General features: G+C 27.7%; 5 protein-coding genes across 6 annotated transcripts in view; 1 reads left to right on the top strand and 4 right to left on the bottom strand.

Annotated features, from left to right (window-relative positions):
* LOC127286102 (uncharacterized) overlaps window positions 1-3,345 on the top strand; it is a 4,121-nt gene extending 776 nt beyond the window's left edge. Inside the window, exons 3-4 of the mRNA XM_051312405.1 lie at window positions 869-1,072; window positions 2,896-3,345. Of these exons, the coding sequence (XP_051168362.1) occupies window positions 869-1,072; window positions 2,896-3,228 (537 nt within the window). The 3' untranslated portion in view covers window positions 3,229-3,345. The remainder of the gene's footprint in view (window positions 1-868; window positions 1,073-2,895) is intronic.
* Window positions 3,346-35,076: 31,731 nt separating this feature from the next.
* Window positions 35,077-47,352, bottom strand: LOC127286093 (uncharacterized). Its single transcript, XM_051312388.1, has 9 exons — window positions 47,185-47,352; window positions 47,039-47,086; window positions 46,782-46,841; window positions 46,248-46,319; window positions 46,032-46,094; window positions 45,715-45,849; window positions 45,448-45,543; window positions 45,105-45,266; window positions 35,077-35,141 (listed from the first exon to the last, which is right to left on the bottom strand). Exons 1-9 carry the CDS (start codon window positions 47,246-47,248, stop codon window positions 35,077-35,079), a joined length of 765 nt encoding a protein of 254 aa, XP_051168345.1. The 5' UTR covers window positions 47,249-47,352.
* A 26,678-nt stretch (window positions 47,353-74,030) lies between these two features.
* On the bottom strand, window positions 74,031-83,375 carry LOC127286092 (uncharacterized). Its single transcript, XM_051312387.1, has 6 exons — window positions 83,232-83,375; window positions 82,648-82,852; window positions 82,237-82,428; window positions 77,083-77,450; window positions 74,422-74,724; window positions 74,031-74,363 (listed from the first exon to the last, which is right to left on the bottom strand). The coding sequence occupies exons 1-6, from the start codon at window positions 83,373-83,375 to the stop codon at window positions 74,031-74,033; spliced, it is 1,545 nt and encodes a 514-aa protein (XP_051168344.1).
* A 1,951-nt stretch (window positions 83,376-85,326) lies between these two features.
* On the bottom strand, window positions 85,327-136,434 carry LOC127286100 (uncharacterized). Of its 2 annotated transcripts, none has more exons than XM_051312401.1 (7): window positions 136,308-136,434; window positions 88,074-88,180; window positions 87,756-87,935; window positions 87,120-87,309; window positions 86,776-86,974; window positions 86,493-86,693; window positions 85,327-85,556 (listed from the first exon to the last, which is right to left on the bottom strand). In XM_051312401.1, the coding sequence occupies exons 2-7, from the start codon at window positions 88,145-88,147 to the stop codon at window positions 85,435-85,437; spliced, it is 966 nt and encodes a 321-aa protein (XP_051168358.1). In that variant the 5' UTR covers window positions 88,148-88,180; window positions 136,308-136,434; the 3' UTR covers window positions 85,327-85,434. The 2 variants fall into 2 exon arrangements, with proteins under 2 accessions (XP_051168358.1, XP_051168360.1); XM_051312403.1 differs by lacking the exon at window positions 136,308-136,434 and adding an exon at window positions 125,409-125,513.
* Window positions 122,252-136,383, bottom strand: LOC127286091 (UPF0746 protein DDB_G0281095-like). Its single transcript, XM_051312385.1, has 3 exons — window positions 136,308-136,383; window positions 128,762-129,439; window positions 122,252-122,289 (listed from the first exon to the last, which is right to left on the bottom strand). Exons 1-3 carry the CDS (start codon window positions 136,381-136,383, stop codon window positions 122,252-122,254), a joined length of 792 nt encoding a protein of 263 aa, XP_051168342.1.
* Window positions 136,435-144,179: the final 7,745 nt, after the last annotated feature.

Genomic DNA, 144,179 nt, shown 5'->3' with positions numbered 1-144,179 from the left:
TGAGTTAATGTTAGGCAAATTTCTGGAATTTAAAACTATTATTAATATTTTATTACTTATTTTTTTAAATGTTATTCATGATCTTTATTAATATTAGTTTTTATTATTTTCAATTTTTAAAACAAAATTTATCTATTTTTTTAAATTTTCCTGCTAAAATTTGACATACATTTGAGGTTATTTTCGTTTTTTGGTCATTTTCCTTCAAAGTTTGACCTAAATTTTGAGGTTATGTTTGTTTCTTGGTCTTTTTGCGCCAAATTTTGGCCTAAATTTTGAGGTTATGTTTGTTTCTTGGTCGTTTCCCGCCAAAACAACTTAACTTTAAAATTTAGTTTAATTTCGACGAAAAATCAACCTCCCCTTAAACGTAAGGAAGGGGGGGGGGCTTTCGACTATTTTCACAGTCTTGAAACGAACATAACCTCAAAATTTACGTCATTTTCGGCGTTTTCGGCGGAAACTTCTGGGAGAGAGAGGAGGGGAGAGGGAAGGACTTACGGCTCTATTCAGAGTCTTGAAACAAACATAATCTCAATATGTAGGTCATTTTTGTCTGGGGAGGGGGGAGGAGTTTCGGCCCTATTCAGTTTTGACACTAACATAACCTTAAAATTAAGGTCACTTTTGGCGGGAAATACGAAGAGAGGGGAGGGGGAGGATTTGCGGCTAAATTCAGAGTCTTGAAACGAACATAACCTCAAAATTTTGGTCTTTTTTGGCGGGAAGAGGGGGGGACTTCGAGATATGAATTTTTCAAAATTTCAGAATTATAATGACTATATAAAATTTTGACAACTTATAACCAACCTACAACTCTCTTAACATCAGTTACTTTTTTCAAAAAAAGTATGTCATATCTTCACAGAGTGTTGGAGCTGTATTCATTTTGATGACTAGGCGAACAAAATTGTTATATAAAGCAGTTTTAATTAAAATTCAAGAACTTTGTCCAAATTTGAAAAATAACCTAGAACACAGCATGCTTGATTTTGAATCCGCTGTCCAAACAGCAATAAAAGAATTATTTCCAAATTGTCAAATTCACGGTTGTTGGTTTCATTCAAAAAAGGTAAAATTTACAATAAAAATAAATGTTAGATTGAGACAATAAGCAGGTCCAAAGTCCATTAATTTTATCCCTGTAAAAAAATACTGATGAATTTAAAAGAAATAAAATGACTGAAATTCGAATTAGTGACCCCACAAAAGATACACAGGGAAACAAGTCATGTTCCACTTTTTAATACTTTGCAGTTTTGTAACTTATAATCTCCTGAACAAAAAATTTTAATGGCGAAACCCCCGAAAATCAATAATTTTTCAGCCATTGAGCCTAAAAAAATAATCTCAAGGCTTGACTGTGACTTGAAGCTTAGATGTGGTTGATTAGGGATCAAGGCTTGTGCAAGGCTGAAGGCTTGATCCAGACTATGAATTAGGGCTCAATGCTTGATCAAGACTGTGAATCATGGCTCGAATTGATCAAGGCTCAAGATTTAATTGAGACTTTTTATCATGTCTCAAGGCTTAATTCAGTCTTTTTATAATGGCTCACGGCTCAATTCAGACTCTGAATAATAGCTCTAGACTTGATAATGGCTCAAGACTTAATTCAGACTATTTATCATGGCTCAACGCTTAATTCAAACTCTGAATTATGGCTCAAACATTGATCATGGCTCAATGTTTGATCAAGACTCAAACCATGAACAAGTCTTGAGACATAATCAAGTCTCTTAATCACCCCTGTGCCATGATCATTTCTTGAGCCATCATAAAAAGACATACTATTTAAAAAAATTTAAGTCTGTAGCCCTTTTGGTTTCTAAATATTTAGGATATATTAACATTATTACAGAAACAAGTATTTTTAACAGATTATTTTTAGATTCTTGGTATCAAATAATATTAAAATGCGTAAAAAATTCACAATAGAAAAATTTGACCAACACAATATTTTTTTTCTGTAAAGCAATAAAAGATAATTTTTTTATTTAACATTTATGGGACTGACAAGGTACCCGGGTACCTTTTGCATTTTCAAATTGATTTTTTTCATAATTTTTAAAATCGTATCGACCTAAGGTTTTTTGACATCTCAAATTTATCCAAAGTGTTTTAATATTATTTATAATGTACCTTTTTTATTTATTTATTCAGAAATATTAAATAAAGTTTCTTCACCCGCATAATTTTTTTTATAAAATATGTAATTTAGTTACTATAGTTAAATAATAATATTCATAAGAAATCGTCAGTTTTTAACTTAAAAATTACTATAAAAATGAAGTTTGAATAGAATTAATTTGTATTAAAAATGTATTTTAAATAATAAAAAATAAATTTTTTACATTTTTATATTTGATTTCATAAATAATCTGCCTAAATATGTACCTGTTTTGCAATCTAGAAAATAGTATATACACGGATACTATTGAATGAAAGATCAATGAAATTGTGAATATATACAAAATATATTTATAATAAAACGTAATGGACAGTTTTTTAATAATCAACTAATAATGATAATGTTTTATTAGCAAAAAAAATCTTATTTTAAGATGAGTCTTAAAATGATCGCTAGTAGTTTTAATGGAAATTGCATTGCGTAAATTCAGCAAAGCTGCCTTAAAAATGTTGCCTCTTAAAATAAGACCTGTTTTCGGTCTTAAAATAAGACTTCTTTTTGCAGTGTATTCATATTATGTGATTACTACTTTCATTGAAACGTTCACTACACTTAAAGTTAATGGAACTGCTCATTTTGATATAAAATCTTCAATAAATTAAACGTAGGTACCCAGGTACCTCGTCCGCCCATAGAAGGTGTTTTTTTTCTCAGTCCCATAAAGGTTAAAAATTATAATATTCTCATTATATTTTAATTTAAAGGCTATGAAAAAACGTTGGAAAACTTTAAAATTAAAAGAAGCAGATAATATAATTTTAAATTACGCATGCTGTCTGGCATTAGCGCCGGCTGAACGTTATTATGATGGTTTAGAAATAATCAAGAACAAAATTTATGAATATAATCGTGTTTATCACCCGAAACTAAAAAAATTCATTAAATATTTGAAACAATACTGGGGAAGAAGGAAAGCAATTTTGTGCGTTGGGCATTTACCTCATCGAACCAACAATCTCTGCGAGTCACAAAATAGCAGACTGCAAAGTAAATTAGGAGGAAGTCATCCACAAATATGGAACTTTACAGGTGTTTAAATTTCACAAATAGTTTTAGTAAATTACTTAAGTTAGTTAATTAGGCAGATGAATTAATAGATTTTTTGCTTACTGATCAGGGTGGCCATTACAATTTGCGAACAAAATTCAAGGCTTTTTTTCGGTTTTAAACAAAGAGTTCTAGGATTTTGAAATTGAGATTTATATATCATATAATTTTAAATAGTTATAATATTAAAACAAGGCTTATTTTAAGTGCTAGTCAGAAATGTAGCACTAAGGAAAATATACATTCTTTAATTCTGGCATTAAAACGATAATCAATTTGTTTAATATCGTTTGAAAGTTACAAAAAAAATTTTTAATTTAAATTTGGACAAAATTTTTAACAGAAATACTCTTGTTTCTGTAAACAAAATTAACACTTGTACTGCATTGTTACTTGTAATCTATTGTGAAATATGTAATATATTTTGAAAAAGTCAAAATTTTACCAAAAATTTCGAAAGCAAATATTGGAAAAAATTTTAAAAATTACAAATTATAAAAAAAATGTTTTAATAAATTTATGGGAAAATGTTACTCATTAAAGTCGTGTAGTACAATTTTTACATTATCAACATTTTAATTTAATAATTTTCATGGTTAAAAATTGGTCTTATCTGCTTTCAGATCAAAACTTATTAATTATTTTGGAAAATTCCTAGTACTGTTTAGCACAATTTTTAATTTTTACAATTTGTGTTTTTTAATCAATCAGTTATAAAATATGTTTTCACAAATTCTTAGTCAAATTTTCATTTTTCCAAAAAACGATTTACTTCAAGGTATACGAAAAATTTGGGAAAATTAAAAAACAAGTTTCAATTGAAACAAATCAAAATGAGAATTTTAAAAAAAATTGCAAGGTTGAATAAAAAATTCAGGGCGAATTCACGATTTTTTTGATGTGTAATTAAATTAACAACGTTTTTCTTGTTTTCAAGGTTTCAAAGTTTGTTGGCCACCCTACTGATGATTATATTTTTAAAGTCTTATTGTAATAATAAACAATATAAACATATTCTTCTCTATTTTTCTATGAAAATTTATCCTTATTGCCTATTAACATGCTTATTAAAAATTAAGCTTAATTAAATAATTAAACAAAATTATGAATAATTTTTATATTTCCTAATAATTAATATAATTAATTTATGTTATTTTTTAAAAGTATTAACATAGTTTTCTTTTAATATTGTAGTTCAGTTGAAAAAAACATTAGCTATAGAGGAAAGAAGGTTAGTTGCTTTGCATGCAAGACAGTTTATTGGTACAGTCATGACCGAAAATGATAAGAGGAGAGACAGAATAATATTTAGGGCTCAATTAAATTTATTAAATACAGGGTTTGAATAATATTATTTATAAAAGTTTATAATAATAGATATAGATTCTTTATAAGGAAATATGGTATCTTTGCGTGATCGATAATCGATGCGCATATTTTCTTATATAATTCAGTCTATTTAATGTATTGTATAATTCTATTTTAAAAATTAAAACTTTTTGTAGTGATCTGGAGGAGTTTTTCAAAACTTGCGTAGACGCATAAAATAAATATTTTCTTTCAACAATTTCTTTACATCAGTGGTTTCTACAACCCTTAAATTTTTTTAAAGAGAAAATCAATGGAAAAAAGTAAATAAGCAACATAAATTTTTATATCATAGTTGCTCAACTTTAGAACTTTTAAAAAATCGAACATTTTTTTCCTTAAAAAGATATCATAGAGTCTCAAGAAAAAATCAACAATAAACATTACAAAGGTAAAACATTTTTTTAAAAACTTAAATTTTAATTCTGTACACAAAATATGCAAACAAGGCTTTAAACGACTTTTACTAAAATATGTACTTTGAACATCAGTTGATACAGAACAATTTTTATTTGTTTTTCCTCATTCTTTTTTAAGGGGACTTTCTGGTTTAGAATTTCAAAAAAATCGATTTTTTTTTTGCTTAAAAATGTTCCATAGTATTGTAGAATTACTGTCCCAAAACGTTTTTTAAAAAATATGTACAAAAACAAAAGTTATAACAATATTTATGACGGTATGTATTTCAACAACAATCTACAGTTATCTTATTTACATATTTGGTGTTCCTCTTTTATTGATATTAGCTTGAAACATGTTACTCGAGGGTTTTTGGGGTCGCTGATTACGAATTTGATGTCAGTTTTTGAAAATACAAAATGGCGGATCCAATATGGCGGACGAAAAAATAAAAATTCAACCGGATTTGCTTAAAACTTGTTACTCGGGGGTTTTTGGGGTCGCTGATTACGAATTTGATGTCAGTTTTTGAAAATACAAAATGGCGGATCTAATATGGCGGACAAAGATTAAGAAATTAATTAAATTTAGTTGAAAATGGTTACTTGTGGCCTTTTGAGATTGCTAGTTATGAATATAGGCACAAAACATTAACGTTCTAGGAACGTTTTAATTAATTAAAAAAGTTAATTTTTTATTTTGTAGTCCGCCATATTGGATCCGCCATTTTGAATTTTCAAAAACTGACATCAAATTCATAATCAGCGACCCCAAAAACCCCCGAGTAACAAGTTTTAAGCAAATTCGGTTCAATTTTTATTTTTTTGTTCGCCATATTAGATCCGCCATTTTGTATTTTCAAAAACTGACATCAAATTCGTAATCAACGACCCCAAAAACCCCCGAGTAACAAGTTTTAAGCAAATTCGGTTGATTTTTTATTTTTTCTTCCGCCATATTGGATCCGCCATTTTGAATTTTCAAAAACGGACATTAAATTCGTAATCAGCGACCCTAAAAACAGCGGGATACGAAGTTCTGTTGTAATAAAAAGTTGTTTGATATTCATGACTCAATGAACTATGTTATGAAAACTTTGAACGCGTTTTTCTCGAAAACTCATTTTTCAAACTGGTACAGAGCTTTTCTCGAAATCTACCGAACCGATTTGGAAATCCCAAAAATTTTTCGATTCTTTATTTAAAAAACTGGGGCCTAAACCTCTAAAAACTCATATTTCTACCCCCTGTGTTTTTATATGGAGGTAAATTGACCCAAAAACACGGCGTTTTTGCGAGTTTTTGAGAAAAATGTACATAAAAAATAAAAAAACCTTTAAAAAAAATCGTTTTTGAGGTCTAGGCCCCAGAATAAATCCTTATGAAGAGATTCGCGTTTGGAACTTGAATTTATGTATTACAGGTTGCCCGGAAACTAACGTACCAAAAAAAAGGTATCTTTTGGGAGACGCCACCTACAGCTATGAAATTGAACTAAATACACTCAAACATATTTTTTAAATTTTCTCTACGCAATGTACTACAATGTCCAAAAATAGTTTTTACAATTTCTTTAATACTGTTCTTACAATAAAAGTTTTAAAACCTTCCTTTTTTGTCAATTCTAAACCAGAAAGTCCCCTTAAGAAAATCTATCATTTGTAAACTGATTATAATATAACGGAATTAAAAGGCAATATATATAAAGAAGAAATAGGAAAAGTGTATGTATATTCAGAGGAATGGAAATTGATGATTATGATAAACATTACAAGAACCGAAGATAGAATAGTTGTTATTCAAAAAGTGTTAACGCAGGTTAGTCATCTTTGCATGACTAAATGTCAAGAAAATTACGAAATTAAAACTATCTCTTCTAGATTTAGTCGTTTAAGAAAAAAGGAATCACTATTATATAACATAATGGGTAAACAAAGAGTTAAAAGAGGACTTTTAAATGTAATAGGAGACGCATCAAAAATATTATTTGGCACATTAAGCGATTCAGATTTAAATATAATTAATAAAGAATTCGATCAATTATATAATGATAAGAAGGTCTTAAATGAAGCAATTAAAAACAATACTAAAGTAATAAAAATGATCTTAGATTCATCATCTCAAGATTATAAGTTCTTAGAAAATAAACTTGTAGCAGACTATGATATACTAAACCAAATGAAAGCAGAAATAAATAATAACAAAAAGAGTTTGTTTATTGAACAAAAATTATTAATAGCTGAAACGTTAATAGAAGAAATGATTGACGACATAGATTTAGCAATAAGTTCAATTAATTTAGGGAAGCATGGAATTATAAACCCCCAAATTTTAACGCCTAGAATGTTGCATGAAACAATTGATGGATTTGAAAAGGAATTTAGGACTAAATATCACATCGAAAGCGATGAAAGAAACTATTAACATCAACTATCAATTACTACAATTATAAAAAATCATCACTTAGTATACATGATTAAAATTCCGATTTTAGATGAAAAATAAATGACAATAGTAAGAAGTTTACCAATTCCAGAACGAATAATTAATGGTCAAGCTATGGTGTTTTTACCAAACCACGAATATATTTTGCAAACGAAAACTGAATACGTACCGATTGACAAGACAGATTTAGAAAAATGTAGTAATATAGAAGACTATAAAATTTGTAAGAGAAATCAACCGAATTATTTAATATATCAAACAGAAAATTGTGACGCGGATTTAATAAAAATGTCTAACAGAAATTGTCTAAAAACTCCATTACTACTCAGCGATGAAACATTTATGAAAACAGAAACAGGTTATATATGTATATTTGTAAAAGAAACAGTTATAGATATAGTATGCGAAAATAATAATTATAATGGTAAAAAATTGGGTACTTATCTAATAACAGGGAATAGATGTAAGCTATATACGAATGAAATAAAGCTAGATCTTAATAAACCGATGAAAAATATAAGTAGATACTTTGAGGATAAAATCACAATAGAATTAGATTTTGAGAAAGACGATTTAAAATTAATTAATGATAAATTACCAAAATTACCAAGATTTCTTAATTTAGATAGAATAAAAGAAGCGAAAATTAGTATGGAAGATATCGAAACGATGCTAGATAAATTAAAGACACATGAAAGATTTAAGAGTTGGACAGAAAAGTCTTTGACGTATTTAGAGTACATAGGATATGCAAGTATTGTAATTATAATCTTCTATATAATTTATTTGAAGTTAGTAACCGTTAAGTATATTTTTGGTGATTTAAAAGGCTTTTCGGTCATGTTAAGTATTAAATTTTTATTATTTTCAAAAATATAAAAATTATAAAAATGTCGACGTTTCGGGTCGGCACCGACCCATTTTCAAGACTAAAACAAAGGAAAAAAAAACAATTTTAATTTTAAAAAATTTTTTTAGAAAAAGAAAAAGAAAGGGTATTTATAGATATAAAATAGAATTGTAACATACCACTATAAATATAAAACCATTATTACGATTTCCTCAAAAAAGAGGCGTATCAGAAATAATGTTACAGTTTTTGATTATAAATTCTCCAACGACATAAGTGACATAAGGTGTCATATATATATAAAGGCTAAAGACAGTTTACAATTATGATCAAGGCGCAGGATCGTGGCGCGAAATTATCTTTAAATTCAAATCTTATTAAAATTTTTTTTTTTTTTTTTTTATATTTTTTTATTTTTTTATTTTTATTTTTTATTTTTATTGTGTACCAGGATAAATCTTATTTGAAATAATTAAATTATGATACAATGAGCTGAGATTTTGTACATCTGTTTTTAAATTAATGCTTTTTGGATTACTGGAAATATGTAACATTTCCAAAATCCTACGTTTTGATGTAATTTGAGTGTAATCTAAAATTTTTGAGTTATCAAAGTCAAAGTTATGAAAGTTAGAAACTGAATGTTTACTGAGAGCTGTATTGGTTTTAAATTGTGAAACGTCTCTTTTGTGTTCCTTTATCCTGGTATCCAATGTTCTACTCGATTCTCCAATGTACACACCCGTGCAGTCTTTGCAATCTATCTTATAGACGATGCCCGACCTCTCACCAATGGGGACCGGATCCTTTTGAGATTTATAGAAATAATGACCTAATTTATTTTTATTTGTGTAAATTAATTCTAAGTTTTTTGAACTTGCAATTTGTTTAAATTGATTTTGTAAAGATTCTACGTAAGGTAAGACTAGCATATTATTATTGTCAAATTTGTTTCTATCATTAAGATTATTATTTGTATTTTGATTAAGATAGTTTATTCTTTTCTTTATAAATTTATTTAAAAAATTTTGAGGATACCCATTTTTTGAGAGTGTGTTTTTTATTAAAAATAGATTTTCTTGGTGATATTGTTTTTCAGAGAGCTTAATAACTCTATCCACCAAGCTATAAACCACTGCAATCTTTTAAGAGATATGATGATGAGAGAAAAAATGTAAATAACGACCCGACCAAGTGGGTTTTCTATACCAATTAGTGAGAAGTCGGCCATCAACCACCTTCATAGAGACATCTAAGAAATTTATACAATTATTAATCGATTTTTCAAGAGTAAACTTTAAATTATCGTCTGCGTTGTTAAATCTAAATAAAAAATCATCAACCTTATCAATAGGAACACAAGTCAGAATATCATCAACGTATCTGAAAAAGAATGTCACTTCATAGGGAATATTGGGCAAAACATCCCGTTCGATGTCTTCCAAGACCAAATCTGCAACAGAGGGTGAAATAGAAGAACCCATGGGTACACCTGAAGTTTGTTTATAAAAAGAGTTTTTATGTTGAACATATGAATTGTTTAAGACAAGTTTAAAGGCTTCAAGATATGATTGTTTGTCCAATTTTGTATTATTTTTAATTTCATCCCAATTTTTTTCCACACAATTTATGGCTCTATGTTTTGAAATATTAGTGAACATGGAAACTGCATCAAGAGAAATAATAATGAAATTTTCAGGAACCGTTATATTTTTAATATTATTTTTAAATTCCCAACTGTTTTTGACATAACTGGATGTTTTACCCAAGATAGGATGAATAGCTTTCCTCAAAAAGGATGAGAGATTATACAAAGGTGAACCAATATCAGAAGTTATAGGTCTACATGGAATGTTCGGTTTGTGAACTTTTGGAAGGCCATAAAACCTCGCAATTCTATTAGTAGAAGGTCTCAAATGTAATGAAATTTGTTTTGAAATCCAATTATTTTTTTCCCATTTTTTTATCATATCATCTCTTATTGTTATTATTTTGTTAAGAGGATTTTTATTAATTTTTTCATAAACGTTAGTATCAGAAAGTAATAAAGAAACTTTATTGTTATAATCATCCTTTTTGAGAATTACCGTCATGTTACCTTTATCTGCATTTGTCACAACTAAGTCCTTATTTTGAGATATAAATTGTTTTGTTTTTATAATTTTATTTTTTATATTAAATGGATCATTTTTACTGGACGTAAAGTCTTTATAAAAACAATTTTGAGTGTGAAAAGCTACCTTTGATCTGATATCATCTCGAATTTCCCAATTACATTTAGAAATACTATTTTCTGTACTAGAAATAATGTCAAAAGTCGGAAAATTTTGTTCAGTATAAGGAATAGAGAAATTTTTTCCCAATGAAAGAATCTCTGACACATCGTCAGGTAATGGTGTAGATGTTAGGTTAATCAACCATCTAGATTTATCACATGGGATTTTATGTTTTTGTTGTAATCTAAGAGTTATTATTTTCTTTATTAAGTTTTTGTTTAAAATAAATTTGAATTTTTTTAAAGATTCGAGATGATTTGATTTTATGATGTTAAAACAAGGATATAAAATTTTACCACTGATTAGCTTTTCCAACTCAGCTATACGATAAGTAAATTTTCTAATTTCATAATATTTATCAGAAATAGTTAAATTTAGGACTTTAAACCTAAAGTTAAATAAAAGATTTTCAAATTTATTACCTGATTTAAAAGACTTAAAAGACATTCCGACCTGCGTTCCACAAGATAGAAATTTAGGTATAAGACCATTGTTTTTTGCAGAATGTAAAAATTTTTGTTGACATTTTAATAACACTAGTTTTTTTGTGTATTTTATCCATTCCTTGATGACTTGAGTAATTGTAACACCGAACTCTCTTCTCAGGTCCGAGTAAAACATGATTCAGCAAATTCAGCAATTCCAATTTTTAGGTTTAGATGATTTTCAGGTTATGTAATTTTGTTGTGAAAATTCAAAATGTTGCAAAACACAAGTGTTTGTTTTGTAAGAGATGACGGAAGTTTAAGACCAAATTTTATAATTCATTGAGTAGTAAGCCATGATTTTGCAAATTCAGCAAGTCCAATTTTTAGGTTATGATAATATTCAGGTTATGTAATCTTGTTTGTAAGCCAAATTGGTGCAAAACCAGGATAAAAAAACAAAGATAATAATTGAGTAGCTGCCTGCAATAACTCGCCGAGCGCTTGGCCGATCGCTCTAACGCCAGTCAAACGTTCAAAAACGTGAAAAAATGAAAAATTAAAATTTTGATTTTTGAAAAGTGCAATCTTGTAGGACATAAGATGGCGCATCTTTTTTTCCTTTGAGTTTTTTTTGTAGATCAAAAAATAGAGTTAATATATGCAAAACACTTAAAAATTTTATTTCACAAATTTCATTCAATTTTTGAACATAAATCATAGTATCTTTGACAAATTTCAATGAATCTTATTGAAAATTAATATACATACGTATTTAGGTCCATAGAAGACGACAACATAATCAAAAATATTAAAATCATCAATTGTTTATTTATAATTAATTGTAAATGAAGACTTGTCAATAATAATGTTTACTTACCTTTGTCGACATAAAGTGTGTGGGGAACTTCAGAGTTGAAGAAACTTCCAGTGAGACATTTGTTTATCATAATGTAAGGAAGTTTTTTGTAAAATATAAAAACAATTTATCAACAACTTTAGAAAATATAGAACATTTAAGGAAACATGCGCGACGCGCTAGCGAGTCTCCGCGCGGAGAATTGCACACAAGAGTTGTAGAGGACCGAAAATACAGAAACAAATATTGTCACTACATTCTTAGAAATGTTTTTCAAATAAAATATGTGTTAATTTTATGAAAATGCAAATTAAATTTGAACAACTGTTTTTTTAATATTTACTAAATAATCAATAGTTTTAAAATATTTTGGTGCTTGTATGTACTGTTTGTGCAGTTTGCAAATAAGTTTTTTAATAATTAATATAAAGGTATATCTTTATTTTCTGTTTCTTCATTTTTTTAAGAAATTAGTGTATTGTTACATATCAACAGTGATAGTATGGTGGCTCCATTTTCAAAACATAATATATCACAACATAACATAACGTCCTTCTTAACTCTTGTGTGCAATTCTCCGCGCGGAGACTCGCTAGCGCGTCGCGCATGTTTCCTTAAGGCCAGGTCCAAGTCGTGTCAGCTGTTCCATTGAAACTTCAAAGGAACAGCTGACTCGACTTGGACCTGGCCTTAAATGTTCTATATTTTCTAAAGTTGTTGATAAATTGTTTTTATATTTTACAAAAAACTTCCTTACATTATGATAAACAAATGTCTCACTGGAAGTTTCTTCAACTCTGAAGTTCCCCACACACTTTATGTTGACAAAGGTAAGTAAACATTATTATTGACAAGTCTTCGTTTACAATTAATTATAAATAAACAATTGATGATTTTAATATTTTTGATTATGTTGTCGTCTTCTATGGACCTAAATACGTATGTATATTAATTTTCAATAAGATTCATTGAAATTTGTCAAAGATACTATGATTTATGTTTAAAAATTGAATGAAATTTGTGAAATAAAATTTTTAAGTGTTTTGCATATATTAACTCTATTTTTTGATCTACAAAAAAAACTCAAAGGAAAAAAAGATGCGCCATCTTATGTCCTACAAGATTGCACTTTTCAAAAATCAAAATTTTGATTTTTCATTTTTTCACGTTTTTGAACGTTTGACTGGCGTTAGAGCGATCGGCCAAGCGCTCGGCGAGTTATTGCAGGCATCTACTCAATTATTGTCTTTCGCCTTTCTCGAAAAAGAATCCAATTACGTAGTTAATTTTAAAATGGATGTTCACAATCCATATAAGTAAGCAATCCAAAATTTTGTTTCGAAACACACGTGTTTGCTTTGTGTGAGATGATAGAAGTTTAAAGCCAAATTATATAATTTATTTGAAGTTAGTGACCGTTAAGTATATTTTTGATGATTTAAAAGGCTTTTCGGTCATGTTAAGTATTAAATTTTTATTATTTTCAAAAATATAAAAATTATAAAAATGTCGACGTTTCGGGTCGGCACCGACCCATTTTCAAGACTAAAACAAAGGAAAAAAAACAATTTTAATTTTAAAAAATTTTTAGAAAAAGAAAAAGAAAGGGTATTTATAGATATAAAATAGAATTGTAACATACCACTATAAATATAAAACCATTATTACGATTTCCTCAAAAAAGAGGCGTATCAGAAATAATGTTACAGTTTTTGATTATAAATTCTCCAACGACATAAGTGACATAAGGTGTCATATATATATAAAGGCTAAAGACAGTTTACAATTATGATCAAGGCGCAGGATCGTGGCGCGAAATTATCTTTAAATTAAAATCTTATTAAAATTTTTTTTTTTTTTTTTTTATATTTTTATATTTTTTTATTTTTAGGTTTCCTTACTCGGTTCGGAACCCTATTAATATCGGTTTTTTTGAAATCGTGTACCCCCCCCCCCCTAGCGGCCACACAAATTTATCTGGAGGGCTGACAATTAGTACACATATGTATTTTCGCGTGTAGATTACAGGAAAATTATAGCGAACTTGATTGGAATTGATTAACATAGCGTTGTCAAGGAAAAACCATGAATTTTTACGAAAAATGCCTAAAAATGACTATGTACCCCCCCTAGCTGCCACATCTTTTGACATAAAGAGCTCAAATTTGACACACTTACGTATTTTTACGTGAAAATTACAGGAAAATTATAGGGAACTTGATTCGGATCAATTTACATAGCGTTGTCAAGGAAAAATCAAATATTTCGAAAAAAATGATTTATTCTCCCTAGCGCACACAATATTCAACCCAGACAGTTCATATTTAGTATACAAATGTATTTTTACGGGAAAAATACAGGGAAAAAAAAGCGGTCACGATTAGAGTTGATGATTAACTTTTTATCAAGTTTTTCAAGAAAAAATGACAATTTTAGGAAAAAAATGTATTTTTCCACCAAAAACGAACAAAATTTTATTTAAAGGAAATTAAATTTATATATTTTAACGTATTTTTTTGTGTAGATTACAAAAAAAATATAGCGAGCATGATTGGAGTTGATTATCATAGCGTTGTCAAGGAAAAACCATGAATTTTTACGAAAAATACCTAAAAATGACTATGTACACCCCCCCTAGCGGCCACATCTTTTGACATAAAGAGCTCAAATTTGACACACTTACGTATTTTTACGTGAAAATTACAGGAAAATTATAACGAACTTGATTCGGATTAATTTACATAGCGTTGTCAAGGAAAAATCAAAAATTTCGAAAAAAATGATTTATTCTCCCTAGCGCACACAATATTCAATCCAGACTGTTCATACTTGCTGTAAAACACAATTTTTGCGTGAAAAATACAGGGAAAAAATGTAAGCGCGATTGGAGTTGATGATCAATTTTTATCAAATTTTTGAAGAAAAATGATAAATTTAATAAAAAAATGTATTTTTCCGCAAAAAACGAAAAAAATCGGACAAGTGCGAGTTACACTCGCACTGAAATCGAGGGTTCCGTACTCGAAGCGAACTTATTTGGTATAAAAACAAATGTTTAAAAAATATGTGTTGTGTATTAAATAATATATGTGATACAAAAATGAAAAATTTTTAAAAAAAAATTTAAGAAAATTGTTCCTTCTTTGGTATAAAAACAAAAAAAAACTTTTAAATTTGTTTTGTATTTCAAATAATATAAGTGATACGAAGAGTAACAATTTTCTTAAATTTTACAAAATTGTTCCTTTTTGTATCACTTATATTATTTGAAATACAAAACAAATTAAAAATTTTTTTTTGTTTTTATACCAAAGGAGAAACAATTTTCTTAAATTTTTTTTTAAAAATTTTTCATTTTTGTATCACATATATTATTTAATACACAACACATATTTTTTAAACATTTGTTTTTATACCAAATAAGTTCGCTTCGAGTACGGAACCCTCGATTTCAGTGCGAGTGTAACTCGCACTTGTCCGATTTTTTATTTTTATTTTTTATTTTTATTGTGTACCAGGATAAATCTTATTTGAAATAATTAAATTATGATACAATGAGCTGAGATTTTGTACATCTGTTTTTAAATTAATGCTTTTTGGATTACTGGAAATATGTAACATTTCCAAAATCCTACGTTTTGATGTAATTTGAGTGTAATCTAAAATTTTTGAGTTATCAAAGTCAAAGTTATGAAAGTTAGAAACTGAATGTTTACTGAGAGCTGTATTGGTTTTAAATTGTGAAACGTCTCTTTTGTGTTCCTTTATCCTGGTATCCAATGTTCTACTCGATTCTCCAATGTACACACCCGTGCAGTCTTTGCAATCTATCTTATAGACGATGCCCGACCTCTCACCAATGGGGACCGGATCCTTTTGAGATTTATAGAAATAATGACCTAATTTATTTTTATTTGTGTAAATTAATTCTAAGTTTTTTGAACTTGCAATTTGTTTAAATTGATTTTGTAAAGATTCTACGTAAGGTAAGACTAGCATATTATTATTGTCAAATTAATCAAATATTGTCATCCTTTTTGAGGAAAGCTATTCATCCTATCTTGGGTAAAACATCCAGTTATGTCAAAAACAGTTGGGAATTTAAAAATAATATTAAAAATATAACGGTTCCTGAAAATTTCATTATTATTTCTCTTGATGCAGTTTCCATGTTCACTAATATTTCAAAACATAGAGCCATAAATTGTGTGGAAAAAAATTGGGATGAAATTAAAAATAATACAAAATTGGACAAACAATCATATCTTGAAGCCTTTAAACTTGTCTTAAACAATTCATATGTTCAACATAAAAACTCTTTTTATAAACAAACTTCAGGTGTACCCATGGGTTCTTCTATTTCACCCTCTGTTGCAGATTTGGTCTTGGAAGACATCGAACGGGATGTTTTGCCCAATATTCCCTATGAAGTGACATTCTTTTTCAGATACGTTGATGATATTCTGACTTGTGTTCCTATTGATAAGTTTGATGATTTTTTATTTAGATTTAACAACGCAGACGATAATTTAAAGTTTACTCTTGAAAAATCGATTAATAATTGTATAAATTTCTTAGATGTCTCTATTAAGGTGGTTGATGGCCGACTTCTCACTAATTGGTATAGAAAACCCACTTGGTCGGGTCGTTATTTACATTTTTTCTCTCATCATCATATCTCTCAAAAGATTGCAGTGGTTTATAGCTTGGTGGATAGAGTTATTAAGCTCTCTGAAAAACAATATCACCAAGAAAATCTATTTTTAATAAAAAACACACTCTCAAAAAATGGGTATCCTCAAAATTTTTTAAATAAATTTATAAAGAAAAGAATAAACTATCTTAATCAAAATACAAATAATAATCTTAATGATAGAAACAAATTTGACAATAATAATATGCTAGTCTTACCTTACGTAGAATCTTTACAAAATCAATTTAAACAAATTGCAAGTTCAAAAAACTTAGAATTAATTTACACAAATAAAAATAAATTAGGTCATTATTTCTATAAATCTCAAAAGGATCCGGTCCCCATTGGTGAGAGGTCGGGCATCGTCTATAAGATAGATTGCAAAGACTGCACGGGTGTGTACATTGGAGAATCGAGTAGAACATTGGATACCAGGATAAAGGAACACAAAAGAGACGTTTCACAATTTAAAACCAATACAGCTCTCAGTAAACATTCAGTTTCTAACTTTCATAACTTTGACTTTGATAACTCAAAAATTTTAGATTACACTCAAATTACATCAAAACGTAGGATTTTGGAAATGTTACATATTTCCAGTAATCCAAAAAGCATTAATTTAAAAACAGATGTACAAAATCTCAGCTCATTGTATCATAATTTAATTATTTCAAATAAGATTTATCCTGGTACACAATAAAAATAAAAAATAAAAAATAAAAAAATAAAAAAATATAAAAAAAAAAAAAAAAAAAAATTTTAATAAGATTTGAATTTAAAGATAATTTCGCGCAACGATCCTGCGCCTAGATCATAATTGTAAACTGTCTTTAGCCTTTATATATATATGACACCTTATGTCACTTATGTCGTTGGAGAATTTATAATCAAAAACTGTAACATTATTTCTGATACGCCTCTTTTTTGAGGAAATCGTAATAATGGTTTTATATTTATAGTGGTATGTTACAATTCTATTTTATATCTATAAATACCCTTTCTTTTTCTTTTTCTAAAAATTTTTTAAAATTAAAATTGTTTTTTTTCCTTTGTTTTAGTCTTGAAAATGGGTCGGTGCCGACCCGAAACGTCGACATTTTTATAATTTTTATATTTTTGAAAATAATAAAAATTTAATACTTAACATGACCGAAAAGCCTTTTAAATCACCAAAAATCTTCTATATAATGTTTAAAACGGGAATTATACAGTGTATTTTAAATTTAATAAGATATTGTATTGGGAACTGTTATACAAGTCGTAGTTTTAACAACACAGGTCCAACGCAGTTTGTAGCTACTGAGAAAAATCTACCAGGATTAAATTTTGAATTACATTCGAAACCTCCTAGAAGGAAACCTGCATCGAATTTTTAAATAAATGTTAATTTGAAAATCATCGATAGTTTAAAGGGGGGAGGTGTCGACAGTATGAAGTATGAGTGTGTATTGTAAAGAGTGGGGACTATTGCACAGTCCTATAAAACTAATGCATAAGCAGGTGTGGTCAGATTAATTAGTCGCTACTCAAACTGATAGCACGGTTAGTAAATTGTCTTCCAAAAAGACTCAGTGAAGCTTTGGAAGGATTGATTATCTCCAAGTTTTTGTACTTTGCTTGTTTAATAAATAAAGTAGAGTTTGTTCTCAGTTGAGTAACCAACTCACAAAAATAATATTATTAGTTGTTTCTTACGGCGACAACATAATTGGTGGCAGCGGTGAAATATTTAAAATTATTTGGAAGTTCATCCAAGTTTTATATATCCAGAACCAAGAACTAGTTCCAGATAAACAAAGTGATAATTCAAAGTGAACGAGAGAATCAACAAAAGAGATATCCAGAGAGTTATCCAGATCTACAAAGACGTATCCAGAGAGTTATCCAGTTCTACGAAGTGTTATCCAGAGTGTTAACCAAGCAGCGATCCAGATATCCATATCTACGAAGTGTTATCCAGAGTGTTAGCCAAGCAGCGATACAGATATCCAGGTCTACAGAGAGGTATCCAGAGAGTTATCCAAGTATACGAAACAGAATTCGAGATTTTCCAGTACTACGATCCAGACCAACATTCAAAAGCAACATTGAAGTAAGTTTCAGGGACAATTCAGCCGTACAGAAATACCGAACATAATGGAAATGAGCAGGAGAGAAATGCTGATCGAGAAAGGAGAAATAGAGAAATCGAGGAGCAAAGAACATACAGAGAGAAAAAGGAGAAAATGGAAAAAGAATATGAAGAGAGAAGAAGAGAGGCTCTGAAAGAGGACTTGCTACGCGAAGAAAGGTACAGAAAGGAAAGGGAGGAAGTAAAGAAGAATTATGAAGACTCAAAAAAGCGCGAGGAGGAGAGGCGGCGCGATGAGGTGCATCGCCGCGAAGAGGAGTTGCGGCGCGAGGAGAGGAGGCGACGCGAACAGGAGAGGCGCGAAGAACTAAGCAGACGAGAGGCCGCACAGAAAAATAAAGGTAATGATTGGTTAAAAAAATCTTTTTAAAACTAAACGAAGAAGAATAAACAAAAGAAGATTTGTCGGCACTATGCTGGTCTTGAAGTCTAAAACATCGTTTCATCATCGCTTCGCCCATTGAACATATTAAAAAAATACTAAAAACTTTTAATTAACTCTTTTAAGAAAATCTATCATTTGTAAACTGATTATAATATAACGGAATTAAAAGGCAATATACATAAAGAAGAAAATGAAAAGTGTATTTATATTCAGAGGAATGGAAATTGATGATTATGATAAACATTACCAGAACCGAAGATAGAATAGTTGTTATTCAAAAAGTGTTAACGCAGGTTAGTCATCATTGCATGACTAAATGTCAAGAAACGTACGAAATTAAAACTATCTCTTCTAGATTTAGTCGTTTAAGAAAAAAGGAATCACTATTATATAACATAATGGGTAAACAAAGAGTTATAAGAGGACTTTCAAATGTAATAGGAGACGCATCAAAAATATTATTTGGCACATTAAGCGATTCAGATTTAAATATAATTAATAAAGAATTTGATCAATTATATAATGATAAGAAGGTCTTAAATGAAGCAATTAAAAACAATACTAAAGTAATAAAAATGATCTTAGATTCATCATCTCAAGATTATAAGTTCTTAGAAAATAAACTTGTAGCAGACTATGATATACTAAACCAAATGAAAGCAGAAATAAATAATAACAAAAAGAATTTGTTTATTCAACAAAAATTATTAATAGCTGAAACGTTAATAGAAGAAATGAACGACGACATAGATTTAGCAATAAGTTCAATTAATTTAGGGAAGCATGGAATTATATACCCCCAAATTTTAACGCCTAGAATGTTGCATGAAACAATTGATGGATTTGAAAAGGAATTTAGGACTAAATATCACATCGAAAGCGATGAAAGAAACTATTAACATCAACTATCAATTACTACAATTATAAAAAAACATCACTTAGTATACATAATTAAAATTCCGATTTTAGATGAAAAAGAAATGACAATAGTAAGAAGTTTACCAATTCCAGAACGAATAATTAATGGTCAAGCTATGGTGTTTTTACCAAACCACGAATATATTTTGCAAACGAAAACTGAATACGTACCGATTGACAAGACAGATTTAGAAAAATGTAGTAATATAGAAGACTATAAAATTTGTAAGAGAAATCAACCGAATTATTTAATATATCAAACAGAAAATTGTGACGCGGATTTAATAAAAATGTCTAACAGAATTTGTCTAAAATCTCCATTACTACTCAGCGATGAAACATTTATGAAAACAGAAACAGGTTATATATATGTATATTTGTAAAAGAAACAGTTATAGATATAGTATGCGAAAATAATAATTATAATGGTAAAAAATTGGGTACTTATCTAATAACAGGGAATAGATGTAATCTATATACGAATGAAATAAAGCTAGATCTTAATAAACCGATGACAAATATAAGTAGATACTTTGAGGATAAAATCACAATAGAATTAGATTTTGAGAAAGACGATTTAAAATTAATTAATGATAAATTACCAAAATTACCAAGATTTCTTAATTTAGATAGAATAAAAGAAGCGAAAATTAGTATGGAAGATATCGAAGCGATGCTAGATAAATTAAAGACACATGAAAGATTTAAGAGTTGGACAGAAAAGTCTTTGACGTATTTAGAGTACATAGGATATGCAAGTATTGTAATTATAATCTTCTATATAATGTTTAAAACGGGAATTATACAGTGTATTTTAAATTTAATAAGATATTGTATTGGGAACTGTTATACAAATCGTAGTTTTAACAACACAGGTCCAACGCAGTTTGTAGCTACTGAGAAAAATCTACCAGGATTAAATTTTGAATTACATTCGAAACCTCCTAGAAGGAAACCTGCATCGAATTTTTAAATAAATGTTAATTTGAAAATCATCGATAGTTTAAAGGGGGGAGGTGTCGAGAGTATGAAGTATGAGTGTGTATTGTAAAGAGTGGGGACTATTGCACAGTCCTTTAAAACTAATGCATAAGCAGGTGTGGTCAGATTAATTAGTCGCTACTCAAACTGATAGCACGGTTAGTAAATTGTCTTCCAAAAAGACTCAGTGAAGCTTTGGAAGGATTGATTATCTCCAAGTTTTTGTACTTTGCTTGTTAAATAAATAAAGTAGAGTTTGTTCTCAGTTGAGTAACCAACTCACAAAAATAATATTATTAGTTGTTTCTTACGGCGAAAACATAATTGGTGGCAGCGGTGAAATATTTAAAATTATTTGGAAGTTCATCCAAGTTTTAAATATCCAGAACCAAGAACTAGTTCCAGATAAACAAAGTGATAATTCAAAGTGAACGAGAGAATCAACAAAGGAGATATCCAGAGAGTTATCTAGATCTACAAAGACGTATCCAGAGAGTTATCCTGTTCTACGAAGTGTTATCCAGTTCTACGAAGTGTTATCCAGAGTGTTAACCAAGCAGCGATTCAGATATCCATATCTACGAAGTGTTATCCAGAGTGTTAGCCAAGCAGCGATACAGATATCCAGGTCTACAGAGAGGTATCCAGAGAGTTATCCAAGTATACGAAACAGAATTCGAGTTTTTCCAGTACTACGATCCAGACCAACATTCAAAAGCAACATTGAAGTAAGTTTCAGGGACAATTCAGCCGTACAGAAATACCGAACATAATGGAAATGAGCAGGAGAGAAATGCTGATCGAGAAAGGAGAAATAGAGAAATCGAGGAGCAAAGAACATACAGAGAGAAAATGGAAAAAGAATATGAAGAGAGAAGAAGAGAGGCTCTAAAAGAGGACTTGCTACGCGAAGAAAGGTACAGAAAGGAAAGGGAGGAAGTAAAGAAGAATTATGAAGACTCAAAAAAGCGCGAGGAGAACAGGCGGCGCGATGAGGTGCATCGCCGCGAGGAGGAGTTGCGGCGCGAGGAGAGGAGGCGACGCGAACAGGAGAGGCGCGAAGAACTAAGCAGACGAGAGGCCGCACAGAAAAATAAAGTTAATGATTGGTTAAAAAAATCTTTTTAAAACTAAACGAAGAAGAATAAACAAAAGAAGATTTGTCGGCACTATGCTGGTCTTGAAGTCTAAAACATCGTTTCATCATCGCTTCGCCCATTGAACATATTAAAAAAAAACTAAAAAAAACTTTTAATTAACTCTTTTAAGAAAATCTATCATTTGTAAACTGATTATAATATAACGGAATTAAAAGGCAATATTTATAAAGAAGAAATAGGAAAAGTGTATTTACATTCAGAGGAATAAAAATTGATGATTATGATAAACATTACAAGAACCGAAGATAGAATAGTTGTTATTCAAAAAGTGTTAACGCAGGTTAGTCATCTTTACATGACTAAATGTCAAGAAAATTACGAAATTAAAACTATCTCTTCTAGATTTAGTCGTTTAAGAAAAAAGGAATCACTATTATATAACATAATGGGTAAACAAAGAGTTAAAAGAGGACTTTTAAATGTAATAGGAGACGCATCAAAAATATTATTTGGCACATTAAGCGATTCAGATTTAAATATAATTAATAAAGAATTCGATCAATTATATAATGATAAGAAGGTCTTAAATGAAGCAATTACAAACAATACTAAAGTAATAAAAATGATCTTAGATTCATCATCTCAAGATTATAAGTTCTTAGAAAATAAACTTGTAGCAGACTATGATATACTAAACCAAATGAAAGCAGAAATAAATAATAACAAAAAGAGTTTGTTTATTCAACAAAAATTATTAATAGCTGAAACGTTAATAGAAGAAATGAACGACGACATAGATTTAGCAATAAGTTCAATTAATTTAGGGAAGCATGGAATTATAAACACCCAAAATTAACGCCTAGAATGTTGCATGAAACAATTGATGGATTTGAAAAGGAATTTAGGACTAAATATCACATCGAAAGCGATGAAAGAAACTATTAACATCAACTATCAATTACTACAATTATAAAAAATCATCACTTAGTATACATGATTAAAATTCCGATTTTAGATGAAAAATAAATGACAATAGTAAGAAGTTTACCAATTCCAGAACGAATAATTAATGGTCAAGCTATGGTGTTTTTACCAAACCACGAATATATTTTGCAAACGAAAACTGAATACGTACCGATTGACAAGACAGATTTAGAAAAATGTAGTAATATAGAAGACTATAAAATTTGTAAGAGAAATCAACCGAATTATTTAATATATCAAACAGAAAATTGTGACGCGGATTTAATAAAAATGTCTAACAGAAATTGTCTAAAAACTCCATTACTACTCAGCGATGAAACATTTATGAAAACAGAAACAGGTTATATATGTATATTTGTAAAAGAAACAGTTATAGATATAGTATGCGAAAATAATAATTATAATGGTAAAAAATTGGGTACTTATCTAATAACAGGGAATAGATGTAAGCTATATACGAATGAAATAAAGCTAGATCTTAATAAACCGATGAAAAATATAAGTAGATACTTTGAGGATAAAATCACAATAGAATTAGATTTTGAGAAAGACGATTTAAAATTAATTAATGATAAATTACCAAAATTACCAAGATTTCTTAATTTAGATAGAATAAAAGAAGCGAAAATTAGTATGGAAGATATCGAAGCGATGCTAGATAAATTAAAGACACATGAAAGATTTAAGAGTTGGACAGAAAAGTCTTTGACGTATTTAGAGTACATAGGATATGCAAGTATTGTAATTATAATCTTCTATATAATGTTTAAAACGGGAATTATACAGTGTATTTTAAATTTAATAAGATATTGTATTGGGAACTGTTATACAAAACGTAGTTTTAACAACACATTGTTTCAGGGACAATTCAGCCGTACAGAAATACCGAACATAATGGAAATGAGCAGGAGAGAAATGCTGATCGAGAAAGGAGAAATAGAGAAATCGAGGAGCAAAGAACATACAGAGAGAAAAAGGAGAAAATGGAAAAAGAATATGAAGAGAGAAGAAGAAAGGCTCTGAAAGAGGACTTGCTACGCGAAAAAGGTACAGAAAGGAAAGGGAGGAAGTAAAGAAGAATCGAAATTGTTAATTAATTAAAAATGAAAAAAAAATATTTTCTTGGAGTGCTGCAAAATAAATTATCGTTTTTCAAAATTTCTTTTTTTCCTACAATTTCTGACTGACACAGACGTTTGGTATTGCATTTTTAACGTTTGGTATTGAAAATCGTAATTTTTAATTAATTAAAAATGAAAAAATAATATTTTCTTTGAGTGCTGCAAAATAAATTATCGTTTTTCAAAATTTCTTTTTTTCCTACAATTTCTGACTAACACAGACGTTTGGTATTGTATTTTTATCGTTTAGTATTAAAAATCGAAATTGTTAATTAATTAAAAATGGAAGAAAAAGTATTTTCTTTTAGTGCTGCAAAATAAATTATCGTTTTTCAAAATTTCTTTTTTCCCTCCAATCCCTGACTGACACAGACGTTTGGTATTGCATTTTTAACGTTTGGTATTGAAAATCGTAGTTGTTAATTAATTAAAAATGAAAAAAAAATATTTTCTTTGAGTGCTGCAAAATAAATTATCGTTTTTCAAAAATTCTCTTTTTCCTACAATCCCTGACTGACACAGACGTTTGGTATTGTATTTTTATCGTTTAGTATTAAAAATCAAAATTGTTAATTAATTAAAAATGGAAGAAAAAGTATTTTCTTTTACTGCTGCAAAATAAATTATCGTTTTTCAATATTTCTTTTTTCCCTCCAATCCCTGACTGACACAGACGTTTGGTATTGCAGTTTTATCGTTTGGTATTAAAAATCGAAATTGTTAATTAATTAAAAATTAAAAAAAAAAAATTTTCTTTGAGTGCTGCAAAATAAATTATCGTTTTTCAAAAATTCTCTTTTTCCTACAATCCCTGACTGACGCAGACGTTTGGTATTGCATGTTTATCGTTTGTTATTAAAAATCGAATTTGTTAATTAATTAAAAATTGAAAAAAAAAATTTTTTTGAGTGCTGCAAAATAAATTATCGTTTTTCAAAATTTCTTTTTTTCCTACAATTTCTGACTAACACAGACGTTTGGTATTGTATTTTTATCGTTTAGTATTAAAAATCGAAATTGTTAATTAATTAAAAATGGAAGAAAAAGTATTTTCTTTTAGTGCTGCAAAATAAATTATCGTTTTTCAAAATTTCTTTTTTTCCTCCAATCCCTGACTGACACAGACGTTTGGTATTGCATTTTTAACGTTTGGTATTGAAAATCGTAGTTGTTAATTAATTAAAAATGAAAAAAAATATTTTCTTTGAGTGCTGCAAAATAAATTATCGTTTTTCAAAAATTCTCTTTTTCCTACAATCCCTGACTGACACAGACGTTTGGTATTGCATGTTTATCTTTTGTTATTAAAAATCGAAATTGTTAATTAATTAAAAATTGAAAAAAAAAATTTTTTTTGTGTGCTGCAAAATAAATTATCGTTTTTCAAAATTTCTTTTGTTCCTACAATTTCTGACTGACACAGACGTTTGGTATTGTATTTTTATCGTTTAGTATTAAAAATCGAAATTGTTAATTAATTAAAAATGGAAGAAAAAGTATTTTCTTTTAGTGCTGCAAAATAAATTATCGTTTTTCAATATTTCTTTTTTCCCTCCAATCCCTGACTGACACAGACGTTTGGTATTGCATTTTTATCGTTTGGTATTAAAAATCGAAATTGTTAATTAATTAAAAATTAAAAAAAAAAAATTTTCTTTGAGTGCTGCAAAATAAATTATCGTTTTTCAAAAATTCTCTTTTTCCTACAATCCCTGACTGACGCAGACGTTTGGTATTGCATGTTTATCGTTTGTTATTAAAAATCGAATTTGTTAATTAATTAAAAATTGAAAAAAAAAAATTTTTTTTTGAGTGCTGCAAAATAAATTATCGTTTTTCAAAATTTCTTTTTTTCCTACAATTTCTGACTGACACAGACGTTTGGTATTGTATTTTTATCGTTTAGTATTAAAAATCGAAATTGTTAATTAATTAAAAATTGAAGAAAAAGTATTTTCTTTTAGTGCTGCAAAATAAATTATCGTTTTTCAAAATTTCTTTTTTCCCTTTAATCCCTGACTGACACAGACGTTTGGTATTGCATTTGCATCGTTTGGTATTAAAAATCATAATTGTTAGTTAATTAAAAATGAAAAAAAAAATATTTTCTTTGAGTGCTGCAAAATAAATTATAGTTTTTCAAAATTTCTTTTTTCCCTACAATCGTTGACTGACACAGACGTTTGGTATTGCATTTTGTGACGAAGGATTCGTCAATTAGTATAAGAAATGTCAAGTCATATCCCCTTTTTCCCCCGTTCCTAGTTAGGCAAGGCTTTTAGGTCAGTGTGTGTCGTCTGGACACTGACCCATTTTTGGTTATCCGCACACCTGAGTGCATAATTTCACGAAATTACCCGAGGGAGCACAACGAAGGACAAGGTCTGCCTAATAGTTGAGGAAGACATTGAGAGGAAGGAACCACATGAGTAGCGTTGCAGCCTTCCTAAAATCAAGTCCCCGAAAACAGTCGAGTCGAGCAGTCCACAATTTATTAGTATTTATATGTGAAAACTTATATAGTGTATAGCGAGGGTTTATAATTCATGTTATCGGCATTGCCGAATAGAGTTAATTTGTCAAGTTTAATAAATTACTTACATCAGTGAAAGTGTGGCGTTAATTTAATTAATTAGTACCGGCGTGCTCGTGGTCTGGCGTTTGAGTCTGTGGCTTTTTCCACTGTTGAACTGGTGAGTATTTATTACATTGCCTTGGGTCCAGCCTGGCACATAGGCTTCACGTGCTGACCAACAATAATCGCCCCCGGAAATTTGGTAAAGTTTAAAGTTTAAGTAACTAGTGTTCACTATCGTGTAGAAGCCGATTAATTCCGGTCGAATTAATAATTCATTGTTATAATTGGCATCCCTTGTGGGGAACTTTTATTGTTAGTCGAACGAGGCTGGATTTTTCCTGATAAATTGTGCATTTGTCTAGAGGAAGAGAATTCTTCCTAAAGTCCAACCCTATACGAGGGGGTTATGTTATCGTTTTTGTGACCGGTTATGAGCCCTGAGATTTTTATATGTCGAGAATTAGTGTTGTGAGTTGATTTTACCCGAAATTTCGAATTTTAATAGTGCGATTTTAATATTTCGGAACATGTGCGCGGAAGTGACGTCATGGGACCTTGCATTCGGCGCGCGGGCGTAAGGAACGACGTGGTCGTACAAGTCCAGGAATTTTCCTCGCGTTGAGGGAAAATTCAAGTTACATTCGAGCGTGAACATGTATTTTCGCGTGAATTTTAAAGTGTGATTTCTATTATATGGACGAAATTTCTGATAAGTCCTGTAATTGAAAAATTATTTATGTGAGGTTATTCGTGCATTCTAATCCGTGTGGAAATTTAATCAGAGTATATTTCGTGAGAGAATGAAATTGTCGAGATCGTGCAAGTGTTTGCTCGATTTTTCTTTGGATGTCCAATGTTTCGTGAAATAGCGAGATTTTTCAGCGTGATAGTTGACATCGAGATTGAGTTGACATGCCGGAAGAAGTTTTCCCGCGTGACGTTATATTTGCTCGGCAATTGCTGATTACTCCCCGCCCCAATAGAAAATGTTGGAGTGTAGCGTCACGAAATAATCGTTATTGAAATTTTATTTTTCTTGACGTTAATATTTTTTTTTCTTTTTTTGTGATGACGTTGATTTTGTGATTCGTGTGTTTATGAAACTGAGGCCGGATTAAAATTTTAAATTGTGTTTGTAGTAGGGGAATTGGAACTAAATAGCTGCAGTACAAGAGGAAGTGCGCGAACGTTACGGGAACGATTATTAAGACTGCGTATAAGGATATTAATGGGCGAAGTTGTCGAGGTTCCTTGGTCCGATGCTATAGATGGGGCCGGAGCAATGTCGTTACAAGCCTTGGAGGACGCATATAACCAGCGTTTGCAAATGGGTGAGAGATGGATTGTCTCTAGTGATAGCGATAGAATGGCAGACAATACGGTGTTGGAAGGCAAGAACCAGTAGTCCCAATTACAGAGGGCCAAACGAATGCGGCTCAACCAGTTACCACTGCTGTGATGTTGCCTACAGAGTCGAATCAAATTGGAGGCATTCCTACTACGACATCGGTATATTCTACGATTGAGGGGACCTCAAGTGCAGCGACTCGTGTGTCTTGGTCGTTGCCAGCGGGGAGTATAGCTGCTCCAACAGTCGTGGTCAGTACATCCAATCCAAGTCAAGCCGGAGCATGCCCACCGGTCAGTTCTCGGACAGGAACCAATATCCGCGTAAGTCGAGACAATCAGGCATTCGTTAATAGGAGTGACCTATTGTATTTTGAGTCGATCCCAAGGACAAATGTTGAGAACTCTTCGGAGAGAATACCGAGGAGTGAACCGAGTCGGATGTTTGCGTCGGATAGAGCTAGAAGTCATTGTCCGAATAGTTGGTGTACGGGTTCGTCGTGTAATGATTGTGTCCAAACAAATATGAGAAGTCGCGATCGGTCGACTATGGGGGTTCAGCGACCAGAGATTTCTCGTCCTGAATACCATTGTCCAGAGACGCAACGTTCATTTTCACAGCAGAATGAGACACAACATCCTAATCTTCGACGTCCTGAGGCAGAGCAAGCGCATGTTGTTCCAGAAACGAGATACTCAGATCGTGTACTGGATGACTGTGTTTTTGGCCCTGGAGAGCAACCGAGAACTGCCCAGCGTCATGAAAGTGTTCAGTCACGAACAAGTCGAGGTAGGTCAGCTCTGAGATTTTCATCGAGTGAGTCAGACTCAGAGGATGACCTGGGTGCACTGAGGACGCCAAATAGGCGAGGTTGAGGCTCGTCCGAGTACGTGACGTCTGGCGTGGCTAAAGTCCTGAAGGAATGGGATATAAGATTTCACGCGACCGAGAAGGAAGACCCGGAAGAATTTATTGAGCTTTTAGAAGACTGTAAAAATTCAAACCGGATAAGTGATCGCGAATTATTTGGGGCCTTGCCTTGTGTTTTGCGTCAGGTCGCCGGACGTTGGTTCAGAACCCGGCGAGAGGAAATACAGTCCTGGAAAACTTTCAAGAAATTATTTCTCCGAGAATTTCTGGTGCCTTTGGATGTCGAGGATATTTGGGACGAGCTTAAGGTTCGTACCCAGGCAAAAGGGGAGAGGATCTCTGCTTACTTGACCAGTCTGAAAATGATCACGGATCATTTCAAGCATCCGATTTCACCGGAAAGAATGCTCAGAGTCGCGTATCGTGGTTTGATCCCAGAGTATCGTCGCTATGTGTCAGCGTACGACATCAGTACTCTCCATGAATTAGAGAGTACTCTGACGAAATACGAGAGAATCCGCGACTTGGATCGACGCTATGTCCCTCCCCCAACTAAGGAGAAAATGCGAGTCCCGCTTGCGGCGCCGAAGACCGCGCAACGTGGAGCCAAGGTTGATGCCTTGTTGGAAGAATCAGCGTAAGAGTCCTCAGAGGAGACAAGGGTGAATAAGTCCAAAATGAAGTCGCCGAAGAAGAGAAAGTCCAAGCTCAAGATTGATCCCAAAAGGGAGCCATCGGTTGATGCGTTTAAGCCTGTGGGATCCAAATTTGGAAATTCTCAGAGGGGACCACCTGTCCTGGCATCGAAGAGACTTGCGTGGGACCAACAAGCACAGCCTAGCACGTCCTGGAAAAGGCCAGCGGTACCGTCCATGCTTGAGCAGCGTCCTTTTCTTGGGGTCTGCAACGCGTGTCAAGCGGTGGGACACCGATCAAATCTGTGTCCACAGCGAGTGTGTTTCCCGTGTCAGGGTCAAGGACATTTTTCGGCACAATGTCCTGAGAGACAGGCTAAAGAGCCGAATAGTTATTGTCAAGTCTGCGGGAAACGGGGAACGGTTTTCGCACAGTGCCCTGACTGCGTAAAATTTCGAGAGTTTCTGGGGAACTTCCAAGGGGGGGGATCGACCGACAATCCTCCCCAATCAAAATAGCCGGGTCATTGACCAATGTCCCTGAAGAGTCAGAAGAAATTTTTCTTCGAGTTCAGCCCAAGGAGTACACGTTTGAGAGGGATGAGGATCCAATCAACGAGGAGCGTCCTGGGGTGAAAAGTGGGGTCAAAGAGAGTGTACAGAGGGTGGAGAAGCCGAATCAAATAAAAGAGGTCTCTTGTAAAGTGACAATAGCGACCAGTGAACCTTCCTCACAATTGCGAGAAAGTGAGTTGAGCGAAAATGAGTTGCATGCCGAAATTGTGAATGCGTCCAGCCCACCCCAGTCTGAGAGTTCAGATCAGGGTGAGCAAAAGTCGATCGTGGTGTCAGAGCCACCTCAACCTGAGAGTGCGGGAAGAGGTGAGGCAGAGTCGATCACGGTGTCTCGTCCGTCGCATTCTGAGAGTCAGGCAGGGGGTCCGTTGGGGTGCGTCCCGGTGTCCCTCTCGGTGTCAGAGTTTCCAGCCGGTAGTGTTCCGATCGGTGCGAATTGTGAATTCGCAGGAATGGAACAGGGAGGGGGGAAACTGCAACCGGTGCAGTTCAGAGTCAGAGTCCTGAAGAAGCAGTCGACGGTAGTGTGTCTGACAATGAGAACCGTTTCTTCATTAAAGTCTTTGTTGGAGATTGTCCGTACTTAGCATTGTTTGACCCAGGTGCCATGGTGTCAGTGGTGGGTCCGAAATTGGCCGAGAAATATAAGGAGCGACTTATGGCAGCGGACTCGGCCATACAAAGTGCGATTGGGGGATCTAAAAAAACATTGGGAAACTAAGAATTTGGGTGACGGTGGATGGACAGTCACAATCTTTTGAGTTGAGAGCAGTGGATTCCCTGATGCACGATTTGATACTTGGTGTCGATTTTTGTCGTGAAATGGACCTGGAGGTCCAACTAGGAAAAGGACTGTGGAGAATCAGTGGACAGGAGTGGCATGAATTCGCGTCCAGACTGGATCAGTGTCGTGAAGGCAGCATAACAGCCGAGTGTGCGGGGTTATGCGAGTTGTCAAAGAGTCAGCGTCAGACCATCCAAGATATTGTGGATGAATTGGTTTTGCCACAGGGCCAGGAGCACGGCATGACGACGTGCACAGAGCATCATATTCGCTTGACCGATGAGACCCCGATTCGACATCGACCTCGTAGAATGTCGCCGATGATGTTGGAGTGGCTGATTCAGCAAATCAAGAAGTTACTTGATGGGGGGATCATCGAAAGAGCGAGGAGTGAATGGAGCACGGCGCCCGTCATAGTTAAAAAGTCCGATGGATCGTTACGTCTATGTTTTGACTTTCGAGATTTGAATAAAGTGTCAATCAAGGACACTTACATAATTCCTAGTGTAGATTCAATCCTCGATAAGTTAAGAAAAGCCCGGTTTATTTCGAAGATAGACCTTAAGTTAGCATACCATCAAGTGCCCATGGCTCAGTCCAGTAAGAAATATACCGCGTTTTCTGTCCCGGCTCTTGGAACTTTCCAGTTCAAGAGGATGCCATTCGGTCTCACGAATGCACCGATAACATTCCAGCACCTGATTGATTCTTTGTTTGGTCCTGAGTTCGAGCCTGTCGTGTTCGGATATTTGGATGACATAATAATAGTCACGAATACGTTCGAGGAACATAAAGGGTGGTTAAAGAGAGTCTTGGCATTCCTGGCGAAAGCGGGACTGGTGGTGAATCCAGAAAAGTGTGAGTTCGGATGTTCTAGGGTGACCTACCTGGGTTATCTCCTCGACAGTGAGGGTTTGCGTCCAGACCCGGAGCGTTTCGCCCCGGTGTTGAACTATCCTGCGCCCGTGATGTCAAACAGTTGAGAAGATTCCTGGGAATGATGGGATGGTACTCGAGATTCATTGAAAATGACAGCTTTGAGATTCGTCACCGAAAAGGAATTCACCACGACGTACCCGATGCCCTGTCCAGGATGTTTGAGGACATCGAGATATCTGCATTCAAAAATGTCGAAGACCTTTGGTACCTCAAGCGGAAAGAAGCAGTCGAGAACCACCCAGAACGTTTTCCGGGATGGTTAGTCGAAGAAGGTAAACTGTACAGGTACCGTGATTGTCCACTTGTGTCCGCATTTTCAGGCCCGAATCGAGGGTGGAAGTTGGTTGTGCCCGAAGAGTATCGGGAAAGAGTTTTTAAGGAGGTTCATGACGGCCCGACGGCCGGTCATTTGGGGGTGGAGAAGACCTACGGTCGTGTTGCTGCGGAGTATTACTGGCAAGGTATGTGGTACGATGTCCACAAGTACGTCCAGTCTTGTGACAAGTGACAGGGACATAAAGTGTCACAGCAGGGTCCTCGGGGTCTTATGGGCCATCGCATTGTCGAGCAGCCTTGGGTTGTCGTGGCCCCCGATTGCATGGAGTTTCCGCCTAGCAAAAATCAGAACAAGTATCTTGTGGTGTTCCAGGATTTGTTCTCGCGGTGGATCGAGGTGAAACCGCTCAGAAATGCTGACGGAGAAGCAATCGCGCGTGCATTGGGGGAATTAGTCTTGTTCAGGTGGCAAACTCCTAAATTCCTGTTGACCGATAACGGGAAGGAATTTGACAATAATATCCTCAAAAAGACCCTCGAAGACTATAGGGTCCGTCACTTGACCACTCCGCCTTACCACCCTCAAGCTAACCCGGTCGAGAGAACAAATCGTGTTTTGAAAACGATGATCTCGACCTTTGTAGGAGCTGATCACAGAGATTGGGACAAGCACGTTCACGAGTTTCGTCACGCGGTCAATACCGCAGTCAGGTCGTCGACAAAAGTGTCTGCTGCCTACTTAAATTTTGGTTGGGAGCCTATTTCGGTAAAGAGTTTGAGTGGTGAGGTCGAGGCCATGACTTCGGTCCAGCGGTTGGATCCGGAGTTGTGGATTGACAGAATGAAGCGTTTGGATGCCCTGCGTGATTTGGTCGCGCGATTCATAGACTTGTCTCGTGAAAAGCAAGCGGGTTATTATAACCGTAATCGGAGACAAGTGTCGTTTAACATCGGTGATAAGGTGTGGCGGCTTACACACAAGTTGTCCAACGTGGCACAAAAATTTTCGGGAAAACTTGCGCCGAAATACGAGGGTCCCTATGAGATTAGCGAAAAGTTGTCTGAGAACACTTATAATCTAAGGGCGGAGGGAAATCGATGGGTTCCGAAGGTGCACATTACGCACCTAAAGCGCTACATTTCCCCTCGTGGTAAATAGATATATGTGCCGTATTTTGATTAATTGTTTGTTTTAGGTTTGCCGATGCCGCATCACCCGTCAACATCTGGGGAACAGCGAGTGAAGTCCGCAATCCATCGAGTCAGGCCAGCGACCGCGGAGTCACGAGAGCGATCCGCAAAAATGCGAAAGGGAAGCATAACACGTCAGAGGGGAGCCTTTGGTCGTTCTCCGCCAGAGCGCCAAGCAGCGGCCGGAATCTCACGTCCGGGAATTATCGGAGAACTCGAGGAATTTTTGCCCGGGGAGTTGACGCCAATGCAGCGCGAGGAGGCTGCGCTTCTTGGTCGTCTGAGGCGTGTACAGGAGTGGATCGCCGCAGGTCCGGAGCTTGACGAGGAAACTATAGCCTCAGATGAAGCCATTGATCCGGTCGAGCAGATTGTTGTCGAGTCGCCCGATCCTGTCATGTTGCCAGTGGCTGAGAATCTGGCCGTGCTGCCAAGTCCGGAAATCGCAGCAATCGAGGAGTCCCCGAGGGTGTTGCCGGGTTGTGAGATGGAGGTTGTGAATTCCACTCCCACCGTCAGTACTGGAGCCATCCCCAAAAAGCGCCAATTATCCAAAAACGAATCGGTCTCTCCGGAGACAGATAGATTCGAACACTAGCGCGGCAAACCGGAACGAGAGCAAAGGAGGGTCGAGAGACGAAACAACGAGAGTGAGGAAGAGTGGCAGAGTCGTTGCGCGGTCGTCGAGCTGGAGGAGACGGTTGGCGAAGGAGTAAATCCTGCGGAGGCAACCTTGAAGGATTTGCGGGAAAAACTGAGAAGGGCCAGAGAACGCCGGGACAAGAACCCCCTTCAGTCGTGGGATTACGTGGTACCAGGAGTGCCATCTCCACCACCAACACTGCCACGACAGCCTGAGACGTCCAAGGACCTGCCAGATGTCTGCCCTCCACCTACACCCTTGAAACAGCCGAGCCAGCAAGTACAGATCGTGAGACCTCCAACGCTTACAGTGGAGGGAGTCAACGTGGTCTATGAGGCCCCTAAATCACGACGTCAGAGGAGAGTCTTGAAAGTCAAGGAGGGAGGACGCATGTTTGGTGGTGTCGACCCTATCCCTACTGACCGAAAAATGGACCTTCCCCCTGGATGTTGCCACAATTGTTGAGGGCAAGGACATGGTACCCGAGATTGCGATATCGCATGCGGCAAATTCTGTAACAACTGTGGACGAAGGGAAGTTGCTGTGCAGGATTGCCCGCGATGTGGACGCGTCTACCGAGAGCGGATGCGACGTGGAGCGACAAGTTAGCGCCGAGGCCGTGCCGGCACTCCCCCAACCCTTTGGACAAGCGGCGGAGACGGAGCAACGTCGTGACTCGCCCATGTTGCAGCGAGCGGTATTCCGGCCAACCCCACTCCAGGATCAACTGACCCGGGAAGAAGTATCACGAGCCACATCCCCGGCTATCGCCCCCTGGCTTCTACGTCCAGCCTCGTATGTTTCACATCCGAGTGACAACGAGCCCGAGGAGATGACTCCTGCAAGGGTCGAGCGAAAAGCTCCGATTGGCGGAAGCTTTGCGAGCCCGTCAGCCGGCAACATCTTGGACGAGCTGTGCCAGCTGCATCGGTTGCTACTAAGTTTGTCACCCGATATGGTCCAGGACGCGACAATGCAATTTATGCAGTCGCGTCGTTCCCGTCAAGAGTAGACGAACAGTTTGGCATGTCAAGGGTCTGCTGTGCAACGCGGGACTGTTTATTTTATTTTGGCACAGCAGGCCAATACTGAGCCAGTTTTTCCGTTGTTGAAAGTTTCCAACGTATTACTGAGAGCCAAGTATTATATTCATTTATTGTTTTCTTTATTATTTCCTTTTCGTTTGAATCGGATTTTTACTTTTTTTTGAATTTAATTTAAATCGGCAATATTATCAAAGAATATTGGCCTTGCGAGGGGGATTGTGATGAAGGATTCGTCAAATAATATAAGAAATGTCAAGTCATATTCCCTTCTCCCCCCGTTCCTAGTTAGTCACGGCATGAGCCTTTTAGGTCAGTGTGTGTCGCCTTGACACTGACCCATTTTTGGTTATTCGCGCACCTGAGTGCGTAATTTCACGCAATTACCCGAGGGAGCACAACGAAGGACAAGGACTGCCTAATAGTTGACGAAGACAATGAGAGGAAGGCACCATAAGAGTAGCGTTGCAGCCTTCCTAAAATCAAGTCCCCGAAAACAGTCGAGACGAGCAGTCCACAATTTATTAGTATTTATATGTGAAAACTTATATAGTGTATAGCGAGGGTTTACAATTCATGTTATCGGCATTGCCGAATAGAGTTAATTTGTCAAGTTTAAGAAATTACTTACGTCAGTGAAAGTGTGGCGTGAATTTAATTAATTAGTACCGGCGTGCTCCTGGTCTGGCGTTTGAGTCTGTGGCTTTATTGTTAAACTGGTAAGTATTTATTACATTGTCTTGGTATTGCATTTTTATCGTTTGGCCTTAAAAATTAAAATTGTTAATTAATTAAAAATTTAAAAAAAATATTTTCTTTTAGTGCTGCAAAATAAATTATCGTTTTTCAAAATTTCCTTTTTTCCTACAATCCCTGACTGACACAGAAGTTTAGTATTCCATTTTCATCGTTTGGTATTAAATATCAAAATTGTTAATTAAAAATGACAAAAAAATTTTTTTTTTGAGTGCTGCAAAATAAATTATCGTTTTTCAGAATTTCTTTTTTTCCTACAATCCCTGACTGACACAGACGTTTGGTATTGCATTTTCATCGTTTGGTATTAAAAATTGAACTTGTTAATGGAAAATTAAAAAAAAATTATTTTCTTTGAGTGCTGCAAAATAAATTATCATTTTTTAAAATTTCTTTTTTCCATACAATGCCTGACTAACACAGACGTTTGGTATTGCATTTGCATCGTTTGGTATCCAAAAATGAAATTGTTAATTATTTAAAAATTAAAAAAAATATATTTTCTTTGAGTACTGCAAAAGAAATTATCGTTTTTCAAATTTTCTTTTTTCCCTACAATCCCTGACGGACACAGACGTTTGGTATTGCATTTTCATCGTTTGGTATTTAAAAATGAAATTGTTAATTAATTAAAAATAAAAAAAAAAAATTTTTTTGCGTGCTGCAAAATAAATTTTCGTTTTTCAAATTTTCTTTTTTCCCTACAATCCCCGACTGAAACAAACATTTGGTTTTGCATTTTTATAGTTTGGTCTTCAAAATCGAAATTGTTAATTAATTAAAAATGAAAAAAGAAAATTTTCTTTGAGTGCTGCAAAATAAATTATCGTTTTTCAAATTTTCTTTTTTTCCTACAATCCCTGACTGATACAGACGTTTGGTACTGCATTTTTATCGTTTGGTATTCAAAAATGAAATTGTTATTCATTTAAAAATAAAAAAAAATATTTTCTTTGAGTACAGCAAAAGAAATTATCGTTTTTCAAATTTTCTTTTTGCCCTCCAATCCCTGACGGACACAGACGTTTGGTATTGCATTTTCATCGTTTGGTATTAAAAATTGAACTTGTTAATTAAAATTTAAAAAAAAAATATTTTCTTTGAGTGCTGCAAAATAAATTATCATTTTTTAAAATTTCTTTTTTCCATACAATGCCTGACTAACACAGACGTTTGGTATTGCATTTGCATCGTTTGGTATCCAAAAATGAAATTGTTAATTATTTAAAAATTAAAAAAAATATATTTTCTTTGAGTACTGCAAAAGAAATTATCGTTTTTCAAATTTTCTTTTTTCCCTACAATCCCTGACGGACACAGACGTTTGGTATTGCATTTTCATCGTTTGGTATTTAAAAATGAAATTGTTAATTAATTAAAAATAAAAAAAAAAAATTTTTTTGCGTGCTGCAAAATAAATTTTCGTTTTTCAAATTTTCTTTTTTCCCTACAATCCCCGACTGAAACAAACATTTGGTTTTGCATTTTTATAGTTTGGTCTTCAAAATCGAAATTGTTAATTAATTAAAAATGAAAAAAGAAAATTTTCTTTGAGTGCTGCAAAATAAATTATCGTTTTTCAAATTTTCTTTTTTTCCTACAATCCCTGACTGATACAGACGTTTGGTACTGCATTTTTATCGTTTGGTATTCAAAAATGAAATTGTTATTCATTTAAAAATAAAAAAAAATATTTTCTTTGAGTACAGCAAAAGAAATTATCGTTTTTCAAATTTTCTTTTTGCCCTCCAATCCCTGACGGACACAGACGTTTGGTATTGCATTTTCATCGTTTGGTATTAAAAATTGAACTTGTTAATTAAAATTTAAAAAAAAAATATTTTCTTTGAGTGCTGCAAAATAAATTATCGTTTTTGAAAATTCCTTTTTGCCCTCCAATCCCTGACGGACACAGACGTTTGGTATTGCATTTTCATCGTTTGGTATTAAAAATTGAACTTGTTAATTAAAAATTAAAAAAAAAAATATTTTCTTTGAGTGCTGCAAAATAAATTATCGTTTTTCAAATTTTCATTTTTCCCTACAATGCCTGACTGACACAGACGTTTAGTATTGCATTTGCATCGTTTGGTATTAAAAATCGAAATTGTTAATTAATTAAAAATGAAAAAAAAAATTTTCATTGAGTGCTGCTAAATAAATTAACGTTTTTCAAATTTTCTTTTTTCCCTACAATCCCTGACTGACACAGACGTTTATTATTGTATTTTCATCGTTTGGTATTCAAAAATGAAATTGTTAATTAATTAAAAACAAAAAAAAATATTTTTTTTGTGTGCTGCTAAATAATTTTTCTTTTTTCAAATTTTCTTTTTTCCCTACAATCCCTGACTGACACAAACGTTTGGTTTTGCATTTTTATAGTTTGGTCTTCAAAATCGAAATTGTTAAATAATTAAAAATGAAAAAAGAAAATTTTCTTTGGGTGCTGCAAAATAAATTATCGTTTTTCAAATATTCTTTTTTCTCTACAATCCCTGACTGACACAGACGTTTGGTATTGCATTTTCATCGTTTGGTATTAAATATAAAAAATTCTTAATTAAAAATAAAAAAAAAATATTTTCTTTGAGTACAGCAAAAGAAATTATCGTTTTTCAAATTTTCTTTTTTCCCTAAAATCCCTGACTGACACAGATGTTTGGTCTTAAAAATCGAAATTGTTAATTAATTAAAAATGAAAAAAAAATATTTTCTTTCAGTGCTGCTGACACAGACGTTTGGTATTGCATTTTCATCGTTTGGTATTAAAAATTGAGATTGTTAGTTAATTAAAAATGGAAAATAAAAAATTTTATTTGTGTGCTGCAAAATAAATTATCGTTTCTTAAAATTTCTTTTTGCCCTTTAATCCCTGACAGACACAGACGTTTGGTATTGCATTTGCATCGTTTGGTATTCAAAAATAAAATCGTTAATTAATTAAAAATGAAAAAAAATATGTTTTTTGAGTGCTGCAAAATAAATTATCGTTTTTCAGAATTTCTTTTTTTCCTACAATCCCTGACTGACACAGACGTTTGGTATTGCATTTTCATCGTTTGGTATTAAAAATTGAACTTGTTAATGGAAAATTAAAAAAAAATTATTTTCTTTGAGTGCTGCAAAATAAATTATCATTTTTTAAAATTTCTTTTTTCCATACAATGCCTGACTAACACAGACGTTTAGTATTGCATTTGCATCGTTTGGTATTAAAAATCGAAATTGTTAATTAATTAAAAATGAAAAAAAAAATTTTCATTGAGTGCTGCTAAATAAAATATCGTTTTTCAAATTTTCTTTTTTCCCTACAATCCCTGACTGACACAGACGTTTGGTATTGCATTTTCATCGTTTGGTATTAAAAATTGAACTTGTTAATTAAAAATGGAAAATAAAAAATTTTCTTTGAGTGCTGCAAAATAAAATATCGTTAGACAGAAGTGCGTTTAAATAAATAAAGTCTGATTATTGTATTCAGAAATTCTGTAGACTGTTTTACTTAAAAAATAATTAAGTTTATACGAGGGGAAATTCGGATACACTTTAGCTTCTCCTAGAACATAATTAAGCCCTCTTTTCCCCCACTTATTTATATATACACTGAGAGACCTTTTGGACTGCAGCGGAACAAGGTAAGTGACAACAGCGCCACAATGGTTTTGGTGTGCGGCGGTACAATTTTGGGATCGTGACTGTCCAAAATGTTGGTGAGTAGCTCACCGAAGTTGTAAGGACGCCACCTTTGGTTTGTAGCTGTACAACTTTTTGGCAGACACGCCCCCAAAAATGTAACGCAGCAGCCGAAACGTATAGTCTCGTAGCATACCAACAGAATGCTCCGCAGCCGCTTGTCAAAAGTCGGCTACGGTGCAAAAGGTCTCTCAGTATATATATATATATATATATATATATATATATATATATACATGTATATAAGAAGCCCTACTTTACTACTCAAAAAGTAGGCCTTAAATTTCGATTCACATATTCAATATTTTAATAAAAACTGTGCTATTTTAGAGAATTCACATCAAATTTTAAACTTCTCCATCAATGAGGAGGAATTTTTAAATTTTATTATGACTGAAACCCTTTTCTGACCCAACTTGGGTTGCTTTAAACTATTAAGCTTCTCCATTTCCGAGGAGGAATTATTAAAGTTAATTATGACGAAAACTCTTTTTTAAACGAACTTAGATTGCTTTAATTTTTGAAACAAATTATAACTCTCTCCTTATTGAGGAGGGATTGCTAAATTTTCTCAATGAGGCTTACCTTGATTTAAATAAAAACTGTGCTATTTTAGAGAATTGACATCAAATTTTAAACTTCTCCATGAACGAGGAGGAATTTTTAAACTTTATTATGACTGAATCTCTTTTCTGACCCAACTTTGGTTACTTTAAACTTTTGAACTTCTCCATTTCCGAGGAGGAATTATTAAAGTTAATTATGACGAAAACTCTTTTTTAAACGAACTTGGATTGCTTTAAAGTTTTAAACAAATTATATCACTCTCCTTTTTTAGGAGGGATTATTAAAATTTCATAATGAGGCTAACATAAATTCAAATGAAACTACGCTATTTTATAGTAAAGACTTTGATTTTTGAACTTCTCCATTTCCGAGGAGGAATTATTAAAGTTAATTATAACTAAACTCTTTTTTGACCGAACTTGGATTGCTTTAATCTTTGAAACGAATTATAACACTCTCCTTATAAAGGAGAGATTGCTAAATTTTCTCAATGAGGCTTACCTTAAATTAAATAAAAACTGTGCTATTTTAGAGAATTGACATCAAATTTTAAACTTCTCCAGCAACGAGGAGGAACTTTTAAATTTTATTATGACTGAATGCCTTTTCTGACCCAACTTTGGTTACTTTAAACTTTTGAACTTCTCCATTTCCAAGGAGAAATTATTAAAGTTAATTATAACTAAATTTTTTTTTGACCGAACTTGGATTGCTTTAATCTTTGAAACAAGTTATAACTCTCTCCTTTTTGAGGAGGGATTGCTAAATTTTCTCAATGAGGCTTACCTTGATTTAAATAAAAACTGTTCTATTTTAGAGAATTGACATCAAATTCTAAATTTCTCCATCAACGAGGAGGGATTTTTAAATTTTATTATTACTGAATCCCTTTTCTGACTATTACTTGAATTTTGAAGGAGATAATTAAACTTCTCCTATATTTAGGAAGGAATGCTAAAATTTCATAATGAGGCTAAAAATAATTCAAATAAAACTATGCTATTTTATAGAATTGACTTTGGTTTTTAAACTTCTCCATTTCCGAGGAGGAATTAATCACTTCAATTACGACTAAAACCCTTTTTCACCGTACTTGAATTGCTTTAAACTTTATAACGAATTATAACACTCTCCTTACTAAGGAGAGATTGCTAAATTTTCTCAATGAGGCTTACCTTAATTTAAATAATAACTGTGCTATTTTAGAGAATTGACATCAAATTTTAAACTTCTCCAGCAACGAGGAGGGATTTTTAAATTTTATTATGACTGAATCTCTTTTCTGACCCAAATTTGGTTAATTTAAATTTTTGAACTTCTCCATTTCCGAGGAGGAATTAATCACTTCAATTACGACTAAAACCCTTTTTCACCGTACTTGAATTGCTTTAAACTTTATAACGAATTATAACACTCTCCTTACTAAGGAGGGATTGTTAAAATTTCATAATGAGGCTTACCTTAAATTAAATAAAAACTGTGCTATTTTAGAGAATTGACATCAAATTGTAAACTTCTCCAGCAACGAGGAGGGATTTTTAAATTTTATTATGACTGAATCTCTTTTCTGACCCAACTTTGGTTACTTTAAACTTTTGAACTTCTCCATTTCCGAGAAGAATTATTAAAGTTAATTATAAATAAAAACTTTTTGACCGAACTTAAATTGCTTTAATCTTTGAAACGAATTATAACACTCGCCTTAGTAAGGAGAGATTGCTAAATTTTCTCAATGAGGCTTACCTTAATTTAAATAAAAACTGTGCTATTTTTGAGAATTAATATCAAATTTTAAACTTCTCCGTCAACGAGGAGGAACTTTTAAATTTTATTATGACTGAATCCCTTTTCTGACCCAACTTTGGTTACTTTAAACTTTTCAACTTCTCCATTTCCAAGGAGGAATTATTAAAGTTAATTATAAATAAACACTTTTTTGACCGAACTTGGATTGCTTTAATCTTTGAAACGAATTATATCACTCTCCTTTTTTAGGAGGGATTGTTAAAATTTCATAATGAGGCTTACCTTAAATTAAATAAAAACTGTGCTATTTTAGAGAATTGACATCAAATTTTAAACTTCTCCAGCAACGAGGAGGGATTTTTAAATTTTATTATGACTGAATCCCTTTTCTGACCCAACTTTGGTTACTTTAAACTTTTGAACTTCTCCATTTCCGAGGAGGAATTATTAAAGTTAATTATAACGAAACACTTTTTTGACCGAACTTGGATTGCTTTAATCTTTGAAACGAATTATATCACTCTCCTTTTATAGGAGGGATTGTTAAAATTTCATAATGAGGCTAACATAAATTCAAATGAAACTACGCTATTTTATAGTAAAGACTTTGATTTTTGAACTTCTCTATTTCCGAGGAGGAATTATTAAAGTTAATTATGACGAAAACTCTTTTTTAAACGAACTTGGATTGCTTTAAAGTTTGAAACAATTTATATCACTCTCCTTTTTTAGGAGGGATTGTTAAAATTTCATAATGAGGCTAACATAAATTCAAATGAAACTACGCTATTTTATAGTAAAGACTTTGATTTTTGAACTTCTCCATTTCCGAGGAGGAATTATTAAAGTTAATTATAACTAAACTCTTTTTTGACCGAACTTGGATTGCTTTAATCTTTGAAACGAATTATAACACTCTCCTTAGTAAGGAGAGATTGCTAAATTTTCTCAATGAGGCTTACCTTAATTTAAATAAAAACTGTGCTATTTTAGAGAATTGACATTAAATTTTAAACTTCTCCATCAACGAGGAGGAATTTATAAATTTTATTATGACTGAACCCCTTTTCTGACCCAACTTGGGTTACTTTAAACTTTTGAACTTCTCCATTTCCGAGGAGGAATTATTAAAGTTAAATATGACTTCAACTCTTTTTTGCCCGAACTTGGATTGCTTTAAACTTTGAAACAAATTATATCACTCTCCTTTTTGAGGACTGTGCTATTTTAGAGAATTGACTTCAAATTTTAAACTTCTCCATCAACGAGGAGGGATTTTTAAATTTTATTATGACTGAATCCCTTTTCTGACCCAACTTGGAAAAAAAAAATTTTTAAACTTCTCCATTTCCGAGGAGGAATTAATCACTTTAATTACGACTAAAACCCTTTTTTACCGAACTTGAATTGCTTTGAACTTTGAAAATTTTTTTTAAAATCTCCTTATTAAGGAGGGATTGATAAATTTTATCAATGATGCTATCCTTGATTTAAACAAAACCTGTGCTCTTATAGAAAATTGACTTTAAATTTTAAATGTCTCCATCACCGAGGAGGAATTTATAATGTTAATTATGACTGAAACCCTTTTTTGACAGAACATAGATTACTTCAAACTTTGATGGAGATAATTAAACATCTCCTTTAAATAGGATGTATTGCTGAAATTTCTCAATGAGACTAACATTAATTCAATTAAAACTATGCAATTTTATAGAATTTACTTTGATTTTTAATCTTCTTTATAAATGAAGAGGGATTACTAAAGTTTATTATGACTGAAACACTTTCGCTGACCGAAATCAGATTGTTTTAAACTTTGAACCTGATTATAAAACTCTCCTTTATTGAGGAGGGATTGCTATAATTTCTGAATAAAGCACAATTTGATATTATTATTTAAATTATTTAAATTAAGGATGACTGAATCCATTTTTTGGACCGAATTTATGTTTTAAAACCTTATTGCGATTTTTAATGTCTTCTTTTTTAGGAGCGAGTTTTAAATATTAATTGTATTGCTAACCTGTATTTGAAGGAACTATGACCATTAGTTGCAAATTTAAAAAAAGTTTTCCTTTTTCTAGAAGAGATTACTGTATCTTATAATTGTCGAATTCATTCTTTTGACCCAAATATTCTTTTTTAATCTTCTAATAAAATTTTTTATACTTTTCTGTTTTAGGAGTGGTTGCAAAATTATGTTCATAAACACTGGAAAAAGTAATATTGTATTAGGAAATTTTCTGCAGTTTACTTTTTTAATTCAATATTTTCTAGATTCAAGAAATTTTTTGACTTTGAAATAAATTTTATTGAGTTGTGGAAATTATTGCATCAAATACTAAAAAATACATAATTTTGTTTAAACAATGCTACTTATTTTTAGTGTAGTTAATCTGCTTAAGATAAACTAACTGCGCCATTTTTTAGATTTCCGTAGTTATTCATGAACTCCTCTATCTTGTGGGACGAACTATTTAGTACAGTATCTTTCCACCAAAAAGCGTTAATGCGATACAATTTAGTACCGATGTTACTCTAAATATTCGGTGCCTCATCTTAACATGTGTGTTAACTTTTCTCAACATATTTTAATTTTCTTCGTTTCCAAGGAGGCATCATAAAGCCCTTTTGCTGACCGACTTTTGATTTCTTTATACTTTGAATGGGATTTTTAAACTCTCCTTAAATTTTGAGGGATTACAAAATTTTCGTAAAATAGTTAACCTATATTTAAAAAAAAGTTAGCATTATTGATAGGTCGCGACTGCGATTTTTAATCGTCTCCATATTACCATGAAGGGATTATTAAATTTTGTGATAAGTGATATCGAATTCTGACCGAACTGCAATGTCATTATATATTGAAAAGAATTTTCAAACATATTGTTTGATATTATATGTTGCAATGAAAATGTGAGGTTAGGGGACAAATTGTTTAAATATTTCATTTGCAATAATTGAATTATAAACGTTTATTTTATGTGCCATCTCTTATTAAGTTTATAACACAGGCACACAAAAAAAAAAAAAAGTCAGGTCCCAAAAAGCACAACCCCATATTCCTATGTTTTTGGGGTCGCTGAAACCGAATATGACCATGAAAAATTTTTTTGCCGACCCATTTTCCCGCAACCACCCCCTTGCACCTACTCACGGGGGTTGGAGTTTCAAATTAAAAAAAAAGTCAAGTTCGGTGTCTAATCCTACGTTTTTTGGGGCGCTGAAACCTGTCTCCTTGATTTTATATTTAATTCATTATTTTATATTGTTTAAATTACTATTTATTCTTGTTGAATGTCCTTGATACGGTTGATTTAGAAAAAAATATTGAGCATATTCCTGTGGATTTGGTCTCTGCGATTGTTCCTGGAATTGTTGATTCGTATAAAAAGGTTGAGAATAGTGCTGTTGATATGCCATGTACGGATGAGTTAGTCGATCTAACAGTTTTTTTTGGAAGAAAGTACTTATGAACATTGATATCGTAATAGACTTTCAGAGTAAAACAATAAGAGTCATTATCGCTTGAATAATACCAAGCGATATTCCTTAAATACTCTAACAGTATCTAATTCAACAGTTACTTAGTATGAATAAAGAATTAAAAAATGTTTAAATTACCATTTTGTCTTCTTGGTTGCTCCTGGAACGGTCGATTTAGATGAAAAGGATGAGCATAGTTCTGTGAATATGACATATACGTATGTCCTAGTCGATCTAACAATTTTATAAAAAAACATTTATTAATACTAATTTCATAAGAGACTTTCTAGGCAAATCAATAAGCTATAAGATGTGTCAATACTATGAAGCAATATTTTTAAAACATTATGAAAGTATCTAAAGGAACCTAATGAAAGTAATGTATTATAAAAATATTAAATTTACTATTTCGCCTGTCCCATTGTACATTGCGTGGTGAAGTTAGAATGTGTGAATCAGCTGGTCCATCTAAAATATTTGAATTACATGTCGATTGTCCATGGAGCGGTAGGTTCGGAATCGGTGGTATAGCTAGAAGATCTAACAGATTTGCAAGAATAATACAATTCAGTAACACTGATATCGTTAGATAATTTCTGATGTTAATGTAACAATTGCTTAAATGTTTGAATAATACCAATGAATATTTCTCAAACTTTCTGATAGTATCTAAGTCAGTAGGTATTAAAAACAAATAATATCTTAAACAATATTTATATTACCATTTAATTCTTTCGATTGGTCCTTGAAAGGTGGACACTGAATTGGTGAATCAGCTGTAGGATCTAACAGTTTTGCAAGAATTAATATAATTTATTAACACTGATATCGTAAGAGAATTCCTGGGAAAACTAACAGATATTCCTTAATCTGTCTGTTACTATAAAAGTAAGGAGATATCAATATATAAATAATGTTTTAAACAATATTAAAATTACCATGCAATTTTTCAGATTGTTCCTGAAGCGGTGGTTTAGAAATCAATGGTTCAGATGTTTCTTCTAACTTTTCTGCAATAAATTATAGAATATACCATAAATTTTTTTTTTATTTAAAGGTAGAGTAGAAGTTAATTAATATTAATTTATGTAATAAATTTATTATACAAAATTTTCTAAATAATTTATATTGAATTAAAATTAACATTATTTAGATAAATCGTAAAGTTAAAAGAAATTGTAGCAAAGTAATAGTTCAAACAATACTCTAACATAATCCGGATTTTAAGAATATTGTAAAATTAAAATATCCTTAGATTGTTCCAGAGATATTTGTAGATATCCTGAGAACATCCTGGAGATATCTTAATTTTCGAATACGGCTAGGACGCTTATTGGATATCCTGTAGTATCCGTTGCTGTTAGGGTACCTACTAATTAATTTTTAATATTTTTTAAACAAAATTTAAAGACTCAAAATCCTAACGCAATTTATATTGTCTTTCCCTACCCTATAATTATTTGTTATCTTACTGTTTTTAAAAGTTTGTTCCACGTCTTCAGATTTTTCTCCCAGTATTTCATCTAATAGTTCTATAAATTATTGTTATTAACATAAAATAAACAATTAAATTTTATGGCATTTGAAATAACCTATGTGGAAGGATTTCCGGAAATTTTCGGGAAATCCTTCCACATGGGATTGTTGTTTAAAATCACAAAGAGTTTGCATAAAATTTAAATAATTTTTGAACAGTTTACGTTAAAAATTATGTATATTTTTAGTATACCTCTGTCTTCATTAATTGCTTTTTCAAATTTGTCAATGTCGAAAAATTCTACATTTAGGGAAAGAAAAAAGTGTGTATGTGTATTACATTATTTTAATAATTATAAACTTATTAAAAACGTAAAATAATGATTTTTAATTTCTTACTCTCTATGCTGTTACCGAAAGGCAGTTGGTATATCTCTGTATCGTTTTCTATTACAACCTGCATATCATTTTCTTCGTTTGATAAAACGATAATTTCTAATATTTTAAAAAATAATATGTTTTTAATTAATCTTAATGTTTATTCATATTTATAATTTTTATATTTTACCAGGCTGTTGTGTAATTTCCTCTATAGTGACATCTGAAATAATAATATAAACCTGATTAAGACATATAGGTGCAATTATTGTTATGTATAAATCTATACGTAAAAGTAGTCAATCCGTTTAATGTTATTGACTCGAAAGAAAAAGATTAAAAAAACTCTAATTATGAGGATAGAAAGAGATGTAATTTTTTCCATCTCTTTTAAATAGTTAATAATTGCATATCAAAAAGTTATCTCTTTCTATAAACTAACATCGCATAAGAACTATGTATCTTTATTACACTTTATACCCCTATATTTTATATAGGGGTATAAATTAGATATTATTATAATTATTACATTTTTTTTATTTCCCATTTTCTACCCCATTGCCGTATACGGAAATTAGGATATCTATATATATATATCCTTAGAACATTCTTATTTCTGGTTATCCTTAGGACAACTGTAGGATATATGTTCAAGAAGATGTAAAAAGATAAGTGTAGATTTAATGTAAAATAAAAATAGACATTGGAAATAAGATATAATGTTGGGAAAAGGGATAAGATAAGATACTTCATAATAGATAGACAGAAATAAATGTATATTTAGACGAAAATGGAAATAGAAACAGATTGAAGCGAATGGAAAAAAGATAGAGATAAATCATCATTGTTTACTTAGATTGAAATAGAAAAAGACTGAGATTAAAATATATGTAAAGTGGGTAGATAGAGAATAATTAAAGAAGATGTAGAAAGAAAAGTGTACACTTAGATAAAAATAAAGAAGAAAGAGATTACAGAGCAGAAAATTGGGGTATGTAGAAAGAAATCAGAGGAGAAAGAGAGATAAGCGTGTACTTAGATTCAAATGGAAATGGAAACAGATTAAAGATATTGAGAAGATATTAAAGTGTTCAAATTAAAAAACTTTGATTAAGTGAAGATGAGCATCATTTTAAGTGTGCACCGGTTAATCTGTATGGGGATTAATGAATAGAGACAATAAACCTTTATCCATTTCTATTTGAGCTTTTCTAGCATCTGCTGCTTTAACAAGTGGCTCTTCAAACTCTTTAGTCTTTTCAACTAAAAGGTTGTGGTCCTCCAAAAATGTAGGACTAAACATCACTTTTCTAAATTCAGGTGAAACTAAAAAAAAATTTAATTATGTGATATTCAAATATTCGATATTCAATATTTCTAAGAAAGTACAGCACACACACCTTCATCCAAATCTGAATCCATTGTTTCAGCATCGGATTCTTCAGCGCTTGATTTTTCACTTGTATTATTTTCATCGTCATCATTCTCTAAAGATGTTACGTTAAAGTTTGTTTTACGAAACTTTATTGTAGTTGGAACTAAAAATCAAAACGGTAATAATTATTTGAAATATAAAAAATTAAGCTTTAGTTTAAATATATATCAATATTCTAGTAGTTACTTAAACAAACAGTTATTCATTTAATTTATAATTTAACAAAATTTTACTAACGTTTCTTGGGCTTGTAACGTTTTTTGAGGAGCTCATGCATAATTTTAAATGCTTCTTTGGCGGTCAATCTGCATTATTAATTATATTATTTTATAATTCGTTTAAAACTTTATTATTATAATGTATTTACTTTTTATATTTTTTTCGTAAACTAAGAAATTTAGCTAAATTATTAAGTGAAACGAGAATGAAGTATTAGGAAAATTTCTATATACATATATTCAAATAGTTGTACAATTAAACTTATTTTAGTTCAATTCTAACATATTTTTTACCCAAATTAAAATATTTATTTTAAAGATTTAAACGTATAGGTATTTAGATTAGTTAAAGCTTTATTTTTTAAATTTTAATATCGAATTTTATAAAATAGATAGATATATTTTTTCGTGATGATAAAATAAATGTTTTAAATATAGAGGAGAGTGGGGCAAAACCAGTTATACGGGTCAAACCGGGTACCCCTAGATTTCCATGATAGGTATTTCCATTTGTGTCACCCATTACATATGTAATGGGTTACAATTACATATTACAACCAATATAATTTTAATTACATAACCACTATATAAAAATTTATTTATTATATTTTATGCGGCTTTTAAATTTTAGGTAAAAAAATCTATTTTTTATCAAAAGTAAATCACTTATAAAACTTTTTGTATTGATATATTCGTTTCGGCAAGTATAGCAGCTTTTTTAGCATTTATTTACGAGTAATTTTCCTTAAAAGTAATTGTTAAATTATTAACAATAAGCTGAAAATTTTACATTTTGTTAAAAAATTCATTGTGAGGCAAAACCGGTTACCAAACGGTGGGGCGAAATCGGGTATATTCAAATACATTACAATATGCATATTTAAATTTTATTAAGAATCGACGTATATTTTGAGATCGATGTTTAACTTTCGATATATCAATTTTTTACCATATCGATGAATAAACGATGAAACATTAATAAAAATATTAAAAATTTCATTTTAAAACATTTAACTGCTGTTATTCGTTATTAAAATAATATATTTTGATTAAATTTATTGAATATTAATTATTTTCTATAATGTAAGTTATATATAAGAATAATTGAATAAAAAGTTAAAGAATATTCCTTGATTTAAATATTTTCTTTCTTGATGGTACTGCATTTTTTTGAAAAATCTGATTTAAATTGATCAAAAAATTCTTTTTAATGCCATCAGCCTTATTTTTTCATTCTCTAATGTTCAATGAAGAATTTTCAACAAGACTTAAACTAATTTGTTTGATAGATTTTTTGTAAACCGATAATTACAAAAAGGTACCCGGTTTTCTCCCACTCTCCCCTAAACTTGTTATTTAAGTAAATATTTTTAATATATTAAATGAAATTTAAATTTAAATTAAAAATACATAACTTACTTTATTTCACCAAACTTATTTTTATACTTTCATTTAGAATATCAATACCAATTACTAATTTAGAATATCATACTATACCAATAAAACAAATAGATATTCTTTGTATATCTCATGAAATATCTCTAGAACATCCTAAAATATTTTTAAGAGATAGAAATATCCCTTCAATGTAATATCACATGAAGTATTCTAACCTGGGGACATTCTGCAATTTATGGATAGTATCCTTTAAGATTGCGCAAAGCTCAGATTTAATTTTCGTTTTTTGTTGTTCAGTTAACAAATTTTCTAGATTTTCTGTAAATATTGTAGTTAAAAAATAGACAATAGAAATGAAATTTATTTTTTTTTAAATAAATAAAATAGCAAAGGTTTTTAAAAAGATAAATAATAAAAATTTTGTTGTTTTACTTTTAGTAATTAAAAATTGTATAATTTATTTGTATTTCAGTTTAATGTTTTTATTATAAAGTAACCAAAAATTAGGTAAATTAAAATTTATATATTTCATTTAAACAAAATTTTTTTCTCTTATAAGTGAAAAGCATATAATTTTTTAAACACATTATATTAAGAAAAATTATAAGTTAATTATGTATTAAATTAAAATAAAACAAATTATCAGTAAATAACTACCGAATAAGTTTCCTAGTGACTTGCTTCTTTTAACTACATCAAACTGCTTTTCGCAGATTTCAAAAACATTGAGATATTTCTTTTGATCTTCAATATCAATGCTAATTTCAGAAGCTAATTTGTAATAACTACTAGTACTTCATTTAAAAATCCTTTGAGCTCTTCTGATTTTTCCGCTAGGTTTGTAAACTCTCGATAAGCATCTAACAAAAAATTCGCAGGAAATAAAGGAATAACAAATGCTGCACTAAAGATTCCATTCAAATCATTTGTTAAAAAATTTCTCGCCCATATTTCCTTTATGATCTGTCAAAATATGTTTTTTTAAGGTGTTTAAGAATAAAGAACCTCAAAGTTCGAGATTAGATGTCTAAAATATAAGATTAAAAAAAGGTAACTTTAAAAAAATTAGTTTATCAAAAAATATGAAGGGTGAAATTTTCTTAGAAGTTATTGCTAGAAGTTTTTTAGAGTTTATGAATATGATTAAAAAAATTAATTTTTGAAAAATTGGTTCTGTTATATTGAATTTTGAATCTCTGACTTCAAATTCGTAATAATGTATTACATACTTGTCGAAAGTGATACCAACTGCTCACATATTTTATGGTAGGCAAAATGTGTTTATAAATCCTTTTAATATCGGCATCGTAAGGTCCCACAATTGTTTCGACGTTTTTCAAGCATTCTACTGCCATCACTTCCTTTATTATTTGATGTGTTACATTCGTATTTAAAGAGACCGTTACAGCACAAAATAAAATAAAAGCCTTTAAATTGAAAATAGATATTTTATGAATATTTAGAAAGGATTAAACCTTTACTTTCAGTTAAAAAAATAGATATTTTATGAATATTTAGAAAGGATTAAACCTTTACTTTCAGTTAAAAAATGTAACATAAATTTTCTTTTAAATTGAACTAAATTTCTTTATAAATAATTTTTCTATTAATTTTATGGAACTTACTTTTCCTCTATTTTCTGCAATAAAATTGATAAAATATAATTTCATCTTTTCAAAAACCAACTGCAAAAAATACAATAAATAGTTTAAAAACTATTATGAATAATAGATATTAACCTTTGCCGGACAGGAGATTTTTATATACGCGGTTGACAATCCACCCAGGGTGGGTCAAATATTTTCTTCTTTGTATATTGCAATAAAAATTTGGAATCATCCAGTTTGATTCCGAAATTGTTATATGTTACCAAATAATATATTTTATTAATATTTTGTCCATTTTTTATTTGTTTAAACTTTAAACAATTTATTATTAATAATTCTTACCGCTTTCAAATATACATAGACAGTAGCAGAATTTTAAAACTTTGTTACCTTTTCTTCGAAGTTATTAATTTAAAGGTTATAAATAAAGTAAAATATATTATTAAATTTGCAACAACTATTATTATAAATTGTTTAAACAAATAATTGTTGCTATTTATTAACATTTTTCATAATATTCATAGAAAGTTGCAATTATATTATATTTAGCTTATTCACCGAAAAAAAATCCTCTTGTTTCAAGAGGATTCCTCTTATTTCAATGCATATTTTTCTCTAGTATATGCTGCAAAAGGATGTCCTCTAGGTTTAAGAGGATTGTCCTCTATGTAAAATTATGCCTCTTAATTTAAGAGGATACTCTTATTTTAAAAGGAAAATATCATCTTAAAAAGAACTCTGAAATAATAAAAATGCAATCATCTAATTTTTATGTCATAGATATAATCTATAAAATTAAAAGGAATAAAATTTGTTATTCCATGATTTACAACTATTTGAGTATAAATAAATTGAAATTGATTTTAATTTTTTTGAATAAATCAACTAAATCTATTTTTAATAATATTTTTATGCGCAAAACATATAATTCATTAAATTTGAAAACTTATTTTAAATAAATTTTAAATAAAATTAAAATAAATAAAAATCGTAATAAAATAAAATTTTAAATAGCATAATCTCAAAATTATTTAAATTTTTTTAAAAATTACTTTTAAAAATTCCTTTTACCTTCAAAAATAGGCATGTATTGGGTATGTTGCAACTCTATCAAGATATTTAAAAGATTATTATTATCCATTTTGTTTAATTCCCCTTTTTTTACACAGAAACTAAAACTTTTTTACGCATGATATGCGATTTATGACGCAATCATCTTTGCGCATGAGCGACTTTCTATGGGAAATCCTCTAACAATTTAGAGGAATATTCTTAAACATAGAAGATTATTCTAAATTCTAAAAGTATTATCTTTATTCTAAAAAGATTATTCTGAATATAAGAGGAATGCCCTAGAATAGTCCTTTTGTTTCGATCCTCTTGAAATTAGAGGAAAATATTCTTATTTAAAGAGTGATACTCTTGTTTTAAGAATAAAATTCAAGAGAATTCTGTAAGAGGAATTTTCCTCTGAATACAAGAATATTTTTTTTTCGGTGTTGAATTGCAAAATTTAAAAAAATTGCATTTTTCTGGGTACGATGAAAAAAAGGAAGTAAATAGCAATATTTATTTGTTTAAAACAATTAATAAAACAGTAGTTTCAGAAGAAATCTATATCTTTTATTATAATCGGCTTGATAAATTGCAAAATTAGAAAACAACTGCATCTTTCTAGATGCAGAACAAAAAAGTTGATAAATAACCACAATAAATTGATTAAACAAATAAAAAATGCAATATAATATTTTTATATTCATTATTTGACAACATAAGACACTTACAATGAAAAGTATGCATAATTTCAAGTTTTTTTGTAAACTAGAATTAAAAAAATATTTGAATCATACCGTTTATCTCCGTACATACATTAATAAAAGTTATAAATAATCAAGAAGAAATTAAAAAAAAATTTGTTTTTCCATTTTTTTAAAATTATTAAGACTTTGTTCAGTAAATTAAAATCGCGATTCAATTTAGGCAAAACTTTAGAAGATATGACATTGTCCATTAATTTGGTCTGACCCACCCTGGGTGGGTATCCTGTCAGGGAAGGTTAAGTGCTTTATTGAAAATTAAATATATAGGAAATTATTAAGTCCATTTAATAATGACAAAATAAGTATTATATATACTAAATAAAATCATTTTAAAAATAACCTGAAAGGAATAATCAATGAATAGCGTTTTGAATGTCGCTTTTAATTGTAGTTAACTTCAAAATTTCAGCACCAGGTGCTACTGACTTGAAATGAAGTTGCATCACTTTAATCATTTTGAAAAATTGAGTACTTGTTTTTATTTCCAGCGATTTGTCATTTCTTGCTTTGGTCATACGAGGCCGTAAGCCATTGTAGGATAAAGTTACTTTTTCTCTAAATACATTAATTAAACATTTATATTTTGTAAATAAATAATTATTTAAGGAAGTTTATCCACGGAAATGCAGACCTTCAGAAAAAAATAATTAATTAATATTTAAATAATTAAAATAATATTATTAATTGTAGTTTCTGAAAGAAGAAATATCAATTTTCAAGAAAAAAATTTAAAACTTAAAAGAGTTAATTAAAAGTTTTTAGTATTTTTTTAATATGTTCAATGGGCGAAGCGATGATGAAACGATGTTTTAGACTTCAAGACCAGCATAGTGCCGACAAATCTTCTTTTGTTTATTCTTCTTCGTTTAGTTTTAAAAAGATTTTTTTAACCAATCATTAACTTTATTTTTCTGTGCGGCCTCTCGTCTGCTTAGTTCTTCGCGCCTCTCCTGTTCGCGTCGCCTCCTCTCCTCGCGCCGCAACTCCTCCTCGCGGCGATGCACCTCATCGCGCCGCCTCTCCTCCTCGCGCTTTTTTGAGTCTTCATAATTCTTCTTTACTTCCTCCCTTTCCTTTCTTTACCTTTCTTCGCGTAGCAAGTCCTCTTTCAGAGCCTCTCTTCTTCTCTCTTCATATTCTTTTTCCATTTTCTCCTTTTTCTCTCTGTATGTTCTTTGCTCCTCGATTTCTCTATTTCTCCTTTCTCGATCAGCATTTCTCTCCTGCTCATTTCCATTATGTTCGGTATTTCTGTACGGCTGAATTGTCCCTGAAACTTACTTCAATGTTGCTTTTGAATGTTGGTCTGGATCGTAGTACTGGAAAATCTCGAATTCTGTTTCGTATACTTGGATAACTCTCTGGATACCTCTCTGTAGACCTGGATATCTGTATCGCTGCTTGTCTAACACTCTGGATAACACTTCGTAGATATGGATATCTGGATCGCTGCTTGGTTAACACTCTGGATAACACTTCGTAGAACTGGATAACTCTCTGGATACGTCTTTGCAGATCTGGATAACTCTCTGGATATCTCTTTTGTTGATTCTCTCGTTCACTTTGAATTATCACTTTGTTTATCTGGAACTAGTTCTTGGTTCTGGATATTTAAAACTTGGATGAACTTCCAAATAATTTTAAATATTTCACCGCTGCCACCAATTATGTTTTCGCCGTAAGAAACAACTAATAATATTATTTTTGTGAGTTGGTTACTCAACTGAGAACAAACTCTACTTTATTTATTAAACAAGCAAAGTACAAAAACTTGGAGATAATCAATCCTTCCAAAGCTTCACTGAGTCTTTTTGGAAGACAATTTACTAACCGTGCTATCAGTTTGAGTAGCGACTAATTAATCTGACCACACCTGCTTATGCATTAGTTTTAAAGGACTGTGCAATAGTCCCCACTCTTTACAATACACACTCATACTTCATACTGTCGACACCTCCCCCCTTTAAACTATCGATGATTTTCAAATTAACATTTATTTAAAAATTCGATGCAGGTTTCCTTCTAGGAGGTTTCGAATGTAATTCAAAATTTAATCCTGGTAGATTTTTCTCAGTAGCTACAAACTGCGTTGGACATGTGTTGTTAAAACTACGATTTGTATAACAGTTCCCAATACAATATCTTATTAAATTTAAAATACACTGTATAATTCCCGTTTTAAACATTATATAGAAGATTATAATTACAATACTTGCATATCCTATGTACTCTAAATACGTCAAAGACTTTTCTGTCCAACTCTTAAATCTTTCATGTGTCTTTAATTTATCTAGCATCGCTTCGATATCTTCCATACCAATTTTCGCTTCTTTTATTCTATCTAAATTAAGAAATCTTGGTAATTTTGGTAATTTATCATTAATTAATTTTAAATCGTCTTTCTCAAAATCTAATTCTATTGTGATTTTATCCTCAAAGTATCTACTTATATTTTTCATCGGTTTATTAAGATCTAGCTTTATTTCATTCGTATATAGCTTACATCTATTCCCTGTTATTAGATAAGTACCCAATTTTTTACCATTATAATTATTATTTTCGCATACTATATCTATAACTGTTTCTTTTACAAATATACATATATAACCTGTTTCTGTTTTCATAAATGTTTCATCGCTGAGTAGTAATGGAGATTTTAGACAATTTCTGTTAGCCATTTTTATTAAATCCGCGTCACAATTTTCTGTTTGATATATTAAATAATTCGGTTGATTTCTCTTACAAATTTTATAGTCTTCTATATTACTACATTTTTCTAAATCTGTCTTGTCAATCGGTACGTATTCAGTTTTCGTTTGCAAAATATATTCGTGGTTTGGTAAAAACACCATAGCTTGACCATTAATTATTCGTTCTGGAATTGGTAAACTTCTTACTATTGTCATTTCTTTTTCATCTAAAATCGGAATTTTAATCATGTATACTAAGTGATGATTTTTTTTAATTGTAGTAATTGATAGTTGATGTTAATAGTTTCTTTCATCGCTTTCGATGTGATGTTTAGTCCTAAATTCCTTTTCAAATCCATCAATTGTTTCATGCAACATTCTAGGCGTTAAAATTTGGGGGTTTATAATTCCATGCTTCCCTAAATTAATTGAACTTATTGCTAAATCTATGTCGTCAATCATTTCTTCTATTAACGTTTCAGCTATTAATAATTTTTGTTCAATAAACAAACTCTTTTTGTTATCATTTATTTCTGCTTTCATTTGGTTTAGTATATCATAGTCTGCTACAAGTTTATTTTCTAAGAACTTATAATCTTGAGATGATGAATCTAAGATCATTTTTATTACATTAGTATTGTTTTTAATTGCTTCATTTAAGACCTTCTTATCATTATATAATTGATCGAATTCTTTATTAATTATATTTAAATCTGAATCGCTTAATGTGCCAAATAATATTTTTGATGCGTCTCCTATTACATTTAAAAGTCCTCTTTTAACTCTTTGTTTGCCCATTATGTTATATAATAGTGATTCCTTTTTTCTTAAACGACTAAATCTAGAAGAGATAGTTTTAATTTCGTAATTTTCTTGACATTTAGTCATGCAAAGATGACTAACCTGCGTTAACACTTTTTGAATAACAACTATTCTATCTTCGGTTCTTGTAATGTTTATCATAATCATCAATTTCCATTCCTCTGAATATACATACACTTTTCCTATTTCTTCTTTATATATATTGCCTTTTAATTCCGTTATATTATAATCAGTTTACAAATGATAGATTTTCTTAAAAGAGTTAATTAAAAGTTTTTTTAGTTTTTTTTTAATATGTTCAATGGGCGAAGCGATGATGAAACGATGTTTTAGACTTCAAGACCAGCATAGTGCCGACAAATCTTCTTTTGTTTATTCTTCTTCGTTTAGTTTTAAAAAGATTTTTTTAACCAATCATTAACTTTATTTTTCTGTGCGGCCTCTCGTCTGCTTAGTTCTTCGCGCCTCTCCTGTTCGCGTCGCCTCCTCTCCTCGCGCCGCAACTCCTCCTCGCTGCGATGCACCTCCTCGCGCCGCCTCTCCTCCTCGCGCTTTTTTGAGTCTTCATAATTCTACTTTACTTCCTCCCTTTCCTTTGTGTAACTTTCTTCGCGTAGCAAGTCCTCTTTCAGAGCCTCTCTTCTTCTCTCTTCATATTCTTTTTCCATTTTCTCCTTTTTCTCTCTGTATGTTCTTTGCTCCTCGATTTCTCTATTTCTTCTTTCTCGATCAGCATTTCTCTCCTACTCATTTCCATTATGTTCGGTATTTCTGTACGGCTGAATTGTCCCTGAAACTTACTTCAATGTTGCTTTTGAATGTTGGTCTGGATCGTAGTACTGGAAAATCTCGAATTCTGTTTCGTATACTTGGATAACTCTCTGGATACCTCTCTGTAGACCTGGATATCTGTATCGCTGCTTGGTTAACACTCTGTATAACACTTCGTAGAACTGGATAACTCTCTGGATACGTCTTTGTAGATCTGGATAACTCTCTGGATATCTCTTTTGTTGATTCTCTCGTTCACTTTGAATTATCACTTTGTTTATCTGGAACTAGTTCTTGGTTCTGGATATTTAAAACTTGGATGAACTTCCAAATAATTTTAAATATTTCACCGCTGCCACCAATTATGTTTTCGCCGTAAGAAACAACTAATAATATTATTTTTGTAAGTTGGTTACTCAACTGAGAACAAACTCTACTTTATTTATTTAACAAGCAAAGTACAAAAACTTGGAGATAATCAATCCTTCCAAAGCTTCACTTAGTCTTTTTGGAAGACAATTTACTAACCGTGCTATCAGTTTGAGTAGCGACTAATTAATCTGACCACACCTGCTTATGCATTAGTTTTAAAGGACTGTGCAATAGTCCCCACTCTTTACAATACACACTCATACTTCATACTGTCGACACCTCCCCCCTTTAAACTATCGATGATTTTCAAATTAACATTTATTTAAAAATTCGATGCAGGTTTCCTTCTAGGAGGTTTCGAATGTAATTCAAAATTTAATCCTGGTAGATTTTTCTCAGTAGCTACAAACTGCGTTGGACCTGTGTTGTTAAAACTACGTTTTGTATAACAGTTCCGAATACAATATCTTATTAAATTTAAAATACACTGTATAATTCCCGTTTTAAACATTATATAGAAGATTATAATTACAATACTTGCATATCCTATGTACTCTAAATACGTCAAAGACTTTTCTGTCCAACTCTTAAATCTTTCATGTGTCTTTAATTTATCTAGCATCGCTTCGATATCTTCCATACTAATTTTCGCTTCTTTTATTCTATCTAAATTAAGAAATCTTGGTAATTTTGGTAATTTATCATTAATTTATTTTAAATCGTCTTTCTCAAAATCTAATTCTATTGTGATTTTATCCTCAAAGTATCTACTTATATTTTTCATCGGTTTATTAAGATCTAGCTTTATTTCATTCGTATATAGCTTACATCTATTCCCTGTTATTAGATAAGTACCCAATTTTTTACCATTATTATTATTATTTTCGCATACTATATCTATAACTGTTTCTTTTACAAATATACATATATAACCTGTTTCTGTTTTCATAAATGTTTCATCGCTGAGTAGTAATGGAGATTTTAGACAATTTCTGTTAGACATTTTTATTAAATCCGCGTCACAATTTTCTGTTTGATATATTAAATAATTCGGTTGATTTCTCTTACAAATTTTATAGTCTTCTACACTGAGAGAAGTTTAACGCAACATCTGCATTTTTTGAGGGACAGATATTGTACCACAATTATGTGCAGACGCAGTACTAAAATCGAACAGCAGCAGCGCCAATTGAGTACTGATTCTGACCTAACTTGTGGGACAAACGATTTAGTACAGTATCTGTCCACCGAAAAGCGCAGCTGCGATACAATTTAGAACCGATGTTGCTCGAAAGGTTAGGTACACTATCTGAACGTGTGTTTAGTACGAAATCTGTGTTTAACTTCTCTCAGTGTATATTACTACATTTTTCTAAATCTGTCTTGTCAATCGGTACGTATTCAGTTTTCGTTTGCAAAATATATTCGTGGTTTGCTAAAAACACCATAGCTTGACCATTAATTATTCGTTCTCGAATTGGTAAACTTCTTACTATTGTCATTTCTTTTTCATCTAAAATCGGAATTTTAATTATGTATACTAAGTGTTGATTTTTTATAATTGTAGTAATTTCACTAATGTCTATAATATGTTGATAGTTTCTTTCATCGCTTTCGATGTGATATTTAGTCCTAAATTCCTTTTCAAATCCATCAATTGTTTCATGCAACATTCTAGGCGTTAAAATTTTGGGGGTTTATAATTCTATGCTTCCCTAAATTAATTGAACTTATTGCTAAATCTATGTCGTCGTTCATTTCTTCTATTAACGTTTCAGCTATTAATAATTTTTGTTGAATAAACAAACTCTTTTTGTTATTATTTATTTCTGCTTTCATTTGGTTTAGTATATCATAGTCTGCTACAAGTTTATTTTCTAAGAACTTATAATCTTGAGATGATGAATCTAAGATCATTTTTATTACTTTAGTATTGTTTTTAATTGCTTCATTTAAGACCTTCTTATCATTATATAATTGATCGAATTCTTTATTAATTATATTTAAATCTGAATCGCTTAATGTGCCAAATAATATTTTTGATGCGTCTCCTATTACATTTGAAAGTCCTCTTTTAACTCTTTTTTTACCCATTATGTTATATAATAGTGATTCTTTTTTTCTTAAACGACTAAATCTAGAAGAGATAGTTTTAATTTCGTAATTTTCTTGACATTTAGTCATGCAAAGATGACTAACCTGCGTTAACACTTTTTGAATAACAACTATTCTATCTTCGGTTCTTGTAATGTTTATCATAATCATCAATTTCCATTCCTCTGAATATAAATACACTTTTCCTATTTCTTCTTTATATATATTGCCTTTTAATTCCGTTATATTATAATCAGTTTACAAATGATAGATTTTCTTAAAAGAGTTAATTAAAAGTTTTTAGTATTTTTTTAATATGTTCAATGGGCGAAGCGATGATGAAACGATGTTTTAGACTTCAAGACCAGCATAGTGCCGACAAATCTTCTTTTGTTTATTCTTCTTCGTTTAGTTTTAAAAAGATTTTTTTAACCAATCATTAACTTTATTTTTCTGTGCGGCCTCTCGTCTGCTTAGTTCTTCGCGCCTCTCCTGTTCGCGTCGCCTCCTCTCCTCGCGCCGCAACTCCTCCTCGCGGCGATGCACCTCATCGCGCTTTTTTGAGTCTTCATAATTCTTCTTTACTTCCTCCCTTTCCTTTCTGTACCTTTCTTTGCGTAGCAAGTCCTCTTTCAGAGCCTCTCTTCTTCTCTCTTCATATTCTTTTTCCATTTTCTCCTTTTTCTCTCTGTATGTTCTTTGCTCCTCGATTTCTCTATTTCTCCTTTCTCGATCAGCATTTCTCTCCTGCTCATTTCCATTATGTTCGGTATTTCTGTACGGCTGAATTGTCCCTGAAACTTACTTCAATGTTGCTTTTGAATGTTGGTCTGGATCGTAGTACTGGAAAATCTCGAATTCTGTTTCGTATACTTGGATAACTCTCTGGATACCTCTCTGTAGACCTGGATATCTGTATCGCTGCTTGGCTAACACTCTGGATAACACTTCGTAGATATGGATATCTGGATCGCTGCTTGGTTAACACTCTGGATAACACTTCGTAGAACTGGATAACTCTCTGGATACGTCTTTGTAGATCTGGATAACTCTCTGGATATCTCTTTTGTTGATTCTCTCGTTCACTTTGAATTATCACTTTGTTTATCTGGAACTAGTTCTTGGTTCTGGATATTTAAAACTTGGATGAACTTCCAAATAATTTTAAATATTTCACCGCTGCCACCAATTATGTTTTCGCCGTAAGAAACAACTAATAATATTATTTTTGTGAGTTGGTTACTCAACTGAGAACAAACTCTACTTTATTTATTTAACAAGCAAAGTACAAAAACTTGGAGATAATCAATCCTTCCAAAGCTTCACTGAGTCTTTTTGGAAGACAATTTACTAACCGTGCTATCAGTTTGAGTAGCGACTAATTAATCTGACCACACCTGCTTATGCATTAGTTTTATAGGACTGTGCAATAGTCCCCACTCTTTACAATACACACTCATACTTCATACTGTCGACACCTCCCCCCTTTAAACTATCGATGATTTTCAAATTAACATTTATTTAAAAATTCGATGCAGGTTTCCTTCTAGGAGGTTTCGAATGTAATTCAAAATTTAATCCTGGTAGATTTTTCTCAGTAGCTACAAACTGCGTTGGACATGTGTTGTTAAAACTACGATTTGTATAACAGTTCCCAATACAATATCTTATTAAATTTAAAATACACTGTATAATTCCCGTTTTAAACATTATATAGAAGATTATAATTACAATACTTGCATATCCTATGTACTCTAAATACGTCAAAGACTTTTCTGTCCAACTCTTAAATCTTTCATGTGTCTTTAATTTATCTAGCATCGCTTCGATATCTTCCATACTAATTTTCGCTTCTTTTATTCTATCTAAATTAAGAAATCTTGGTAATTTTGGTAATTTATCATTAATTAATTTTAAGTCGTCTTTCTCAAAATCTAATTCTATTGTGATTTTATCCTCAAAGTATCTACTTATATTTTTCATCGGTTTATTAAGATCTAGCTTTATTTCATTCGTATATAGCTTACATCTATTCCCTGTTATTAGATAAGTACCCAATTTTTTACCATTATTATTATTATTTTTGCATACTATATCTATAACTGTTTCTTTTACAAATATACATATATAACCTGTTTCTGTTTTCATAAATGTTTCATCGCTGAGTAGTAATGGAGATTTTAGACAATTTCTGTTAGACATTTTTATTAAATCCGCGTCACAATTTTCTGTTTGATATATTAAATAATTCGGTTGATTTCTCTTACAAATTTTATAGTCTTCTACACTGAGAGAAGTTTAACGCAACATCTGCATTTTTTGAGGGACAGATATTGTACCACAATTATGTGCAGACGCAGTACTAAAATCGAACAGCAGCAGCGCCAATTGAGTACTGATTCTGACCTAACTTGTGGGACAAACGATTTAGTACAGTATCTGTCCACCGAAAAGCGCAGCTGCGATACTATTTAGAACCGATGTTGCTCGAAAGGTTAGGTACACTATCTGAACGTGTGTTTAGTACGAAATCTGTGTTTAACTTCTCTCAGTGTATATTACTACATTTTTCTAAATCTGTCTTGTCAATCGGTACGTATTCAGTTTTCGTTTGCAAAATATATTCGTGGTTTGCTAAAAACACCATAGCTTGACCATTAATTATTCGTTCTCGAATTGGTAAACTTCTTACTATTGTCATTTCTTTTTCATCTAAAATCGGAATTTTAATTATGTATACTAAGTGTTGATTTTTTATAATTGTAGTAATTTCACTAATGTCTATAATATGTTGATAGTTTCTTTCATCGCTTTCGATGTGATATTTAGTCCTAAATTCCTTTTCAAATCCATCAATTGTTTCATGCAACATTCTAGGCGTTAAAATTTTGGGGGTTTATAATTCTATGGTTCCCTAAATTAATTGAACTTATTGCTAAATCTATGTCGTCGTTTATTTCTTCTATTAACGTTTCAGCTATTAATAATTTTTGTTGAATAAACAAACTCTTTTTGTTATTATTTATTTCTGCTTTCATTTGGTTTAGTATATCATAGTCTGCTACAAGTTTATTTTCTAAGAACTTATAATCTTGAGATGATGAATCTAAGATCATTTTTATTACTTTAGTATTGTTTTTAATTGCTTCATTTAAGACCTTCTTATCATTATATAATTGATCGAATTCTTTATTAATTATATTTAAATCTGAATCGCTTAATGTGCCAAATAATATTTTTGATGCGTCTCCTATTACATTTGAAAGTCCTCTTTTAACTCTTTGTTTACCCATTATGTTATATAATAGTGATTCCTTTTTTCTTAAACGACTAAATCTAGAAGAGATAGTTTTAATTTCGTAATTTTCTTGACATTTAGTCATGCAAAGATGACTAACCTGCGTTAACACTTTTTGAATAACAACTATTCTATCTTCGGTTCTTGTAATGTTTATCATAATCATCAATTTCCATTCCTCTGAATATAAATACACTTTTCCTATTTCTTCTTTATATATATTGCCTTTTAATTCCGTTATATTATAATCAGTTTACAAATGATAGATTTTCTTAAAAGAGTTAATTAAAAGTTTTTAGTATTTTTTTAATATGTTCAATGGACGAAGCGATGATGAAACGATGTTTTAGACTTCAAGACCAGCATAGTGCCGACAAATCTTCTTTTGTTTATTCTTCTTCGTTTAGTTTTAAAAAGATTTTTTTAACCAATCATTAACTTTATTTTTCTGTGCGGCCTCTCGTCTGCTTAGTTCTTCGCGCCTCTCCTGTTCGCGTCGCCTCCTCTCCTCGCGCCGCAACTCCTCCTCGCGGCGATGCACCTCATCGCGCCGCCTCTCCTCCTCGCGCTTTTTTGAGTCTTCATAATTCTTCTTTACTTCCTCCCTTTCCTTTCTGTACCTTTCTTTGCGTAGCAAGTCCTCTTTCAGAGCCTCTCTTCTTCTCTCTTCATATTCTTTTTCCATTTTCTCCTTTTTCTCTCTGTATGTTCTTTGCTCCTCGATTTCTCTATTTCTCCATTCTCGATCAGCATTTCTCTCCTGCTCATTTCCATTATGTTCGGTATTTCTGTACGGCTGAATTGTCCCTGAAACTTACTTCAATGTTGCTTTTGAATGTTGGTCTGGATCGTAGTACTGGAAAATCTCGAATTCTGTTTCGTATACTTGGATAACTCTCTGGATACCTCTCTGTAGACCTGGATATCTGTATCGCTGCTTGGCTAACACTCTGGATAACACTTCGTAGATATGGATATCTGGATCGCTGCTTGGTTAACACTCTGGATAACACTTCGTAGAACTGGATAACTCTCTGGATACGTCTTTGTAGATCTGGATAACTCTCTGGATATCTCTTTTGTTGATTCTCTCGTTCACTTTGAATTATCACTTTGTTTATCTGGAACTAGTTCTTGGTTCTGGATATTTAAAACTTGGATGAACTTCCAAATAATTTTAAATATTTCACCGCTGCCACCAATTATGTTTTCGCCGTAAGAAACAACTAATAATATTATTTTTGTGAGTTGGTTACTCAACTGAGAACAAACTCTACTTTATTTATTTAACAAGCAAAGTACAAAAACTTGGAGATAATCAATCCTTCCAAAGCTTCACTGAGTCTTTTTGGAAGACAATTTACTAACCGTGCTATCAGTTTGAGTAGCGACTAATTAATCTGACCACACCTGCTTATGCATTAGTTTTATAGGACTGTGCAATAGTCCCCACTCTTTACAATACACACTCATACTTCATACTGTCGACACCTCCCCCCTTTAAACTATCGATGATTTTCAAATTAACATTTATTTAAAAATTCGATGCAGGTTTCCTTCTAGGAGGTTTCGAATGTAATTCAAAATTTAATCCTGGTAGATTTTTCTCAGTAGCTACAAACTGCGTTGGACATGTGTTGTTAAAACTACGATTTGTATAACAGTTCCCAATACAATATCTTATTAAATTTAAAATACACTGTATAATTCCCGTTTTAAACATTATATAGAAGATTATAATTACAATACTTGCATATCCTATGTACTCTAAATACGTCAAAGACTTTTCTGTCCAACTCTTAAATCTTTCATGTGTCTTTAATTTATCTAGCATCGCTTCGATATCTTCCATACTAATTTTCGCTTCTTTTATTCTATCTAAATTAAGAAATCTTGGTAATTTTGGTAATTTATCATTAATTAATTTTAAGTCGTCTTTCTCAAAATCTAATTCTATTGTGATTTTATCCTCAAAGTATCTACTTATATTTTTCATCGGTTTATTAAGATCTAGCTTTATTTCATTCGTATATAGCTTACATCTATTCCCTGTTATTAGATAAGTACCCAATTTTTTACCATTATTATTATTATTTTTGCATACTATATCTATAACTGTTTCTTTTACAAATATACATATATAACCTGTTTCTGTTTTCATAAATGTTTCATCGCTGAGTAGTAATGGAGATTTTAGACAATTTCTGTTAGACATTTTTATTAAATCCGCGTCACAATTTTCTGTTTGATATATTAAATAATTCGGTTGATTTCTCTTACAAATTTTATAGTCTTCTACACTGAGAGAAGTTTAACGCAACATCTGCATTTTTTGAGGGACAGATATTGTACCACAATTATGTGCAGACGCAGTACTAAAATCGAACAGCAGCAGCGCCAATTGAGTACTGATTCTGACCTAACTTGTGGGACAAACGATTTAGTACAGTATCTGTCCACCGAAAAGCGCAGCTGCGATACTATTTAGAACCGATGTTGCTCGAAAGGTTAGGTACACTATCTGAACGTGTGTTTAGTACGAAATCTGTGTTTAACTTCTCTCAGTGTATATTACTACATTTTTCTAAATCTGTCTTGTCAATCGGTACGTATTCAGTTTTCGTTTGCAAAATATATTCGTGGTTTGCTAAAAACACCATAGCTTGACCATTAATTATTCGTTCTCGAATTGGTAAACTTCTTACTATTGTCATTTCTTTTTCATCTAAAATCGGAATTTTAATTATGTATACTAAGTGTTGATTTTTTATAATTGTAGTAATTTCACTAATGTCTATAATATGTTGATAGTTTCTTTCATCGCTTTCGATGTGATATTTAGTCCTAAATTCCTTTTCAAATCCATCAATTGTTTCATGCAACATTCTAGGCGTTAAAATTTTGGGGGTTTATAATTCTATGCTTCCCTAAATTAATTGAACTTATTGCTAAATCTATGTCGTCGTTTATTTCTTCTATTAACGTTTCAGCTATTAATAATTTTTGTTGAATAAACAAACTCTTTTTGTTATTATTTATTTCTGCTTTCATTTGGTTTAGTATATCATAGTCTGCTACAAGTTTATTTTCTAAGAACTTATAATCTTGAGATGATGAATCTAAGATCATTTTTATTACTTTAGTATTGTTTTTAATTGCTTCATTTAAGACCTTCTTATCATTATATAATTGATCGAATTCTTTATTAATTATATTTAAATCTGAATCGCTTAATGTGCCAAATAATATTTTTGATGCGTCTCCTATTACATTTGAAAGTCCTCTTTTAACTCTTTGTTTACCCATTATGTTATATAATAGTGATTCCTTTTTTCTTAAACGACTAAATCTAGAAGAGATAGTTTTAATTTCGTAATTTTCTTGACATTTAGTCATGCAAAGATGACTAACCTGCGTTAACACTTTTTGAATAACAACTATTCTATCTTCGGTTCTTGTAATGTTTATCATAATCATCAATTTCCATTCCTCTGAATATAAATACACTTTTCCTATTTCTTCTTTATATATATTGCCTTTTAATTCCGTTATATTATAATCAGTTTACAAATGATAGATTTTCTTAAAAGAGTTAATTAAAAGTTTTTAGTATTTTTTTAATATGTTCAATGGACGAAGCGATGATGAAACGATGTTTTAGACTTCAAGACCAGCATAGTGCCGACAAATCTTCTTTTGTTTATTCTTCTTCGTTTAGTTTTAAAAAGATTTTTTTAACCAATCATTAACTTTATTTTTCTGTGCGGCCTCTCGTCTGCTTAGTTCTTCGCGCCTCTCCTGTTCGCGTCGCCTCCTCTCCTCGCGCCGCAACTCCTCCTCGCGGCGATGCACCTCATCGCGCCGCCTCTCCTCCTCGCGCTTTTTTGAGTCTTCATAATTCTTCTTTACTTCCTCCCTTTCCTTTCTGTACCTTTCTTTGCGTAGCAAGTCCTCTTTCAGAGCCTCTCTTCTTCTCTCTTCATATTCTTTTTCCATTTTCTCCTTTTTCTCTCTGTATGTTCTTTGCTCCTCGATTTCTCTATTTCTCCTTTCTCGATCAGCATTTCTCTCCTGCTCATTTCCATTATGTTCGGTATTTCTGTACGGCTGAATTGTCCCTGAAACTTACTTCAATGTTGCTTTTGAATGTTGGTCTGGATCGTAGTACTGGAAAATCTCGAATTCTGTTTCGTATACTTGGATAACTCTCTGGATACCTCTCTGTAGACCTGGATATCTGTATCGCTGCTTGGCTAACACTCTGGATAACACTTCGTAGATATGGATATCTGGATCGCTGCTTGGTTAACACTCTGGATAACACTTCGTAGAACTGGATAACTCTCTGGATACGTCTTTGTAGATCTGGATAACTCTCTGGATATCTCTTTTGTTGATTCTCTCGTTCACTTTGAATTATCACTTTGTTTATCTGGAACTAGTTCTTGGTTCTGGATATTTAAAACTTGGATGAACTTCCAAATAATTTTAAATATTTCACCGCTGCCACCAATTATGTTTTCGCCGTAAGAAACAACTAATAATATTATTTTTGTGAGTTGGTTACTCAACTGAGAACAAACTCTACTTTATTTATTTAACAAGCAAAGTACAAAAACTTGGAGATAATCAATCCTTCCAAAGCTTCACTGAGTCTTTTTGGAAGACAATTTACTAACCGTGCTATCAGTTTGAGTAGCGACTAATTAATCTGACCACACCTGCTTATGCATTAGTTTTATAGGACTGTGCAATAGTCCCCACTCTTTACAATACACACTCATACTTCATACTGTCGACACCTCCCCCCTTTAAACTATCGATGATTTTCAAATTAACATTTATTTAAAAATTCGATGCAGGTTTCCTTCTAGGAGGTTTCGAATGTAATTCAAAATTTAATCCTGGTAGATTTTTCTCAGTAGCTACAAACTGCGTTGGACATGTGTTGTTAAAACTACGATTTGTATAACAGTTCCCAATACAATATCTTATTAAATTTAAAATACACTGTATAATTCCCGTTTTAAACATTATATAGAAGATTATAATTACAATACTTGCATATCCTATGTACTCTAAATACGTCAAAGACTTTTCTGTCCAACTCTTAAATCTTTCATGTGTCTTTAATTTATCTAGCATCGCTTCGATATCTTCCATACTAATTTTCGCTTCTTTTATTCTATCTAAATTAAGAAATCTTGGTAATTTTGGTAATTTATCATTAATTAATTTTAAGTCGTCTTTCTCAAAATCTAATTCTATTGTGATTTTATCCTCAAAGTATCTACTTATATTTTTCATCGGTTTATTAAGATCTAGCTTTATTTCATTCGTATATAGCTTACATCTATTCCCTGTTATTAGATAAGTACCCAATTTTTTACCATTATTATTATTATTTTTGCATACTATATCTATAACTGTTTCTTTTACAAATATACATATATAACCTGTTTCTGTTTTCATAAATGTTTCATCGCTGAGTAGTAATGGAGATTTTAGACAATTTCTGTTAGACATTTTTATTAAATCCGCGTCACAATTTTCTGTTTGATATATTAAATAATTCAGTTGATTTCTCTTACAAATTTTATAGTCTTCTACACTGAGAGAAGTTTAACGCAACATCTGCATTTTTTGAGGGACAGATATTGTACCACAATTATGTGCAGACGCAGTACTAAAATCGAACAGCAGCAGCGCCAATTGAGTACTGATTCTGACCTAACTTGTGGGACAAACGATTTAGTACAGTATCTGTCCACCGAAAAGCGCAGCTGCGATACAATTTAGAACCGATGTTGCTCGAAAGGTTAGGTACACTATCTGAACGTGTGTTTAGTACGAAATCTGTGTTTAACTTCTCTCAGTGTATATTACTACATTTTTCTAAATCTGTCTTGTCAATCGGTACGTATTCAGTTTTCGTTTGCAAAATATATTCGTGGTTTGCTAAAAACACCATAGCTTGACCATTAATTATTCGTTCTCGAATTGGTAAACTTCTTACTATTGTCATTTCTTTTTCATCTAAAATCGGAATTTTAATTATGTATACTAAGTGTTGATTTTTTATAATTGTAGTAATTTCACTAATGTCTATAATATGTTGATAGTTTCTTTCATCGCTTTCGATGTGATATTTAGTCCTAAATTCCTTTTCAAATCCATCAATTGTTTCATGCAACATTCTAGGCGTTAAAATTTTGGGGGTTTATAATTCTATGCTTCCCTAAATTAATTGAACTTATTGCTAAATCTATGTCGTCGTTTATTTCTTCTATTAACGTTTCAGCTATTAATAATTTTTGTTGAATAAACAAACTCTTTTTGTTATTATTTATTTCTGCTTTCATTTGGTTTAGTATATCATAGTCTGCTACAAGTTTATTTTCTAAGAACTTATAATCTTGAGATGATGAATCTAAGATCATTTTTATTACTTTAGTATTGTTTTTAATTGCTTCATTTAAGACCTTCTTATCATTATATAATTGATCGAATTCTTTATTAATTATATTTAAATCTGAATCGCTTAATGTGCCAAATAATATTTTTGATGCGTCTCCTATTACATTTGAAAGTCCTCTTTTAACTCTTTGTTTACCCATTATGTTATATAATAGTGATTCCTTTTTTCTTAAACGACTAAATCTAGAAGAGATAGTTTTAATTTCGTAATTTTCTTGACATTTAGTCATGCAAAGATGACTAACCTGCGTTAACACTTTTTGAATAACAACTATTCTATCTTCGGTTCTTGTAATGTTTATCATAATCATCAATTTCCATTCCTCTGAATATAAATACACTTTTCCTATTTCTTCTTTATATATATTGCCTTTTAATTCCGTTATATTATAATCAGTTTACAAATGATAGATTTTCTTAAAAGAGTTAATTAAAAGTTTTTAGTATTTTTTTAATATGTTCAATGGACGAAGCGATGATGAAACGATGTTTTAGACTTCAAGACCAGCATAGTGCCGACAAATCTTCTTTTGTTTATTCTTCTTCGTTTAGTTTTAAAAAGATTTTTTTAACCAATCATTAACTTTATTTTTCTGTGCGGCCTCTCGTCTGCTTAGTTCTTCGCGCCTCTCCTGTTCGCGTCGCCTCCTCTCCTCGCGCCGCAACTCCTCCTCGCGGCGATGCACCTCATCGCGCCGCCTCTCCTCCTCGCGCTTTTTTGAGTCTTCATAATTCTTCTTTACTTCCTCCCTTTCCTTTCTGTACCTTTCTTTGCGTAGCAAGTCCTCTTTCAGAGCCTCTCTTCTTCTCTCTTCATATTCTTTTTCCATTTTCTCCTTTTTCTCTCTGTATGTTCTTTGCTCCTCGATTTCTCTATTTCTCCTTTCTCGATCAGCATTTCTCTCCTGCTCATTTCCATTATGTTCGGTATTTCTGTACGGCTGAATTGTCCCTGAAACTTACTTCAATGTTGCTTTTGAATGTTGGTCTGGATCGTAGTACTGGAAAATCTCGAATTCTGTTTCGTATACTTGGATAACTCTCTAGATACCTCTCTGTAGACCTGGATATCTGTATCGCTGCTTGGCTAACACTCTGGATAACACTTCGTAGATATGGATATCTGGATCGCTGCTTGGTTAACACTCTGGATAACACTTCGTAGAACTGGATAACTCTCTGGATACGTCTTTGTAGATCTGGATAACTCTCTGGATATCTCTTTTGTTGATTCTCTCGTTCACTTTGAATTATCACTTTGTTTATCTGGAACTAGTTCTTGGTTCTGGATATTTAAAACTTGGATGAACTTCCAAATAATTTTAAATATTTCACCGCTGCCACCAATTATGTTTTCGCCGTAAGAAACAACTAATAATATTATTTTTGTGAGTTGGTTACTCAACTGAGAACAAACTCTACTTTATTTATTTAACAAGCAAAGTACAAAAACTTGGAGATAATCAATCCTTCCAAAGCTTCACTGAGTCTTTTTGGAAGACAATTTACTAACCGTGCTATCAGTTTGAGTAGCGACTAATTAATCTGACCACACCTGCTTATGCATTAGTTTTATAGGACTGTGCAATAGTCCCCACTCTTTACAATACACACTCATACTTCATACTGTCGACACCTCCCCCCTTTAAACTATCGATGATTTTCAAATTAACATTTATTTAAAAATTCGATGCAGGTTTCCTTCTAGGAGGTTTCGAATGTAATTCAAAATTTAATCCTGGTAGATTTTTCTCAGTAGCTACAAACTGCGTTGGACATGTGTTGTTAAAACTACGATTTGTATAACAGTTCCCAATACAATATCTTATTAAATTTAAAATACACTGTATAATTCCCGTTTTAAACATTATATAGAAGATTATAATTACAATACTTGCATATCCTATGTACTCTAAATACGTCAAAGACTTTTCTGTCCAACTCTTAAATCTTTCATGTGTCTTTAATTTATCTAGCATCGCTTCGATATCTTCCATACTAATTTTCGCTTCTTTTATTCTATCTAAATTAAGAAATCTTGGTAATTTTGGTAATTTATCATTAATTAATTTTAAGTCGTCTTTCTCAAAATCTAATTCTATTGTGATTTTATCCTCAAAGTATCTACTTATATTTTTCATCGGTTTATTAAGATCTAGCTTTATTTCATTCGTATATAGCTTACATCTATTCCCTGTTATTAGATAAGTACCCAATTTTTTACCATTATTATTATTATTTTTGCATACTATATCTATAACTGTTTCTTTTACAAATATACATATATAACCTGTTTCTGTTTTCATAAATGTTTCATCGCTGAGTAGTAATGGAGATTTTAGACAATTTCTGTTAGACATTTTTATTAAATCCGCGTCACAATTTTCTGTTTGATATATTAAATAATTCGGTTGATTTCTCTTACAAATTTTATAGTCTTCTACACTGAGAGAAGTTTAACGCAACATCTGCATTTTTTGAGGGACAGATATTGTACCACAATTATGTGCAGACGCAGTACTAAAATCGAACAGCAGCAGCGCCAATTGAGTACTGATTCTGACCTAACTTGTGGGACAAACGATTTAGTACAGTATCTGTCCACCGAAAAGCGCAGCTGCGATACTATTTAGAACCGATGTTGCTCGAAAGGTTAGGTACACTATCTGAACGTGTGTTTAGTACGAAATCTGTGTTTAACTTCTCTCAGTGTATATTACTACATTTTTCTAAATCTGTCTTGTCAATCGGTACGTATTCAGTTTTCGTTTGCAAAATATATTCGTGGTTTGCTAAAAACACCATAGCTTGACCATTAATTATTCGTTCTCGAATTGGTAAACTTCTTACTATTGTCATTTCTTTTTCATCTAAAATCGGAATTTTAATTATGTATACTAAGTGTTGATTTTTTATAATTGTAGTAATTTCACTAATGTCTATAATATGTTGATAGTTTCTTTCATCGCTTTCGATGTGATATTTAGTCCTAAATTCCTTTTCAAATCCATCAATTGTTTCATGCAACATTCTAGGCGTTAAAATTTTGGGGGTTTATAATTCTATGCTTCCCAAAATTAATTGAACTTATTGCTAAACCTATGTCGTCGTTCATTTCTTCTATTAACGTTTCAGCTATTAATAATTTTTGTTGAATAAACAAACTCTTTTTGTTATTATTTATTTCTGCTTTCATTTGGTTTAGTATATCATAGTCTGCTACAAGTTTATTTTCTAAGAACTTATAATCTTGAGATGATGAATCTAAGATCATTTTTATTACTTTAGTATTGTTTTTAATTGCTTCATTTAAGACCTTCTTATCATTATATAATTGATCGAATTCTTTATTAATTATATTTAAATCTGAATCGCTTAATGTGCCAAATAATATTTTTGATGCGTCTCCTATTACATTTGAAAGTCCTCTTTTAACTCTTTTTTTACCCATTATGTTATATAATAGTGATTCTTTTTTTCTTAAACGACTAAATCTAGAAGAGATAGTTTTAATTTCGTAATTTTCTTGACATTTAGTCATGCAAAGATGACTAACCTGCGTTAACACTTTTTGAATAACAACTATTCTATCTTCGGTTCTTGTAATGTTTATCATAATCATCAATTTCCATTCCTCTGAATATAAATACACTTTTCCTATTTCTTCTTTATATATATTGCCTTTTAATTCCGTTATATTATAATCAGTTTACAAATGATAGATTTTCTTAAAAGAGTTAATTAAAAGTTTTTAGTATTTTTTTAATATGTTCAATGGGCGAAGCGATGATGAAACGATGTTTTAGACTTCAAGACCAGCATAGTGCCGACAAATCTTCTTTTGTTTATTCTTCTTCGTTTAGTTTTAAAAAGATTTTTTTAACCAATCATTAACTTTATTTTTCTGTGCGGCCTCTCGTCTGCTTAGTTCTTCGCGCCTCTCCTGTTCGCGTCGCCTCCTCTCCTCGCGCCGCAACTCCTCCTCGCGGCGATGCACCTCATCGCGCTTTTTTGAGTCTTCATAATTCTTCTTTACTTCCTCCCTTTCCTTTCTGTACCTTTCTTTGCGTAGCAAGTCCTCTTTCAGAGCCTCTCTTCTTCTCTCTTCATATTCTTTTTCCATTTTCTCCTTTTTCTCTCTGTATGTTCTTTGCTCCTCGATTTCTCTATTTCTCCTTTCTCGATCAGCATTTCTCTCCTGCTCATTTCCATTATGTTCGGTATTTCTGTACGGCTGAATTGTCCCTGAAACTTACTTCAATGTTGCTTTTGAATGTTGGTCTGGATCGTAGTACTGGAAAATCTCGAATTCTGTTTCGTATACTTGGATAACTCTCTAGATACCTCTCTGTAGACCTGGATATCTGTATCGGTGCTTGGCTAACACTCTCGATAACACTTCGTAGATATGGATATCTGGATCGCTGCTTGGTTAACACTCTGGATAACACTTCGTAGAACTGGATAACTCTCTGGATACGTCTTTGTAGATCTGGATAACTCTCTGGATATCTCTTTTGTTGATTCTCTCGTTCACTTTGAATTATCACTTTGTTTATCTGGAACTAGTTCTTGGTTCTGGATATATAAAACTTGGATGAACTTCAAAATAATTTTAAATATTTCACCGCTGCCACCAATTATGTTGTCGCCGTAAGAAACAACTAATAATATTATTTTTGTGAGTTGGTTACTCAACTGAGAACAAACTCTACTTTATTTATTTAACAAGCAAAGTACAAAAACTTGGAAATAATCAATCCTTCCAAAGCTTCACTGAGTCTTTTTGGAAGACAATATACTAACCGTGCTATCAGTTTGAGTAGCGACTAATTAATCTGACCACACCTGCTTATGCATTAGTTTTAAAGGACTGTGCAATAGTCCCCACTCTTTACAATACACACTCATACTTCATACTGTCGACACCTCCTCCCTTTAAACTATCGATGATTTTCAAATTAACATTTATTTAAAAATTCGATGCAGGTTTCCTTCTAGGAGGTTTCGAATGTAATTCAAAATTTAATCCTGGTAGATTTTTCTCAGTAGCTACAAACTGCGTTGGACCTGTGTTGTTAAAACTACGATTTGTATAACAGTTCCCAATACAATATCTAATTAAATTTAAAATACACTGTATAATTCCCGTTTTGAACATTATATAGAAGATTATAATTACAATACTTGCATATCCTATGTACTCTAAATACGTCAAAGACTTTTCTGTCCAACTCTTAAATCTTTCATGTGTCTTTAATTTATCTAGCATCGCTTCGATATCTTCCATACTAATTTTCGCTTCTTTTATTCTATCTAAATTAAGAAATCTTGGTAATTTTGGTAATTTATCATTAATTAATTTTAAATCGTCTTTCTCAAAATCTAATTCTATTGTGATTTTATCCTCAAAGTATCTACTTATATTTTTCATCGGTTTATTAAGATCTAGCTTTATTTCATTCGTATATAGCTTACATCTATTCCCTGTTATTAGATAAGTACCCAATTTTTTACCATTATTATTATTATTTTCGCATACTATATCTATAACTGTTTCTTTTACAAATATACATATATAACCTGTTTCTGTTTTCATAAATGTTTCATCGCTGAGTAGTAATGGAGATTTTAGACAATTTCTGTTAGACATTTTTATTAAATCCGCGTCACAATTTTCTGTTTGATATATTAAATAATTCGGTTGATTTCTCTTACAAATTTTATAGTCTTCTATATTACTACATTTTTCTAAATCTGTCTTGTCAATCGGTACGTATTCAGTTTTCGTTTGCAAAATATATTCGTGGTTTGCTAAAAACACCATAGCTTGACCATTAATTATTCGTTCTCGAATTGGTAAACTTCTTACTATTGTCATTTCTTTTTCATCTAAAATCGGAATTTTAATTATGTATACTAAGTGATGATTTTTTATAATTGTAGTAATTTCACTAATGTCTATAATATGTTGATAGTTTCTTTCATCGCTTTCGATGTGATATTTAGTCCTAAATTCCTTTTCAAATCCATCAATTGTTTCATGCAACATTCTAGGCGTTAAAATTTTGGGGGTTTATAATTCTATGCTTCCCTAAATTAATTGAACTTATTGCTAAATCTATGTCGTCGTTCATTTCTTCTATTAACGTTTCAGCTATTAATAATTTTTGTTGAATAAACAAACTCTTTTTGTTATTATTTATTTCTGCTTTCATTTGGTTTAGTATATCATAGTCTGCTACAAGTTTATTTTCTAAGAACTTATAATCTTGAGATGATGAATCTAAGATCATTTTTATTACTTTAGTATTGTTTTTAATTGCTTCATTTAAGACCTTCTTATCATTATATAATTGATCGAATTCTTTATTAATTATATTTAAATCTGAATCGCTTAATGTGCCAAATAATATTTTTGATGCGTCTCCTATTACATTTGAAAGTCCTCTTTTAACTCTTTGTTTACCCATTATGTTATATAATAGTGATTCCTTTTTTCTTAAACGACTAAATCTAGAAGAGATAGTTTTAATTTCGTAATTTTCTTGACATTTAGTCATGCAAAGATGACTAACCTGCGTTAACACTTTTTGAATAACAACTATTCTATCTTCGGTTCTTGTAATGTTTATCATAATCATCAATTTCCATTCCTCTGAATATAAATACACTTTTCCTATTTCTTCTTTATATATATTGCCTTTTAATTCCGTTATATTATAATCAGTTTACAAATGATAGATTTTCTTAAAAGAGTTAATTAAAAGTTTTTAGTATTTTTTTAATATGTTCAATGGGCGAAGCGATGATGAAACGATGTTTTAGACTTCAAGACCAGCATAGTGCCGACAAATCTTCTTTTGTTTATTCTTCTTCGTTTAGTTTTAAAAAGATTTTTTTAACCAATCATTAACTTTATTTTTCTGTGCGGCCTCTCGTCTGCTTAGTTCTTCGCGCCTCTCCTGATCGCGTCGCCTCCTCTCCTCGCGACGCAACTCCTCCTCGCGGCGATGCACCTCATCGCGCCGCCTCTCCTCCTCGCGCTTTTTTGAGTCTTCATAATTCTTCTTTACTTCCTCCCTTTCCTTTCTGTACCTTTCATCGCGTAGCAAGTCCTCTTTCAGAGCCTCTCTTCTTCTCTCTTCATATTCTTTTTCCATTTTCTCCTTTTTCTCTCTGTATGTTCTTTGCTCCTCTATTTCTCTATTTCTCCTTTCTCGATCAGCATTTCTCTCCTGCTCATTTCCATTATGTTCGGTATTTCTGTACGGCTGAATTGTCCCTGAAACTTACTTCAATGTTGCTTTTGAATGTTGGTCTGGATCGTAGTACTGGAAAATCTCGAATTCTGTTTCGTATACTTGGATAACTCTCTAGATACCTCTCTGTAGACCTGGATATCTGTATCGGTGCTTGGCTAACACTCTCGATAACACTTCGTAGATATGGATATCTGGATCGCTGCTTGGTTAACACTCTGGATAACACTTCGTAGAACTGGATAACTCTCTGGATACGTCTTTGTAGATCTGGATAACTCTCTGGATATCTCTTTTGTTGATTCTCTCGTTCACTTTGAATTATCACTTTGTTTATCTGGAACTAGTTCTTGGTTCTGGATATATAAAACTTGGATGAACTTCCAAATAATTTTAAATATTTCACCGCTGCCACCAATTATGTTGTCGCCGTAAGAAACAACTAATAATATTATTTTTGTGAGTTGGTTACTCAACTGAGATCAAACTCTACTTTATTTATTTAACAAGCAAAGTACAAAAACTTGGAAATAATCAATCCTTCCAAAGCTTCACTGAGTCTTTTTGGAAGACAATTTACTAACCGTGCTATCAGTTTGAGTAGCGACTAATTAATCTGACCACACCTGCTTATGCATTAGTTTTAAAGGACTGTGCAATAGTCCCCACTCTTTACAATACACACTCATACTTCATACTGTCGACACACTCAAAGAAAATATTTTTTTTTCATTTTTAATTAACAATTTCATTTTTGAATACCAAAGGATAAATATGCAATACCAAACGTCTGTGTCAGTCAGGGATTGTACGAAAAAAAGAAATTATGAAAAACGATAATTTATTTTGCAGCACTAAAAGAAAATATTTTTTTTTTCTATTTTTAATTAATTAACAATTTCAATTTTTAATACCAAACGATAAAAATACAATACCAAACGTCTGTGTCAGTCAGGGATTGTAGGAAAAAAGAAATTTTGAAAAACGATAATTTATTTTGTAGCACTCAAAAAAAATTTTTTTTTTCATTTTTAAGGGGGAAAACGCACCGAGAAACGCGAAAAAAAGCCATTTTTTTTAATTTTTTTTAAGGCAACCTTTTAATTCAATCAAAGCAATCTTTTTTTTACATGATAAAATACATTTTGAAGAATATATCATGAAATTTTTTATGAAAAAAATTAAAAATTCTCTGAGATATCCTCATGCTTGTCAAGTACTGCAAAAAACTATCGCTTTGCGGTACGCAGCCCTGCTTCATCTGTAATCATCCAAATCAAAAAAACCAAAAAGATTATTAATCTGGAGAGCATTATCTAGTCTTTTACGTACGGGATTTTGAAAATATCGATTTTTGACAAAATGGCGGACATTTTTATAAAAAAATCGATTTTTAAGGAAAAAAACGACCTTATTTCGTCGATTAAAAAAAAAATAAGCCACTAAAAAAAAAATCCGTACGTTAAAGACTAGATAATTATGTGTAGAATAAGCACAAAAAAAATCTTTGCAATCGGTTAATTAGTTTTCGAGAAATCTTGCGTACCGACTTCGAAAACATGATTTCGAGAAAAACGCGTTTGAAAGTTGAGTAATGAATAAATCACAAAATTCTTCAACTTACATAGAATCATCCATTCCAGGTCCATAAAATTCGTTACCGAAATGAAATATAGATGTCAGCGCCTTTTAGTAAACACAATAAAAGTGGTTTATTGGTGTTACAATAGGGGCCGACGGCGTATTACTACCTGAATTTCGTTCGGCCGCTCGGCGCTGTCTAGACTGCTGTACGACGCATTCCGCGCGCTTTTACTAGATCGGCTCTAACTTTGTTATTTATTCGAATTTTCGCATGCGGCTTTCACCACACATTCTTAAGATGTTAAGCTTGAAGAATAGTAAAAAAAAAATCGAAAATTTTGAAATTTCTCGGTGCGTTTGCCCCCTTAATTAATTAACAATTTCATTTTTGAATACCAAACGATGCAAATGCAAAACCAAACGTCTGTGTGAGTCAGGGATTGTAGGAAAAAAAGAAATTTTGAAAAACGATAATTTATTTTGTAGCACTCAAAGAATATTATTTTTTTATTTTTCATTTTTAATTAATTAACAATTTCATTTCTGAATACCAAACGATAAACATGCAATACCCAACGTCTATGTCAGTCAGGGATTGGAGGGAAAAAAGAAATGTTGAAAAACGATAATTTATTTTGCAGCACTCAAAAAAAAATTTTTTTGTCATTTTTAATTAACAATTTTGATATTTAATACCAAACGATGAAAATGGAATACTAAACTTCTGTGTCAGTCAGGGATTGTAGGAAAAAAGGAAATTTTGAAAAACGTTAATTTATTTTGCAGCACTAAAAGAAAATATTTTTTTTTTTCATTTTTAATTGACAAGTTCAATTTCTAATACCAAACGATGCAAATGCAATACCAAACGTCTGTGACAGTCAGGGATTGTAGGAAAAAAGGAAATTTTGAAAAACGGTAATTTATTTTGCAGTACTCAAAGAAAATATTTTTTTTTTCATTTTTAATTAATTAACAATTTCATTTTTGAATTATAAACCATGAAATTGCAATACCAATCGTCTGTGTCAGTCAGGGATTGCAGGAAAAAAAGGAATTTTGAAAAACGATAATTTATTTTGCAGTACTCAAAGAAAATATTTTTTTTTTCATTTTTAATTAATTAACAATTTCATTTTTGAATACCAAACGATGAAAATGCAATACCAAACGTCTGTGTCAGTCAGGGATTGTAGGGAAAGAAGAAATTTTAAAAAACGATAATTGCCTTTGGAGCACTCTATGAAAGTATCTTTTTATTTTTTTGAGAACTTAATGTGACGAAGTATACAAAAAAATTTTCTGTTATTAACAAAATTGAATTTATTTAATTTTTATCTATATACATCTATTTAATTTAACCAAATCGTTCTGCATTTAAATTTTGCCGGTAATTCAAAATGGCTGACCGTCATGCGCATGTGTAATATTGAATAGCATGACAGTCCCGTTCATCATTGTACGTTTATTTTTATATTTTATTTTAGTTTTTTTTTACTACCAAACATCAGAAAGTAGATACCAATCACTACCAAACAACTACCAAACATAATTTTGTTTGAATTTGTATCTTTTACGTTGCGTTACATTAATATTTTGTTGTAAAAAACTTTAATAAAAAATAATGAACATTAAGAGATTTATTTCAGAATATAGATAGTTTATATATATTTTAGAAAAAATTTAATGTTTGTGTTAATAATTTATTTTCTTGACTAAAATGGTCATGAAAGTCGAAAATGATCAAACTTTCGCAAATTTCAAGATTTAAATTCCAAGTTCCAGAAAAATGTAATTTTAGTACCCCAAAAAAGCTATTTTTTGAAAGCTAACATTTACTCCTTGCAAAATATACTAGAAACTTTAATTTTAAAATGCATTACTAGGGTAATAATATTATTTCTCAAAAGAAGCTATAGATCAAGGTTTGAAAATGAAACAAAAAAACTTATTTTCGCTGCCAAAAAAAAGCGCCAAGTGGATTTTTTTAATTTAACGGTTATTTTCATTCTGATACCACCTAGAAACATAATCCACCGGAAAATTTGAGTTACCAAAAAATTTTATTTAAATTCACTCCAGAGCACCGTGTCACACCTCTGGCAGCCAGTGAGGGCCAATCAGAGAGTCAGTAGATTTAAATTTGAATTTCTGTCTCTCTTACTCTTGTACGTGGTATATATATACCAATCGATTCGTTTTCATGCAAGGAATACAATTATTTCATATATAAGTAGTAGTAGTATTTGGTTTAACGTTGGCACTATGAAGGTATTGCACCATGCATATCCGGCCATAACCTGGTAGTTGAGAATGAGGCTTTAAATCTGTGAACAGAACAGAAAATAGGGCGCACGCGCCCGAGCATCCGCGAGACACGACCGGAAGGCTGGTGCCACTCCGGTCGAATCTCTCGGAAACACACTGATAGACTTAGGTATGGAGAGCGCGAAAATTTGAAAATAATATAAAAATGAAAAGTGAAATTAGAATTGAATATTACAGAGTTTTAAAAATCTAAAAACATGAGAAACGATTCTAGCGGAAGGGTTGGTGAGAAATATTTCATATATAACTAGCTAAATTAAACGCGCGCAAGCGCGCGAAATTAGGGGTGTAATTGTCTATTATAAAGAAATTAAAATTAATATTATCAATAATATTTTAAATTTATTTTAATATTACTACATTGTTAATAATTTTTTTTTTAATTTAATTTAATTTTTTTTTCCGAATTATCTTCTTTTTGTTCATTTATATTTATTTTTTTAATTCTTTCGATTCCTTTGCGTAAATACTCATTATCCACATTGTTTTTCAATTTTTTAATGTCGCTGACATTGTTGATTAAAATATAAGGAGGATCTGTAGAAAAACAACTTTATTTTTAATCAAAATTTTACATATTTAAATATATAAATTAAATTTTTTTTTATAAATCCATAACTTTTCAAACTCTTTTTAAAAAATTAATAAAAATTTATATTTAAATTTAATATAATTACCGTAAAATGGGGTAAAGTCGGCGTTTGCGGGTAAAGTCGGCCGGCGCTTTAAACACTTAAATATTGTATTTCATTTATTAATTTACATTAATTCTAACTACATTTTTAATAAAACTCGGATTTCTTCTGGAAAAAAGTAATAGTTAAACTTTAAAATGATTTAAAGCGCCGGCCGACTTTACCCTCAAACGCCGACTTTACCTCATTTTACGGTACTTACTTCCGAAATTAATTACTCCGCAAACTTCAATTTCATTTCCTTTTTGAATTTTATTTATTTCTTGTGGTGTGTAATTTTTCACTCTTATTTCAATTCTTTTTTTATTTTCGACTATTGTCGAACAGGCTTGTTTCTTGGATTCGGTGTTTAAATTTGCTTCCAAGAAGTTATTTCTTAAGAAACCTTTAATTTCTGAAATAAAAATTTTTTAATTAATAAATTAATATTAAATATATTATTTTTATATATAGATATTTTATATTTATAAATTAGTTATTTTTTATTATTATTTGGTTTTATTTATTTATTTTATTAATTTATTTATATTTAAATATACATATGTATGTATTATAATAATATTAATATATTAATTATTATTATCGATAATTATAATATTGTTAAAATATTTACTTATCATTGTACCAGCTGTCGCCGTCCCCAATGTTTCTAAATTATACAATTTATCAATTTCATCTTCAACTTTATTTGACTTTCTAACTCCCAAAATAGTAATTTTGGTGTTTGACTGAATTGCTAATTCGTAGGGCATATTCCCTTTTAGGATGGTTGAAGAATAAGTTAATTTTCTTGATGAGGCTGCATCAATATGGAGAATCTAGAAAAAATAATTAATTAATTTTTATTATTTTCATTATTATTATATTATATAAATTATTTATTTTTTTATTTATTCTTGTTTATTATTACAAAGTAGAAAATTAGAAAATTATTTATAATAATAATTATTGTGGTTGTCCCAGTTTCCGTCCAGCTAAGACCTAGTTTCCATCCACTTTTATTTTAATAATAACACTTTTAAAAAAATTATTTGGTTTAATTTATTTATGTTAACTTATAAAAAAATCCCATGCCAACAATAATAAAATACTGTTAAAAAGAATTTAAATTATTTTAGATGAAATTTATAAAAATGGACGGTAACTTGGACGTGGACAGTAATTTGGTCATCCACGGTATTTTAAGTAAAAACTTACCAAATTTGGACGAATGTATTCTTTTAGGCGATTGGTTTGTTCGTTCCATATTTTCAACATGATTTTTGATGATTCTCCATTACTTAAAATAGCTGTCTGTAGAAAGTAGTTTTTATCTTTTCCTACTACTTCTACAGCAGTCATTTGCTCCATAAAAACAATCAGTTCACTAGAAAAAATTAAAATTTTTAATAAATATATATTTAACAAAATTACATAAAAAAATATAAATTAATATTTAAAAATTTTTCAATTTAAATTAACATTAAAAATTTAATTATTTAATAAAGTTTATACTTACATGGTAGAGTCACATAACGAAATTTTTTTTAATTGTTCGTCACTAGAATATTTTAATTTTCCTGATTTACAGCTTTCAATTAATTGCTCCATATTTTTTTCACTTTTTTCACAAAATGAAATTAGAGAAACTAATTGTGTCCTAATTTTTTTCACTTTGTTTAAAATAATTGAACATCATTGCTATACATATAACGCGTTGTATATTCACTTTGTTCTTTTGTTTAATTTATTCTATTGATTTCTTAATTTTTAAATTTAAATTTCAAAAATTTTGTCTATTTAAAAAAAATAATCAATTAAATAACAAAATTAATAAATTTGTATATATTTTGATTAAATCATTAACATTATATAATATTCATTTCGTCATTTTCAGTAATATTTTTTTGACTAAAAAAAATGAAAAAAAATTAATTTTGACTTTTTTAAGGTGGCGGACCTGATTTTTTTTATTTTTATTTTTTTAAACGAAATCTCAGGTTTTTTCTTTCAGCACATATAAGTGAAAAAGTGGGACTATAATAATTAACCTATGAAAATTAGAGTTTAAAAAACCTGATTTTTTGCACCTATTTTACAAAAAAAAATAAAAACAACTGTTTGGTTTCTTTTAAATTATAATTTTCAATCATTTTTAAAAAATTATTTTTATAATATAAAAATTCAAAGTAAAAATTTATATAAAATATAAATATAAAAATAAATAAATTATAATTCATCTACTCATATTAATTAATTTCCTACATTATTTAAATGAAAATATTGTTGGATTGGATTCTTTAAACCATTTTATACCAAACTGTTCCAAATTGCGAACGTCTTTGTTTGTTACTTGGCAACTTAATAATTATTAGATATTTCATTTTAAAAAAATTAGTTAAAAAAATTATCACAGAAATAAAATTGATTATTATTTAATTTTGATAAAACTAATTTTAATAAAAAATGAGTGTGCATAAAATGTTTGAGGATGTGTAAGTAAAGTGTAACATTATCTTAAAAAATAGTTTTTAAATTGAAAATTGTTTATTTTTATATTATTTTTTAATTAAAAATATTTTTATTGGTTAGTTTTAGAATAAAGTAAAAAATTAATTCAAATTATAAAAGTCTATAAATAATTATTATTTAATTAATTTAAATATTTTATTTTTTTTATTGATGAAACAATTTTTTTGTGAATTTTTTAAAAATATTGACAGCGAAGTTTTTATAAATTGTGGCAATAATATTGAAATGTATTATTTAACAGTGATATAATAGGTTCTGTAGAAGAAATTGAAAGTTCATTTGATATAAAAGACTACAAATTGATGCGCTTCATTATGAAGACACATGATAATAAACGTGTTCAAGTTTCTGTCTGGAATAATATCATTCAACGAGTAGAACCTTTCTTAAAAATGAAAAATGTATGCATTTAATTTTTTTAATCATTATAATTACTAATAAATAAATAGATTTTTTATATTAAATAAAATAATAAAATATAATTTCTATTTTAAAAAGGTTATTCTAATTGAAGGTGCTAAGGCTGTAGAGAAAAATATAATACAAAGGGAGCAGATTTCCAATTAATGATTAATGAAAATACCAAGATAAAAGCTGCTACCGGGTATTATCGGTATTATTACAAATACGTACTTAAAAAATTAAATTAAATCAGTTAAAATTTCAACAATACTTTTTGTTTGCATATGTAGTATATTATTATAATATTAGTTTTGTTAATTATTGTATTTTATATTTTTATTACTTAAATTATAATATTGAAAAAATAAATTACAATTAATTAAATTAGCAATTTTATAATTTATATTTATATATTAAATAAAATAATAATTACATTATATCATTTTTAAATATAAATTATAATTATTTGAAACGAAATTTTTTTAAATTAAATATTTTTCTTTACGACTTCAAATATATTTAATAATTTATGGAACGGCATTTTATCTTTGTCCATAATTTGGATCCAATCTTCCCTTTCTGCCATCAAATAGATGATGTTTTCTTCTTCTAAACATAAATAATTTATAATTTACAATATATAATATTTTAACATTATATTTTCGCATAAAAAATATAAATAAAAATTTTTTTAAAAATTATTCTTACACCGCGGATCGATTTTAAAGCCCAAAAAAGCCGTTCTAGTCGATTAACATTAAAATAGAAGTCGACATAGTCGATGTTTTTATTTTTAATAAATTTAATAATGTATTATTTGTTAAAATTAGTTATTAATTCTTTATTTAGTATAATTACTTTCAAAATATTCTTAAAATTTTATTTATAAGAATAATATTTTAATAATTGAACAAAAACGTTTTCAAGATTTAAATTCCGTAGAAAATTTAAAAAATATTTTAATCCGTCTGATTTAAAAATAAAAATGCACTATTTGTAAATTTTTTCAATTAAAATTTTTTTTTTAAATATGTTTTTTTAATTAAAAAATGTTTTAAGTAATTTTCAAATAATAAGTGTATTAAAATATTATGACAATTATTTTTGGAAAAAAGTTAAGAAATAATTTAATTTTGAATAGTTGCAATTAATATTTTCAAAAATAATTTAATTTTTCAAAATTTCAAAATGGAAATTTTTGAAAATTTCAATTTTTTAAAATTGTTCATAATTTAATAAAATAATTATATTATAGAGCACTTTTAATTTAGAAATATTTAAAAAACTTGATCAAAATAAATGATTATTTCAGTTACAAATTTTTAAAAAATATTCTAGAAATAATTGAATTGATACTTTTTAATTGAAATTTTTGTAAATCATAATTGCTTAAAATTATTTACAAAATTTTTTAAAAATAATTAAATTTAAAAAACTTGTTCTTATTAAATAATGTTTAAGGGAATTAAATTTTTAAAAAACAATTAAAATCAAAATTAAAATTGACTAAAAAAACAAAATTAAGTAAATTAAAAGTGTCCTTACTTGTAAATTTGATATGTCCTTGGATCTCTACATGGTCACCTTTACTTAAAAATTCATAATTTTCATCATCAGGAAAATTTTGAATCCGCACCTCAATCTTCTTTTTTCCATTAGTAATGGACCCACATCCATACGAAATTACATTTTTCCCAATTTTATATTTTAAAAATCGAAATGCGGATTTAACGAAACCTTGTAATTCTAAAAATAAGATAATATATATTATTATAAATAATATAAATATATTTACTTTTAAAATAATAGTAACAAAAATTATAATTACTAATCAATCCTTGTTCCGTTTTCAAGTCTTCAAATTCGATTAATTTTAAATTATTTTGAAAATTAATGTTTTTAACATTTTCCATTTTTAATAAATTTAGTTTGGTGTGTGGTTTTATCAATAATTGATAATTAAGGGTACTATTGTTCCATCGGTTATTTTTGAATTTGCTGGCTACAGCTCCTTCGATATGAATAACCTAATAATAGTAATAAAAATAAAAGAATCAATAATATAAATAAATAATTTCTTTTTTGTTTAAAATGATTTCTTTTTAATTAAATATTTTTTAAAATAACTATTATGATAAAAATGAATTTTTTAAAAAAATTATACACATATACCATATTTACTCGAAGATCAGGTTCAATTCGATCAATTTCGTCACCCCACACTGAGACAATGCATCGAGTTCCTTCGCTATTATTTAGCATAAATGACATTACGCGGTACAAAATTTCTTCATCATTTTTTTTATTTTGAGATTTTACTGTTTTTGAAGCCTGAATACTGTCAACAAACGCTATGACCTCGCTATATAATGATAAATAAATCTATTAAATATGTTAAAAAAGTTGAATTAATTACTTAACTAATTAGTTAATTGTAAAACTGTAATATATATGAGCGATTTCACGTGAGATTTCCGTCGACCCTTTAAATTCGACCAAATATATTTTTTCTTGTTCTGTAGTGAAAAAAAGATACGTATTTTTTTTTCTGAAAAATTTTTGAATTATGAATTTTCAAAATTTCAGTTTGAAAATAGGTCTACATTGGAAAAACTAAAATTTTTAAAATTCATAACTCGAAAATTTAAAAAAAAAAAAAAAAAAAATACGTGTCTTTTTTTCAATACAGAACAAAAAAAAATAATGGACGAATTTAAAGGGTCGACGGAAATCTCACGTGAAATCGGCCATATATATATATATTTATATATATAAAATTAAAAAAAAATTTAATTAAATTTTTCTTACACATTAAAATCGTTTATTTCGATGGCATGAAATTCCTCATTACTTGTATATGAAATTTCGTTTCCATTTCCATTCATTACTTCCGTTTGCATTGGTTCTAAAATTTGTGGTTGTTTCGGAATTTGTGTTGATTCTGGATCTTCGAAGCTCCTTTCTGCTTCTTCGAGAAAATTGTTATCACTAAAAATTTTGTTAAATTATTATTTTAAATTGGGAACTTCGTATATTTTTAATACAAAATTTTTTAATACTTAAAAAAATGAAAAATTACATTACATAATAATAATTGTTATAAAAGATTATTTAATAATAATTTACCTTTCAAGTATTTTTGTAACATATTCTTCGAATTTATCGTTAGAAGTTTCGGAATTTTTTCCAGCGTCACTCATTGTGAAAATCAAGGTGATAATTAACTGCAATTCCTGATCAAACAAATAGTATTACTTAGCAACATAAAAAAACAAATGAATGTTGAATATTAAGGCTACTTGCGTTTGAAAAAAAAATTTTCGATTTTTTTAAAAATTTTTTTAAACTTTATAATGCAAAAATACGTGTGTAAAATATTATGAAGAAATTTTACTAAATAATAATTTATTACGTTCGATTATACACTGAAAAAAATTTATTTGATTCAAATACTCGATTACTTGACTATTATCAAATAAATAATATTCATTTGTATCAAATAATTATTATTCGAACCAATTAAATTGTATTTGTTTCAAATATAGAAATTATTGGTTCAAATACAATTTATTTAATTCAAATAAAAATTATTTGGTTCAAATAAATATTTATTTGATAATAGTCAAGTAATCGAGTATTTGAATCAAATAATTTTTTTTTTTCAATGTAGATTTCAATTTATTTAATAGTCTATTTTATACATAATTCAAAATTATTTAAATAATCTTTTTTCGAACTCGATTAGTTATTTTTTGGAAATTATTATGTAGTCTAAATTTTTGATTTAATGATATAAATAATAATAATCCGAGATTTATATATTTTTTATTTAAACAATTTTAAATATTAACGAACATTTTAATTAATTTTTAATTAATTTTAATTTAATTTTAATTTTTTTTTAGTTTTAGTTTAATTTAATTAAACTAAAATTTTTTAGTTTCTGATGAAAACGATGGATTTCTATAGCATAAAATCAAAATTATGTCTATCTTGGGACCCTCTCCCCTAGGTATTATTTGTAATTAGTTTATTAACAAACATCTTGAATTGTTTGTTTACTTTGATTTCCATACACTGCAAAAATTCATTTGATATAATTAATTCAAATTATTTAAAAAATATTAACTTAGTTCAAATATTTTTTATTTGGTCGTAAAAAATATGTGTTTGTTTCAAATAACTTGTTTTATTTGAATCATAATTATTTAAATCAAAGAAATTTTAACTGAATGAAATAAATAATTAATTGGTTCTATTAAATGATTTTATCTGATACAAATAATAAAATATTTCAATTTCAATTTCAATTTCATTTATTAACGGGACATGCCCTTTCGTACAAAAGTACTCCTAAATTCTAATAGTTACGTAAGTAACAATACAAAAATATAAAATATTAACTAAATCTAGGTAGGCGCTATAATGGTTAAAGTTCAGTATAAGTTTATACAGTAAAGAATAACATAAATCAAATTACATTATTATCAAAGGAGAAGATTAATTTTTGATAAATTGAATCTGCTTTACCATTATATCAATTAATTTCAAAAATAATTGTTATTGTTCAATAATACTGATTTTCTCTAAATCACAATGTCTACATTTAGTTCTGTATGTATTTCCTTAAATCACTTTCATAGATAGAAATAAAATAAGTTTATCTCAAGGAAGGGACACAACCTTGGGCACCAAGTGGGGAAATTACTACAGATTCTCCTTACACGCATCTATTTGGACTGTAAGAGTGGATGTGCGTTTTGTAGGGGGGATTTTAATTATGGTAATTATGGTATATTTAAAACAATTAGTTTTTTACAGGGATGGCAACCGAAATTTTTTCAGTTTCGGTATTGCGGTTTCTGTTTTTTCTTAAAAGATTATGGTTTCGCTATTTCGGTTTGGGTTTTTAATGTCAAAAATTTCGGTGTTTCGGTTTCGGTTTTTCGATTGTTTCCCTCTAGTAATAATATGAATGAAAATATTTATGGATTTGAATTATTTAGAACAAAATAAATGTATTATAATTACTCATTATTTATTTAATGTAGAATTTTCAAAACAGAAATAATTATTTTTTGAAATTTTATATTAAGGGGAGGGACCGCTGAAATTTCAACCTTTCAAAATTGAGGCTGTTTCAGGTTGTCAATTTTTTTTCTAGTTAATATATTGAGTATTTAAAACTGTAATATACTGTAGGAAATTGATAAACAATTAACTTACTAATTTTTAAAATAAAACTCGAAATTTTCAATAACTAAAAATTTAAACTTCTGTCACAATTTTTATTATTTTTTATTGCTGATTTTTTTATACAGTTTTTTCAAGATTCTGAACAATCAATCGTATGGATTTTGAAAAAATTCAATTTTTGAAAACTAAAAAATGCAAAATTTGTTAAAAATAACTTTTTTTCATTTTTCATAGTGAAATATGATTTCAGGTTCTAAAAAAATTTGTAAAAAAAATTGTTATCTCTAAACCAAACAATTATGTTTGGTTTCAATTTGATCAATTATTCCTTAAAAATTCAACTTCTTTTACAATTTTTATTATTTTTTATTGGTAATTTTTTGTAGGCTTTTTTCATGATTCTGAACAATCAATTGTATGAATTTTTAAAAATTTTAATATTTTCAAAAAATAAAATTTTCAAAATAGTAAAAAAAATATTTTTTTAATTTTGATAATTCACAATAATTTTAGGTCCAAAATAATGCCAGAAAAAAAATTGACACTCTTTATCAACATTAATTTCGATGAAAATCATTTTCCATGGACTTTCAGAAATTTAAGATTTCAATTTTTTTCAAAAAAATAATTGACACTCTTTATCAACATTAATTTCGATGAAAATCATTTTCCATGGACTTTCAGAAATTTAAGATTTCAATTTTTTAGAAATTCTTTTTTGTGAAGAGAAGTAAGATATCAAAACATTTTTGATTAAATTTTCTTCGATTTGTTCTACCCGAATATTAAAAACCGAAAAAAACGAAAAAATAAAATTTAGGTTTCGAAATAACGGTTTTTAAAGTTTTATAATAAGGGTTTCGATTTTCTGTTTTCGGTTTCTTAAAAATTTCTGTTTTTTCGGTTATCGGTTATGGTTTTCGGTTTCGGTTGTCATCTCTGGATTTTTATTTTACTACTACTTTTTACTACTACTTTTTACTAAAATACTTTATTTTTTAATACAAATAAAACTCATTTAACACAATCAATTTATTCTAATAATTCAAGTAAATAAAAATTTTTGACACAAATAATATATTGCTTAATATTAATACATTAATTTATGAAATTAAATAAATTAAAAAATTTTCAATTAAATAAATATTTAATTGAATCAAAAACAGTGAGTTATTTAAAACTATTAATTTATTTATTTTTCTCAAATAAATATACCTATATATTTTTTAAATAAAAATTACTTGCCACAGTGAATTTATTTTATCGATTCAAATAAACTAAATTATTCCCTAAGTAGCACGTTTTATTGCCTTAATGTCAAGGTAATATTACATTTAAAATTCGTAAGATCAGCTGTAATATTACAGTAATCTTACAGTAATTTTAAAATATCCACCTTACACTGAAAAAAAATTTATTTGATTCAAATACTTCAAATTATTTGAAAAATATTTAATTGGTTCAAATACTTTTTATTTGGATAAAAAAAATACGTATTTGATTCAGATAACTTGAATTATTTGAATAGCATTTATTTAAACCAAATAAATCGTATTTGGTTCAATTAAATAATTAATTGAATTGAATAAATGAATTTATTTAATACAAATAATAAGTTACTTGAAACTATTCATTCATTTATTTCACTCAAATATTTCGTTTATTTGATACTAATAAAAAGTATTTGACACAATAAATTTATGTAATTGATTCAAATAAACTGAATTATTTAATACAAATAATTCGTTATTTAATGCTAATATACTATTTTATCAAGACAAATAAAAAAATATTTCAATCAATTAAATATTTATGTGAAACTATAATATGATTTACTTGAAACAATTAATTTATTTATTTCACTCAAATATTTCATTTTATTTAAACAAAAAAAAGTATTTGATACAATAACTTTATTTAACTGATTCAAGTCAACTAAATTATTTAATACTAATACACTATTTAATGAAGACAAATTAAAAATAATTAACTATAATAATTTCCGTATTCATTCATTCATTCCGTCTGTCCACACTTGAAGTTAGTCGTATTTTGTTCCTTTTGTTTTTCTAAAATTTTGACAATTCTTGATTTCGTAATATTTTATGGTTAACACGACGGATATTTTTATTCATCGTCATTAATTAAGTCATATACTAAGTGACAGTTTAAAGTAAAAAAAAATATTGTTCATTGTGTGCAGCACCAGTATATTTCCTACTTGGTATTTATAGAAAAAAAAGTTTCAATTATAATATAATTTTTATTATTATTTATAAATTTATTATATTATATATACATTTTTTTAAATATAATGATTATTACAGATAATTAGAACATTTTAACTTATAATTATTATTTATCTTTCATTATTTTTTCATTATTCATTATTATTTATTATATATTATTATTCATAAATTTATTATTATTAATTATTAAATTGTTATATTTTTTTATCTATAAACAATATAAAAATAGTTTGCTTTTTTAAAAAATTTTCTATTTGATTTTAATTTTTAATTTAAGTTTAAAGTTTAAAACATTACAAATTTTTTTTAGGTTTTATTTTTTCAAAATTTTTAAATATTTTTTAATTGCTTAATACTTTTTAAAATATAATTAATAATTTTCAGTTAATTTAAACTTCTTTTTGATTACATAATTTTTTAATATTTATTAATTATCAGTTAATTAAATTTTTTGAAAAAAAACATAAATTTAAAATTTTCATTTGCAACGAAATATTTATCGAAAATACAAAAAAATATTTAGCATAATTAATTTTTTGTAATTTAAAAGATTATAAAAAATTCATCGAACATTGACTTTATCAAAAATATTTATTTCTAAAATTTTAATATTTATATTTTAAAATTTTTACTTAAATTTATTTATTTATATAACATCAAACTCATTTTTTTCTGTGTATAAATAAATGATAACGTGAAAATTAGAAATATACCTATTATTAATTCAATACTCCACTGATGCAGAATTATTATTATTATTATTATTAATATTATTATTTTAAAATAACCATTGCAATTAAAGTTGGACGCGCGCTTGCGCGCGTGTAATTTTGCTAGTTTAAATCAATTAAATGTTTATTTGAAACGAAAATAATAAGTTACTTGCAACTATTAATTTTATATTTCACTCAAACATTTCATTTTCTTGATACAAATAAAAAGTATTTGATACAATAAATTTATTTTATTGATTCTAATCAACTAACTTATTTAATATAAATAATTCGTTATTTAATGTTAATAGGGTCAGTTGGGGTAAATGGGGACAAGACGTTTTAGAGCTTAATTTACAGTTTTAATGTTAAGTTAATGTCAATATTTTAACCTCAGATCACCTGTAAGAGATTCTGAGTATTGCCAAGCTTTTATCTTGACAATTGGCAGCAAGATAAAAAAGTTATCGCTCAATGCATAAAAACTTGAAAATCAAAGTCAAACTGGTTCAGTATTTTGTCTCGCATTTCAAAGAAAACAGACTTAAAAATCATACGAAACTTTTTTCTTATTCCTTATGACTCCCATAACAGCAATTCACTTGAATTTTTTATTTTTGTCAATTTGGTTAATAATGACAAGCTGTCCCCATTTACCCTGAGTTTTCAAATTTTTGGGGTAAATGGGGACAGCTTGTCATTATTGACCAAATTAACATAAATCAAAAATTCAAGTGAATTTCTGTTATGGGAGTCATAAGGAATAAGAAAAAAGTTTGGTATGATTTTTAAGTCTGTTTTTTTCAAATGCGAGACAAAATACTGAAATAAAAAAAAAATAAAAAAATTTCAATTGGTTCAACTATTATATATCTACTACAAAATTTTTTCAAGTTTTTTCATCCCTCAATACAGTAATATACTTAAGGAAACTTTTTTCTTAAAACTTTCTTAGAAACTATGCTGTCCCCATTTACCCCGAATTTTATGAAATTTTCTAAATTTTGGGGTAAATGTGGACAGTCAGTTTCATGCGTTTAAAGCTTATCTAAATTTTTTTCTGCTGCATAAAGTTAATCCTGGGAACGTAAATAACAACTTAAAAAAATATAAACCCGCATATATTACCTTTTAAAGAAAGAAACTTACGTAATTTGTGAAAAATAGCGATTTTGTCCCCATTTACCCCAACTGACTCTACATTATTTTATTAAAGGAAAATAAAATATTTTGATCAATTAAATATTTAAGTGTAATGAGAATAATGAGTTATTTGATACTATTCATTTATTTATATATTATTTAATTTTCTAAGTCCAAAAGTCAAATATTTTTTCATCTACAAAAAATTAATATTTACAATGATTCAGAACAACGAAAATCGCGTTTTTAATAAAAATATATTTACCCCTCGCACTAGATACACAGAAAATGGCTTGCGGTTAAATTTGGCTATATTTTAAGAATTTTTAGTAGAAAGTGTCCTGATTGAAAAAAAATTGTCCGGAGGTCACTGAATTAATTTTTTTAATAATAGTTTTTTATAATATTCACTTTCGAACAAGTGATTTGCCTACTTAGATATGCAAGTTCATTAGGCGCAGCGTTGTTTCGACATTTTTTTTAGCTAAATTATTTATTTAGTGACATACGGACAAATTTTTTTTAATCAGGACACTTTCAACTAAAAATGCTCAAAATATACCCAAATTTAACCGTAAGCCATTTTCTGTGTATTCAGTGCGGGGTCCTTTTGATTTATTTTAATCAAAAAATTCTTACATTTTATGCAAATAAAATATGTATTTGAATTAAATAAAATAATAATTACAGCAATTAAAGAGGTTTTAGTTTCAATTAAAACAATTACTTATGATAAATAATCGAATATTTGATTCAAGAAAATTTTTAGTTGTTTAAAGAAAAATATTTCATTAATGGAAATAAATATTTATTTGAATAAAAAAACATGCAGTATTGAATGAAATAATTTTCGTATTTGATTCAAATATAACTATTTATTTGATACAATAAAATAAAATACTTATGTCTAGTAAATATTTATTTGAATAGAGTAATTTTCATAATTGAAATAATTATTTATTAGCTTTGAATATTTCATTTATTTGATTTGAATACTTTGTATTTGATTAAAATAATTACTAGTCACTAATACTTGCGCGCTACGCGCGCCCTTGTTTTTATTATTTAAAATAGAATTATTTGAACATTAAAGAGCTTCTAATATTATTGTAATGTTAGAATTAAATTTTTAGAATTTTCTTTTTGTAATATAATTTCAAAAAAATTGCTCTGCTGTTACTGCAATGCATTTTTACGTTTTCTTCAGTTGATATTTATTTGATATATTGATAATTGAAAATGTTTATAAAAAATCAATTAGAACATTCAAAGAACATTATTATTATAATATTAAAAACCCGAAAAATTAAACTCGTTTCATATAGGATTTTAATATTTATTAAAGCAGTATTCCTTAAACATTTGAAAATAAAAAAATTAATGTTTGTGTTCTAATTTTGGTTATATTAAGGTATTATTTTAAACAAACAACTTTTGACATTTTAATAATCAAACATTTCAACAATTTGTATTATTTATCATCAAAAATGTTCAAGTATATTTCTTCTAATTCTAAACATCCAGTTCTATGAATTTTGAAAACAAAAGATTCAATAAACGAAAATAAAAATTTGTTCCAGTTATTCGCTTGTGTCCATTTAATTATAATATTTTTCAATTTTGAAAAAATTTCGTAATTTATATTCATAAAAAAGGTAAATGCCCTAGTTACCGTCACTTTTGCTTTAGTAATCGTCACATAAGTAATTTGAGAATTTAAAGCAATGTATTGAAAAAATTATTATTATAATTTATTATTTGTATAAAAATAATTATTTAAAATCGAAAAAACATAATCTTTATTTGTTTTAGAAAATATTTTTTGTAATTTTCAATGAAAGTGACGGTAACTAAGGCAGTGACGAAAACTGGGGCATTTACCTTAATAAAGATTTTTTGGAATCCAATAGATACATGGAATTTCTATGATCTTTTTAATTGCATAATAATGTATTTACCATCCATGACAAACTTAACCATCAGTAACTTACAAAAAGGTTAATATTTATCTTTAATTTCACTGCAGAAAAGGCAAAATGAAATTGAATAAATATTCAGAACTATCATTTTCTCGAGCATCACCGAAAATTTTGTAGAAGAATTTTTGTCAAAAAATTAATTTCCAAAGCATTTCCGTCAAAAAATTTATTTCTGAAAAATTTTAGGAAATCTTCCCACGTGGATTCTTATATCTTCTATTATATTAAAATGTTTGTTTTGTCGTCTTCGTGACGTCACTGGGCCAAGAATTTTCGTTTTTCACATTCTTTTTCAACAATTTTTGTTCAGATATGATTCAAAATTAGAATTTAAACATAAATTAAACATATGAATTAGAAAAAAATCTGAATTTTTTTTTTTTGCAACTTTTTGCAAAAAATATTTTTTTGCAAATTTTGCAACTTTTTGTTATTTTTCAGTAATTCACATGTAAAATGCATCCCAATTTCAAATCTCATCAAAAAATATTTATTTTTTTTAAAGTTATCGTTATTTCAAAATTTTTCACAAATCTTCTATTATATTAAAATGTTTGTTTTGTCGTCTTCGTGACGTCACTGGGCCAAGAATTTTCGTTTTTCACATTCTTTTTCAACAATTTTTGTTCAGATATGATTCAAAATTAGAATTTAAACATAAATTAAACATATGAATTAGAAAAAAATCTGAATTTTTTTTTTTTGCAACTTTTTGCAAAAAATATTTTTTTGCAAATTTTGCAACTTTTTGTTATTTTTCAGTAATTCACATGTAAAATGCATCCCAATTTCAAATCTCATCAAAAAATATTTATTTTTTTTAAAGTTATCGTTATTTCAAAATTTTTCACAAATCTTCTATTATATTAAAATGTTTGTTTTGTCGTCTTCGTGACGTCACTGGGCCAAGAATTTTCGTTTTTCACATTCTTTTTCAACAATTTTTGTTCAGATATGATTCAAAATTAGAATTTAAACATAAATTAAACATATGAATTAGAAAAAAATCTGAATTTTTTTTTTTTGCAACTTTTTGCAAAAAATATTTTTTTGCAAATTTTGCAACTTTTTGTTATTTTTCAGTAATTCACATGTAAAATGCATCCCAATTTCAAATCTCATCAAAAAATATTTATTTTTTTTAAAGTTATCGTTATATTAAAATGTTTGTTTTGTCGTCTTCGTGATATCGTTATTTATCGTTATTTCAAAATTTTTCACAAATCTTCTATTATATTAAAATGTTTGTTTTGTCGTCTTCGTGACGTCACTGGGCCAAGAATTTTCGTTTTTCACATTCTTTTTCAACAATTTTTGTTCAGATATGATTCAAAATTAGAATTTAAACATAAATTAAACATATGAATTAGAAAAAAATCTGAATTTTTTTTTTTTGCAACTTTTTGCAAAAAATATTTTTTTGCAAATTTTGCAACTTTTTGTTATTTTTCAGTAATTCACATGTAAAATGCATCCCAATTTCAAATCTCATCAAAAAATATTTATTTTTTTTAAAGTTATCGTTATTTCAAAATTTTTCACAAATCTTCTATTATATTAAAATGTTTGTTTTGTCGTCTTCGTGACGTCACTGGGCCAAGAATTTTCGTTTTTCACATTCTTTTTCAACAATTTTTGTTCAGATATGATTCAAAATTAGAATTTAAACATAAATTAAACATATGAATTAGAAAAAAATCTGAATTTTTTTTTTTTGCAACTTTTTGCAAAAAATATTTTTTTGCAAATTTTGCAACTTTTTGTTATTTTTCAGTAATTCACATGTAAAATGCATCCCAATTTCAAATCTCATCAAAAAATATTTATTTTTTTTAAAGTTATCGTTATTTCAAAATTTTTCACAAATCTTCTATTATATTAAAATGTTTGTTTTGTCGTCTTCGTGACGTCACTGGGCCAAGAATTTTCGTTTTTCACATTCTTTTTCAACAATTTTTGTTCAGATATGATTCAAAATTAGAATTTAAACATAAATTAAACATATGAATTAGAAAAAAATCTGAATTTTTTTTTTTTGCAACTTTTTGCAAAAAATATTTTTTTGCAAATTTTGCAACTTTTTGTTATTTTTCAGTAATTCACATGTAAAATGCATCCCAATTTCAAATCTCATCAAAAAATATTTATTTTTTTTAAAGTTATCGTTATTTCAAAATTTTTCACAAATCTTCTATTATATTAAAATGTTTGTTTTGTCGTCTTCGTGACGTCACTGGGCCAAGAATTTTCGTTTTTCACATTCTTTTTCAACAATTTTTGTTCAGATATGATTCAAAATTAGAATTTAAACATAAATTAAACATATGAATTAGAAAAAAATCTGAATTTTTTTTTTTTGCAACTTTTTGCAAAAAATATTTTTTTGCAAATTTTGCAACTTTTTGTTATTTTTCAGTAATTCACATGTAAAATGCATCCCAATTTCAAATCTCATCAAAAAATATTTATTTTTTTTAAAGTTATCGTTATTTCAAAATTTTTCACAAATCTTCTATTATATTAAAATGTTTGTTTTGTCGTCTTCGTGACGTCACTGGGCCAAGAATTTTCGTTTTTCACATTCTTTTTCAACAATTTTTGTTCAGATATGATTCAAAATTAGAATTTAAACATAAATTAAACATATGAATTAGAAAAAAATCTGAATTTTTTTTTTTTGCAACTTTTTGCAAAAAATATTTTTTTGCAAATTTTGCAACTTTTTGTTATTTTTCAGTAATTCACATGTAAAATGCATCCCAATTTCAAATCTCATCAAAAAATATTTATTTTTTTTAAAGTTATCGTTATTTCAAAATTTTTCACAAATCTTCTTCTTCTATTATATTAAAATGTTTGTTTTGTCGTCTTCGTGACGTCACTGGGCCAAGAATTTTCGTTTTTCACATTCTTTTTCAACAATTTTTGTTCAGATATGATTCAAAATTAGAATTTAAACATAAATTAAACATATGAATTAGAAAAAAATCTGAATTTTTTTTTTTTGCAACTTTTTGCAAAAAATATTTTTTTGCAAATTTTGCAACTTTTTGTTATTTTTCAGTAATTCACATGTAAAATGCATCCCAATTTCAAATCTCATCAAAAAATATTTATTTTTTTTAAAGTTATCGTTATATTAAAATGTTTGTTTTGTCGTCTTCGTGATATCGTTATTTATCGTTATTTCAAAATTTTTCACAAATCTTCTATTATATTAAAATGTTTGTTTTGTCGTCTTCGTGACGTCACTGGGCCAAGAATTTTCGTTTTTCACATTCTTTTTCAACAATTTTTGTTCAGATATGATTCAAAATTAGAATTTAAACATAAATTAAACATATGAATTAGAAAAAAATCTGAATTTTTTTTTTTTGCAACTTTTTGCAAAAAATATTTTTTTGCAAATTTTGCAACTTTTTGTTATTTTTCAGTAATTCACATGTAAAATGCATCCCAATTTCAAATCTCATCAAAAAATATTTATTTTTTTTAAAGTTATCGTTATTTCAAAATTTTTCACAAATCTTCTATTATATTAAAATGTTTGTTTTGTCGTCTTCGTGACGTCACTGGGCCAAGAATTTTCGTTTTTCACATTCTTTTTCAACAATTTTTGTTCAGATATGATTCAAAATTAGAATTTAAACATAAATTAAACATATGAATTAGAAAAAAATCTGAATTTTTTTTTTTTGCAACTTTTTGCAAAAAATATTTTTTTGCAAATTTTGCAACTTTTTGTTATTTTTCAGTAATTCACATGTAAAATGCATCCCAATTTCAAATCTCATCAAAAAATATTTATTTTTTTTAAAGTTATCGTTATTTCAAAATTTTTCACAAATCTTCTATTATATTAAAATGTTTGTTTTGTCGTCTTCGTGACGTCACTGGGCCAAGAATTTTCGTTTTTCACATTCTTTTTCAACAATTTTTGTTCAGATATGATTCAAAATTAGAATTTAAACATAAATTAAACATATGAATTAGAAAAAAATCTGAATTTTTTTTTTTTGCAACTTTTTGCAAAAAATATTTTTTTGCAAATTTTGCAACTTTTTGTTATTTTTCAGTAATTCACATGTAAAATGCATCCCAATTTCAAATCTCATCAAAAAATATTTATTTTTTTTAAAGTTATCGTTATTTCAAAATTTTTCACAAATCTTCTATTATATTAAAATGTTTGTTTTGTCGTCTTCGTGACGTCACTGGGCCAAGAATTTTCGTTTTTCACATTCTTTTTCAACAATTTTTGTTCAGATATGATTCAAAATTAGAATTTAAACATAAATTAAACATATGAATTAGAAAAAAATCTGAATTTTTTTTTTTTGCAACTTTTTGCAAAAAATATTTTTTTGCAAATTTTGCAACTTTTTGTTATTTTTCAGTAATTCACATGTAAAATGCATCCCAATTTCAAATCTCATCAAAAAATATTTATTTTTTTTAAAGTTATCGTTATATTAAAATGTTTGTTTTGTCGTCTTCGTGATATCGTTATTTATCGTTATTTCAAAATTTTTCACAAATCTTCTATTATATTAAAATGTTTGTTTTGTCGTCTTCGTGACGTCACTGGGCCAAGAATTTTCGTTTTTCACATTCTTTTTCAACAATTTTTGTTCAGATATGATTCAAAATTAGAATTTAAACATAAATTAAACATATGAATTAGAAAAAAATCTGAATTTTTTTTTTTTGCAACTTTTTGCAAAAAATATTTTTTTGCAAATTTTGCAACTTTTTGTTATTTTTCAGTAATTCACATGTAAAATGCATCCCAATTTCAAATCTCATCAAAAAATATTTATTTTTTTTAAAGTTATCGTTATTTCAAAATTTTTCACAAATCTTCTTCTATTATATTAAAATGTTTGTTTTGTCGTCTTCGTGACGTCACTGGGCCAAGAATTTTCGTTTTTCACATTCTTTTTCAACAATTTTTGTTCAGATATGATTCAAAATTAGAATTTAAACATAAATTAAACATATGAATTAGAAAAAAATCTGAATTTTTTTTTTTTGCAACTTTTTGCAAAAAATATTTTTTTGCAAATTTTGCAACTTTTTGTTATTTTTCAGTAATTCACATGTAAAATGCATCCCAATTTCAAATCTCATCAAAAAATATTTATTTTTTTTAAAGTTATCGTTATTTCAAAATTTTTCACAAATCTTCTATTATATTAAAATGTTTGTTTTGTCGTCTTCGTGACGTCACTGGGCCAAGAATTTTCGTTTTTCACATTCTTTTTCAACAATTTTTGTTCAGATATGATTCAAAATTAGAATTTAAACATAAATTAAACATATGAATTAGAAAAAAATCTGAATTTTTTTTTTTTGCAACTTTTTGCAAAAAATATTTTTTTGCAAATTTTGCAACTTTTTGTTATTTTTCAGTAATTCACATGTAAAATGCATCCCAATTTCAAATCTCATCAAAAAATATTTATTTTTTTTAAAGTTATCGTTATTTCAAAATTTTTCACAAATCTTCTATTATATTAAAATGTTTGTTTTGTCGTCTTCGTGACGTCACTGGGCCAAGAATTTTCGTTTTTCACATTCTTTTTCAACAATTTTTGTTCAGATATGATTCAAAATTAGAATTTAAACATAAATTAAACATATGAATTAGAAAAAAATCTGAATTTTTTTTTTTTGCAACTTTTTGCAAAAAATATTTTTTTGCAAATTTTGCAACTTTTTGTTATTTTTCAGTAATTCACATGTAAAATGCATCCCAATTTCAAATCTCATCAAAAAATATTTATTTTTTTTAAAGTTATCGTTATTTCAAAATTTTTCACAAATCTTCTATTATATTAAAATGTTTGTTTTGTCGTCTTCGTGACGTCACTGGGCCAAGAATTTTCGTTTTTCACATTCTTTTTCAACAATTTTTGTTCAGATATGATTCAAAATTAGAATTTAAACATAAATTAAACATATGAATTAGAAAAAAATCTGAATTTTTTTTTTTTGCAACTTTTTGCAAAAAATATTTTTTTGCAAATTTTGCAACTTTTTGTTATTTTTCAGTAATTCACATGTAAAATGCATCCCAATTTCAAATCTCATCAAAAAATATTTATTTTTTTTAAAGTTATCGTTATTTCAAAATTTTTCACAAATCTTCTATTATATTAAAATGTTTGTTTTGTCGTCTTCGTGACGTCACTGGGCCAAGAATTTTCGTTTTTCACATTCTTTTTCAACAATTTTTGTTCAGATATGATTCAAAATTAGAATTTAAACATAAATTAAACATATGAATTAGAAAAAAATCTGAATTTTTTTTTTTTGCAACTTTTTGCAAAAAATATTTTTTTGCAAATTTTGCAACTTTTTGTTATTTTTCAGTAATTCACATGTAAAATGCATCCCAATTTCAAATCTCATCAAAAAATATTTATTTTTTTTAAAGTTATCGTTATTTCAAAATTTTTCACAAATCTTCTATTATATTAAAATGTTTGTTTTGTCGTCTTCGTGACGTCACTGGGCCAAGAATTTTCGTTTTTCACATTCTTTTTCAACAATTTTTGTTCAGATATGATTCAAAATTAGAATTTAAACATAAATTAAACATATGAATTAGAAAAAAATCTGAATTTTTTTTTTTTGCAACTTTTTGCAAAAAATATTTTTTTGCAAATTTTGCAACTTTTTGTTATTTTTCAGTAATTCACATGTAAAATGCATCCCAATTTCAAATCTCATCAAAAAATATTTATTTTTTTTAAAGTTATCGTTATATTAAAATGTTTGTTTTGTCGTCTTCGTGATATCGTTATTTATCGTTATTTCAAAATTTTTCACAAATCTTCTATTATATTAAAATGTTTGTTTTGTCGTCTTCGTGACGTCACTGGGCCAAGAATTTTCGTTTTTCACATTCTTTTTCAACAATTTTTGTTCAGATATGATTCAAAATTAGAATTTAAACATAAATTAAACATATGAATTAGAAAAAAATCTGAATTTTTTTTTTTTGCAACTTTTTGCAAAAAATATTTTTTTGCAAATTTTGCAACTTTTTGTTATTTTTCAGTAATTCACATGTAAAATGCATCCCAATTTCAAATCTCATCAAAAAATATTTATTTTTTTTAAAGTTATCGTTATTTCAAAATTTTTCACAAATCTTCTTCTATTATATTAAAATGTTTGTTTTGTCGTCTTCGTGACGTCACTGGGCCAAGAATTTTCGTTTTTCACATTCTTTTTCAACAATTTTTGTTCAGATATGATTCAAAATTAGAATTTAAACATAAATTAAACATATGAATTAGAAAAAAATCTGAATTTTTTTTTTTTGCAACTTTTTGCAAAAAATATTTTTTTGCAAATTTTGCAACTTTTTGTTATTTTTCAGTAATTCACATGTAAAATGCATCCCAATTTCAAATCTCATCAAAAAATATTTATTTTTTTTAAAGTTATCGTTATTTCAAAATTTTTCACAAATCTTCTATTATATTAAAATGTTTGTTTTGTCGTCTTCGTGACGTCACTGGGCCAAGAATTTTCGTTTTTCACATTCTTTTTCAACAATTTTTGTTCAGATATGATTCAAAATTAGAATTTAAACATAAATTAAACATATGAATTAGAAAAAAATCTGAATTTTTTTTTTTTGCAACTTTTTGCAAAAAATATTTTTTTGCAAATTTTGCAACTTTTTGTTATTTTTCAGTAATTCACATGTAAAATGCATCCCAATTTCAAATCTCATCAAAAAATATTTATTTTTTTTAAAGTTATCGTTATTTCAAAATTTTTCACAAATCTTCTATTATATTAAAATGTTTGTTTTGTCGTCTTCGTGACGTCACTGGGCCAAGAATTTTCGTTTTTCACATTCTTTTTCAACAATTTTTGTTCAGATATGATTCAAAATTAGAATTTAAACATAAATTAAACATATGAATTAGAAAAAAATCTGAATTTTTTTTTTTTGCAACTTTTTGCAAAAAATATTTTTTTGCAAATTTTGCAACTTTTTGTTATTTTTCAGTAATTCACATGTAAAATGCATCCCAATTTCAAATCTCATCAAAAAATATTTATTTTTTTTAAAGTTATCGTTATTTCAAAATTTTTCACAAATCTTCTATTATATTAAAATGTTTGTTTTGTCGTCTTCGTGACGTCACTGGGCCAAGAATTTTCGTTTTTCACATTCTTTTTCAACAATTTTTGTTCAGATATGATTCAAAATTAGAATTTAAACATAAATTAAACATATGAATTAGAAAAAAATCTGAATTTTTTTTTTTTGCAACTTTTTGCAAAAAATATTTTTTTGCAAATTTTGCAACTTTTTGTTATTTTTCAGTAATTCACATGTAAAATGCATCCCAATTTCAAATCTCATCAAAAAATATTTATTTTTTTTAAAGTTATCGTTATTTCAAAATTTTTCACAAATCTTCTATTATATTAAAATGTTTGTTTTGTCGTCTTCGTGACGTCACTGGGCCAAGAATTTTCGTTTTTCACATTCTTTTTCAACAATTTTTGTTCAGATATGATTCAAAATTAGAATTTAAACATAAATTAAACATATGAATTAGAAAAAAATCTGAATTTTTTTTTTTTGCAACTTTTTGCAAAAAATATTTTTTTGCAAATTTTGCAACTTTTTGTTATTTTTCAGTAATTCACATGTAAAATGCATCCCAATTTCAAATCTCATCAAAAAATATTTATTTTTTTTAAAGTTATCGTTATTTCAAAATTTTTCACAAATCTTCTATTATATTAAAATGTTTGTTTTGTCGTCTTCGTGACGTCACTGGGCCAAGAATTTTCGTTTTTCACATTCTTTTTCAACAATTTTTGTTCAGATATGATTCAAAATTAGAATTTAAACATAAATTAAACATATGAATTAGAAAAAAATCTGAATTTTTTTTTTTTGCAACTTTTTGCAAAAAATATTTTTTTGCAAATTTTGCAACTTTTTGTTATTTTTCAGTAATTCACATGTAAAATGCATCCCAATTTCAAATCTCATCAAAAAATATTTATTTTTTTTAAAGTTATCGTTATATTAAAATGTTTGTTTTGTCGTCTTCGTGATATCGTTATTTATCGTTATTTCAAAATTTTTCACAAATCTTCTATTATATTAAAATGTTTGTTTTGTCGTCTTCGTGACGTCACTGGGCCAAGAATTTTCGTTTTTCACATTCTTTTTCAACAATTTTTGTTCAGATATGATTCAAAATTAGAATTTAAACATAAATTAAACATATGAATTAGAAAAAAATCTGAATTTTTTTTTTTTGCAACTTTTTGCAAAAAATATTTTTTTGCAAATTTTGCAACTTTTTGTTATTTTTCAGTAATTCACATGTAAAATGCATCCCAATTTCAAATCTCATCAAAAAATATTTATTTTTTTTAAAGTTATCGTTATTTCAAAATTTTTCACAAATCTTCTATTATATTAAAATGTTTGTTTTGTCGTCTTCGTGACGTCACTGGGCCAAGAATTTTCGTTTTTCACATTCTTTTTCAACAATTTTTGTTCAGATATGATTCAAAATTAGAATTTAAACATAAATTAAACATATGAATTAGAAAAAAATCTGAATTTTTTTTTTTTGCAACTTTTTGCAAAAAATATTTTTTTGCAAATTTTGCAACTTTTTGTTATTTTTCAGTAATTCACATGTAAAATGCATCCCAATTTCAAATCTCATCAAAAAATATTTATTTTTTTTAAAGTTATCGTTATTTCAAAATTTTTCACAAATCTTCTATTATATTAAAATGTTTGTTTTGTCGTCTTCGTGACGTCACTGGGCCAAGAATTTTCGTTTTTCACATTCTTTTTCAACAATTTTTGTTCAGATATGATTCAAAATTAGAATTTAAACATAAATTAAACATATGAATTAGAAAAAAATCTGAATTTTTTTTTTTTGCAACTTTTTGCAAAAAATATTTTTTTGCAAATTTTGCAACTTTTTGTTATTTTTCAGTAATTCACATGTAAAATGCATCCCAATTTCAAATCTCATCAAAAAATATTTATTTTTTTTAAAGTTATCGTTATTTCAAAATTTTTCACAAATCTTCTATTATATTAAAATGTTTGTTTTGTCGTCTTCGTGACGTCACTGGGCCAAGAATTTTCGTTTTTCACATTCTTTTTCAACAATTTTTGTTCAGATATGATTCAAAATTAGAATTTAAACATAAATTAAACATATGAATTAGAAAAAAATCTGAATTTTTTTTTTTTGCAACTTTTTGCAAAAAATATTTTTTTGCAAATTTTGCAACTTTTTGTTATTTTTCAGTAATTCACATGTAAAATGCATCCCAATTTCAAATCTCATCAAAAAATATTTATTTTTTTTAAAGTTATCGTTATTTCAAAATTTTTCACAAATCTTCTATTATATTAAAATGTTTGTTTTGTCGTCTTCGTGACGTCACTGGGCCAAGAATTTTCGTTTTTCACATTCTTTTTCAACAATTTTTGTTCAGATATGATTCAAAATTAGAATTTAAACATAAATTAAACATATGAATTAGAAAAAAATCTGAATTTTTTTTTTTTGCAACTTTTTGCAAAAAATATTTTTTTGCAAATTTTGCAACTTTTTGTTATTTTTCAGTAATTCACATGTAAAATGCATCCCAATTTCAAATCTCATCAAAAAATATTTATTTTTTTTAAAGTTATCGTTATTTCAAAATTTTTCACAAATCTTCTATTATATTAAAATGTTTGTTTTGTCGTCTTCGTGACGTCACTGGGCCAAGAATTTTCGTTTTTCACATTCTTTTTCAACAATTTTTGTTCAGATATGATTCAAAATTAGAATTTAAACATAAATTAAACATATGAATTAGAAAAAAATCTGAATTTTTTTTTTTTGCAACTTTTTGCAAAAAATATTTTTTTGCAAATTTTGCAACTTTTTGTTATTTTTCAGTAATTCACATGTAAAATGCATCCCAATTTCAAATCTCATCAAAAAATATTTATTTTTTTTAAAGTTATCGTTATATTAAAATGTTTGTTTTGTCGTCTTCGTGATATCGTTATTTATCGTTATTTCAAAATTTTTCACAAATCTTCTATTATATTAAAATGTTTGTTTTGTCGTCTTCGTGACGTCACTGGGCCAAGAATTTTCGTTTTTCACATTCTTTTTCAACAATTTTTGTTCAGATATGATTCAAAATTAGAATTTAAACATAAATTAAACATATGAATTAGAAAAAAATCTGAATTTTTTTTTTTTGCAACTTTTTGCAAAAAATATTTTTTTGCAAATTTTGCAACTTTTTGTTATTTTTCAGTAATTCACATGTAAAATGCATCCCAATTTCAAATCTCATCAAAAAATATTTATTTTTTTTAAAGTTATCGTTATTTCAAAATTTTTCACAAATCTTCTTCTATTATATTAAAATGTTTGTTTTGTCGTCTTCGTGACGTCACTGGGCCAAGAATTTTCGTTTTTCACATTCTTTTTCAACAATTTTTGTTCAGATATGATTCAAAATTAGAATTTAAACATAAATTAAACATATGAATTAGAAAAAAATCTGAATTTTTTTTTTTTGCAACTTTTTGCAAAAAATATTTTTTTGCAAATTTTGCAACTTTTTGTTATTTTTCAGTAATTCACATGTAAAATGCATCCCAATTTCAAATCTCATCAAAAAATATTTATTTTTTTTAAAGTTATCGTTATTTCAAAATTTTTCACAAATCTTCTATTATATTAAAATGTTTGTTTTGTCGTCTTCGTGACGTCACTGGGCCAAGAATTTTCGTTTTTCACATTCTTTTTCAACAATTTTTGTTCAGATATGATTCAAAATTAGAATTTAAACATAAATTAAACATATGAATTAGAAAAAAATCTGAATTTTTTTTTTTTGCAACTTTTTGCAAAAAATATTTTTTTGCAAATTTTGCAACTTTTTGTTATTTTTCAGTAATTCACATGTAAAATGCATCCCAATTTCAAATCTCATCAAAAAATATTTATTTTTTTTAAAGTTATCGTTATTTCAAAATTTTTCACAAATCTTCTATTATATTAAAATGTTTGTTTTGTCGTCTTCGTGACGTCACTGGGCCAAGAATTTTCGTTTTTCACATTCTTTTTCAACAATTTTTGTTCAGATATGATTCAAAATTAGAATTTAAACATAAATTAAACATATGAATTAGAAAAAAATCTGAATTTTTTTTTTTTGCAACTTTTTGCAAAAAATATTTTTTTGCAAATTTTGCAACTTTTTGTTATTTTTCAGTAATTCACATGTAAAATGCATCCCAATTTCAAATCTCATCAAAAAATATTTATTTTTTTTAAAGTTATCGTTATTTCAAAATTTTTCACAAATCTTCTATTATATTAAAATGTTTGTTTTGTCGTCTTCGTGACGTCACTGGGCCAAGAATTTTCGTTTTTCACATTCTTTTTCAACAATTTTTGTTCAGATATGATTCAAAATTAGAATTTAAACATAAATTAAACATATGAATTAGAAAAAAATCTGAATTTTTTTTTTTGCAACTTTTTGCAAAAAATATTTTTTTGCAAATTTTGCAACTTTTTGTTATTTTTCAGTAATTCACATGTAAAATGCATCCCAATTTCAAATCTCATCAAAAAATATTTATTTTTTTTAAAGTTATCGTTATTTCAAAATTTTTCACAAATCTTCTATTATATTAAAATGTTTGTTTTGTCGTCTTCGTGACGTCACTGGGCCAAGAATTTTCGTTTTTCACATTCTTTTTCAACAATTTTTGTTCAGATATGATTCAAAATTAGAATTTAAACATAAATTAAACATATGAATTAGAAAAAAATCTGAATTTTTTTTTTTTGCAACTTTTTGCAAAAAATATTTTTTTGCAAATTTTGCAACTTTTTGTTATTTTTCAGTAATTCACATGTAAAATGCATCCCAATTTCAAATCTCATCAAAAAATATTTATTTTTTTTAAAGTTATCGTTATTTCAAAATTTTTCACAAATCTTCTATTATATTAAAATGTTTGTTTTGTCGTCTTCGTGACGTCACTGGGCCAAGAATTTTCGTTTTTCACATTCTTTTTCAACAATTTTTGTTCAGATATGATTCAAAATTAGAATTTAAACATAAATTAAACATATGAATTAGAAAAAAATCTGAATTTTTTTTTTTTGCAACTTTTTGCAAAAAATATTTTTTTGCAAATTTTGCAACTTTTTGTTATTTTTCAGTAATTCACATGTAAAATGCATCCCAATTTCAAATCTCATCAAAAAATATTTATTTTTTTTAAAGTTATCGTTATTTCAAAATTTTTCACAAATCTTCTATTATATTAAAATGTTTGTTTTGTCGTCTTCGTGACGTCACTGGGCCAAGAATTTTCGTTTTTCACATTCTTTTTCAACAATTTTTGTTCAGATATGATTCAAAATTAGAATTTAAACATAAATTAAACATATGAATTAGAAAAAAATCTGAATTTTTTTTTTTTGCAACTTTTTGCAAAAAATATTTTTTTGCAAATTTTGCAACTTTTTGTTATTTTTCAGTAATTCACATGTAAAATGCATCCCAATTTCAAATCTCATCAAAAAATATTTATTTTTTTTAAAGTTATCGTTATTTCAAAATTTTTCACAAATCTTCTATTATATTAAAATGTTTGTTTTGTCGTCTTCGTGACGTCACTGGGCCAAGAATTTTCGTTTTTCACATTCTTTTTCAACAATTTTTGTTCAGATATGATTCAAAATTAGAATTTAAACATAAATTAAACATATGAATTAGAAAAAAATCTGAATTTTTTTTTTTTGCAACTTTTTGCAAAAAATATTTTTTTGCAAATTTTGCAACTTTTTGTTATTTTTCAGTAATTCACATGTAAAATGCATCCCAATTTCAAATCTCATCAAAAAATATTTATTTTTTTTAAAGTTATCGTTATATTAAAATGTTTGTTTTGTCGTCTTCGTGATATCGTTATTTATCGTTATTTCAAAATTTTTCACAAATCTTCTATTATATTAAAATGTTTGTTTTGTCGTCTTCGTGACGTCACTGGGCCAAGAATTTTCGTTTTTCACATTCTTTTTCAACAATTTTTGTTCAGATATGATTCAAAATTAGAATTTAAACATAAATTAAACATATGAATTAGAAAAAAATCTGAATTTTTTTTTTTTGCAACTTTTTGCAAAAAATATTTTTTTGCAAATTTTGCAACTTTTTGTTATTTTTCAGTAATTCACATGTAAAATGCATCCCAATTTCAAATCTCATCAAAAAATATTTATTTTTTTTAAAGTTATCGTTATTTCAAAATTTTTCACAAATCTTCTATTATATTAAAATGTTTGTTTTGTCGTCTTCGTGACGTCACTGGGCCAAGAATTTTCGTTTTTCACATTCTTTTTCAACAATTTTTGTTCAGATATGATTCAAAATTAGAATTTAAACATAAATTAAACATATGAATTAGAAAAAAATCTGAATTTTTTTTTTTTGCAACTTTTTGCAAAAAATATTTTTTTGCAAATTTTGCAACTTTTTGTTATTTTTCAGTAATTCACATGTAAAATGCATCCCAATTTCAAATCTCATCAAAAAATATTTATTTTTTTTAAAGTTATCGTTATTTCAAAATTTTTCACAAATCTTCTATTATATTAAAATGTTTGTTTTGTCGTCTTCGTGACGTCACTGGGCCAAGAATTTTCGTTTTTCACATTCTTTTTCAACAATTTTTGTTCAGATATGATTCAAAATTAGAATTTAAACATAAATTAAACATATGAATTAGAAAAAAATCTGAATTTTTTTTTTTTGCAACTTTTTGCAAAAAATATTTTTTTGCAAATTTTGCAACTTTTTGTTATTTTTCAGTAATTCACATGTAAAATGCATCCCAATTTCAAATCTCATCAAAAAATATTTATTTTTTTTAAAGTTATCGTTATTTCAAAATTTTTCACAAATCTTCTATTATATTAAAATGTTTGTTTTGTCGTCTTCGTGACGTCACTGGGCCAAGAATTTTCGTTTTTCACATTCTTTTTCAACAATTTTTGTTCAGATATGATTCAAAATTAGAATTTAAACATAAATTAAACATATGAATTAGAAAAAAATCTGAATTTTTTTTTTTTGCAACTTTTTGCAAAAAATATTTTTTTGCAAATTTTGCAACTTTTTGTTATTTTTCAGTAATTCACATGTAAAATGCATCCCAATTTCAAATCTCATCAAAAAATATTTATTTTTTTTAAAGTTATCGTTATTTCAAAATTTTTCACAAATCTTCTATTATATTAAAATGTTTGTTTTGTCGTCTTCGTGACGTCACTGGGCCAAGAATTTTCGTTTTTCACATTCTTTTTCAACAATTTTTGTTCAGATATGATTCAAAATTAGAATTTAAACATAAATTAAACATATGAATTAGAAAAAAATCTGAATTTTTTTTTTTTGCAACTTTTTGCAAAAAATATTTTTTTGCAAATTTTGCAACTTTTTGTTATTTTTCAGTAATTCACATGTAAAATGCATCCCAATTTCAAATCTCATCAAAAAATATTTATTTTTTTTAAAGTTATCGTTATTTCAAAATTTTTCACAAATCTTCTATTATATTAAAATGTTTGTTTTGTCGTCTTCGTGACGTCACTGGGCCAAGAATTTTCGTTTTTCACATTCTTTTTCAACAATTTTTGTTCAGATATGATTCAAAATTAGAATTTAAACATAAATTAAACATATGAATTAGAAAAAAATCTGAATTTTTTTTTTTTGCAACTTTTTGCAAAAAATATTTTTTTGCAAATTTTGCAACTTTTTGTTATTTTTCAGTAATTCACATGTAAAATGCATCCCAATTTCAAATCTCATCAAAAAATATTTATTTTTTTTAAAGTTATCGTTATATTAAAATGTTTGTTTTGTCGTCTTCGTGATATCGTTATTTATCGTTATTTCAAAATTTTTCACAAATCTTCTATTATATTAAAATGTTTGTTTTGTCGTCTTCGTGACGTCACTGGGCCAAGAATTTTCGTTTTTCACATTCTTTTTCAACAATTTTTGTTCAGATATGATTCAAAATTAGAATTTAAACATAAATTAAACATATGAATTAGAAAAAAATCTGAATTTTTTTTTTTTGCAACTTTTTGCAAAAAATATTTTTTTGCAAATTTTGCAACTTTTTGTTATTTTTCAGTAATTCACATGTAAAATGCATCCCAATTTCAAATCTCATCAAAAAATATTTATTTTTTTTAAAGTTATCGTTATTTCAAAATTTTTCACAAATCTTCTTCTATTATATTAAAATGTTTGTTTTGTCGTCTTCGTGACGTCACTGGGCCAAGAATTTTCGTTTTTCACATTCTTTTTCAACAATTTTTGTTCAGATATGATTCAAAATTAGAATTTAAACATAAATTAAACATATGAATTAGAAAAAAATCTGAATTTTTTTTTTTTGCAACTTTTTGCAAAAAATATTTTTTTGCAAATTTTGCAACTTTTTGTTATTTTTCAGTAATTCACATGTAAAATGCATCCCAATTTCAAATCTCATCAAAAAATATTTATTTTTTTTAAAGTTATCGTTATTTCAAAATTTTTCACAAATCTTCTATTATATTAAAATGTTTGTTTTGTCGTCTTCGTGACGTCACTGGGCCAAGAATTTTCGTTTTTCACATTCTTTTTCAACAATTTTTGTTCAGATATGATTCAAAATTAGAATTTAAACATAAATTAAACATATGAATTAGAAAAAAATCTGAATTTTTTTTTTTTGCAACTTTTTGCAAAAAATATTTTTTTGCAAATTTTGCAACTTTTTGTTATTTTTCAGTAATTCACATGTAAAATGCATCCCAATTTCAAATCTCATCAAAAAATATTTATTTTTTTTAAAGTTATCGTTATTTCAAAATTTTTCACAAATCTTCTATTATATTAAAATGTTTGTTTTGTCGTCTTCGTGACGTCACTGGGCCAAGAATTTTCGTTTTTCACATTCTTTTTCAACAATTTTTGTTCAGATATGATTCAAAATTAGAATTTAAACATAAATTAAACATATGAATTAGAAAAAAATCTGAATTTTTTTTTTTTGCAACTTTTTGCAAAAAATATTTTTTTGCAAATTTTGCAACTTTTTGTTATTTTTCAGTAATTCACATGTAAAATGCATCCCAATTTCAAATCTCATCAAAAAATATTTATTTTTTTTAAAGTTATCGTTATATTAAAATGTTTGTTTTGTCGTCTTCGTGATATCGTTATTTATCGTTATTTCAAAATTTTTCACAAATCTTCTATTATATTAAAATGTTTGTTTTGTCGTCTTCGTGACGTCACTGGGCCAAGAATTTTCGTTTTTCACATTCTTTTTCAACAATTTTTGTTCAGATATGATTCAAAATTAGAATTTAAACATAAATTAAACATATGAATTAGAAAAAAATCTGAATTTTTTTTTTTTGCAACTTTTTGCAAAAAATATTTTTTTGCAAATTTTGCAACTTTTTGTTATTTTTCAGTAATTCACATGTAAAATGCATCCCAATTTCAAATCTCATCAAAAAATATTTATTTTTTTTAAAGTTATCGTTATTTCAAAATTTTTCACAAATCTTCTTCTATTATATTAAAATGTTTGTTTTGTCGTCTTCGTGACGTCACTGGGCCAAGAATTTTCGTTTTTCACATTCTTTTTCAACAATTTTTGTTCAGATATGATTCAAAATTAGAATTTAAACATAAATTAAACATATGAATTAGAAAAAAATCTGAATTTTTTTTTTTTGCAACTTTTTGCAAAAAATATTTTTTTGCAAATTTTGCAACTTTTTGTTATTTTTCAGTAATTCACATGTAAAATGCATCCCAATTTCAAATCTCATCAAAAAATATTTATTTTTTTTAAAGTTATCGTTATTTCAAAATTTTTCACAAATCTTCTATTATATTAAAATGTTTGTTTTGTCGTCTTCGTGACGTCACTGGGCCAAGAATTTTCGTTTTTCACATTCTTTTTCAACAATTTTTGTTCAGATATGATTCAAAATTAGAATTTAAACATAAATTAAACATATGAATTAGAAAAAAATCTGAATTTTTTTTTTTTGCAACTTTTTGCAAAAAATATTTTTTTGCAAATTTTGCAACTTTTTGTTATTTTTCAGTAATTCACATGTAAAATGCATCCCAATTTCAAATCTCATCAAAAAATATTTATTTTTTTTAAAGTTATCGTTATATTAAAATGTTTGTTTTGTCGTCTTCGTGATATCGTTATTTATCGTTATTTCAAAATTTTTCACAAATCTTCTATTATATTAAAATGTTTGTTTTGTCGTCTTCGTGACGTCATGAATTAGAAAAAAATCTGAATTTTTTTTTTTTTTTTTTTTTTTTAAGTTTTTTGCAATAAATTTGCAAATTTCGTTTTAGCTATTTATGGATGATTAAAATTAAATATATATTTTTGATATCTAAGAATTTAGATTTTGCGATATTCGAGGTACTTGATATCCCATGCGAATTGCATTATAACTTCTTTTTAATTTATTTGTTTCCTCTGTAAAAGTAGTTCATATTTTATGTCTATTTTCATTTTGAACTTTCAACGAAATTGTAATTTACAAATTCAGTCTAGTTTGGCCTTAAACATTTCCTCACATGCGGACATTTTAAGATATAAACAATCTTTTCTGAACTTGAAAATGGAACTTTTCCAAGGTAACCTAAGACCATTCTGTAAAGCTTTAGGGAATTATCGGTGCTGTGTGGAAGCTGTCATCACTTTTATACATTAATAAGTAAGTACTCTGTAATTAATTATGCATTAATAATTTTAAATGTAATACAATTTTATTTCACCCTCCAAAGTTAGCCGTAATTGATAATTAATTCATTAATTATTAATTTACGTTTCCAACTCCCACGTCGTGGACGTTTTGGATAGGGACTTGGTTTTCAATTTAGTACTTAAGAGGTCTGGTAAAATCTTTATGTTATTTTAAATAATAAAATATAAAAAAATACGAGCCAACTTAAATATTTTTTTGAATAACCTTAGGGAGTCACCATAACAGCGCTGCCAGCAAAGGCGCAGCTGTTTTTTAAATTTCGTGAATTTTTATTTATTTTAAATAAACTAATGTATAAAAATTAAAATTCAACTTAAATATTTTTTTCAATAGCCAGATAGAGGCATTAGTACAGCGCTGCCAGCAAAGGCGCTACAATATTTTAAATATCAGAAATATTATTTTAATTTTTTCTTTATACATATAGTTCCAACGCTTCCAACAAAGGCGCTGCTGTTTTTTAAATTTAATAAATTTTTACTTCTTTAAATAAACTAATGTATAAAAATTATAACTCAACTTTAATATTTTTTTTCAATAGCCAAAAGGAGGCATTATTACAGCGCTGCCAGCCAAGGCGCTGCTGTATTTTGAATATCAGAAATATTAATTTAATTTTTTCTTTATATTTTTCCAGCGCTGCCAACAATGGCGCTTCTGTTTTTTTACTTTTAATAATTTTCATTTATTTTAAATCTAATTTTACTATTAATGGTAATATATATTAATATTACTATTTACATTTTTTTTGCTGGTAACTATAATATATTGTTTTAAGTAGAATAAAAAAAAGTTTAAAAATTTTTATCTGATAACTGTAAATTTTTTAAAAAATTTATAACTTCCGAAATTATTAAAACGTGTTTGTGCAGCTTTTATAGTTCTTTATATTCAAGACTACTATATTGTTAATATAGGTAAATTACTATAAGATTTCTGTGTAGACGATATTTTTTGTATACATTTTTTCTGCTTCATTCTTCTTTTTACTATTTTTTAATTTTATAGAAAAATTTTTACTTAGTAGTATTTTTAAATTTTCTTTAGAAGTTACTCTTGATACTGCAACATAAAGTTGTCCATGACTGAAGACAGGTGTTGGTAAATAAATACCTACATTTTTAAAAGATTGTCCTTGAGATTTATTTATGGTTAATGCAAATCCGAGTCTGATTGGAAATTGTTTCCTAGACATATTAAATGGTATTTCTTCATTTGAAGGAGATAAACTTATTCGTGGTAAGATTACAGTTTTTCCTGCTTTGGTTCCAGTTAATATTTTTCCGTATATAGAGAAATTATTCAATTTTGTAATTCGTAGTCTTGTTCCATTGCAGAGACCTCCATCTATATTTATATTTCTTAAAAGAATTACAATTGATCCTATTTTTACTGTTAATATATGTGGCGGAAGTCCGTTTGGAGTTAATGAATTTAGAAATTCTGTGGGTATTATGGCATTCATGTTATTTTCTTCTGTGGAAGAATCTATACTCAAATAATCTCTTGATTCACCATTCACTTTTTCTAGAATTTGTTTATTTAATTCAAATACATCTGTATTTTTCGGTGCTAAAATGACTTTTCCATAAATATTTTCATCGTCGATATTTATTTGATTTCCGAAAATTTCTTCGATAATATTTCCGTTAGAAATTATTTCATTTGGAATTCGTATTACTTCGTTTTCTCTTTCATATGAATTCGAGAATATTCCATTTCCTACATTTATAAGCCAATTTTTAAAATCGTTATCATTGTTTGATACACGGATATTTTGTGTTAATGTCAAACATTCGAATTCTAACCATAATATACTTCTTTTAACACAATTGTTTACTGTTATTGATCTATTTCCGTGTCTAACAATTGGTAAAGTTTGTCTAAAATCTCCAGAAGTAATTATAATTTTATTTCCAAATATTTCATCAAGTCCTGTTATATCTCTTAGCAACCTATCTACTGCTTCAAATGCAAGTTTGGAAGTCATTGTTATTTCATCCCAGATAATTACTTGACAGGATTTTATTTTATTTCCTTCAATAGAATTGGGATTTATATTACCAGTTGTATTTTCTGTGATTGTTAATGGTAATTTAAATGTTGTATGAACAGTTTTTCCGTTTATTAATAAATTTGCTGCTATTCCTGTCCATGCAATTGGTAATACTGTTATATTGTTTTCATTAAAAAATTCTATTAATGCATTAAGTAAAAAACTTTTTCCCGTGCCACCTGATCCACGAATAAAATAACATTTTTGGTTTACTCTATTGTAAACTGCATTTATAATAATATCAAATATTTGTTTTTGATTTTTTGTTAATGTTTGTATTTTTTTAACATCTTCTTTATTTATTTCTTCATCATTTATAAATTCATAGTCGCATCTTAGTATTCTATGTTTAATATGTGAGAAATTATCAAGTGATGGTAAATTAAAATCATCTAATGATAAACCATTCTTTATAAGAATATTATTAATTAAATTTAAAGCCCACATTTCACCTACTTCAGACTCCAATTTTGGGTGGTAAAAGTGTTTTTTATATTTATCATATAATTCTTGAGCATTAATAGGTGTATGATAGACACATATATAAGCGAAAAGTTCACATGTTGCTTTTGGAAATGTTGTGTGACAAACTTCATTTAAACATTTATCCCATTCATTATCCATTGAAACTAGTTGTCTTTGTTTTGCAGCTTCAAGAAAAGTGGAAAATATAACATTATTATATGTTCTTAAATCTTCAAATGATGTTGCACCGTTTACATGTAATAGCAATAATCTTAAAAAATATTTTTCACGTTCACGTGGGTTAACCAAGTACAATCTACTTATTACTGTTTTATAAATCGTTTTCCTTTTAGTCCACATTTTTTTGGTTTTATCAAAAACATATTTTTGAGGAATTTCAGTATATAACAATTTTCTTGCTTCTGGATCTATTTTATTTAATTCAAACCAGGCTGTTAATGTTGTATTAACATTTTTATTCATTACCTCTTGTTCTGAACCTTCTTTAAAGTAAACATTTTGTTGATTTTCATTGTGAACAGCTAACCTATAAATAACATGCGACATTTCACTTAGAGTGAATTCAAATATTCGATACATGGCTTCAGGAGGGCAAACATATCTCGTATTTACATATTGTTGAATTTCATCGTATTTTATTTCAATCTGTGATGTATTGATGTTTTGATTTACATCATTCTTTTCTTCTATTACATTGTTGTTTTCACTTTTCATTTCAATTAAAGCACAATCATGACCTTTATAACAATATTTAAATAAGTATTTTATTGCAAGTACTGTCGAACATACTTCAACATTTATATGGCAATTAAATTTTAAAAGTAAATATGGATTATAGGGTACTACAAATCTGTTGTCAGCAATTCTTCTATTTGAGAATACAATTTTTCTTCCATTATTTCTTCTTCTATAAAAAGGATATCCAGTAGTATTAAATTCTGTACATTCATTAAAATTTTTAGGAAACTTTTTCGAGCATTTATTAGTAGATTCATCCATACAAGGTGAATTTATATTTTGTTCCCCACATGGACCATGAATCATGAATTGTTTAACTATTTTAAATAAACGTGGATTATTTTTTTCATCTGGTATTTCAGCAGAAATAAATTCATCGACTTGTTCTGATGTTCGAATTTTATTATTTTCATCTAAAAATAATAGAAAATGCATATGTGGTAAACCTCTCTTTTGAAACTCTATTACATATGTGTAAGCAATGCATTTTCCAAAGATTTCTTTTTTTACTATTTCTTCTTTAAATTCTTTAACTTTTTGATTAAATACTCTTACAACTATATCTGGACGATTAATTACATCTTCATTTTTCCCAATATTATTAGTAATTTCCTCCCAATTAGCGTTACAAGTCATAGTTATAAATAAATCTGGTTTACCATATTTTTGAACTAAAGACATAGCATCAACGAAATTTTGTTGTAGAGCTCGCGGACTTCCAATAAAGCTTGAGGGAAGAATAAACATTTTTCCAATTTTCAAATTTTCCTGTTCAGATTTTTTATTATGTAAATAATCCATTAATCCACTGTATAATTCAGTTCTTAAATTATTTTGTTGTTTTTTAATGTAGAATAATCTTGAACTCTCCACTTTAATCCATGCATCAACAATATATTGTTGGGTTAATTTCCCTAAATTTAAAAATGGACTAAAATCACTTCTTACATTCAATTTGTGCGAATAAAATTGTAACGCTGTAATGCAATTTTTACTGTTTACACAGTACAATTTAGGCATCCAACCATATCCTCCTGAGGGGTAAATTAAGGGATATGTCATGGGATCTACATGTTTACTAATAGAAGGAATATGAATTGGTTTTTCATTTTTAGAATAAATACAAAAATCTCTTTCTACAGGTGGTTCTCCATCATTATCTACAAAAACGATAGCTACTTCATTTGAATTTGGCAAATCGTATCTTTTATTATTATAATTATTTCTTTTTAAAATCATTTTTATTTCCCTAGGTTCAATGTTATGTTTTAATGAATGCTGGTATTCTTTTTTTTCCACTTCATGCATCATTCTATATGATTTTGCATAAATATTCTTTTCTCTTATCAATTTATCTAATTGCATTAATATTTCATTTTTGCATTTAATGTTACTATTCTTTCTATTTTGGGTTGCCAATTCATTATCTAAAATATAAAGTTGTCCATACTTTCTTGATTCATGTTCATTAGGGTGTAATGCATATGTATTATGGTAAACCTGGCCACAAATGCGAACAACTGGTGGGCCTTTAGTATGTAATTTATTATATGTGGCACCAAAGCTAGCAAATGCCAATGAATTATTATATTGTCTTATACATTGTTTAAAATGTTTGCTTATTTGTGAATTTCCAGTTGCTAATTCTTGTAATTCTGATGGATAAGGTGGATCATCGATTAGTTTAACTTTTTCTTTGTGACAACAACTTGTAAAAGTATTATCTTTTTTTAATTCAAATTTAAAATGTTTTGCCTTACAAAAATTACAAACAATATCCATATTTCCAATGAAATTTTCAGATATTAAGTTTTCATCTATAGGAATATTTGCTATTGCTGCAGCATGTTCAATTTTATTTTTTATGTCTCCATTTATTACAAAAATGTCATTAATTTCCTGGTTTACTTTTGCTTTTTTATTAAGTTTGTTTTGTTTTTGTTTTATATATTGCAATTTACGTTTCTCTGAATCTTTTTTTTTTTTCTCGTCACTTCGAGTTCCATATTTTTGTCTTCTTCTTTCATTTTGTAAAGTTTTCTTTTCTTGACATTGTAATTTATTTTTTATTGATAATTGAACATTTTCTTTGACTTTACTTTGATCTGTATAAATTACTTTTTTTTTCTCATCTTGTACTTTACGTCTTTTATAATCAATTTCTTTCTGGTTTAATTTTCTGTTTTTTTTACACGGTTTAAATTGTTCATAATATTCTGTTGTTGAATCCATTGGACAATTTAAAATAGTAGTATTTGAATTTTTATCATCTTTAGTCGATATCTCCATCTTAGGATATTTTGTATAGTGGTTTGCTATTGAAATATCAGATGATGATGATGAATGATATGATTTTTTAATGTCTTCTACCGTAATTTCCATCTCCATAGGATATTTTTCATACTGATATGATTCAAAAGTGATAGAAGATGATGATTGGATATCAGAAGGTGATGAGTGATAGGATGTTTTAATATCTTCCATTGAAACTGCTATCTCAGTGGGATAATTTTTATTGTGAGATGATTTAAAAATGGTATCAGATGATGATTTGATGTCTTGTACTGATGTTACATCATCAATAATGATTGTTTCAATGTTAGAATTATTTAATTTATTTTCATGTTTTTGAAAGTTCATTACTGTATAAAAATTATCCAAAGGATTTAACTGAAGAAATTGACTATGGCTAAGTTGACGATTTGAAGAATTACTATATTGTGTATTAGGACTGTTTAATAATGGAAACATACTTAATGATGAATCATTAAAAATTTTTAATAAATGTTTCCTCATTTCTGTTCTAGAGAAATTCAAAGTGCAAGGACATAAATTAAAAATTATTGAAATCACAAAGGCAATTGCGTAGACTCCACAATCGTAAGAATTAATTTGAAATTGTACATTTTCAAAAACAATCTCTATATTCTGTGAATAAGGGAATAATTTACGTATATATTTTATATGATCATCATTTAATGAATGTTGATTTAAACTATCATATACATGAATAATGTAATTATTGTAATAAATACATATCCAGTGTCCATGGTTGTTATTTCCGGAGAATAATATTTGTATATACTCTTGATCAAGTGGTACTGGATTTATAAGAAATGGTAATTGAAGAAATAGTGTTGATTGCATAGAAAAATTACTCTGAGATTGTAAAATTCTATTAAATTCCGTTATATGAGTATCAGTCAACATACTATTTTCACCATTGTAGTGACCAAGTCCTAATACAGTTTCTTTTTCTGCTTGAGATAATCCCATTTTTAATAGATGAATTTAAATAAGATAAAAAATGGTTACCTAAAAAAAAATTTTATTTTAATTTATTATAATTTAAATTATGCGATGATTAACACACATCGTTCTTCAATCGAAAAGAAATGCGACTAATATAGATTCAACAACAACAAATGGAATTTAATTTGCTTTTTAATGAGTTAATTGATATACCCATGTGCGAAAACATTATTATTACTAGACCTGAGCGTTAGCAGACAATATTGGGCCGACTTTTGTGGTGCTAATTGCGGTTGGACGTCGGCTGCCAGGCCACGACAGAAATAAGTGGCCCAATATTGTCGGCCATGAGTGGCCCAGTATTATCAAAATTAAAAAAAAGATTCAAAAATTATAGTTATTAATTAATTAACTAATTGAAACATTTAAAAAAATCTATCACTAGCGGGGACCAAAATCACAACATAACACATCGAAGCTTAACACGTTAACCACTACACTAAGCGGACACGGAAATATCAATGAAAAATTTTTTTTGATAAGTTGCTTCTGCTTTAACACTTCAGCCGTTATTGCTCCATTACAGCGCCAAGATTCGTTCTAACTTCTGGAAAAATGAATTGTTAAATTAAATTCAATATTTCAGCTGTTAATGTGCCAATAATTAGCCAGTATTGGAACAAAGTTCGGCTAAATTATGGTAAATTAGAAGTCCCAAGAATTTTTGACAGTATTGGCCAAGTAATGTGACAAAGTTTGGTCCAATTATAGCAAGTCAGAATTACCAACATCATTTTAATAATATAATCGCTAAAAAAATTTATTTATTACATTTTCTGCGACTTTTAAACTTTAGATCAAAACTAAATCCATTTTTTATTGATAATTAATCAATTTTAAAAATTTTTGTGTCGAAATATTCGTTACAACAAGTATTCCAAGTGAGAAAACCAAAACGGGTTAATATTGGCCCAATATTGTCAAAGCTGACACCGAGCATTGGTAGACAATATCGGTCCTTCTCTTGTGGAGAAAGCTGCGGTTAGACGTAGGCAGCCAAGTATCATACGCCATCAATGTGCCAATCTTGGCTGCCATTAGTGGCCCAGTATTGTCAAAGTTTAAAAAACTATAATTATTAATAAATTAACTAATTAAATCATTATACATTTATAATATAAGTCCTTACAGAAATCGCAATTGTTTAAACATTTCAAAAATTTGTAATATTTGCGAGAACTGAACTCGAAACCTAACGCATCAAAATCTAACACGCTAACCACTACAATATACGCGGATATGGGAATCTCAACACAAAAATGTTTTGATAAGTTGCATTTGAGGAACATTTCAACCGTTAATGCCCCATTACTGGGCCAAAATTCGTTCCAACTTTGGAAAAAATGACTTGTCAAAATTAATTCAACATTTCAGCCGTTAATGGGCAAATAATGACCCAGTAATAGGACAGAGTTCGTCTCAATTATGGAAAATTAAACTTACCAATTATTGGTTCCAATATTGACCCAGTAATGTGACAAAGTTCGGACCAATAATAGCAAATTAGAGTAATCGAGAATCAGTGCCAATATTGGCCCAATAAGGGGACGAATTGATCGCCAGTACTGGTGCATTAACGTTTGCCGTACTTCGGCAGACATTACTGGACCAATGTTGAGTCGTATTGTCAGTCTCGTCATTTTAAACTTGAAATAAAATCTTTTTCAGCATTTATTTACGAGTAATTTTCCGTAAAAGTAATTGTAAAATTATTAACAATAAGCTTAGCATTTTACATTTTGTTAAAAAATTCAGTGCGGGGCAAAACCAGGTATATTCAAATACATTAAAGTGGTTCCAGAATAGGTACAAAAGCCAAGTACAAGTGCAAGTCCAAATGCAAATCCCATAAGTGCGAATGAGATAGGTAGTCTATGTATCTCTCTTGCACTCATAGGACTTGGATTTGGACTTGGCTTTTGTACCTATTCTGGAACCGCCTTTACACAATGTATATTTAAATTTTATCGCCAAAGAATCGACATAAGGTAAATGCCCTAGTTACCGTCAATTTTGCTTCAGTAATCGTCACATAAGTAATTTGAGAATTTAAAGCAATGTATTAAAAAAATTATTATTATAATTTATTATTTGTATAAAAATAATTATTTAAAATCGGAAGATTCATAATCTTTAATTGTATTAGAAAATATTTTATGTAATTTTCAATGAAAGTGACGGTAACTAAAGCAGTGGACTTATAAAAAAAATTTAAAAATACGTAAAACAACGTCCATATAATAAAGAAACATTTCATTGATACTAATTTTGAATCTATTTTAGTTGCATTTCTTTTTGCTTTGTTCACCGATGTTTACGCTAATGATACACTTATAATTAAAATAATGTAAGGAAAAGGAATAATTAATAAAAAAAATTAATTTAACAACAGCATAAATCAAATGCCATTAAGCAATTAAGAAAGTTTGCAGTATATGTCAATAAGGTTCTGAAAGTCAATAAAGTTTCGAAAAATTATAATTTGAACGGTAGAATGAAAAAATTAGTTACGCATCAACTCACTGTTTTTACCGTAAATGAAAAAAACATATTCAAAAACTATGAATTAAGTGCTTGCTTTGCAATCGAGTACTATCTCATTTTTAAATTATAATTTAAAATATAACAATAAAATTTTTCTAATTATTATAATTATAAAAATAATTGAAAATTAATAACAATATGATATTATAATTATCTAAAATTAAAATTAATAATTTTTTATTAATATTATTATTATTATTTTGATTAGTACTGTTTTTTAAAAATTATTTTCATATTTTCAAAGCGATGTTTTTTGTCTTATTAAATTTTCATAATATTGTTGATTTACGAATTTATTTTGTGTTTCAATCGAATTGTAAACAATTAAATTTGAGATTATTTTATAATTTTTATATTAGTTATTAAAAATTAATTTAAAACGCAATAAAAAAGAAAATTATATTACAGAAATACAGTAAAAGAATTGTCTTTAATTTTTTATGAAAACCTCAATTTTAAAAAATTTGCGCTTCACCGCTTTTGTCATTCTACACTTCATTTATAATTCTTTCGTTTACAATTACATATGACTTTTGTTCGCCTAAATAGTGATAGAGGTTCTAATTAACGGTACCAGTTATTAATTACAAATATTACTATTATGACATAGGTATTTAAATTATTAAATTAATGAAACTTCATTAAAATGCGGATTGTATCTCTATTTTTAAGTCATAAAAAAGTTTTTTAAATTTTTTTACTTCAAACAATAAATAAACATAAATATTAATTGAAATAAATTTTATCCTTCAATCAAGTCAAAACTGCATAAAAAGGTAATTTATTTTAAAAAAATAAAAAAAATATATTTTGAAAAAGTTAATAATAATGCAAACGTTCAAAAAAATTTAATTAATTAATCATCAAAATAACGTAGAAGAATATTTTTTTTCAATTAAAAGAACAAATAATCTAATTTAAATTTTTTTTAAAAACCAAAAACCAAATATATAATAAAAAAGTAAGAGTACTGTATTTTTTCAAAACTTTGTTCGGTAAATTTTGTGAAGTTTTGATATCGACTTGACTGCAATTGATTTGTTTAAAAAAGGTAATTAATGTGTATTATATGTAATAATTAAACAATTGTATTTTGTTTTATGAAAAAGTTAATTAACTTACCGCACAGCGTTTAGATATATATGTATTTCTTTTTTTTAAATATAAATTATATGGTATAATATTTTTCTTGTATTATTTAAATAAATAATCTATTATATGTCAAACTTCGATAACACACAATTTGATAATGATTCGCTATTAATATTAAATCATGAGTAAACCTTTGTTTTCTTTTAATATTCAAACATTCTACAAATATAAACAAAAATTATTCTTTCATTTCTATTATATTGATATACGTATAAATGCAAAAATTTTATTTATATTTTAATATTATAGTTTATTAATCGATTATGAAATAAATATATACTATAAAAAATGTTCAATGTATTTCATTTATTTATATAACAATTAATAAATATAAATTTCTTAAAAATTGGTTTACAACAACCAAATATCAAATGCAATTAAAGAAAATAAAACAAATCTATTTTTTAAATTATATATATATATATATATATATACCCGTGTGGAAAAAGTCACGATTTTGCCCCCAAGACTTCGGGGCCCCCGGCGGGGGCGCATGAGGGCTGATCCATTTGGCGAATCTATGAGAGCCAACGTAGGGCCACGCATGGATCACACAAATGATCGTTTAGCAAAATTTTCTAAGTCCATAAGTCAAATATTTTTTTATTACCAAAAAATTAATGTTTACAATGATTAAGAACAATGAAAAACGCGTTTTTAATAAAAATATATTTTCACTTTTTTGAAAATTCACCTGGGATGATTCATAATAATAATCATAAAGCATATAATTAATTATATTTTATAAATTACATTTCATTGGAAAATATAATATAATATCTTAACTTTAACTAAATGATATTAAGCACTTTCCTGAGTTAGGTATTTTGCAAGTTTAAATGCCATCAAGAATTTAACATTTGTTTTCACGTAGCGTGCGTAGCGCACTTGGGAAAGTGTTAGGCTCATAGTCCGTAGGTTTGATTCCTTCCTTGCGTTAGATTTATTTATTTCTCAGGTTTGCGTTTAATCAAATATTCTATGTACGAATTAATTGAAAAATGAAAATATCCTATCATAACATATTTTTTTATTAATTAATTTATTATTATACTTTTAAACTATATCCAACAGTTCATTAATTAGAACGTTAATTAATAAATTCAATTTAATTAAGAATTTAATTTAAAAATGGAAGAATTAGTAAATAAATATGTTATTTATTCATAATTTAAGCTTATTTAATATTAATTAACTATTAACTATTAACTAATATTAACTAATATTTTTAATATTGTTGATTAAAAACATTAAGGCAAACTTGAGGGCAAGATGAGGGCAAACGTGAGGGCCCATCGATGAGCATGTTGTTTCCATGAGGGGCCCCTATGGATTACCGATATGCGCCTCTCATGGCATGAGAGCGATCCATAAGGGCCCCCAGTGGGGGCTCACGTCACTTTTCCACACGGGTATATATATATATATATAATATTTATTTTATTTACTTTTTTTTTCAATTGAATAATATAAATAATTATTTGTAATCAACGTTTCTTTAATAAAGACAAATAAAACAAGGAGGGGGTCCTTTATGTTTATTTCATAAACATTATGCTTCCTCATTGTGTGAAGCAAAAAATTCGCTTCCTTGTGAAGGAAGCAATGAATTTGTCCAATTCAATTGATTGATTTAAAAAATTTCGAGTTAAAAATGTTTTAAATTAATTAAATTTTTTGAAAAATAAAGAAAATTTTAATTAATTTTGAGTGTAACATAAACTTTATATATACGAATCGATTCGTTTTAATGCAAGGAATACAATTATTTTATTCATCAACTTGAATTTAAAAAAAACACAAAATTTTTTAGCTAAAATATGAATTTTCGATTTTTCAATTTTTATTAATTCTCAAATTTTAAATCAAATCTATACTTTATATATACCAACCAATTCGTTTCAATGCAGGAAATAAAATTATTTCATATATAAACATGAATTTAAATAAACACATCATTTTTTAGCTAAAATGAGAATTTTTGATTTTTTAACTTTCTTTAATTCTTTAAATTTCAATCAAATCTATACTTTATATATATCAATCGATTCATCTTGACATAAAGAAGACGATTATATTATATATTACCTTAAATTTTTCGATTTAAAAATTTTTTCAATTAAAAAAAAATTTTTGGAAAAAAGACGATAAAATTTTTTTTTTGGGGTATTTTTAAAAATCCTCTCGTCATTTTTGAGAGATTAATGTGTTAAATAAGCCTACCAAATTTTATCCAAATCCATTAAAACCTGTTAAAGATATCGTGTTCACAAAAACGATCCACACACACATACACACACACACACACACACACATACACACACACATACATACATCCGGACAATTGATCAGGATCTCATATAACATGTTTCTATATAGAGGAAAATTTGTTTTCACCATTTTTAAAAAGTTTATAAACGAAAGGACTACATAGCTTCCTCCACGAGGAAGCAAAAGAAATATAATATTTTAATATATTTAGATTTTAAGTACAAAAAATATTAAAATTATATATAATAAAAAGAGATAGAGGTAAAAGTAAATAAATGTTTTTGTCTTTCTTTTTTTTAAATTTTTTTAAAAATATTAAAATTGTAATTGAATAATAATAATAATGAAGAGTGCTATAAGATATTTTTATGAATTTATATTCATTATCCTTCATTTTAATAAAATAACATATTATCTCAAGTGAAATGAAATGTAAAATGAAATGACAAACTTTGAAAGAATTTCATCCCATTATTGGGGCATCAATGGCTAAAAATTTGAATCTTTCCTAGGCCAGGTTTGGGCCTTGTTGGATTTCGCAGTGGGGATTAGTTGTTGTTTTTAATAAAAATTCAAAATATAAATTACAGTATAAACAACAAGTAAAAAAAAGATGGTAACCAAACTAAAATCAACGATTAAGCACATTTATTATATTAATTTTGTAAAATGTTTTACTGTTTTAAATTGATAAATTTTATTTAACAATAACTATTTTTTTGCGGCGTTATAAATGGATGAAAATATAATTTCCATTTTTTTTCAATTTCTTTTAATTTTAATTGTTTCTTGATTCCTCCTCTGCATCCTCGGTAATTATCTGTAAAATAGTAATTATTTAATCAGATAAAAATAAAATTTTAAAATATGAAATATGAATTTTCTTTAATAATAAAAAAAGAAAAGATGTACATTGTAATATTTTATATGAGAGATTCTTTTTCAATCTCATATACAAAATGTATTTTAATGCAATGTTTTTCAATATTAATTTTAAAAAGAGTATAATGATTTTATGTTAATTATTAAATTTATAATTTTATGAATATTACTTTTTTTCCTAAACTGATGATTTCGATTTTGATAAAAAGGTGGACGATGTTGATAATTTTGTGATTCATGGTGATATTGTTGGTGATTGTATTGATTTCCTTTGTTGTATTGATAATTGTGATAATTGTGACGGTTATACGGAAAAAAATGAGAGTAATATTGTAGATGATGTGTACGTTGATTTCGTATTTTTAAATTATGTTGTTGATGTTTTCTTTGATTTTGGATATGTTGTTGAAATTGTTTATGTTGTTGTTCTAGCTGTTGTTTTTGCTCATCATGTTGTTGTTGTTCTTGTTCATCATGTTGTTGTTCTTGTAGATCTTGTTTTTGTTGTTCTTCTAATTGTTGATGTAGTTCTTGTTTTCTTTGTTGTTGTTGTCTTTGTTTTTGATGTTGTTGTTCTTCTTGTTTTGGATCTTGTTTTTGTTCATCATGTTGTTGTTGTTCTTGTAATTGTTGATGTAGTTCTTGTTTTCGTTGTTGTTCAAGGCGTTGTTCTTGATGTTGTTTTTGCTGATCATGTTGTTGTTCTTGTTTTGGATCTTGTTTTTGTTCACCATGTTGTTGTTGTTCTTGTAATTGTTGATGTATTTCTTGTTTTCGTTGTTCTTCAATGCGTTGTTCTTGATGTTGTTGTTTTTGTTGTTCACTTCCATCTTGCTTTTCTTTATTTACTATAAAAGAATAAATGTTATTTTAATCTTCTATCTTTTTTATTATATTAAAATGTTTGTTTTGTCGTCTTCGTGACGTCACTGGGCCAAGAATTTTCGTTTTTCACATTCTTTTTCAACAATTTTTGTTCAGATATGATTCAAAATTAGAATTTAAACATAAATTAAACATATGAATTAGAAAAAAATCTGAATTTTTTTTTTTTGCAACTTTTTGCAAAAAATAATTTTTTGGAAATTTTGCAACTTTTTGTTATTTTTCAGTAATTCACATGTAAAATGCATCCCAATTTCAAATCTCATCAAAAAATATTTATTTTTTTTAAAGTTATCGTTATTTCAAAATTTTTCACAAATCATCATCTATTATATTAAAATGTTTGTTTTGTCGTCTTCGTGACGTCACTGGGCCAAGAATTTTCGTTTTTCACATTCTTTTTCAACAATTTTTGTTCAGATATGATTCAAAATTAGAATTTAAACATAAATTAAACATATGAATTAGAAAAAAATCTGAATTTTTTTTTTTGCAACTTTTTGCAAAAAATATTTTTTTGCAAATTTTGCAACTTTTTGTTATTTTTCAGTAATTCACATGTAAAATGCATCCCAATTTCAAATCTCATCAAAAAATATTTATTTTTTTTAAAGTTATCGTTATTTCAAAATTTTTCACAAATCTTCTATTATATTAAAATGTTTGTTTTGTCGTCTTCGTGACGTCACTGGGCCAAGAATTTTCGTTTTTCACATTCTTTTTCAACAATTTTTGTTCAGATATGATTCAAAATTAGAATTTAAACATAAATTAAACATATGAATTAGAAAAAAAATCTGAATTTTTTTTTTTTGCAACTTTTTGCAAAAAATATTTTTTTGCAAATTTTGCAACTTTTTGTTATTTTTCAGTAATTCACATGTAAAATGCATCCCAATTTCAAATCTCATCAAAAAATATTTATTTTTTTTAAAGTTATCGTTATTTCAAAATTTTTCACAAATCATCATCTATTATATTAAAATGTTTGTTTTGTCGTCTTCGTGACGTCACTGGGCCAATAATTTTCGTTTTTCACATTCTTTTTCAACAATTTTTGTTCAGATATGATTCAAAATTAGAATTTAAACATAAATTAAACATATGAATTAGAAAAAAATCTGAATTTTTTTTTTTTGCAACTTATTGCAAAAAATATTTTTTTGGAAATTTTGCAACTTTTTGTTATTTTTTAGTAATTCACATGTAAAATGCATCCCAATTTCAAATCTCATCAAAAAATATTTATTTTTTTTAAAGTTATCGTTATTTCAAAATTTTTCACAAATCTTCTATTATATTAAAATGTTTGTTTTGTCGTCTTCGTGACGTCACTGGGCCAAGAATTTTCGTTTTTCACATTCTTTTTCAACAATTTTTGTTCAGATATGATTCAAAATTAGAATTTAAACATAAATTAAACATATGAATTAGAAAAAAAATCTGAATTTTTTTTTTTTGCAACTTTTTGCAAAAAATATTTTTTTGCAAATTTTGCAACTTTTTGTTATTTTTCAGTAATTCACATGTAAAATGCATCCCAATTTCAAATCTCATCAAAAAATATTTATTTTTTTTAAAGTTATCGTTATTTCAAAATTTTTCACAAATCTTCTATTATATTAAAATGTTTGTTTTGTCGTCTTCGTGACGTCACTGGGCCAAGAATTTTCGTTTTTCACATTCTTTTTCAACAATTTTTGTTCAGATATGATTCAAAATTAGAATTTAAACATAAATTAAACATATGAATTAGAAAAAAATCTGAATTTTTTTTTTTTGCAACTTTTTGCAAAAAATAATTTTTTGGAAATTTTGCAACTTTTTGTTATTTTTCAGTAATTCACATGTAAAATGCATCCCAATTTCAAATCTCATCAAAAAATATTTATTTTTTTTAAAGTTATCGTTATTTCAAAATTTTTCACAAATCATCTTCTATTATATTAAAATGTTTGTTTTGTCGTCTTCGTGACGTCACTGGGCCAAGAATTTTCGTTTTTCACATTCTTTTTCAACAATTTTTGTTCAGATATGATTCAAAATTAGAATTTAAACATAAATTAAACATATGAATTAGAAAAAAATCTGAATTTTTTTTTTTTGCAACTTTTTGCAAAAAATATTTTTTTGCAAATTTTGCAACTTTTTGTTATTTTTCAGTAATTCACATGTAAAATGCATCCCAATTTCAAATCTCATCAAAAAATATTTATTTTTTTTAAAGTTATCGTTATTTCAAAATTTTTCACAAATCTTCTATTATATTAAAATGTTTGTTTTGTCGTCTTCGTGACGTCACTGGGCCAAGAATTTTCGTTTTTCACATTCTTTTTCAACAATTTTTGTTCAGATATGATTCAAAATTAGAATTTAAACATAAATTAAACATATGAATTAGAAAAAAAATCTGAATTTTTTTTTTTTGCAACTTTTTGCAAAAAATATTTTTTTGCAAATTTTGCAACTTTTTGTTATTTTTCAGTAATTCACATGTAAAATGCATCCCAATTTCAAATCTCATCAAAAAATATTTATTTTTTTTAAAGTTATCGTTATTTCAAAATTTTTCACAAATCATCATCTATTATATTAAAATGTTTGTTTTGTCGTCTTCGTGACGTCACTGGGCCAATAATTTTCGTTTTTCACATTCTTTTTCAACAATTTTTGTTCAGATATGATTCAAAATTAGAATTTAAACATAAATTAAACATATGAATTAGAAAAAAATCTGAATTTTTTTTTTTTGCAACTTATTGCAAAAAATATTTTTTTGGAAATTTTGCAACTTTTTGTTATTTTTTAGTAATTCACATGTAAAATGCATCCCAATTTCAAATCTCATCAAAAAATATTTATTTTTTTTAAAGTTATCGTTATTTCAAAATTTTTCACAAATCTTCTATTATATTAAAATGTTTGTTTTGTCGTCTTCGTGACGTCACTGGGCCAAGAATTTTCGTTTTTCACATTCTTTTTCAACAATTTTTGTTCAGATATGATTCAAAATTAGAATTTAAACATAAATTAAACATATGAATTAGAAAAAAAATCTGAATTTTTTTTTTTTGCAACTTTTTGCAAAAAATATTTTTTTGCAAATTTTGCAACTTTTTGTTATTTTTCAGTAATTCACATGTAAAATGCATCCCAATTTCAAATCTCATCAAAAAATATTTATTTTTTTTAAAGTTATCGTTATTTCAAAATTTTTCACAAATCTTCTATTATATTAAAATGTTTGTTTTGTCGTCTTCGTGACGTCACTGGGCCAAGAATTTTCGTTTTTCACATTCTTTTTCAACAATTTTTGTTCAGATATGATTCAAAATTAGAATTTAAACATAAATTAAACATATGAATTAGAAAAAAATCTGAATTTTTTTTTTTTGCAACTTTTTGCAAAAAATAATTTTTTGGAAATTTTGCAACTTTTTGTTATTTTTCAGTAATTCACATGTAAAATGCATCCCAATTTCAAATCTCATCAAAAAATATTTATTTTTTTTAAAGTTATCGTTATTTCAAAATTTTTCACAAATCATCTTCTATTATATTAAAATGTTTGTTTTGTCGTCTTCGTGACGTCACTGGGCCAAGAATTTTCGTTTTTCACATTCTTTTTCAACAATTTTTGTTCAGATATGATTCAAAATTAGAATTTAAACATAAATTAAACATATGAATTAGAAAAAAATCTGAATTTTTTTTTTTGCAACTTTTTGCAAAAAATATTTTTTTGCAAATTTTGCAACTTTTTGTTATTTTTCAGTAATTCACATGTAAAATGCATCCCAATTTCAAATCTCATCAAAAAATATTTATTTTTGCTTCCTCGTGGAGGAAGCTATGTAGTCCTTTCGTTAATAAACTTTTTAAAAATGGTGAAAACAAATTTTCCTCTATATAGAAACATGTTATATGAGATCCTGATCAATTGTCCGGATGTATGTATGTGTGTGTGTATGTGTGTGTGTGTGTGTGTGTGTATGTGTGGGTGGATCGTTTTTGTGAACACGATATCTTTAACAGGTTTTAATGGATTTGGATAAAATTTGGTAGGCTTATTTAACACATTAATCTCTCAAAAATGACGAGAGGATTTTTAAAAATACCCAAAAAAAAAAATTTTATCGTCTTTTTTCCAAAAAATTTTTTTTAATTGAAAAAATTTTTAAATCGAAAAATTTAAGGTAATATATAATATAATCGTCTTCTTTATGTCAAGATGAATCGATTGATATATATAAAGTATAGATTTGATTGAAATTTAAAGAATTAAAGAAAGTTAAAAAATCAAAAATTCTCATTTTAGCTAAAAAATGATGTGTTTATTTAAATTCATGTTTATATATGAAATAATTTTATTCCCTGCATTGAAACGAATTGGTTGGTATATATAAAGTATAGATTTGATTTAAAATTTGAGAATTAATAAAAATTGAAAAATCGAAAATTCATATTTTAGCTAAAAAATTTTGTGTTTTTTTTTAATTCAAGTTGATGAATAAAATAATTGTATTCCTTGCATTAAAACGAATCGATTCGTATATATAAAGTTTATGTTACACTCAAAATTAATTAAAATTTTCTTTATTTTTCAAAAAATTTAATTAATTTAAAACATTTTTAATTCGAAAGTTTTTAAATCAATCAATTGAATTGGACAAATTCATTGATTCCTTCACGAGGAAGCGAATTTTTTGCTTCACACAATGAGGAAGCATAATGTTTATGAAATAAACATAAAGGACCCCCTACTTGTTTTTAAAGTTATCGTTATTTCAAAATTTTTCACAAATCTTCTATTATATTAAAATGTTTGTTTTGTCCTCTTCGTGACGTCACTGGGCCAAGAATTTTCGTTTTTCACATTCTTTTTCAACACTTTTTGTTCAGATATGATTCAAAATTAGAATTTAAACATAAATTAAACATATGAATTAGAAAAAAATCTGAATTTTTTTTTTTTGCAACTTTTTGCAAAAAATATTTTTTTGCAAATTTTGCAACTTTTTGTTATTTTTCAGTAATTCACATGTAAAATGCATCCCAATTTCAAATCTCATCAAAAAATATTTATTTTTTTTAAAGTTATCGTTATTTCAAAATTTTTCACAAATCTTCTATTATATTAAAATGTTTGTTTTGTCGTCTTCGTGACGTCACTGGGCCAAGAATTTTCGTTTTTCACATTCTTTTTCAACAATTTTTGTTCAGATATGATTCAAAATTAGAATTTAAACATAAATTAAACATATGAATTAGAAAAAAATCTGAATTTTTTTTTTTGCAACTTTTTGCAAAAAATATTTTTTTGCAAATTTTGCAACTTTTTGTTATTTTTCAGTAATTCACATGTAAAATGCATCCCAATTTCAAATCTCATCAAAAAATATTTATTTTTTTTAAAGTTATCGTTATTTCAAAATTTTTCACAAATCTTCTATTATATTAAAATGTTTGTTTTGTCGTCTTCGTGACGTCACTGGGCCAAGAATTTTCGTTTTTCACATTCTTTTTCAACAATTTTTGTTCAGATATGATTCAAAATTAGAATTTAAACATAAATTAAACATATGAATTAGAAAAAAATCTGAATTTTTTTTTTTTGCAACTTTTTGCAAAAAATATTTTTTTGCAAATTTTGCAACTTTTTGTTATTTTTCAGTAATTCACATGTAAAATGCATCCCAATTTCAAATCTCATCAAAAAATATTTATTTTTTTTAAAGTTATCGTTATTTCAAAATTTTTCACAAATCTTCTATTATATTAAAATGTTTGTTTTGTCGTCTTCGTGACGTCACTGGGCCAAGAATTTTCGTTTTTCACATTCTTTTTCAACAATTTTTGTTCAGATATGATTCAAAATTAGAATTTAAACATAAATTAAACATATGAATTAGAAAAAAATCTGAATTTTTTTTTTTTGCAACTTTTTGCAAAAAATATTTTTTGCAAATTTTGCAACTTTTTGTTATTTTTCAGTAATTCACATGTAAAATGCATCCCAATTTCAAATCTCATCAAAAAATATTTATTTTTTTTAAAGTTATCGTTATTTCAAAATTTTTCACAAATCTTCTATTATATTAAAATGTTTGTTTTGTCGTCTTCGTGACGTCACTGGGCCAAGAATTTTCGTTTTTCACATTCTTTTTCAACAATTTTTGTTCAGATATGATTCAAAATTAGAATTTAAACATAAATTAAACATATGAATTAGAAAAAAATCTGAATTTTTTTTTTTGCAACTTTTTGCAAAAAATATTTTTTTGCAAATTTTGCAACTTTTTGTTATTTTTCAGTAATTCACATGTAAAATGCATCCCAATTTCTAATCTCATCGAAAAATATTTATTTTTTTTAAAGTTATCGTTATTTCAAAATTTTTCACAAATCTTCTATTATACTATTAAATGTTATTTTAATAAATGTATATCCTGTCTCAAAAGTGCCAAACGCATAAGAAACAAACGAATGAGAATTTGTTATTTAAAGAGAAAAAAGGTTGATGCAACATTAAATAAAAATAATAAAACTGTGCGACTCTTCGCTCGGAACGCAAGCTCTCATACCAGTCGGGTAGCAGTGTATGGCCCACAGGCGCTCACTGCTATCCGACTGGTACGAGAGCGTGCGGTTTAAGCGAACATAACATGTTTTTTTTAAAATAACAGTTTTTTAAGAAACGTTTTTCACAGAATGCCACACATTTGTTGTTTTAGTTATATTTATTTATGATTTTATTTTTCAATGACACCTTTTATTATTACAAAACAACAATAAACTAAATTTATAAAGTATAAAAAAATATTTACTTACTCGTTAAATGTGGTTTTCTTCCTTTAAAATAATTTATTATTCTGGCAGCCACAGATCTCACACTTAAGAAATTCATTTTGATACTGACAATATTAGTAAAATAAATAGGATAAATGATAAGTATTATTAATTTTCAGTTATATTCATGTTTTTATTTAACGTGTGTTGATACTGTCAATATATTAAAAATAAAATAAATTTCTTAAGAACCAAATTAACTATAATTGAGCTGCCGGATCAAAGAAGGGCACATAACTAATGTATTTTAAATGGGTTATGTGCCCTTCTTTGATCCGGCAGCTCAATTAAAATAAAATTAACAAAGAAACAATGATTTTAAGCTAAAAGGGTATGTAATTATTAAGAAAAGTTATTTAATACAGTTATTAATTATCATTTGTACATATGTATCTTAATTATATTTCATCTTATATTTTAATTATAAATAATAAAAATGTAAATGAAAGTGAAAATTATCCAAAAGCGAAATTTAGGAGCTGGATCATCAAACAGATTCTTCGTTTGCACCGCACGCGCTCATACCAGTCGGGTAGCAATGTGTGATTCAGAATTGCTCAATGCTACCCGACTGGTATAAGCCCGTGCGGCTCGAGCGAGGAGTCGGTTCTACGATCCAGTTACTCAATTGGATGTCAAAAACATTAATAATACTCTCTATGAATAAACTGTTAAGGTTTTGTTAAGTTTTTTAATTAATTTTCGGTAACTCTCTTCTATATTTATAAAAATTATAATATTTTAAAAATATTATATATATTATTATTACAATAGAATTATATATATATATATATATATATATATATTTGTTTTTAAATTTTTTTGCAAATATTTTAACTTATTTTTTTTATTTAAATGCACAATTCATCTTCAACTTAAAATTTCCAAAAATAAATTTTTTTTAAGATATTTCATAATTTATATATATTTATATATATATGTAAATAAATAAAAAAAATTAAAATTATTTTTATTATTATATAACATAATTATTATAGTAAGAAATTATTAAAAAAAATTCAAAATAAATATTTGAATTAATGTAAGAATTGAAATATTAATTATTGATATTTCGAAAAATAAATTATACAAGTATATCATTGTAAATATATAAACACTTTAAAACAAAAACATTTATGTGCTTCAAATATAAATTATTATAGACTTTCGTTTTTCATTTAGTCATAAATTGAAATTTGCAAGTGAAGTGTGTTTAAAAAATGTCAACTAAAAGAGAAAACGAAAATTCAGAAATAAAAAATAAAAAACAAAAAATAAATCACGATTCTGAAAAGAATGAAAAAAATTCAGAATCCGGTCTTTTTGTTAATTTTAAAAAAATTACTGAAATAATATCGGGGTAAGTTTTTTTTTTTTTTTAATTTTTGAAATAATTTTTTTAATTGTATTAATTATTTTCGTTTTTTAAAATAAAAAATTATAAGTAAAATTTGTTTAATGAATTCATTTTTACCTTTTAAAATAATCATTGAAATTTTCAATTTTAATAAATAAATTTAAAAAATGTTTTTTCTGTTTATAAAATAGTGATTAATTTATATTAATAACAGATGAGTGCGAAGTTAAGAAAAGAGCCAGCCAAAACGTTTTATTTTCTTTTTCGTTATAATGTTCTTTTTTAATAGTGTTAAAAAGTGTGCCCTTTTAAGATTCGGAGCCTCATATGGCTTAACCAGTAAAAACATTACGAAAATTAGTGGTACAATAAGAGAATAATGGAAAAATATGATTCTTATAAGACACCAGTTTTTACAGATATTAAATATTAATTGTTTTAAAAATTTATTTAAAAAAGATTCAAAACTTATTTTAAAATACAATAACTTTTTCATCGTACATTCAATTTTTTGTTTAAATGGCAACTTTTTAATTTTTAAAACAATTATTGTTTGAACGTTAACTAGTTTAAAAAATTAAAAACGGTTTTAATAGAAGACCATATTCTCATCTTACACTCAATTTAGTTTGAAAGATGAGAAACTTTTTAAAAAATTTTTTAATTATTTAAAAAACAATTGTTTAAAAAATTGTTAACTAAAAAAATTATATTTTTTTAAACAAAATAATATTTGTATCTTACATTTAATTTATTTCGTGAGACAAAATATTTTATTTTAATTAAAAACAATTTTTTTTTTTAAATAATTTGTTAAAAAATTAAAAAATTGTTCTTAAACAAGATAATATTCCTATCTTATATTAAATTTATTTTGTAAGGGGAGAAAATTTTTGTTTTTTAGTGTTTATTTTATTTTGCTTCCTCTCCTGTCCAGGAAGCTTTATATTCATGCGGATTTTGGATTTTTTAAAAATGGGTTATAAGGGCTCATTTCTATGTAGAATGCATATTCAGAAGTTTTAAACAAATGTCAAGATGAATGTGTGTGTATGTCACAAAATGTAATGTACAAATTATTTCCTAAAAGCATTAATGGATTGTCCTCAAATTTTGTCGGCTTATTGTATTGATCAATATCGGAAATCAGACACAACGATTTCCAAAAATATCCAAATAGTTTTTATGTTGCTTTTTCAAAAATTCGAAAATACTTTTATCAACCAAAAAGTTTCTTACGCTGTAAATTTAATTTTTTTAAGTAAAAACCTAATTTCTCGCATTGAAACGAATTGATTAACCTATATAAAGTCAATATTTTACTCAAAATCTATAAATAAAATCATTTTATATTTTTTGAAAATATCGTTTTTCGTCTTTTTTAAAATATCTTTTTTCTTGATGAAATTTTTTAATATATTTTGTCCGAGTTGTATTCCTGGTATCAAAACACAGAAAATAAAGTATTTTAAAATTTAGTATACCTATATACTTAGCACCTATGTTAGAATAAGTTATAATAAATTTCAGTATGTAATATTCATAAGATTAGAATATATTTTTAATATTTAGTATAATATTCTTATCATTTAGAATAAATACTAAGTACGAAAAATATATTTTAATTTTAAGAGTATTACATACTGAATTTAAGTTTAAAGTATTGTAAAATAGATGTAAAATAGTATATATTCTAAATTACCGAAAATTTTTTTTCGGTGTACAAATACATTGATGTATATAAAGTTTACATTTTACCAATATTTATAAATTGTTCGCTATTTATTTAAAAAAAAAATTTTGAATTTTTTTAAAACTAATAATATATAAGTGTTTATCATGATGAGGAAGCTAAATGGTTATAAATTAAACAACTTTTTAATTTTCATAATGTTTTTACTGGTCACAAATAAAATTTTATTCAATAAATATATATTTTCAATTCTTAAAGATGGAATATAAGAGCAAGAATCACTTTTAAAAGTGAAATTAAAATATTCAATGGAGGCAAATTATTTAACATTCACCTATTGGACGGTGAACAAGAATTTAAATGTACAACATTTAATGAGGCAGTGGATTGTTTTTACGATTCATTGGAGGTAATTTATGTATACTTTTATCATATTCAACATATACAGTGAAAAAAAAATTTATTTGGATCAAATAAAAAGTATTTGATCCAAATACATCATTTACTTGTCTATCATCCAATTTTATATTAATATATATGTATTTGAACCAAATACATATTTACTAAACCTAAGTATTTTATTTTATTGTGCTAAATAAATAATAATTTGTATCAAATACAAAGTATTCAAATCAAATACATGAAATATTCAAAGCTAATAAATAATTATTTGAATCAATTATAAAAATTATTTACTTCAATACTGCATGTATTTTAAATACAATATATTTAATATATTTTTTAAATATTTTTCTTGAAATAACTAAAAATTTTCTTGAAACAAATATTTGATTATTCATCATAAGTAATCGTTTTAACCGCTTTTTCTAAAATTTAGTACACTTGAACATAGTATTGACTAGTGATTAAACGAAGGATTTTTTTTCTATTGATTACAACCGATTTTACATGGTAGTAAATTTTATTTGTCACCTACTCATGAACACTGTTAGCTTACGAATGGCGGAGATTTGCAACTTACCTTAACCTCACCTAAAGTTTACGTTGTAAGCGGGTAGTTCAATAATTATTAAAAAATTCTACAGGTGGGCAAGCAGTATATTTTCTCGAATTTCATAATATCTGCTGCTAATTCGAAATATTCATTAAATAATAACATCTATGAATTACAATTAACAAAATCGTCTATTGTAAAGATAGATAATGAGAAGGAAGTTGAATTGCCAAAAAATAAATATAATTTTAAATCAATTTCTGAATTGCAATTAAGTTCAAAAAATGAAACTATAGGTATGTTTAAGTATATTCTTCATTTTTAAATTAAATTAATACTATTATAAATAACGAGGCGCATGATTATTCTATGAAAATAACTCATTACAACTCACCATAAATATTTCCTAAATATTTTATTGTAAAATTCAAAATATTTAAATGAGATGTTCATGATATGTTGATGAAAAAAGGAAATCTTCCGCCTATTCAGATAGAGGGTAATTGAAAAAATAAAAATTTGTCTAAAACATAATGTTATCGAATATAATGTATAATTGTAAATTCTAAATAACTATTTTTTAAAATAACCATGCACCAATAATTGTATATTACGAATATATGATGCAATTAAATAATTTAAAATATAGAATTGATTGTAATGTTAACTTATTTATTTCATAATTTTTAAATTGAAAAATTAAATAATTTTCAGATGTAAAAGGCAAAATTGTAAAAATAGAGGATACCAGTGAAGTGACCTTTTCTTCAGGCAATAAAGTCCTAAAGAGAAATGTGACATTAAGTAATAATTCAAATGAGACTGTACGTGTTTTGAAAGTATATATGGCAAATATGTAGAACTTTTAACATTTTTGTGTTGGGTCAACTGTAACGTTTATTGTCTCAAAATGATCGTCTTGAAGTAATTTCTTATTTAAAACACGGTCTTTTAAAAAATCCAAAATGGCGGACATAATGACACAGTACATATCTGAAAAATTTATAAATAAAACGTTATAAAAGTAACAAAAAATGTTGAAATTATATATCTCTAAATTAAGATCTAGTGATGCTAAAGTTTTACAAAGTAAAAAAAAGTTCACAGTTTACAAAAATTAAAAATTGTGAAACAAATATGACGGAAAAATTAAAAAATTGATCAAATTGACAAAACTTGTTACTTGGAGATTTTTGAGTTCGCTGAATACGAATCCGAGGTCTTTTTTTCGAAATTCAAAATGTCCTGTGCAATATGGCGTAAAAAGTTTTATTAAATTAATTGAATTTAATTTAAATTTATTACCCAGGGGTTTTCAGGTTCGCTGAATACGATTATCAAGTCAGTATTTTGTAATTTAAAATAGCGGATCCGATATATCAGTAAAATTTTAAAAAACAGATTTATATCGCTTAAAATTTAGAAAACAGGGGGGTTTTGTAGACTTGCTGAATACGAATCCGACGTCAGGTTTTTAAATTTCCAAATGGCAGTCAATATTGCCGAGAATTTTTAAAATAATCATTTTATTTTAAAATTATGTATTATTATTACAGTTTTACAATAATTACTCATGATATTATCAATTTTAAACTAATTTACAAAATTTTCCTTTGGTTTAAAAGGAGGGAAAGAACACCTTTTCAACCGTGTATTTCTTATTTAGTCAAAATAAAAACTGAAGTACCTGAAGTTGAAATTAATTGAAATATTTCGATTATTTCAACTTTGACGAAATTATAATGTTTTTTTTCGCATTTGGAAATTTCTTTCAAAACAATGTTTTGAAAAAAAACTTAATTGTGAGTAAAATAAGCAATGGTTAAACAAAATTGGCTGAAAATTTACAGAATTGTTAGAAATTTAAGGTTTGAGACTTCTTTCCCTAAATTTGTGTGTATGTATATCTGATCTCGAAAACACATTTTTTCCCATTTGAAATAAAATTAAAAATATAAAACTAAAATTATTTAAATTCATATTTAATTGTGATTAATAATCGTTTAATATTACATATGAAGATCGTGTTTCAAATCTTTTAATGAAATATTTCAGAAATATTCAAAAATATCATGTACTGTGTAGGAAATGTTGGAAGTTCAAAAGATTTGCCCATATAAATTATTAAATTATTTATTTCATTATACAACTTTTTAACAAATACTTAAATACATTTTTCAGATTTACTTCACTTTATGGAGAGATAAAGCTGTAAATTTTGAAGGAAAATTAAATGATGAAATTATAATTAAAGGGGGAAAAATATTAAATTATAATCATGAAAATTATATTTCAATTGTACATACCACTGTTTTAAAAATAAATTCAGTTGCGTGAAAATTATGATTAAGTGAATGTTTTTATTTTTCATTTAAGCAAATAAAATAAAAACATTCACATAAACACTGTTTATGTATATAATTTGTATTTATGTTAAAAACATACAACCTAATTTTTAAGTGTTTATATTGTTAATAATTTGTAATTTAATTTGTTTGTTTGTTGTATATCAGTTGCGTAATTGTTTATAGAAAAATGTTTATAAAAACGGATGGTGATTTAATCACTAATTGTCAATGGTTTTGTAGAAAAAACGTGCATGTTTTTTGTATCGAAACAGTAGTTGAGTTTGAGCGTAAACATGTTCTTTATAACGCAGTTTACAGAAAAAGTAAATCTTTTTGATAAGTTAGTGACATAAGTTATTAAATATTAGTGTTACATTGTAAACTTATGCAATATATTTATTCTTTGTACTTGATTTAAAAAATAAAATGTTATATAAAATAATTTTTTAATTATTTGTAAAAAGTATTAAAAAATATTATTAAAAATCTAAAATTTAAACAAAATAATGAATTATCTTTTTCAAAAATCTATTATATTATTAATTAAAATATTTTTTTTAATAAACAAGACACATGAATTACTTTATATATCATAAAATTAAATTAAATTATGTGAAGTTAGCCAATATTGTTAAATAATTCATGAATTACACATAAAAAGAGTTTTGATTAAAATTTATGATATTTGTTATTGAAAATTCAAAATGACTTTCAGGAAATAACATTTTTTAAATTTATAGATATTTAAACCGTATTATAATCATCGAAAAAACAGAGGTAGCATAATTCCCGAAGACAGTTTAGTGAAAACTAAAAAAAATAAATTCTTTGAAACAACCAAAAATATTTGTCAGAATAAATTATTTATTTATGAAAAGTATTAAAAGTTTTCTAAAAAATATGTTTATTATTATAATGTTCTTCATTATTATAATGTAAACATGTTTTTTATAACGTAGTTTACAGAAAAATTTAATCATTTTTTAATGTTAGTAACATAAGTTATTAAATAATAGTGTTTTATTATAAACTTTTGTAATATAGTCATTATACGTACATTATTTACAAACAATAAAATTATTTTATAATAATAATAATACAATAATTATAGTTATATTATATTTAAAACAATAAAATAAAGTAAATTTAACCATGGAATGTTAGCCCATATTGATAAATAATTAATTACGTATATAATATTAGTTCTGATTGGAATTGCTTGAAATTTGTTACTTGAGGGTTTTCAGGATTACGAATATGATAGTTATTTCTAAAAATCCAAAATGGGTTTTAGGAAATAAAATTTTTAAAATTTGTTATATTTCAACCGTTTTATAGTCATAAAAAAACTAATGTAGAACAAAACACAAATCATTATATTGATAAAAATAGATTATTTATTTATGAAAAGTATTAAAGATTTCTTAAAAATATAAAACTTAAAATTAATAATAAATTTATTATAATATTAATTTAAAAAATAGAGTAAATACATATGAAT

The sequence above is a fragment of the Leptopilina boulardi genome, unplaced genomic scaffold, assembly GCF_019393585.1.
Source record: "Leptopilina boulardi isolate dan_hultmark-lab unplaced genomic scaffold, ZJU_Lbou_2.1 LbouV2_347, whole genome shotgun sequence".
Classification (NCBI taxonomy): domain Eukaryota; kingdom Metazoa; phylum Arthropoda; class Insecta; order Hymenoptera; family Figitidae; genus Leptopilina; species Leptopilina boulardi.
This window is presented reverse-complemented; position numbering and strand designations above follow the sequence as displayed.

Excerpts from the sequence above, each read along its gene's own strand:
- LOC127286093 (XM_051312388.1), bottom strand. The coding sequence starts at position 47,248 with ATGCAGGTTGTAATAGAAAACGATACAGAGATATACCAACTGCCTTTC. Across the intron at positions 47,087-47,184 it reads TTTCGGTAACAGCATAGAGA|AATTTTTCGACATTGACAAA; the intron begins GTAAGAAATTAA and ends CCCTAAATGTAG. Across the intron at positions 45,267-45,447 it reads GCAACCAAGAAGACAAAATG|ATCGACTAACTCATCCGTAC; the intron begins GTAATTTAAACA and ends AAAAACTGTTAG.
- LOC127286092 (XM_051312387.1), bottom strand. The coding sequence starts at position 83,375 with ATGACTGCTGTAGAAGTAGTAGGAAAAGATAAAAACTACTTTCTACAG. Across the intron at positions 74,725-77,082 it reads AGGCCGCACAGAAAAATAAA|ATAAACAAAGTGATAATTCA; the intron begins GTTAATGATTGG and ends AACTAGTTCCAG. Across the intron at positions 74,364-74,421 it reads CATTCAAAAGCAACATTGAA|GAGAGAAATGCTGATCGAGA; the intron begins GTAAGTTTCAGG and ends GGAAATGAGCAG.
- LOC127286100 (XM_051312401.1), bottom strand. The coding sequence starts at position 88,147 with ATGAGTGACGCTGGAAAAAATTCCGAAACTTCTAACGATAAATTCGAA. Across the intron at positions 87,936-88,073 it reads GTTACAAAAATACTTGAAAG|TGATAACAATTTTCTCGAAG; the intron begins GTAAATTATTAT and ends CAAAATTTTTAG. Across the intron at positions 86,694-86,775 it reads AACGGAACAAGGATTGATTA|AATTACAAGGTTTCGTTAAA; the intron begins GTAATTATAATT and ends TCTTATTTTTAG.
- LOC127286091 (XM_051312385.1), bottom strand. The coding sequence starts at position 136,383 with ATGAATTTCTTAAGTGTGAGATCTGTGGCTGCCAGAATAATAAATTAT. Across the intron at positions 129,440-136,307 it reads AAGAAAACCACATTTAACGA|TAAATAAAGAAAAGCAAGAT; the intron begins GTAAGTAAATAT and ends ATTCTTTTATAG. Across the intron at positions 122,290-128,761 it reads TCATCAGTTTAGGAAAAAAA|AAGTTAGAACGAATCTTGGC; the intron begins GTAATATTCATA and ends TCATTTTTCCAG.